The 133,632-nt window shown below is 42.9% G+C and overlaps 2 protein-coding genes and 1 non-coding gene across 4 annotated transcripts; 1 reads left to right on the top strand and 2 right to left on the bottom strand.

The window, feature by feature from the left end:
* Positions 1 to 57,925: 57,925 nt before the first annotated feature.
* Positions 57,926 to 58,070, bottom strand: LOC146893104 (small nucleolar RNA SNORA62/SNORA6 family). The gene has a single exon (XR_015003924.1). It is a non-coding gene; the product is annotated as a small nucleolar RNA SNORA62/SNORA6 family (small nucleolar RNA).
* A 2,628-nt stretch (positions 58,071 to 60,698) lies between these two features.
* On the top strand, positions 60,699 to 90,358 carry Nufip2 (nuclear FMR1 interacting protein 2). 2 transcript variants are annotated; one of them, XM_085695392.2, is made up of 4 exons: positions 60,714 to 61,082; positions 65,396 to 67,111; positions 80,417 to 80,449; positions 83,834 to 90,358. In XM_085695392.2, exons 1-4 carry the CDS (start codon positions 60,803 to 60,805, stop codon positions 83,884 to 83,886), a joined length of 2,082 nt encoding a protein of 693 aa, XP_085551518.1. In that variant the 5' UTR covers positions 60,714 to 60,802; the 3' UTR covers positions 83,887 to 90,358. The 2 variants fall into 2 exon arrangements, with proteins under 2 accessions (XP_085551519.1, XP_085551518.1); XM_085695393.2 differs by lacking the exon at positions 65,396 to 67,111 and having other exon boundaries at positions 60,699 to 61,082.
* A 2,525-nt stretch (positions 90,359 to 92,883) lies between these two features.
* Positions 92,884 to 99,393, bottom strand: Cryba1 (crystallin beta A1). The gene is made up of 6 exons (XM_085694435.1): positions 99,351 to 99,393; positions 98,384 to 98,448; positions 97,320 to 97,438; positions 95,827 to 95,968; positions 93,293 to 93,435; positions 92,884 to 93,031 (listed from the first exon to the last, which is right to left on the bottom strand). Exons 1-6 carry the CDS (start codon positions 99,391 to 99,393, stop codon positions 92,884 to 92,886), a joined length of 660 nt encoding a protein of 219 aa, XP_085550561.1.
* Positions 99,394 to 133,632: the final 34,239 nt, after the last annotated feature.

Raw genomic sequence — 133,632 nt, 5'->3', positions numbered from 1 at the left:
CATATTAACTACCACCCTTGTCCACACTCCCCTGCAGTTCAAGTTAATGACAAAAATTGCTAAGTGCCTATTGACTGGCACCAAATTTCCCAACTTGAATCTCTTCTGCTTCTGTCCCCTTTGTTTTTCAAGCCATTGGCAAGACTTTCTCCGCTGCACTTCCCCTGCCTGTAAGATGAGAAGTGTAACAGTGTCTCTGCAGAGGACTTTTATGTAGATGAAATAAAGCAGAATCTAGAAAGTTATTGAGCAGTATTTGGTTCTATGTATCAAGTATCTCTGTTATATCACTGTCTCTTGCTGGACACAGTGTGCTGCTGAGAACAGACAAGGTATCCTGTCCTCAAAGAACATACATTCTAAGCCAGGCAAAATGGTGCACACCTTAATTCCCAGCACTCAGGAGGCAGAGGCAGGTGGTTCTCTGGGAGTTCCAGGCCAGCTACATGGCAAGTAATGGGACAGCCAGAGTTACACAGTGAGACCTTGTCTGGAAAAAAAAAACTAATAAAATAAAATTCACAGTCTAATATTGTCATGCTGGAGAAGACCAAGCGACAATGCTAGGTAATGTGACCAGGGTTTCTCCCCATGAAGCAAAACAAGAGTGGGGAGCCAGAAACTTTGCCTTGAAGGACCTAAGTTTTCCCCAGACGAATGGCTCCTGTGTCAGTAAGGCATTCTGAGTTACAAAAACTGACTCACTCCATTTAGCTCAGCAATTTTACTCTAAGGATATACATCCCAGAAATTCAGGAGGCAACAGACCAGAGGAGCACAAAACAGCACTTTGGCCTTTTTATCCTGATGTTTTATCGATTGAACTCAGAGTGTCACATATGGAAGGTAATATTCTACAGCCGAGTTTATTTTATAGTCTTTCTTTTTTCTTCTTTTCTTTTTTTTTTTCTTAAAAGATCCCCAGCTTACAGTTTTTCTTTAACTAAATATCTTTGCTCTTGTCCTCATTCTTCACATTGTCTTTCTTGCCTGCTGTTGTGCATCCTTTCTTCTGGCAGAGCTGGGGATGGAGCCTAGGTCCTCCAGTGCCTAGCAAGCACTTTCCTGCTGAGCTGTGCCCCATCCCTCTCCTCTTTCAATTCAAATTTTAGAGAGTGAAAGATAGTATGCCTGCTCTTGGTGGTTCCTGCCTATACTTCCAGCAATGAGAGGTTGAGGCAGGAGGATTGCACGTTGAAGACCAGACTGTTATTACATCATGTGTCTACACTGACTAGTTTTTATGTCAACCTGACACAGCTAGAGTCCTTTCAGAAGGGAAAATCTCAACTGAGAAAATGTCCCACCATATTGGCCTATGGGCTAGCCTGTGGTGCATTTGGGGGGTGGTATATTTGTATTAGTTTTTTGACCTTCTGAACAAGAATGTACATATATATATATATGTGGCATATATACATACATGCAAATTTCAAGAAGTGAAAATTGTTAGTATTTAGACCTAGAGTCTACAAAGTTCCACTTGTTCTCCAGATGGTCTAGTGTTTACCAAAAGGTAATCCTTGAGGCTCTTCCGATCCTTTCATTAACAAGACATGATTAGCTGGGCGGCGGTGAGGGTGCATTTCTTGATTGGGAGAGGGTCCAGCCCATGGTGGGTGGCACCTGGGGGTGTACAAGGAAGTGAGGGTGCATTTCTTGATTGGGAGAGGGTCCAGCCCATGGTGGGTGGCACCTGGGGGTGTACAAGGAAGCAGGCTGAGGAAGCTGTGAGAACCAAACCAGTAAGCAGCACTGCTCCAAGTTCCTGCCTTGGTGCTCTTCAATGCTGGACCCTGATCTGGAAGTGTAAGCAAACAAACCCTTCCCCACCCCAAGTTGCTTCTAGTTATGGTGTTTTATCACAGCAATGGGAACCTGATCTAAAACAGAGGTCCAGACCAGCCTGAGCCTCAAGAGACAAAACAAACAAAGCCAGGTGAAGGCCAGTTGTGGCCCACACCTTTATCCCAGCATGTGGCAGAAGACACTGATAGATCTCTTTGAAGTTGAGACCAACCTAGTCTACAGAGTGAGTTCAAGGCTTGCCAAAGAGGCACATGTTAAGACCCTGTCTCAAAACAACAAAAACCAGATGTGGTGGCACAAGCCTGTAATCCCGGCGCTCGGTGCTCAGCAGGTGGAGGAAGGAAGATCAGGAATTCAAGGCTAGTTTTGCTTACGCAGTGAGTCTAAGGCCAGTCTAGGCTACCTGAAATCTATCTCAAGGAAACAAAGATGGGGTGGGGGTGGGAGGAGCAGCAGGATGGCTCAGCAGGTAAAGGTGCTTGCTGACAGGAAATGCCAGCCTAAAGGGATTATCTGACCTCCAGACACATGCCTTGCACACTCACATGCCCCCCCCCCCACACTAAATAAATGAAATTTGAGGAAATAAAGGGCCTGAAAGAGAGAATCTAGCATATTCTTTCTATGTCAAGTATGTTGTAAGGCAGGTTCTTGATTGTCAGGGCCTAGTAATTGTAGCCATCACTAAAGCAAGTCCAGTGCTAATCACTGTACACATATTAGCTCAGCAGCTCAAGACAGGGTTTCTCTGCGTAGCCCTGACTGTCCTGGAACTCACTCAGGCTGGTCTTTAACTCAAGTGCTGGGATTAAAGGCATGTGTCACCACTGCCCAGCCTTCATTTAATTCTCTTAATGACTATGAAGTAGAAATAATTTTTGTTGATGGTTTTGGTTTTGGTTTTTTGACACAGGGTTTCTCTGTGTAACAGTCCTGGCTGTCCTGGAATTCACTCTGTAGACCAGGCTGGCCTTGAACTCACTGAGATCCATCTACCTCTGCCTCCCAAGTGCTGGGATTAAAAGCATGTGCTACCACCATCTGGCTGTTGTTGTTTTAAAGCAGTGGTTCTCGACCTTTCTAATACTGTGACCCTTTAACAAATTCCTTATTTTGTGGTGATCCCCCAACAAAATTATTTTTGTTGCTACTTTGTAACTAATTTTGCTACTGTTATGAATCATAATGTAAATATCTGCTATGCAGGATATCTGATATGTGACCTCAAAGGGGTCTAGACCCCTAAATTGAGAACCAGCATTTTAAAGAGAGTCATATTATATAGCCCAGGCTAGCAGGGAACTTGAAATCCTTATGCTTCAGCCTCCCAAATGCTAAGATTCCAAATTTCTGTTACCATTTGGAGTTAATCACATTTTTAACTCAATAAAATTTGATATCTTTCCTTTCACTGGACTCTCTCTCTCTCTCTCTCTCTCTCTCTCTCCTAGCCCCCAGGACTCAGGAGACAAGAGTTTTAGATAGTTAACTGGGCTGTGGTGGCGCACGCCTTTAACCCCAAGGAGGCAGAGACAGGCAGATCTCTGTGAGTTCGAGGCCAGCCTGGTCTACAAGAGTTAGTTCCAGGACAGGCTCCAAAGCTACAGAGTTTTATATATTTATTTTTGTATGAGGTACTAGGAATCGAAAACCAAGGCATGATGCATGCTAGTTCAGCACTCTACCACTGAGCTACATCTCCAGCCCGGGATTTAGTCATGGTTTTTTGTTTGTTTGTTTGTTTGTTTTTTCTTTGTTTTCTCTAGACAGGGTCTAGACAGACCTATCTGGAACTGCCCTGGAACTCACTCTATAGACCAGGATAGCCTCAAACTCACAGAGATCCACAGCAGAGGTCCTGGGTTCAATGTCATACACATAAATAAATCTCTAAGCTCTCATTCTTTTCTCTCTCTTTTCTTCCTTTCTTTTTTCTTTTCTCTTTTCTTTTCTTTTCTTTCTCTTCTTCTTCTTCTTCTTCTTCTTCTTCTTCTTCTTCTTCTTCTTCTTCTTCTCTCTTTTTTTTTTTGAGGCGGGGTTTCTCTGTATAGCCCTGGCTGTCCTGGAACTCAACTCACTCTGTAGAGCAGGCTAGACTTGAGATTCACCTGCCTCTGCCTCCCAAGTACAGGGATTAAAGGCATGTGTCCATGCCTGGATGCAAACATTTTTAAGAATAGCAGGATATTTGCTCTAAAAGTGAGGGAAGGACTGGTAAAAGGGCTCACTTGCTGCCAAGCCTGAAAACCTGAGTTGGATTCTTAGGACCCACATGGTAGAAGGAGAGAACCAACTCCTGCAAATTGTCCTTTTACCTGTGTGTGTACACGCACACACACTCAAACACACACACACACACACACACGAATGAATTTTTAAAAAACTAAAAATAAGGCAGTGGGAAACTATAAATTTTAAAGCATAGATTTTAAAGCAAATTTGTATTTTAGAAAAATTACCCTTGCTGCAGAATATAAAATTATTCCAGGAACCCAAAGGGCACATAGAGAGACAGCTTGAGATAGTAACTCAGAGCAAGCATGAGAGGGAAGTAAGCTGGACCAGGATCACAAATTCGATGTGGTTTGCCATTACTCCTATGCTAGTATTGCTATTATTATTCTGGCAGGGTCTTGCTATGTAGCCTATGTTTCGCAGGCTGGCCTGTGCGTGTGAGTTTCCTGCCTCAGCTCCTCAGTAGCTGGGAGTGTGCTTGCAGCTGCAGCACACCTGGATTTGCCTATTACCCGCACCAATGAAGACGTCATAGCTTCCAGGAGAAAAGGCTGTGCACCGAGGACAGTGAGCAAGGTGGGATATGGCCCCTCCCCTCAGCAGAGCTTACTAAGGTGTAGACTTGAGAGGAATTACTGATGAGTACAGTGTGGTGGTGGAGTGGGATGAGTCACTGGCTTCCGACTGGCTGCCCCAACACCCAGGCTCTCTCCGGCATACTACTTCTGGAGCAGAGGGTACCGGGGTAGCATGAGGATGGAAGACCAAGGGCAATTTGAGGAGGGTCTTGTATGCCATTCTGATTAATTCGGGCTTTACTCTGAAGCCTTTAGGAAGCTACTGGAAACGTGCAAGCCAGAAATACCTTGTGCAGATATATTTGTTAGCAAAATCATGACTTCTCTTTAACACTCAGAATTCCTCCAGGGCTAATTAGCCCAGTGGAGGATGACAATGCTGCAGTCTTCTCGTAGTGTCCCCTCTAGTGGTAAGAAGGGAGACAGCGATTGCAGGCACCACCAGTTCCTAAGGGCTTTCTTTGTTTGCTGCTTTGTTTCCTAAATCTTGAGGTGAAGCGGCTGGAGAGACGCTCAGCCATTCCCAGCACCTAACCTACCTGGTGGTTCACAACCATACGTAATTCTAGTTTTGGAGGATCGGATGCCTTCTTCTGACCTCCACAGGAATCAGGAAGGCATGTGATACAGATGAAACATAAAATAAGCACATCATATATAAATAAGTAATATATGTATACACATACATACATACATATTTGTATATATGCATATATAGAGAGATAATACCAGGTTCCTTTACTGTCAACTTACAATCCATCAGTATTTGTCTACATTTTTACATTTATTTATTCATTTAGTATGTGTGAGTGTGTGTGTGTGTGTGTCTGGAGGTCAGAGAACAACTTGTAGGAGTTGGTTCTCTTTCCACCATGTGGTTTTGGGGATCAGACTTGGAGGGAGCCGGGCGTGGTAGTGCACGCCTTTAATCCTAGCAGACGCAGTTAGATCTCTGTGAGTTCAAGGCCAGCCTGGTCTACAGAGTGAGTTCCAGGACAACCAGGAGTGTTTCACAGAGAAACCCTGTCTTCAAAAACAAACAGACTTGGAGGGAAGTGGCATCTGAACCAACTCTCCAACCTTGCTTGTTTTTGAGACAATATCTCATTTCGACAAAGTTGGCCTCAAACTCCATATGCAGCCAAGGCTAACCCTAAACTCCCGATCCTCCTTGCCTCTTTATCTTCTAGGTGCTGATATAACAGGCATGAGCCGAGCCACCTTATCCAACTTTACACCAACTGATTTGCTCTGAATGTCAGTAACTCCTGTTTCTCTCAGATTCTCTCAGCTGGTTTTCAGCAGAGATCACAGATTCGTTCCAGGTTCTCCCATTGCTCCTAGACACACACACACACCAGCTGGATTTTTACTGCTCAGCCCCGCCCCACCCCACCCCATCTTCCCAGTTTTGGATTCTTTTCCATTCCAGGCCTATGCAGAGCCGGAAACCATAAGCAGTCAGCAAAGCGTGACTCTGCTGCCCCCAGGTGGTAATTTAGTGAAGTGCATATTTTTCTTGGAACCGTTCTTTAAACTTTGGTCTTTTAAGTGATTGACATCTCCTTCCTCTAAATCTGAGTCGCAAAACTATAGTATTCTCCTTGGCTCAGATCTAAAGAATGAATGTAGAGAAAGAAAAAGCAAGAGCCGGGCCTGGGTAGATGACTCAGGGGTTAAGAACATTGTCTGTGCTTGCAGAGGACTCGGCTTTCATTCCCAGTACCCACATGGTCACTCACAACCAGTTGTTACTCTAGTTCCGGAGGGCTGAGTTCTCTCTTCTGGCCTCCGAAGACAACAGGCACACACGTGGTATACATACATATGCGCAAATACTCACAAAATAAAAATCTTTTTAAAAATCCACAAAATCGCGCCCCCCCCCCCCCCCCCGTGTGTTCATCCTTATTGGCATGGCCGTTTCTCGGTCATGAGCAACAGGTTCACAGCAGCTTGGAGAAGCGTTAGGTCTGCAGCAGCAGCTTCCTGCCCCACATACCTTCACCTTCAGTCCCTAGCCCCACGGTCCCTGCGTTTCTAAGACAGAGCTCTTAGAACGCCCACTATGGTAGCAATAGGATTTATCTATGTGTGTCGGAGCTGGCAAGATGGCTCGGGAGTGAAGTGCTTGCCTTGCAATCATGATAGCCTGAGTTGGCGCCCTGGACCCACACTGGAAGGAGAGAATTGACTCCTCGACCTTGTCCTCTGACCTCTACCTGCAAATTGAGGCACAGGTTTGTACAACAGGCATGCTAGTAATAAAGAGAATAAAATTTAAAAAGGAATCTATGCTGTCTGGAAACAAACATTAAGGTCTTTTCTCAAACCCCAACTGATTTCAACACTCAACGGCAACGCTCCTTTGGATCCTCACCAGTTCTGAAGCACTCGAACCACAGTGTCCCTCACTCTGTGAGTCACTTCTCAGGGACAAAGTGGCCAAGACTAGGATTTTATCCCACCTCTTCTGCCCCTAAAAGGGAGGCTCTGAAGAAGCGCTGATGCGGTTTTCCTAATCCAGCGCATACACACCACCTACAGTGAGTTTACAGCAGGATTCGCTCTAAAGCCAGAGGATTTAAGGCTTCTAGTAGGTCCCTTCCCCCAGCCAAGCTCTCTGTTCACCCAGGAATTTGTGATGGAAATGATCCTGCCTGCTGGAGTAGAGCTGCATACCAGTGCCGCAGAGGGCAGGATGGCCGTTGCCATGGGCGTGAGAGTGTTTGTCTAGAACTGCCTGTACTGGGTGGTAGCCTAAAAGCTGCTTAGATTTAGAGCTGATGGGATTAGAGCTGAGTTAGTTCCTTCACGTCACAGACGAGGAAACCAAGGCCCAAGACCTTGGTTAAAGGATTTCATCAAGGCCCTAGGGAGAGGTACAGTCAGAGTTGGATTCTTTGCAATGCATTTTGTACCCTTTGCAATAAGGCACCCACCCCATCAGGGGCTGAAGGCATAACTCAGTGGTCGAGTGCTTACCTAGCATTCCCTGAGGCCCTGGGTTCAGTCCAGGGCCACTATTGCCAGGTGCGATTCCAGGACTTTGAGCCATGAATAAAAGTCCTAGGAATCTCAGACTGGCAACAGTGGGCATGCAAATATGTTTATATGTGTATTTCTGTTTGTTCAAATTTCATATGCACACCCAAAAGCAATTATACAGACTGGGTATTTGTATAGCTCTCTGATTTTTTTTTTAATTCCTTAAATCTCAGTACATCTTTTTTTGCAGGGAGGGTGGTTCAAGAAAATGTTTCTCTGCATAGCCTTGGCTATCTTAGAACTGGCTCTGTAGACCAGGCTGGCCTTGAACTCAGAGATCAGCCTGCTGCTGCCTGAGTGCTGGGATTAAAGGCAAGTAAACCACCACCCGGCTTTGTTTTTGTTGCTATTTTGAGAAAAGGATTCTCGGTGTAGTCCTGGGTGTCCTGGAGCTCTCTCCCTAGTATAAGCTGGCCTCCAACTCAGACATCTGCCTGCCTCTGCCTCCCAGGTGGTGGGGCTAAAGGTGTGGGCCAGCACACCTGCATTCAGTGCATCTCAAAAGCTACATTTCATTATAGTATCTGTATCTATCTCTTTGAGCATGGTGCCATAAACTTCCCAGCACTAGGGAGACCAAGGCAAGAAGACTGAAAGTCAAGGTCAGTCTGACCTACATGAGTCCCTGTCTCAGAAATGAAGGCGTCTTGGTTATTTTTCTATGCTGTGAAGAGACACCATGACCAAAGAATTTTTTTTTTAAATTTTTTGAAACAGGGTTTTTCTGCGTATCTTTGGCTGTCCTGGAACTAGCTCTGTAGACCAGACTGGCCTCAAACTCAAGGATCAGCCTGCTTCTGCCTCCCAAGTGCTGGGATTAAAGGCATACGCCATCACCACTAGGCCGGCTATAATTTTTTTAATATTTATTTATTTGTTTATTATGTATACAGTATTCTGTCTGCAGGCCAGAAGAGGACACCAGGCTTCATGACAGATGGTTGTGAGCCACCATGTGGTTGCTGGGAATTGAACTCAGGACCTTTGGAAGAGCAGGCAATGCTCTTAACCACTGCGCCATCTCTCCAGCCCCCTATAATTTTTTAACATTTAAAAATTTTACATACAACTAGGCAGTGGTGGTGCACACTTTTAATCCCAGCACTCATGAGTCAGAGGCAGGTGAGTCTCCGTGAGTTTGAGGCCAGCTTGGTCTACAGCGCGAGTTCCAGGAAAGCTAGGGCTATAAGAGAAACCCTGTCTCCAAAAAAATTACATATATATTTATTATTTAGTGTGTGTGTGTGTGCACGCGCGCACGTGAATGCACAAGCACACATGTGTGTGGACATCTTTCAGGAGTCAATTGTGTCCTTCCCTGGTATCAAACTCAGGTTGTTAACATTGACAGGAAGTGCCTTTACCCACTGAGCCATGCCACTGATATCCCAGACCCATTTTGTAAATTTTTGAGGCAAAGTCTCACATAGCCCAGGCTAGTTTCAAACTTGCTATGTTCAGCTAATAACCTTGACCTCCAGCTTCTCCTGCCTCTGTCTCAGCAGTGTAGGATTGGAGGAGTACATTATCAAACTAAACTCATGTCTTTTTTTTTAAGATTTATTTATTTATTAAGAATACAGTGTTCTGCCTGTATTCACGCCTGCAGGCCAGAAGAAGGCACCAGATCTCATTATAGATGGTCTTGAGTCACCATGTGGTTGCTGGGAATTGAACTCAGGACCTTTGGAAGAGCAGGCAGTGCTCTTAACCACTGAACCATCTCTCCAGCCCCAAAATTCATGTCTTTAATCTTTTTTTTTTTTTTTTGAGACAGGGTTTCTCTGTAGCTCTAGAACCTGTCCTAGAAATAGCTCTTGTAGACCAGGATAACCTCAAACTCACAGAGATCTGCCTGCCTCTGCCTCCAGAGTGTTGGGATTTAAGGCATGTGCCACCACTGCCTGGCTATGTCTTTAATCTTAATAGTTTATATGTCTTGATTACAGAAAAGAGAAGGGGTAATTCATCTATCCTGGAGTATTTAGATTTTTTTGTTGGAATTTTAAATCCAAATATACTAGATAAACAGTGCAGTGCAGTGGGCTAGCCCATGCATATAAATATTTGCTTGGTTTCATTTCTCTTTTTGAGACTGCATCATGCAAATCCCAGGTGGTCTCTATATAGCCAAACTGGCCTTGAACTCTTGATTTTTCTATCTTTGCCTTCCAAGTGCTGAAATTACCGGTGTGTGCCACCCCACCTAGTTTAATTATGGGGGCTTTTGCAGGAGAGGTGGTTTATCTCTGTAACAATCCTGGCTGTCTTAGAACTCTCTTTGTAGACCAGGCTGGCTTTACTCAGCTCTGCCTCCCCAGTGCTGGGATTAAAGGAATGGACCACAGCTACCCAGCAATTATGGTTTTTTAAAAGATTTATTTTTATTTATTTTTTAAAATTTATTTATTCTTATTTTATGTGCCAACATGTATGTGTGAGGGTGCCAGATCTCCTGGAACTGGAGTTATAGACAGTTGTGAGCTGCCCTGTGTGTGCTGGGAATTGAACCCAGGTACTCTGGAAGAGCAATCAATGCTCCCTATCACTGAACCATCTCTCCAGGCCCCTAAACTGACTCTTGTAGAGCTTTTTAGTCTCAGTCCAACTGGAAGTCATACCAGAAATAACTAGTGTTAGAACCTCACAGTCAAAAAGACCCCAAACACTTTAATTTTAGTACTCAGGAGGCATAGGCAGGAGGATCCCTATGAGTTCAAAACCAGCCTGGGGGGCTGGAGAGATGGCTCAGTGGTTAAGAGTACTGACTGCTCTTCCAGAAGACCCGGGTTCAATTCCCAGCACCCACATGGCAGCTCACAACTGTCTAAAGATCCAGTTGCAGGGGATCTGACACCTTCACACCAATGCACATAAAATAAAGTTAAATAAACCATAAAAAATATTTTAAAAAGGGCTGAAGAGATGGCTCAGAGGTTAAGAGCATTGCCTGCTCTTCCAAAGGTCCTGAGTTCAATTCCCAGCAACCACATGGTGGCTCACAACCATCTGTAATGAGGTCTGGTGCCCTCTTCTGGCCTCCAGGCATATACACAGAAAGAATATTGTGTACATAATAAATACATATTTTAAAAAAATATTTAAAAAAAAACAAGCCTGGTTGAGGCTAGAGAGATGGCTGTATTTCCAGAGGCACTGAGTTTAATTCCCGAAAACCTATAAAGGATGCAAAGACCTCTTCTGGCAGGCAGTCTCTGTCTGCAAATAGAGGACTCATGCACGTAAAATAAATAAATCTAAAAATCAATAACAAAAAACAAACAGAACCCCAACCTAGTCTACATGGTGAGTTCCAGTTAAGCCAGGGCTACAAAGTGAGATCCTGTCTTTTAACTTGTTGCTGTTGTTTTTCCAGGGTTTCTATGTGTAGCTTTGGAGCCTGTCCTGGAGCTCACAGAGATCCACCTGCCTCTGCTTCCCAATTGCTGGGATTAAAGGCATGCACCACCACTTCCCAGTCACTTTTAATTCTTAGTAGAAGTAATATTTCTACTTCTATAAAAATTTCCCAGTCTTAGTCGGGTGGTGGTAGTGCACACCTTTAATCCCAGCACTAGAGGGGAATATAAGGCTGGATGAGACAGGAACTCGCTTTCTTTCAGTCTGAAGATTTCATAGAGGTAAGAGCTCTCTAGTGGCTGGCTGCTTTGCTTCTTTGATCTTTAGGTTGAACCCCAGTATCTATCTCTGGGTTTTTATTATTAGTTCTACATTTCCCAGTCTGAATGTGAGGCCAGCCTGGTCTACAGATTGAGTTTTGGGACATTCAGGGCTACAGAAAGGAAACCCTATCTTGAAAACAAAACCAAACCAAAACAACAACAACAACAACAACAACAAACATGGCTCAGTCCTCAAGAGGCAGAGACAAATGGATCTCTGTGAGTTTGAGACCAGCCTGGAGAGCCAGGGCTACACAAAGAAACCCTGTCTTGAAAAAAACAAAAACAAAACAAAAAACATGGTTCAGTACTCAAGAGGTAGAGGCCGAGGCAGATGGATCTCTGTGAGTTTGAGGCCAGTCTGGTCTATATAGTAAGTTTTATACCAGGCAGGGCTACAGAGTATGAGACCCTGTCTTAAAAATCAATATAAATAAGCAAACAGGCCGGGTGGTGGCGGCACATGCCTTTAATCCCAGCACTTGGGAGGCAGAAGCAGGCAGATCTCTGTAAATTCAAGGCCAGCTTGATCTACAAGAGCTAGTTCCAGGTCAGGTTCCAAAGCTACAAAGAAACCCTGTCTCAAAAAAACCAAACAAATAAATAAATAAATTTCCTAAGCCTCCTTATTACCTTCTTAGCCTTCTTTCAGTCCACTTGCCATTTAGTATCTACAATAATGTTTACAACATTTAGTATCTACAATAACGTTTACAACATTTAGTATCTACAATAACGTTTACAACATTTAGTATCTACAATAACGTTTACAACATTTAGTATCTACAATAACGTTAAAACTTTCTGCCCAACATTCCAAAAATGGATACCAGGGGGCTGGGGTGAAACCCCCAACTAAACAATCCAGACTCTTTGTATAAAAGGGTGCCAGGGAGCTGAGGTGATGCTTTCGACCAAACAAGGACAGCCAGAGCTACACAGAGAAAAAAGCAGAAGGAAACTTTCAGGTGGCTTTAAAAGTTGCAAAATTAGACAGCAAGAAAAATACATTAGAACAGTAGAGAAAGGGACTGTCAGGGTAGGGAAGACCCAAGAATGAGGGTGTCTCACAAACAATTCCATGAAGTTCAGGATCACTAAGGAAGGCAGAGGGAAATTTTGCCAGCTGCTTGGCAACCAATAAAACGACAAGAAAGCGATCAATTGCAACAAGATGTAGAGTTCAAAGCAAGAACAGCCTGGTTACTTGAGGAAAATCATCACCCTTCCTGAAGATAAGACTTGCAGTTTCCTGTCCTTTCCCTTAGAGAGCAAAGTTTAGGAACAATGTGACCTTCGACTATATATTTCTTATGGTAAACTAGAAGAGAAATTTAAGGGGGTGCTTTATACTGTGCCTCTATAAAACTCGAAAATAGTATAGCCAAATACAGTTCAATAAGACACGGGATTACTGTTAGGCTTTTGTGAAGACAGCTCTTCCCTGATTTTAGCTCCATGAGATTTTTTATTTAAAGAACTAGAGTAAAGTGGGGGATAGAGCCTCATGCTGTGGTGCCAACGTGCGTGGGGAAAGACAGGGCAGGGGGATTTCTGGTGGGGCAGTGGGTGGAGAATCTGTCACCCCAGCCTTGAGGGAAAGGCAGAAGCAGAGATGGGTGACTCACTGCAGTTCACTGGCTGGCCAGCCTAGCCAATCTTCAGTGGCAAGACCCTGTCTTCTAGGAAGAGAATGAAAATACCAACGTCGGTCTCTAACCTCTCACCACGCACATGCATACGCACATGCACACATCTTAATGCAAGAGAATAGCATTTTGAACATTCCAGTAATTGAAAGGAGGCTAGGATGGCTGGAACATTATAGGCTATAACAGCATAAAAAGAGAGTGGATGGCCAACAGTTGGTGCACACCTTTAATCCTGCACTCGGGAGGTAGAGGAGGCAGAGTTTGAGGCCAGCCTGGTCTACATGGTCAGTTCCAGGACAGCCAGAGCTCCACAGAAAACCCTGTCTAGAAAAACCAAACAATTTTTTTTTTTTAAAGTGAGTGGACAGGCCGGGCTGTGGTGGTGCACGCCTTTAATCCCAGCACTTGGGAGGCAGAGGCAGGTGGATCTCTGTGAGTCCGAGGCCAGCTTGGTCTACAAGAGCTAGTTCCAGGACAGGCACCAAAAACTGCAGAGAAACCCTGTCTCGAAAAAAAAAAAAAAGTGAGTGGACATGCAGGTAGAAGCCACAGCACTGGGGGTCTCTCAAGGTCCTGGGAAAGAATTTGAACTTCATTCTTAGACTCATTCTTAGAATAATGGAGAGAGCTGGACAGTAGTGGCACATGCCTTTAATCCCAGCACTCTGGAAGCAGAAGCAGGTGGATCTTTGGTGAGTCCAGCCTGGTCTACAGAGTGAGTTCCAGGACAGCCAGGAACACACAGTGAAACCCTGTCTTGAAAAATCAAGAAAAAAAAAAAAAAGACTAATGGGAAGATGTTGAGCTGGGGCTGTAGCATGGTGGTGGCTACTGTCTTACTTAGGCTTTCTATTGCTGTGATGAAACACCAGGACCAAAAAGTTTCTTGGGGAGGAAAGGGTTTAATTTAGCTTATACTTTTTCTTTGTTTCTTTTTTTGAGACAGAGTTTCTCTGTGTAGCTTTGGTTGTCCTGTAACTAGCTCTTGTAGACCAGGCTGGCCTCGAACTCACAGAGATCTGCTTGCCTCTGCCTCCTGAGTGCTGGGGTTAAAGGCATGTGCCGTCACCACCTGGCATAATTTTCTTAAATTTCTATTTATTTACTTACTTTATTTGTTTGAGTGTTTGTCTGCATGAATGTCTGCACACATGTCCTCAGTGCCCTTGGAGGCCAGAAGATGATGTTGAATCCCTGGGGACTAGAATCACAGATGGTTGTGAGCCACCATGTGCATGCTAGGAATCTAATACAGTCCTCTGGAGGAGCAGCCAGTGCTCTTAACTGCTGAGCCATCTCTCCAGCCCCAACTTTTTTTTTTTTAAATATTTTTCATGGTTTATTTAACTTTATTTTATGTACATTAGTGTGAAGGTGTCAGATGTCCTGGAACTGGATTTTCAGACAGTTGTGAGCTGCCATGTGGGTGCTGGGAATTGAACCCAGGTCCTCTGGAAGAGCAGTCAGTGCTCTTAACCGCTGAACCATCTCTCCAGCCCCTAGCCCCAACTTTTTGAAAAAAGATTTATTATGTATAAGTGTTATACCTGCATGTATGCCTGCAGGTCAGAAGAGGGCACCAGATCTCACTGTAGATGGTTATGAGCCACCATGTGGGTGCTGGGAGTTGAACTCAGGACCTCTGAAAGAGCAGCCTGTGCTCTTATTCTCTGAGCCATCTCTCCAACCCCAACTTTTAATTTAAAAAAAAAAAAGACATCTTGGACTGGAGCAATGGTTCACTAGGGTTAAGAGCATCTACTTGTCCATCCTACCACATCAGGCAGCTCACAAATACCTGTAACTTCAGCTCCAAAGGGATTCAGTATCTCTGGACTCTGCAGGAACCTGCACTTGTGCATGTGCATGCATGCAAACACACCCCACACACACACACAATTAAAACAATAGACAGTACACCTGTTTATGTGGAGGGATAGTGTGTGTTGCACAGCTTGCACATGAAGATCAGACCACTTTTACCAGCAGAGCCATCTTGTCAACTGCCATGACTACTTTTAAACAAAATAATAACTTGACTGAATTGTGGTTCATTATCAAAGCAGGGGGTCTCACTATGCCACTCCAACTGGTCATCTGCCTCCACTTGCCAAGCAGGTGGGACCACAGGCTTATACCCATCCCTGGATTATCCATTTCAAAGCTCCTTCCCCTGCTAGTTGCCTCAGTCCAAACTCCATCTCTGAGAAAGCTCACCAAATGGTGACCCGCCTCCCCAGGGAGTGTCAAAACCACTCCCACGGGCTACTTAAACTGTTCCCCAGAGAATGAATGCGTGATCTCTCCTTTTCCGGTTTTCCTTTCCACTTTCCGGTTCTCCTTTCCCTTCTCCGTGTTTTCCTGGGGACCACCACGTGGGTGCCAGGAATTGAATCCAGGTCCTCTGCAAGAGCGGATGCTCTTAACCACTGAGCCATCTCTCCAGCCCTATATTTTTTTTAAAAAAAAATTTAAAATTTTTTTATATTTTATTTTATTTTTTGGTTTTTCGAGACAGGGTTTCTCTGTAGCTTTGGAGCCTGTCCTAGAACTAGCTCTTGTAGACCAGGCTGGCCTCGAACTCACAAAGATCCGCCCGCCTCTGCCTCCTGAGTGCTGGGATTAAAGGTGTGCACCACCACCGCCCAGCTACTTTTTTTTTTAACGATTTATTTATTATGTGTACATCATTCCTTCCATGTGTGCCTGCAAGTCAGAAGGGGGTGCCAGATCTACATTATAGATGGCTGTGAACCACCATGTGGTTGCTGGGAATTGAACACAGGGACTCTTGAAGAACAGTCAGTGCTCTTAACCACTAAGCCATCTCTCCAGTCCGCCCAGCTACTTTTTTAGGATTAATTTTTTAGGTGTATAATTACTGGGTCAAAGGACATAAAGATTTTAGAGTCATTCATAAGTTTTTAAATTCTTTTCATTTTGTTTTGTGGTAGGGTTTCTTTGTGCAGCCCTGTATTAGAAGTAGCCCTTTGTCTTGAAACTAACTATCTCTGCAGACCAGACTGGCCTGGAACTCACAGAGATCTGCCTGCCTCATGAATAGTAAGTATGTGCTGTACCACTGAACTACATGCCTTAGTCTTCCCTTATTTGTGACAGAGCTCAATGAAAAGGTTTTTTATTGGGGGAAACTGAATGGGAAAAGTGGAGAGGTGAGAGAGGAGACTGGCCTCTGGGATGGGCAAGGCAGAAGAGAAGACACACACAGACAGACACACACACACACATACAGACTGACGGATGGAAGGACGGACAGACGGGTAAAGGATGAAGACAGAAAGAAAGAGGGAGAGATGGGAGGTGGGCAGGGCAGACCTGTATTCTGTCAATCATGTATTTTAATAAAACGCTGATTGGCCAGGCAGGCAGTATAGGCGGGAAAACCAGACAGGAAGTAGAAGTGATGCAAAGAGAACAGGAGAATTCTGGGAAGCAGAGAGGTTCCTCAGCCACTCCTGTGCAGACCACTGAAGAGGCAGCATGTAACTTGCCCAGCAGAGAACGGTACGGAGCCATTATGGCTAACAGATGAGAATAATGGGTTAATATAAGTTATAAGAGTTAACAAAAAGCCTGACCTAATGAGCCAATCAGTTTATAACCTTATGGAATCCGGTATGTGATTTCTCTTTGGGGCATGCCGGATGAGGGGTACCGGGCAGGACAGATACCCCAACAAGCTGGCCCCGTCATGTTACATAAAGGGATAGGTGGTAGGGGAAGTCAGGATTCAGCCGGGGGTTGAGCTCCTGATTGGGCAGGAGTGGGGCAGCAGGAGTCTTGTCAAACAGGGATTGGCACTGGCCTTGCTGCAAGAAAACTGGCAACCTATGTACAAGTTATGTAAGCTATCCTTAATGTTCTGGAGCATCTCATACTTGTTTGTCTCAATTCTGATTGGTTCCCCACAGAGTACAGTTCTTGGTTTTTTTCTGCTTATTGTAAGGGTGAGACCCAGTCCCAGTATTGTTAGCCTGCAGCCTGTCATGGCTGCACTGATGTTAAGTTAGGCCTCTTCAGATGCATGCAAATTTCTTAGCATATCACCCAATGTACAAAGTACATGTTCTTAATACACTGGCTGGTTGGTTTCAACACTAGTAAACAAGCCATATCTCAGCAACACTGATCCCAAAGCACAACCTTTAATCCCAGCACCCAGAAAGCAGAGACAGGCATATTTCTGAGTTTGAGGCCAGCTTGGTCTACAGAGTGAGTTCCAGGATAGCCAGGACTACATAGAGAAACCCTGTCTCAAAAGAAAAAGAAAAATGGAAAGGAGGAAGAAGGTTAAATAAAATTCTGTGCTGACCTATGACTGGCACTCCATTCAGCTGAAGTAACATTTCCAAAGTATTTGCTCCTTGGCAAATACTGTTTGAAGTGTTGGAGGTATAAAGCAGAATAAAGTCCTTTATTTCTATTGACCAGAAAGAATTTGGCAGGTAGAGGAAACAGGATATAATAGTCAGAGATCTTTCATCAACAACAAAAGGTCACTGGGTAGCTAAGAATCATGTGTGGGACTGGGGAACTAGGTTCACAGTTATGTGCTCCAGGACAATGACCAAATCTAACGATCCACTGCCTTGCTAAGTACAGATATGTAGGCCATTCAACTGCCAATGCCATTGGAACAGACATCAGATTCCAGTTTTCATTGCTGCCTCTGTCAACCAGGAAGTCCTTCTTCCAGCAGACGTCTGTTCCACCAAATTTCTCTCCCTTGAATTGCTAGCTCCCAATAAAAAATAAACAACCCCCCAAAAAAAAACCTGCAAGAAAGTCATGTATGGTTGTGCACCCATAATTACAGCACTTAAGAAGCTGAAGCAGGGGGCTGGAGAGATGGCTCAGTGGTTAAGAGCAAAGGCTGCTCTTCCAGAGGTCTTGAGTTCAATTCCCAGCACCACATGGTGGCTCACTATCTATAATGATATCTGGTGCCCTGCAGGCACACATGTAGACAGAACACTGTATATATATAAACAAATAAGTCTGAGGAAGAAGAAGAAGAAGAAGAAGAAGAAGAAGAAGAAGAAGAAGAAGAAGAAGAAGAAGAAGAAGAAGAAGAAGAAGAAGAAGATCACTGTGAATTTGAGACCTGCCTGAGCTACATAGTGAGCTCCAGAACTCTGAAACAAATAAACAAACACACAGCTGGGCAATCTTCTGCTATGCCTAGATGCTGAGTCCATCCCTTACTTTGTGGGAAGCTGAAGAAGTCATGTGATACTTGCAGTTTCTTACAATTCTGCCTTTATGCAGGACTCTGGGCCTGGGAATTCAGGAAGAGACTTCTCAAAATCACTTTCCCAGAGCAACAACAGAAGTCCACTAGAGAGGAAGGGCGTAGGATGATAAGAGGTTAGAGAAATAAGCAGGGGCCCTATAATTCAGGGTTTACAGGAGAAAATAAGGAAATGATTTTTACCTGAGGACTAGCATGATTGGATTTGTGGTTTTGTAAAAATATGATTGTAGTGACTGCTTCCATGGAAGTAGGAGGCAAAATCAGAGGAAGAAAGACAAATTATGAGGCCATTGAAGAGTTCAAACTAGAATTCATCATACCTGGTCTAATAGCCGGGAAGAGAGAAGGGAAATATTGGATGTGGGGATCATCTTACAGATAGACCAGCAATGTTTGTGGAGGAGGTGAGGGAAACAAAACAGGCAAATGTGGCTACTTGGCTGCTGATCCATGTCATCCGCCATGTTTCTTTCCCTCTCAGTTCTCAGGATTCGCCTCTTCACCTCCACTGTCTCGGTGACTGAGCTTCACAGTAAAGGTTTTTCTGGGAGAGGAGAGGTGCTGGGGATGGAGTCCAGGCTGAGCATACCGACTCAGTGTTTTATCACTAAGCTACACTCTCATCCACTCTTCTTGTTCTCACTTCAACCCAAAGTATTGGCCACCGCAGAGTCATCTCAAATGTGAAGCAGGTCATGTTCCATTTCTTCTCTGCTTAAAAGCTCTTTTTTTAAAAATTGATATTTATTGAGCTCTACATTTTTCTCTACTCCCCTCCCTGCCGCTCCACTCCCCTTCAACCCTCTCCCAAGGTCCCCCATGCTCCCAATTTACTCAGAAGATCTTGTCTTTTTCTACTACCCATGTAGATTAGATCTATGTATGTCTCTCTTAGGGTTTCTGCTTAAAAGTTTTAATGACCTCTGAGGGGTGGAGGGATGGCTCAGTGGTTATGAGGTCCTGAGTTCAATTCCCAGCAACCACATAGTGACTAACAACTGTCTATAGTGGGATCTGATGCCCTCTTTTGGCATAAAGGAATACACGTTGTTTTTAAGATTTGTTTATTTTTATCTTATGGACATTGGTGTTTTGCCTGCATGTATGTGTGTGTGAAGGTGCCAGATCTCCTGGAATTGGAGTTGCAGACAATTGTGAACTCCATGTGGGTGCTGAGAAATTGAACCTAGGTCCCCTGGAAGGGTAGTCAGTGCTCTTAACCACTGAGCCATCTCTTCAGTCACCTGGTTTTTATTTATTTACTTTCCTTTGAGAAGAGAGTCTAGAACTCTTACGCTCAAGTGTTTCTCTACCTCAGCCTTCTGCCTGGGTCCTGAGACTAGAGAGAGACATCTGCAGTATCTTTGTTTACTCACCTTTGAGCCAGTGTCCGTGTATTGGGGGGGATGGGGAACGGGGGATGGGACACATAAACAGGTAGTCAAGATGACCTTGAACTTCTAAATTTAAGGCCATCCGTGGGTAGTAGAGGTGACTTAGTGCTTAAGAGTACTGGCTACTCTTGCAGAGGACATGGGTTTGGTTCCCAGCCCTGGAATGGCAGTTCACAACCACATATACCACCAATTCCAGGAGATCTGACACTTTCTAACTTTTGGGGGACACCAGGCATGCACATGGCACACATACACACACACGAGGGTAAAACATTCATACACATAAAATGATTAAATAAACTTTTAAGACTCCTGACCCTCCTTCCCTCCTCTTTCCTTCCATGTGCTTAGATTATGGGCATGCACCATGACACTCAGTTTTAGGTAGTGCTGAGGACCAAACCGTGAGTTCCATGCATGCTGGGCAAGTACTCAGCTAACTTCACTACATCCTCAACCTTTGGAGGGTTATTTTTGTTCTGACTTTTAGGTTTCAGCTCGTATGACTCACTCAAAGAGGCAATCCTTGAACACAGTGGTTCCCAGCAGAGAATATGACTTTACTTTCCAGAGCTCTGGCGATTCAAAAAACTTTTTTCTGTGGTCATGATGGGAAGGATTGTAGGTTCCTGGCAGACAGAAGCCAGGGATGTTACTAAACACTTAACAGGGCATCCCTGTGCAAGAAAGAACTATCTGCAAGGCTAGAAAGATGGCTCATTGGGCAAAGGTACTTCCCACCAAACCTGATGACCTGAGCTCAGTCCCTGAAACCCACATGGCGGAAGGATGCCTGTAATTGCACACACATAGACACACTCGAGAGTAATTCATGTAATAAAAAGGAAGAGGCTTTGTGCGGTGGTACACGTCTTTGATTCCAGCACTTAGCAGGCAGAGAATCCAGCCTGGTCTACATGGTGAGTTAGAAGCCAGCCAGAGACACGCTTCAAAATAGTAAAAGAAAGAGCCAACTATCCAGGGTGAAACATGAATCCTGCAGAGGTTGGAAACGCCATAAACGAAGCTTTGATGAGCACTCCACTGAGAACCATCCTCTTTTATTGCTATATTTCCTTCAAAGTACTTGACATAATCTGAATTTACTTTATTTTTTGACTTGCCAATTCTCTGCTTATTCCAGAAAAATATTTGTATGTGGTGTGTGTGTACAGTCAAGTTTGTCTGTAACAGCCTGAAACCCAGGCAGGCCTTGAACTTGTGATCCTATTGTCTCAGCCTCCTGAAAAGCCAGAATTACAGAACTTTGTCACCAGACTGAGCCAAAGTCAAGATTTTTTTCTTAATAATTTATTTCATTTTATGTGTATCGGTGTATTTCCTGCATGCATGTCTGGGTGAGGGTGTCGGATCCCCTGGAACAAGTTTACAGACAGTTGTGAGCTGCCATGTGGGTGCTGGGAATTGAACCCGGATCCTCTGGAAGAGAAGTCAGTGCTCTTAACCCTCTGAGCCATCTCTCCAGTCCCATAATGTAAAGATTCTTTTTTGTCTTGTTCACCGATAAATGAATAGATGAGTTGCATGTACTCATAACTGTTTAATATAATTTTCCTATCAAAGTTTTAAAAATTAATGTAATCCATTTCTCGGCAAAGCATTTCTTTTTTATCATTACTTAAACCAATACTTTTGGAGCACAGCTATGTGCCAATCAATGAGCTAGATGCTGGGAATATAGTAAGGAACAAGAAATGATTCTTGAAAGCCAGTAAGATGGCTTAGAAGGCAGCGGAGCTTGTCACCAAAAAAGATGATCTGAGTTTGCTCCCCAGAACTAAAGCAGTGGAAGGAGTGAATGACTCCTGCAGCAGTCCTTTGATCCCACACATGCAGCATGGGATAGAATGTGAGCATTGGCACGTACACATGCACACACACACACACACACATCCACACACGCATGCACATACATATGCATTAGACAAACAAATAGATCGAATAAAAGAAAAAGGAAATGGAGGAGAAGAAGAGAGCTGTCTCTTGATCTCAAAGTGCTTATAGGTCAAGGTTTGGTTGGGAAAATACACAGTCATTTCAACTCTGGATCGCTGTGAGAATAAGGGAGAAAACAGGGTCCTTGCTTCATCAGTTCTAGGGGAAGGGTGAGAAGGAAAGGTGCAGGTGAGCACCTGCAGTACACCTGCAGTTGCCAGAAGAGAAGAAAACTAAGAGAAGCATGAGCCAGGGCTGGAAAGCAAGAAGACTTTTGGAAGAGGGGCTGCTTGACTCCGACTGCACAGGACGAGGGCGATAGGTGAGCGTTAGATACACCGCAAGGAGGACAGGAGAGGGCATTTGAGACAAAGAGAATGACAAGAGCCAAGGCACAGAGTGTGTGTGCCAGGAACACGCAGCCTCGTTTGGCTAAGGCACAGGCGGCCAGTGAGAACCTAGACCGGGCCCAAACTGGGTCAGTTGAAGAATACAAATGACCTAGACCTTGCGCATATTTCCTATCACTTAGAGCGGCATTCCCCAAAAAGTTTTGAGAAATCTAGCGACTTAGCAAATTGTTAGCAGGACAGTATTGTTTTGACTATCGGGACTTTGGATGACAACCCTAGCCTACCATACTTCCCAGGAGCTCAATATGACAACCCCCAAAGAAAGATGAGATCCTGTCACAATAGGAACACGTTCTTTCTCATTGTATAAACAATTCGTTTGTAAATTTTATTTTCAGTGGAAAAAAATCTTAGTGAGTTCTTTCCCTTGGCTCCATGTATGGAAGAAATGAAGGGACACCAGTAGAGAGGGCGGGGGAAGGAGCGGGGACCGGTGAATAGGAGGAGCAGTCGCTTCCTCTGAGGAACAGGCTGTGTTGAAGACTTCATTCACAAACTCTGGTTGCCATAGCAATTGGTTGCTGGTCTTTTTACATCCCTCCCTTAAAAAAAATCTGTTCTAGGGCTGGAGAGATGGCTCAGAGGTTAAGAGCATTGCCTGCTCTTCCAAAGATCCTGAGTTCAATTCCCAGCAACCACATGGTGGCTCACAACCATCTGTAATGGGGTCTGGTGCCCTCTTCTGGCCTGCAGGTATACACACAGACAGAATATTGCATACAAAATAAATAAATAAATAAATAAATAAATAAATACATGTAATTAAAAAAAAAAAAAGAAAGAAATCTGTTCTAGGCGTCACCCACCTTTAAGCCCAGCACGAGGGAAACAGAAGCAGGAAGATCTCTGTGAGTTTGGGCAGACTGGTCTACAGATCAAGTTCCAGGACGACAGCTAAGGTTACACAGCGGAAACTCGGGTCTCAAAAACAAACAAACAAACAAAAGGAGTCGTTGTTGACCTTGAAGAAGATTCATGACTGTTTCTTTCTACATATTTTTCTCTTAACTTTCTTCATTTCAAATTCAGCAGCATGTCTGTGGTTCCAGTGATTTCAGAAGTGGGGCCTTGGGACAAAGGAGCAGCACCAGGCTTGATCTGACTTTAAATGTCCAGTTGCTACTTTCTTTCGTTCGTTTGTTTGGTTTGGTTTTTTGAGACAGGGTTTCCCTGTGTATCTTTGGCTGTCCTGGAACTCACTTTTTAAGACCAGTCTGGCCTCGAACTGACAGAGATTCGCCTGTCTCTGCCTCCCGAGTGCTAAGATTAAAGACATGCACCACCAAGCCCGGCACCTGGTTGCTGCTTCCTAAGGCATCCTGGCGCTTCTTTGAGTGAGGAGGATAGAGATTAAGTGAGGTATAAAATAGCCTAAAAATAAAATAGAAGTTCTTCTGCAACATTGGGGCATTCATCTTCGACCTATGGGCCTAGAGTATCTGACAGACTTTGTAAAGCAGGAAGTTTTGAAGTACTGTCCTTCCTTGTCTTGGCAAAGTTCAGTGGTTGCTTTCTTCATGTCCTGCTTGCCCAGTTTGGACAGTATACATCAGCAGCCGAGGCAAGGGCAGTTTCTTGCCCAGTGGCTAACTTTGCTACACTGAAAAAAAATCCTTCCATTCCAAAAAAATGGAAGTTCTTTGATGTCCATCATCTTCTCTTGAAGTAAATTGGTGCTTTCAGGAGCAGATGTGCCTCACTATCAAGAAAGGTCTTATGACTGGTGGTGACACACACCTTTAATCCCAGCACTTAGAACGCAGAGACAGGCAGATCTTTTTGAGTTTGAGGCCAACCTGGTCTATGAAGCAAGTTCTAGGACAGCTAGAACTGTTACAAAGAGAAACACTGTCTCATAGAAAGAGAGAAAGAAAGAAAGAAAGAAAGAAAGAAAGAAAGAAAGAAAGAAAGAAAGAAAGAAAGAAAAATCCTATGTTACCAAAACATTCTAAGGACCATATATTGTAGTCTCCAAGTTTGAAGATCATCTATCTGTTTAAAATATATCACTATTTGACCTTGAAAACATGCCAACATGAGTATTGTAAGTTTGATTGTTATAGATGACTATTAACCTGTATTTCTTTATTATCCTAAATTGCTTTTAAGAACTAGAATTTTATATTAAATTTTCAAATGAGCTACATAGGTACAATACCTTAAATAAAAATAGAAACATATAGACAGTATAGCAAAAATAACCTTAAATTTGTATGAATATACAAAAATCTATAGCAATGTAAAATATTTGAGATTAATAGTTGCTTTTTTAGTTTAAAAGTAGATTTAAAAATCTAGCCTTTGCCCAGCAATGGTGGTACATGCCTTTAATCCCAGCACTGGGAAGGCAGAGGCAGGTGGATCTTTGTGAGTTCAAAGCCAGCCTGGTCTACAAGAGCTAGTTCCAGGACAGGCTCCAAAGCTACGGAGAAACTCTGTCTCAAAAAAAAAAATCTACTCTTTATCCTACCGTTCTTTTTTTTTTTGTATTTCTCTTTTTATTGATATTTATTAAGTATCCTATCCTTCTTATATCTTCCTTTTTTCTTTTCAGAAAGAGAGCCTTGAACCTAATCTCCTTTGCTTGCTTTCCTCCCTTTACCATGACCAGTAATAATTTACAACCAACCCCTCTAAATGATGCCAAACATCTGTAACCCATGGAACAACCAAAAAACACCCTCCTCACCACTGGGGAATGTGGGTGGCATATTCTTTATTTTTAATGGTCTATTTATTTATTTATTATGTATACAGTATTCTGCCTGCATGTATGTCTGCATGCCAGAAGAAGGCACCAGATCCCATTATAGATGACTGTGAGCCACCAGGTAGTTGCTGGGAATTGAACTCAGGACCTCCGAAAGAGCAGGTTGTACTTTTAACCTCTGAGCCATCTCTCCACCCTAAGGGGTATTATATTCTTAAAATATTTCTTGCTGTTTGGGAAGTGACAGCATCTTTAGGGGATCCTGAGAAAATTGAGATAATGGTCAAGTCCTGGGAAAACTAGCTGTAACATTTGTTGTCTAGTCTCTATGTAATGGGAAAGTGCAAGGGTTATCTGAAGTCCTGGCTGGAGTAGTCCATGAGGCTAGATCATCTTAGTTAATCACCTTGATATTGTCCCAAGTAGTTTGCAGTACGGAGTTATCTTTGGGTGGTGTTTGTCAGCTTAGTGATGTTACCATAATCCAGGGTGGAATCATCATTGTTGGGCCCCATCATCCTTGTAGAGACTTCAGAAGTCACTGTTAGGAATAGTCATGGTTCACTGCAGAAAAGTTAAACATTTGAAATGTCATATGCAACAGATATTGGATAGGCTAAAGGACCTTAATCTAGTAAATACAACCAGGGTACACAAACTTAGTTCCTAGTTACCTGTTTCAGATTCAAGCCTGAAATCATTCATGTCCAGGAAGCTAGATGAGGTCTAGGTCTATTTCTAGAATTAGTTAGTTCTTTATATGACCATTAGTATCACAGTATCACAACATAAGATGTGTGTGTGTGTGTGTGTGTGTGTTAACCTTATGAATTGAGATAGTATTCACAACTTAAGAAAAGTTTTAAAGAGTCAAAATAAAATCAAAAAATTATGAGATTAGTGGCAATAGATTAATTCCTTACTTTTGGTTTTTCTTCTGTCCCATAACAAGTGGCTCTTCTGACATGAGACAGATTTTGGATTTCCTTTAACAAGCATTCTTGGGTTTAAAAAAGGAGAGAACCACGCTCCAACTCCAAAACAAGCTTTAATTTTTAATTGAATTGGGACTACAAGAAGACCATTTCTTTTATATGTCTGTAGACAACAGCAGAAACAAACATTCGGGAAGATTAATGAGAGTTTACCCTGTTGAAGTGTACTATACCATTAGGCCAATTTACTCCTTTTCTTGTGACATTTTCTCTGGATGATTTTCCCTTCTTCAGATTTCTCATTTCTCGAGTCGTTTTCAGATTTCTTAGTTGGATGCTTTTATTCTCCTTGAAAGACAAAAACAAATAGTCTGAAGGTGGAGGCCCACACCTTTAATTCCAGCATTTGGGAGGCAGAGGCAGGCAGATCTCTGTGAATTCAAGACCAGTCCAGTCTACTGAGCAAGTTCCAGGACAGCCAGGACTGTTACACAGAGAAACCTTGTCTTGGAAAAAAAGAAAGAGAGAAAGAGAGAAAGGAAGGAAGGAACCAAAAAAAAAAAAAAAACCTCTGCCCCAACCCTAAATTTGGGGAATTCCCCCAACCTCTGCTTTTTTGACAGGTTATATCTGATCAAATGAAAGGCATTTGTTAGTCTTATAAGTTAGTTTAGATTGAACGACTATGCTGCTTGATTAAATATTACCTCTCCTAATCAAGTGGTCTCTCCTCTTTGAATCTAATCTTTACCAATCTTGATTGCCTCCATAGTTTTTATTCCCCTGTTGAAACAAAAACAAAACTTATTCCCCACTGTAACACATACTCTGGTTTCCATTCTGAGATCAACACATTTTTAAAATATACAGGCTGATTTAATTCAGCAGTTTTTCTATCGTCCAATGTCTCTCTGAAACTGTTATTCCCATCTCATTAGCATTTAAAAGTTTTTTAAGTTAATAAAGCATTGTGTAATCTATCTCTGGGGTTCTTTTTTTAATATTTATTTATTATGTATACAATATTCTTTCTGCATGTGTGCCTGCAGGCCAGAGGAGGGCACCAGACCTCATTACAGATGGTTGTGAGCTACCATGTGGTTGCCGGGAATTGAACTCCGGACCTTTGGAAGAGCAGGCAATCCTCTTAACCACTGAGCCATCTCTCCAGCCTCCTCTCTGGGGTTCTTTATTATCCCTTTCTGTTTATTATGCATATCTTTTTTGTTTGGTGGGTTTTGGTTTTTTGAGACAGGATTTTTCTATATAGCTTTGGAACCTGTCCTGGCACTTGCTCTGTAAATCAGACTGGCCTCAGAGTCACAGAGATCTGCCCACCTCTGCCTCCCAAGTACTGGGATTAAAGGGGTGCAGCACTACTGCCTGGCAATTGTGCATATCTTTTAAAGTGTGATTAAATCTCCCTATAACTGTGTGGTATACCTGTAATATCCTTTATATTGTAACATGTAAAAACTGTTTCATTTTACTAGAGACATATGCTGTAACATTGTCAGTCTTAATTTGTACAGGAATCCCCATGATAGATGTAATTTCTAATAAATACGTAATTATAGAATCAGCCTTTTCAGAACTCAAAGCAGTTGCCCACTGAAATTCTGAATAAGTATGTATGGTATGGTGCACATACTTAAATTTTACAAACTCCACAAAATGAAACATATCCATTTGCCAATTTTATTTCTTTGAGGACCTTTCAGGTTACTTCCTGCAGAGAGTGGAGTTTGATTATGTAAAGAACAAGTAGGATGGGCTGGAGAGATGGCTCAGAGGTTAAGAGCATTGCCTGCTCTTCCAAAGGTCCTGAGTTCAATTCCCAGCAACCACATGGTGGCTCACAACCATCTGTAATGAGGTCTGGTGCCCTCTCCTGGCCTGCAGGCATACATGCAGAAAGAATATTGTATACATAATAAATAAATATTTAAAAAAAAAAAAAAAAAAAAAGAACAAGTAGGATATTGCCTTACAATTTTCTTGGCTTCTTTCTAAGTGATAAAAAAATCTTTCTTCACGCCTTTGCTGCTAACATGGTGTTTCTTGTGAAATTATGAGACTTCCAGACATTTCCTACCAATACCTGATCAACTTTATCATTGACCTGGTAGACCTGAGGGATCTGATATATGCTATATACAAAGATGATTTCTATTTCTTGTAATTGAATAAATAACAAAGTTAATTCTGAATCATATTAAATAAATTCAGTGGTTTCAATATTTAAAACAACTTTTTTGTATATTGAGAGCCAGTAACTATATTAAGAGAGTGTGGAAAATCTAGTAATACCATGAGAAGAGCATACAATTCTGATTTTTGAACTGAATTATGAGGGTTTTTTTTAGCTACTTTACATATTTTTCCTGACTTATAACCTGCCTTTCCTGATTTATTTGTATTAGTATAGAACATAAGGGCTCCAGAAGTCGGTGTTCCCAATACAGTGTGTGGAAGGACCTGAATAGTTCTCTTTATAAACTGTCGTCTCTTGTTCTGGAGATATTTGTTGCTGATCTCTCAAAAAAATTACCAATGTTCATAGAATTTCCCCTTTGTATTTTTTAGGAGCCATTTTTTAAAAAAAGGTTTATTTATTTATTTCTTTATTTAATGTGCTCTGTTTGCATGTATGCCTTTATGCCAGAAGAGGCCATCAGATCCCACTCTAGATGGTTGTGAGTCACCATGTGGTTGCTGGGAATTCAACTCTGAACCTTTGGAAGAGCAGCCAGTGCTCTTAACCTCTGAGCCATCTCTCCAGCCCTCCATATTTCATTTAATGAAAAATATAGGAGAATTCCAAGGACTGGTTGGTTCTTCGATATGCTGAGCATTTAGTTGCTCCTGTACTAGCTGTTGGCTGGTGCCTGTAATTTTTCTAATGTCAAAGATCATTAATTGTTCCACCCAGACAGGTTTGTCAAAGGTAGGGCTATTGGTATCTTTGAAAGATCACCAGCTGTTGTGCCCTGTGTATGTACAACCCTAACAGTCTGTGACTGTTCTTGATAATACCTTTTACTATTTCTCTCAGAAGAATGCTTTATCTTATGGTTTATTTCTGAGACTGGAGGAATGTTAATCTGTGTTTGCCATTGCTGCAACAAATTGTGCCCCCATAAATTCATTGCTGTTAGCCACATATGGTCTGAATTTTCCTATCTGCCCTTCTGACCCTATACACTCGACCCATTGTTTTACCTGACATAAAATTCCAATCCCAAGAAGCTGACCATTTACCTCTTAAAGAGACCAATCTGGATGCCAAGATTTTGGTGAAATTATTGTTACATTTGCACCTGTGTCTACCAAATCCTCAATTTTAATGCCATTTATATTTATTTTAAGCTTCGGTCTCTGATCATTTATAGCAGTTTGTCAATATACTTATTTTCTGGTATCTTCTGAACTTTTTTTAAAAAATCTATTTATTGTTTGTTTATGATGTATGCAGTGTTCTGCCTGCAGGCCAGAAGAGAGCACCAGCTCTCATTATAGATGGTTGTAAACCACCATATGGTTGCAGAGAATTGAACTCAGGACCTTTGGAAGGGCAGGTTGTGCTCTTAACCTCTGAGCCATCTCCCTGGTCCTCTTCTGAACTTTTTATTGTGTGTATAGAAGTTGTTATGACTTTGGTCACATCCAGAGCAGTGTGGTTTTTAACAACAGGATTAAATCATTTAATTGCTCTGTGGATGAGTTTCTCTGAGGTTGACAGGGAATGATGGAGCCAAATTTGATATTGGGGCCTGTGGGAGGCCCCTCAGGGCATTTCCTGATGGCAAAGGGTTACCTTGCCTGTCTCTTGTTGATCTGCACTCATTAGTACAATGGTGTCCTTTGGCATGGCTGCATATTCCAGAAGGTTGGAGCCATATGTTTGGGTTATCTCTAGAAAAATCATTGCTTCTAGGAATGTCTTGCCTACAATCCCTTTTCTAGTGACCTTGTTTATCACAATTAAAACATCTGTCAATTTGATTTCTGTTAAAATTTCTAAAAATTACTTCTGCTATCAATGTAGCAACATAAGTGTGAGGTTCAATATCAGCTGTATTTCATACCCATTCATCTATGGTGCTGATATTGCTTTTAAAGGTTAATCACCCTTTTGAATTCTGAATTAGCATTTTCAAAAGTAAAAGATCCAATTAATATCTGTCTAACTTCTGGCTGGGTGGTATTGGTACACACCTTTAATCCCAGCACTTGGGAGGCAGAGGCAGGCAAATATGTGTGAGTCAGAGACCAGCCTGGTCTACAGAGCGAGTTCCAGGACAGGCTCCAAAGCTACACAAAGAAACCCTGCCTCAAAAAACAACAACAGGGGCTGGAGAGATGGCTCAGAGGTTAAGAGCATTGCCTGCTCTTCCAAAGGTCCTGAGTTCAGTTCCCAGCAACCACATGGTGGCTCACAACCATCTGTAGTGAGGTCTGGTGCCCTCTTCTGGCCTGCAGGCATACACACAGACAGAATATTGCATACATAATAAATAAATAAATATTAAAAACAAAAAAAAAATTGTCTAACTTTTGGATCTGATGTCATCTATTTCAGCTGAAGTCAATCTTTGGAAAAAATCAGTAAAGCTTCTTTTGGGCCTTGTATAATTTCAGTAAATGACTCAGTACTCTTTCCTGATTCCTCAACCCTGTCCCAAGAATTCAAAGCATAGAACCAATGTATGATCATTAAATGTAGACTATCTGCAGATCAGCATACTGGCCCTCACCAAGAATCTGATCTTGGGGAATTTCAATACCTCGAGCCCTATTTCATTGTTCTATGAGTCTGGCTTCCTCTACCATGGTTTCCAGTGTAACTGAGGACCAGTTTCCATATTGCTGTAACTAAATCTTTTCAATCTTGTGGAATAATTCTGTTCCTACTCACCCAAGAATTTAATATTTGCTTCACAAAGGGTGAATCCATACCATAGGTAATGACTGCTTTCTTAAATCTTCTTGAATTTAGTATTTCTACAGGATAACTTTGCATAGCCTTGGGGTGCCTGTCATCTGCTGGTCATTCTTGTATGGTAACTGGATAAGTTAAGGTGAGTTTTCTAATAACCTTATGCTGCTTCTCTTCAGTTTCATAATGCAATGGTGTGCTAGGTTCTGCTCTAATTCCTGTTTTTCTTATTTCCACTAGTAGATCTTTCTAAAGCTTAATAGTAAGTCCTTCTAAGACTTGTATCTTATAGCCAAATTTTTCTTATTTTTTTCAAGACATGATTTTTCTGTAGCTTTGGAGCCTGTCTTGGAACTCGTTCTATAGACCAGGTTGGCCTTGAACTCAAAGAGATTTTTCCTGCCTCTGCTTGTGCCACCACCGCTGAGCCTATCTCCCGGCTTTTAAAGCTAGTTTTGAATGTTGGCAACTCTTACTGAATTTTCTTGTACTCCTTATAGGTCCTGGCTCAGACATTAGTCTGTACATCCTCAGGTAGCTAGGACTATTGATACCACTGCTTCTCCTCCTCTTCCTTCTTCTCTTCTTATCTCCCTCTTCTTTCTCTCCTCCTCCTCTTAGCCATGATTAGAACTCACTATGTCATCCTGTAGACCAGGCTGAAATTGAACTTCTGAGAACCCTCCTGCCTCTGCCTCCCAAGTGCTGAGACCACAGGTATGCATTACCATGCCCAGCTTCTTTGTTTCTCTTCGAGGTGGGCTCTTGCTAAATTGTCATGACTGGTCTTAAACTCCTAGCTCCAGTAATGTTCCTGTCTCACCCAGTCTCCCAGGTTTCTGGGACAGTATGCCACATAGCCCAGTGGTAGTGTCTGCCTAGCATTTGTAAGCTTTGGGTTGGACCCCCAGCACTGCCAACAAACAAACTATAATAACAACCTACCCAAACCAAAATTTGTAGGCAACAACAGAATAGACTATACTAGACTACCCAGAAACTTAAAACATGTATGCATCAAAACATGTATATACAAAACATGTATAATCAATAGAATATAAAGGTAGCCCACAGAGTAGGAGAAAACATCTTCAAATCGTGTATCTGATATAAAATTAGAGGCTGGAGAGATGACTCAGTGGTTAAGAGCACCTGTTGCTCTTCCAGAGGACCAAGATTTGATTTTCAGTGCCAGCAAGGAGGATCACAACCATCTCTAAGTATAGTTCCAGGGGATCTGATGTCCCATCTGGCTTCCTCAGTTACCAGGTATGCATGTGGTTCATAGACAAACATGCAGGCAAGACATTCAGACACATAAAGTAAAATAAAAACAATTAAAAATACTTTTGGGGTGGTTATGGCATATACCTTTAATCCCAGCACTTTGGAGACAGAGGTAGGAAGATCTCTGTGCATCTGAGGCCAGTCTGGTCTACAGAGTGAGTTCCAGGACAGCCAGAACTACATAGAGAAACCCTGTCTCAAAACAAAAACAAAAACACAAAACAAAAAGAAAGAAATAATAGAAATATATATTAAAAGGCCACAGACACCATATAGAAGGACCCAAATTTGGGGCAATTAGCACATCAGAATAAAGGGTTGTAGGGTCTGAGGGCTGGCTCAGTACTCCAGAGTGCACAGCTCTTGTAGAGGATCCACACTGGTTCCTAGCACTCAGGCTAAACTACTCACAGTCACCTGTAACTCCAGCACCAGAGGGTCCAGTGCCTTCTTTGGCTTCTTTGAGCACCCAGACATGCAGGACATACATTCATACAGACACAAAAATGTAAAAACAGGGGCTGGAGAGATGGCTCGGTGGTTAAGAGCATTGACTGCTCTTCTAGAGATCCTGAGTTCAATTCCCAGCAACCATATGGTGGCTCACAGCCACCGGTAATAAGATCTGGTGCCAACTTCTGTCTGCAAGGCAGACCATTGTATACATAATAAATAAATAAATCTTTTAAAAAAAGAAAAAGAAAAATGCATATAAAATGTAAAAACAGCTCAAGAGGGAAAAGGTTTTATTTTGGCTCACATTTCAAAGTATGCTCAGTCATGGTGGGGGGAGTCCTGGCAGCATGAAGTCAGGGAGCAGAAAATGACGATGCTGGTACTCAGCTAGCTCTCCCCTTTATATGCAGCCTAGGACCCAAGTCCATGGGATGGTGCCGCTCACTTTAAGGATGGGTCTTCTCACTTCAATTAACCCAGTCAAGACAACTCTTCAGTCAAGCGGTGGTGGGGGCATGTCTTTAATGCCAGCACTCAGGAGGCAGAGGTAGGTGGATTTCTGTGAGTTCAAGGCCAGCCTGGTCTACAGAGTGAGTTCCAGGATAGACTCCAAAGCTACACAGAGAAACCCTGTCTCAAAAAACAAACAAGAAAGAAAGAAAGGAGAGAGAGAGAGAGAGAAGAAAAGAGACAGTTGAACCCTTTAAGTGGGGCTTAATGGGTCATCCTAGAAGGAACGTGAGGCAGTGGTGCTGAGGGGGTCTGGCTCAAGGGGTTTCAGAGGAGAATGTGAGTATGTGGCCTAGACTGTTTTGTCTGCATATATGTGTATGCACCAAAATGCTCGCAGAGGCTAGTGGGCATTAGATCACCTGGAACTGGGGTTGCAGATGGGTGCGAACTACCACGTGAGCCTGTGCTCTTAACCACTAAGTCGTCTCTTCTCTCCAGCCCCAGATTCTTTTTTGTTTGTTTTTGTTCGTAGTGCTAGAGGGTAAACATATGGCTTCACACAGTCTAAGTAAGTACTCCACCATGGGACTACATCTAGAGATTTCCTTTAATCCCAGCATTTGGGAGGCAGAGGCAGGTAGATCTCAGTGAAGTGAGGTTAAAGCCAGCCTGGTCTACAAACCGAGTCCCAGGACAGCCAGGACTTTTACAAAGAGAAACCCTGCCTCGAAAAACAAAAAACAAACAAAAAAAGAGATTTCTTTACAGTAAATTATGAATGAAAAGAGGGTTAGTAGTCTCCTCACAGGACAGGTGAGCAAGAGTGTGGTGAGGAGAAGGAGAGGGAGAGAAGTGGCGTGGAGAGTACGCTGTGGAGAGAGGCAGACTGGAGACACGGCATGAGGGCCAGGAGGACGTGAGTGGCCTATGTTGCCATCTGAGCCCATGGCAATATCCAGATCTGTGCTGCTGCTGAAGGCCACGTCTGGGTCCCTGGTCCTACTGCATCCCCGGGTCTGTGTTGGTGCCTGTGGTCCATGTTACCATCAAAGGCCGTGTGAATCTCTGTGGTCTGGGCTGCAGTGTGAAGCCATGTTGATGTCCAAAGGTTGTGCTGTGTCCTGGGTCATGCTGACTTGAGTGGCCTGCGCTGCCACCAGGTTGGTGTCCGTGGTCTGTGCTGCCTCTGGGGGCCTTGTTTGGGTCAGTGGTCCTCCTGCAGACAGGGCCGTGTTCCTGGTTTGTGCTGTTGCCAGAAAACATGTGGCATGCCAAAGCCCATGATCTGAGCTCCAGTTCACTGTGAGGAGCAGCGGAGCTACTTTTAAAGTGATATCAGTAACTGCACACATACAGCTGAGAAAGAGTGACATAGATGGCTTCTGTGGCAACCCCTCCTTCTCCATCCCCAAAAATAACAGCCTAAACAGGAAGCCGTGAAAGAGAACTCTTTCAGGGTTGCTCTGTGTAACAGCCCTGGCTGTCCTGGAACTCATTTTGTTGACAAAACTGCCGAGGAACTCACATAGATGCACTTGTCTCTGACTCCCAAGCGCTAGGATTGAAGGTGTGTGCCATCACTGCCTGGCCCAAAGAGAACTCTTTAAAAGGGTTTTAGGGATGCTGAAGTTAGCTCTTCACAATTGATGGCTTTCGGGTGGGTGTACGGAAAAGGACAACCCAATTCTATTTAAGGGATGGATCAGTGAGAGTTTGACCCTGCTCCAGTTAGTACACAGACACACAAACTGACTTGTTTTTTTTTTTTCTTTCTTTCTTCTTTTTCTTTTGGTGTTTTGGGTCAGGATTTCTCTGTGTAGCTGTGGCTGTCCTGAAACTCGCTCTGTAGACCAGGCTGGCCTCGAATTCAGAGCTCCCAGTCTCTGCCTCCCAGGGCTGGGATTAAAGGTGTGCGCCACCACTGCTCTGCTCTTTCTTCTTTTTTTATTTAAAGTCTTTATTTTGTGGGGGGAGGAGATCACAAGGGTTCAGGGAGGACTGGGAAGGATTTGAAATGAGTGTGATTGAGGTGCATAATGTGAAATTTCCAATGAATCAATAAAATTATTTTTAAAATATGAATGAATAAATGCAGAAAGAGTTCTGAGATTAGAAAATCACCATTTGGAAACCATTATAGCAGTAGCTGAATCAGCCAAGAAACATTGCTAAGACCAGTAGGTGAAAACTGGATAAAGAACAGGATGTTTACATGCTCTCAAAATATCTTCCCACAAAATGCTTAATAATTATAAAATGAAAGAAGGCTAGTTTCAAAGTGGAGAAATCCGGCAGATGCCATTTAATCAGACGACCAAAGTTAGCATCACCAGCTAATGGCACGAACGAAAATCATGCATTATTTGATGAGAAGCAGTCAGAATAAAACATGGTAATTCTCCAGAAGTGCATTAGCTGACCAATTGTGAAGAATCCTCAGACCTAAAACGGGCAATGTTCTAAAATGTCTGAAATCTTCAAAAGCATAAGGAAAAGCCTGAAGTGAAGCTGTACACCTAAAATCCCAGTACTTGGGAATCTAAAATAAGTTTGAGGCCAGGCTGGGTTATGTAGTGAGACCCTGTTTCAATATATAAATGAAATCAAAAGTCAAGAAAAGATTAAGGAAGAACTGTGCTAGATCTAAAGTCACAATTAAGGGGCTGGAATGGCAGTTAAGAACACTTACCGCAGGGCTGGAGAGATGGCTCAGCAGTTAAGAGCACTGGCTGCTCTTCCAGAGAATCTGGGTTCAATTTTTCAGCACCCATGTGACAGCTCACAACCATCTGCAACTTCAGTTCCAGCTAATCTGACACTCTCACACAGACATACATATTGTCAAAACACCACTGCAGGTAAATTTTTTAAATAATTAAATAATTTTAAAAAATGCCAGGGGTTGGTGACGCATGCCTTTAATCTCAGCACTTGGAAGGCAGAGGTAGGCGGATATCTGTGAGTTTGAGGCCTTCCTGGTATACAGAGTGAGTTCTAGGACAGCCAGTGCTACACAGCGAAACCCTGTCTCAAAAACAAAAACAACAACAACAAAAAAACAACCCACTTACTGCTCTTTTAGAGGACCCAGATTCAGTTGCCACATAATCATCAATAACTACAGTTCCGAGGGACCCAATGCCCTTTTCTGACCTCCCCAGGAATCAGCACACACATAGTGCACAAACATACATTCAGGCAAAACACTTATTCACAAAAATACGTGAATCTAAAACTAAACAAATAAAAGTTAAGGCACAAGCAAATGCAACAGGTGATCTTGGGTTGACGCCTAGACATGCAGACTTTTTTGGGTCATTAGAGAGCTCTTGGCTAGACAGTAGCAGATGGCAATAACCTGCCAATGCTGGCTTCCTGATTTGGAGATCTGTATTGTGGTTGTGCAAGATACCCATTCGGAGGTATTACATTCTAACCACACGTGGGTAGTGGAGCACAGTGTTGTCAATCTCATGCATATGGTTAAGACTAGGAGATATTATTTGTAACATTCTTTTTTTTATTTATTCATTATGTATACAATATTCTGTCTACATGTATGCCTAAAGAGGGCACCAGGCCTCATTACAGATGGTTGTGAGCCACCATGTGGTTGCTGGGTTTTGAACTCAGGACCTTTGGAAGAGCAGGCAATGCTCTTAACCGCTGAGCCATCTCTCCAGCCCCTATTTGTAACATTCTTGCAAAGAAAGTAAAGGTATGGTGAAGAATGGGTGATGGACTCTGAACATTGTTAGTAATCAATGTCTGTTATGAATATAAGTACTAATGCCTGGGCAGTGTATCTTCTGATCCTGGCCTGTGGGCATGACAAACATCAAATAATCACTAATTGTCAGTGTTGGAGACACCCTGTCAGTTGTTAACTCCACTCTTCCCGTCCTCCCATTCTCTCTTGCTAACACAATCCCAATTTTGTTTTGCTTTTTTCACAATCCCAGTTTTATTGAGTTGTGGCTACGTTGAGGTGCTTCCTATCTTTGGGAGATGAATTTCTGTTTCTCTAAGCCAGCTATGGTTTAGGAGTGAGCATCTGCTGTGACTCTGACGCATGACACTGAATGCAGATTTGCTGGCGTGAGGTGGAATTTGGAGAAAGGTAGTCTCCTGCTATATAATGACACCCACAGACAAAAATCACTCCTCTTCTGATAGATGTGATGGTGTCTACTTGTGATAGACCTAAACTGCCGCAACCTGTTTTGCAGGAGACAGGTCAGAGGGCAATTGCCAACCTACTGAAGGAGACAGAATAGAAATAGATAAGTGGGTGAAGCTTGTCCCTGATAATCTCATTTGCTGCTACATCTGTTACTGTTACATCCCAGTAACCAGCCTATCTCCTGCTTGTAGTTGATTCTCATCATTCACAACCTATATTTGCAAATTCCCTTAATGCGTAAATGTACTGGCAACTGCAAGACCAATACCTATAGGTCTTTGCACTCACTCACTGGTCCATGCACTTGATCAGCAATGGGCCTACGGGGGGGGGGATTAGAGCTGCATGGAGTGGGGAAGAGGGTGAGACTCCCTTTGGGTAAAGTCTTTGACTCTACTTATCTAGGTACCATGTAGTTCAATGCAAGAGTATATCCAAGCAAAAGTCATGAAGATCTAGAAATATCACAACAAAATCTTCTGGCTGAGCTATTGCATTTCCCTTGAGAAAGCTTCAAATAGACCATTTCTTTGCAAATAACAGTTTACTTTCACAAAAATAGATGACCTAGCTCATGATCATAATTAGCCTTCTGGAACTGAAAGGCAATCACAAACCAGTGGCTCCTTTTCTCTTCACTTTCCTGATGCTGAGAAGTTCTTACTCTTCCCCAGAACATACATTTTAGTGTTAAATACACGGTGTTTTGTTAACTATCACATTACATACATATTTATGTCACATACTTGACAAGTATTTTGCAAACAAAATAGAATGAAGTTTTACAAAAAAAGTTTAAGAAGAAAATCCCCCCCCCTGTGTGTGTGTGTGTGTGTGTGTGTGTGTGTGTGTGTGTGTGTGTCTTTCCCCCATCTGGGTACTGGAGATCAAATCCAGGATCTTTCACATGCTAGACAAGTGTTCCATCACTAAGCTAACATCCTTGGTTTCTTTCCCTAACTAACTCTATTTATTTATTTGTTTGTCTGCTTTTGAGACACGTTTGAGACACAGTCTCATGTTGCCCAGGCTGACCTTAAACTCCTGATCCTTCTATTTCTATTTTCCAAGTGCTGGGGTTATAGCCTTGGACCATCACTTCTGGCACCTTTCCCTTAATTATTACCTTTTGGGGTCCCAGTTTACAGCATTTAAGCACAGAAAAAGTAAGTGAGAGAGGTGGAAGGAGAGAGAGGGAGAGCATTGTGGTGTTTATTTTTGGTTGTTAACTTGACTACCTGGAATTAACCCAAATGGTTGGGTACACTTATGAGGAATTTTTTTCTTTTTCTTTTTTGTTTTATGATACAGGATTTCTCTATGTAACAGCCCTCGTTACTCTCTTTGTAGGCCAGGGTAGCCTCAAACTCACAGAGAGCTGCCTGCCTCTGCCTCCCGAGTGTTGGGATTAAATGTGTGAGCCACCACCGCCTGGCAGGTGAAGACCCAGTTTTAGTTCAGATATTCTGAGCTGGGAAGATCCACCTTCAATCTGGGCCACACCTTCTGGTGGCCGTCCAACTAAAGGACACGGAAGAAAGAAGCTCTTCACTCTTTGCCTGCTTACTCTCAATGGCAAGTCTATTCCTCCACTGGCATTAGAGTCTACTTTGAAATCCCAACGGATGCTGAAGACCAGCTGTGACATCCAGCTTCATGGACTGAACAACTACTGGATTCTTAGACCTTTGTTCGGTAAACAGCCATTGTTGGACTAGCTGGACCTGTAAGCCATTCTAATAAATAAATATGCATTAGATAATAAATATATATTCATTCGGTGAGTTCTGTTCCTCTAGAGCACCTGACTAACAGAGTCATATTAACTTCCTCCTACCCTAGCCCTCCACCACTCTCTTGCACAGCATTTCCTTCGCAGCCTTCATCACCGCCTGCACTTACATGCCTCTTTGCCTCCACCACACTCTTAACCCTATGCAAACAGAAACCTCATTTGCTTGTTCTCTACTGTAAACCTAGCGCCTAATCCACTGCTGCATGTATAGCCAAGTCCTAAGTATTAATTGAAGGAGTAAACGAATGAGTGAAACGTTGTTGATCACTAGTGTTCCAGTAAAGAACAGCTTGGGCTGGAAACAGATGTTACTAACTTTAATATTCTGGTGGCTGGTGCTGGGTTTATTTTAGTTATTTACTTTTTGATTGGGGATTCAAGTCAGGAGGGCCTTGTACACATTTTACCACCAAGCTGCACCCTAGTTCCTTATGTAGGACTTCAGCATCCTCTACTCCTCCTAGTGTCTGCTCTCACCGTCAAGGAGCATTTGTTTAGTGAATCTCAGCTGGTAGTGCCCAATTCGAAGACTAATTTTGAGAGTACATTCATGTACTAAGACTAACTGAATTCACAGGGTTTTGGGTTTTAAAGTTCTTACTGAAATAGAGTTGACTTTATACTATTCTGGAGTAACTCCAGGCATTCACTATTCAATGTGAATAATTCAATACTATTCTGGAGAAATTCCAGGGCATTCACTATTCAAAGGAAAAAGACATTTGTTTTGTTTTGCTAAAACTGGACTCAAGCTATATGAAAGATACTGCAGTTTTTGCAGATATTTTTGTGCACTTTGGGCATCCAAAAATGAGCATTGCTTTGGGATACTTATGTTCTTTCTAGTCTTGCTACAAACTTTGTACTACATATTTTATTGAATGATGTGTTTCTTGACGGTCTCTTTATGTAGCCCACTCTGACCTCCTGCCACACCCTCCTGAGATTACAGATCTACATACCCAGCAAAGACTTTTTTTACTAATTGCAAAAGCAAGCATGTTTGTTGTAGAAATTATGAACAATATAGAAAACATAAAGGTGATACAAAAAAGCATATAGAAGGGTTGGAGAGATGGCTCAGCAGTTAACTTGATTGCTCTTATAGAGGTCCTGAGTTCAGTTCCAACTCCACATGGTGACTCACAGTCATCCATAATGGGATCAGATTCCTTCTGGTGTGCATGAAGGCAGAACACTCATACATACAAATAACTAAATCTTAAAAAATAAATGAAACAAAAAAATTACTTAAAATTCCATTACCCATAGCCATTCCTAAAACCTTGCATTTTTGTTGTTGTTTATTTTTGTTATTATCTCTCTATCTTTTGAGTCAAGGTCTTATTTTGTAGCCTCCATCTCCCAAGCACAGTCCTCCTGACTCCTTCCCGAGGGCTTGGGTTACAGGCCTGCCCCACTGCTCAGGCTCATTGCTAACACTGATTTTGTTTCTCTCAGCCTTGCTTTTATACTCATGAGGTAGGCACACACATTTTTACAACAGTTATCATGTGCATGCATATGTGAGCTATCATCCGTATAGTACGGCGGGCACCTTGGTTTATTCTTTGTTTGCCGATCACACTTTGTGCAATTCTCTCAGCATAGTTGTATAAGATGAAGTCATCATTTTCGCTCGACAACTGAGTACACTGAGAGTGAGTATGATTTATTTGCCTAAGGCTATATAATTGGCGAATGGGAGATCTAGGGGACACGTGTAGCTCTAATTATAAACTCCTCAGGTTCAACTATTCTGCTAGATGAGTGTATGTCTCTGTTTTCAATCGAGTTGGAATCACCATAGAAATAGTGTGACTGCTCCTTTTGGAAAGTCTTTCCTTCCTTCCTGATTTTTTTTTTAAATATTTATTTATTTATTATACAATATTCTGTCTGTGTGTATGTTTGCAGGCCAGAAGAGGGCACCAGACTTCATTACAGATGGTTATGAGCCACCATGTGGTTGCCGGGAATTGAACTCAGGACCTTTGGAAGAGCAGGCAATGCTCTTAACCACTGAGCCATCTCTCCAGCCCCCTTCCTGATGTTTTTACATTTATTTATTTTGGTCATGTGTATGTGGTGTCTTGAGTGTGCACGCCACACAGTGCGTGTCTGGAGGTCAGAGGACAGCTTACAGGAATTGGTGCTTCCTTCCCCCATGTAGATTCCGGGGCTCAGGCTCAGGTCATCAGACTTGGCAACAAGAACCTTTAACTGAAGAGCCGTCTTGCTGGCCCAAGATTCTTATCTACTTATTGGTTTAATTTTTTGGGGAGGGGTCTTATGTAGTCCAGTTTAGCCTTGAACTCATGATCCTCATCTACCTCTCAAATACTTGTTTACTGACATTCAGAGTCCCAGAAGAACCCTGTGGTTCTTGTCTTCCATTCCTTGGAGATAAACACATCTTTGGGTTGTGTTTATTTACTTATTTATTTATTTTTGTTGTTGTTGTTTTTATTTTTGTGACAGGAATTCTCTGTAGTTTTGGAGCCTGTCCCAGAACTCCCTCTTTAGACCGGGCCGACCTTGAACTCACAGAGACCCACCTGAGTGCTGAGGTTAAAGGGTACACCGCCACCACCCAGATTCTTGTTTAGATTCTTGAATGTGTTTTTCTTTGTCTGTGATGCATTTTTAAAATGTCACTTGGTTAAATCTGACTGTCGATTCACTTTTATTCACTGACCAGCAGGCTAGGTCTTAGGGATGGTTCTGACCATTATTGCTGCCTGTGCTGTGTCCTGGTGTGTCCACTCCGCTGTGTCCTGGTGTGTCCACTCCGCTGTGTCCTGGTGTGCCCACTCCACTGTGTCCTGGTGTGCCCACTCCACTGTGTCCTGGTGTGTCCACTCCGCTGTGTCCTGGTGTGTCCACTCCACTGTGCCCTGGTGTGTCCACTCCACTGTGTCCTGGTGTGTCCACTCCACTGTGTCCTGGTGTGTCCACTCCACTGTGTCCTGGTGTGTCCACTCCACTGTGTCCTGGTGTGTCCACTCCACTCACACGATAAGTTGTCATTGAGCAACTATTCTAAACCAAGCGCTACTTTGGGTACTGGAGTTACGTCATTAGGGAATAAAAATGATTGCATTTTTTGTTGGTATGTTCTCACCTGCTCTTCATACCACCCATATTTTTATCCTGATTTTTCTTTTTTTTTTAAATATATTTATTTATTTACTATGTATACAATATTCTGTCTGTGTGTATGCCTGCAGGCCAGAAGAGGGCACCAGACCTCATTACAGATGGTTGTGAGCCACCATGTGGTTGCTGGGAATTGAACTCAGGACCTTTGGAAGAACAGGCAATGCTCTTGACCACTGAGCCATCTCTCTAGCCCTATCCTGATTTTTCAAAGGAAACTTATTCCTATGGAACTATAACACCCCGTGATTTTCCTCCATTTTTTTTTGTTGTTGTTGTTTGTTTTGTTTTGGTTTGGTTTTTTTGAGACAAGGTTTCTCTGTGTAACAGCTCTAGCTGTCCTGGAACTAGCTCTGTAGATCAGGTCAGCCTCGAACTCACAGAGATCCGCATGCCTTTGCTTCCAAAGAGCTGGGATTAAAGGCGCCACCACCACCCGGCCCCATTTGTTCATTTGAACAGTGAGCTCTGTGCTTGGTCAGCTTTGGTAAATACTAAAGGGGAATTGCGATGAGTAGATTAGGTGCTGCCACAGTGGGAGCGAAGCCTTTCTCCTCCTGTCCTCACCTGTCCTCTACCCTGAGCAAAAGGATGTTCCTACGATTCTATCAAGAAGATAAATAGCTTTTCAAAGAACAAAATCATGGAACCTGTAACTTTTTTAACTTAAGAAATTACATTTATTTGTGTGTGTGCATGCAGATGAGGTCAGATGAGAACTTACAGGGTCAGCTCTTTCCTTCCTCCACTCTGTGTCAGATTTGGCAGCAAGTACCCTGACCTGCTGAGGTGAGCCATCTTGCTAGCCCAAGATGACTAAATATATTATAGAATTGGAATCTTGACCCAGTCCCTCCTTCTAATTGGGCCTTTCTATTCTAACTAGCAGAAATTCCTCAAAGTTTCTGGCATATGGAAGGTTTTCCCTCTATTTTTAGTCCTTTGATCACTTCAATGTGGATTTAGGGATGAGTCAATCTAGAAGCCTGTCCCACGAAGACTTCTTATTTTAAGAACCACATAGTAATATTTTTTCCTCTATGTTAAGAAGGGTAGGAGAAAAGTGTTCCAGACTCATGATTATATGTAGTTTTACATTTTTTCATAAAAGGTCTCCAATCCCTTGGGAAGTTCCATGGTGTAATGACAGGGGAGAATGGAGTGTGATTGTGATATGTAATTTTCCTGTGGTTTTAAACAAGCTATTTGAACTTTATGTTCTAAAATCTCAGATCTTCTTATGTCATGGTGTGGCAGGGGGAAAACAAATGCACATATGTATATGCACACACACGCATATATATAAATGTGTGTGTGTGTGTGTGTGTGTGTGTGTGTGTGTGTAGCTCACCGAACTGCTGAAACACACACTGATGAAATCTGAGGTCTCTTGGTTATTGTCTGAATGCTATCATAGCTTTGAGTACTTCCACCCTAGCTCATAAAGTGTCTGCTGAAGAAATAGCCAATGAGGGCTGGTGCTGGGAAACTGGTATGCAAAGCAGTTCCAAAGTGCAGCTAGGGGACACCACCTTTGGATAAGACTCAACAGAGTAGTGAATGGAGTCCTGCTTTCCCATTAGGCCAGATTACTACGCTAGGTTTATCTGATTAGTTTGCCTCCCCTATTCATGGAAATAAAGGCCTCTGGGTAGGCTAATTATGGCGTCATAAACAGCTTTTGTATTTCTGGCAGCACAGGCAGCAGATGTGGTCTATTTTTGTAGGAGGACTTGAAGTGTGCAAAAAGAAACACCCGGATAGTTATCTCCGAAGTTTAAAGAAAGCTTTTTACTGCCTAGGAAAAACTTTGTAGGCTCAACCTATTAAGTATTTCTGTATGGTACAATTCAACTTCTTATCTTTTTCCTTTTTTCTTCCTCCCTTCCTTCCTTCTTTCCTTCCTTTCTTTCTTTTCTTTTCTTTCTTTTTTTTTTTTTTGAGACAGGGTTTTTCTGTGCAATAGACCTAGCTGTCCTGAAACTCACTCTGTAGACGAAGCTGGCCTCGAACTCAGAGATCCACCTGCTTCTGCCTCCGAACTGCTGGGATTAAAGGTGTGTGCCACCACTGCCCAGACAATATCAGCAATCTTAAACAAGTGAATATTTCTTTTTAATAATGGGCTTGAGATGGGAAGGAAAGAGTTTGACAATGTGGAACAAATATATTTTACTGATAGCCCCAAAACTGAGGAGAATGCAATAGGAATACACACATACTGAGCACATGCCACATGCCAGGAACTTTGAGGATATTTCAGAGGACAAGTAAAATTCAGAGCTTAGAAACTAGTTAGGAGATCTCTGTGAGTTTGAGGCCAGACTAGTCTACAGAACGAGTTTCAGGATAGACTCTAAAGGTACAGAGAAACCCAGTCTCCAAAACACCAAATAAACAAACAAACAAACAAATAAATAAAATAAAAACCCAGACAGTGGTGGTGCACTCAGGAGGCAGAGGTGAATTTGAGGAGAGTTCCAGGACAGGCTTCAAAGCTACACAGAGAAACCCTGTCTCGAACAATCAAAAAAAAAGGGGGAGGGGGAATTGTGCTGGGAGCAGGTCTTCTGGAAGAGCAAAAAGTGCTCTTAGCCTTAAGCCATCGCTCCAGCACTATGATTTTCTTTTTCTTTCCTTTTTTTTCTTTCCTTCCCTCCTTTCTTTCTTTTTATGAGGGGGGAGGTGTTGAAAAAGGGTTTCTCTGTGTAATAGCTCTGGCTGTCCTGGAACTCATTATCTAGACCAGACTAGCATTGAACTCACAGAGATCTGTCAGTCAGTGCCACCTTGTGCTGGAATTAAAGGCATGTGTCACCACCACCCAGTCTATGATTTAATTTTTAATAAACAACAGTGACTTTGATCTAAGTTTTATTTCATTTTATAATTTTATATTAGTGTATGAATATTGCTTTCTTTCTTTTTAAGACTTTGTAGTTCTGCCAGGCATGGTAGTACACACTTTCAATCCCAATATCAGGGAGAGGAATCAGGTGAATTTCTGTGAGTTGGAGCCCAGCCTGGGTTACATAGTGAGTTCTAGGCCAGTCAGAGCTATATAATGATTTGAGAAAGAGAATGATCGAGAGTGAGGATGACTATATTTATTGTCAGGTGTGGTAGTACATACCTGCATTCCCAGGACCATAAGTTTGCTAATTTAATAACTTGAGAACTTGAGGCTGGAGAGATGGATCAGTGGTTAAGAGCATTGGCTGCTCTTCCAGAGAACCTGGGTTCAATTCCCAGCACCTACATGGCAGCTCACACTCTGTAATTTCAGTTCTAGGGCATGGAACACTCTCACACAGGGCTGGAGAGATGGCTCAGTGGTTAAGAGCACTGTCTGCTCTTCCAAAGGTCCTGAGTTCAATTCCCAGCAACCACATGGTGGCTCACAACCATCTGTAATGAGATCTGGTGCCCTCTTCTGGCCTGCAGGCAGAGTACTGAAAATACTGTATACATAATAAATAAATAAATAAATAAAAGAACACTCTCACACAGACACGCATGCAGGCAAAACATCAATGCACATGAAATAAATGTAAATCAATAAAAATTAATTAAGGGATAGATGCAGAAACCCTCAGTCAAACATTAGGCCAGAGCTTGGGGAACCCCTTGGAAGAAGAGGAGAAAGGATTGTAGGAGCCAGAGGGGTCAAGAACACCATAAGAACATGACCTACAGAATCAACTAACCAACTATTACAGGGACTCACAGACACTGAATCGATTGTATGGGTCTGAGCTAGGTCCTCTGCATATATGTTATGGTTGTGTAGCTTGGTGCTCTTATTCCTAACAGTAAGAGTTGGGGGGTATCTCTGACTCTTTCACCTGCTCTTGGGATCCTGTCCCTCTTACTGGGTTGCCTCATTCAGTCTTGACAGTCTTGATATGAGGGTTTATACCTAGTCTTTTAAAAAATAATTATTTTCACTTTATATGCATTGGTGTTTTGCCTGTATGTATATCTGTGTGAGGATATCACACCTCCTAGAACAGTTGTGGGCTGCCATGTGGTTGCTGGGAATCAAACCCTGGTCCTCTGGAAGAGTAGCCATCTGTCCAGCACATACCTAGCCTTGTTGTAACTTGTTCTATTGATATCCCTGGGAAGCCTGTTACATGAAAGAGGAGTGGATCTGAGAAGAGGGGAGGTAGTGGGGAAGACAGAGAAGAATGGAGGGAGGGAAACGGAGGTGGGGATGTAACATATGAGAGAAAAAATACAAAAACAAAACAAAAAAATTCAGTGGAAATTGATAGGGTAGGATACTCCAGTGTTGGCCTCTCGCTTTCATATGTGGACAAGTATACCCTCATGACGAATGAAAACATCATACAAAAATATTAATGAAGGCCAGGTAGCAGTGGTGCACACCTTTAATCCCAGCACTTAGGAGGCAGAGACAGGTGGATCTCTGTGAGTTTGAGGCCAGCTTGGTCTACAAGAACTAGTTCCAGGTCAGCTAGGGCTATTAAGATTGTTATACAGAGCCAGGGGACAGGGGTTCGAATCCTGCCTGGTGATATCGATAACGATAATCGATCAATCGATAGGTTGTTATCGATAAATTGGAAAAAAAGATTGTTATACAGAGAAACCCTGTCTCAAAAAACAAAAACAAAACAAAACTATATATATATATATATATATATATATATATATATATATATATAGTGCAGGAGAATTATCTGTATTCTGTTAATCATGTATTTTAAATAAATGCTGATTGGCCAGGTAGGAAGTATAGGCAGGTCAACCAGATGGGGTAATGAGAACAGGAATGTTTCTTCTGGGAAGAAGGAAGTTCTTCCTTCATTCCTGCCCAGACCACCAAAGGAGCAACATGTGAGCTGCCATGCTGAGAAAGGTACTGAGCCGTGTAGCTAACATAGATAATGATAATGGATTAATAAAAGTTACAAGGATTAATAAGAAGCCTGACCTAATGGGTCAATCAGCTTTATAACTTATAGAGATCTCTGTGTGATTGATTTTCTCTGGGACTTGCCGGCTGTGGGGTACTGGGCGGGAACAGATCCCCCAACAAGCCGGCCCACATGTTACATATATATGTAACAGCTGGGTAGTGGTGGTTCATGCTTTTAATCACAGCACTCAGGAAGCAGAGGCAGGAGAATTAGAGGCCAGTCTGGTCTATGGAGTGAATTCTAGGACAGCCAGAGCTACACAAAGAAACACTGTCTTCAAAAACCAGAAAGAAAAAAAAATTGGGAACTTTACAATTTGTGTATTCTTTGACCACATATGAAATGAGATTATATTTGGATGTAGCTGGTTAGTGGTAATAAAGCATGCAGAAAGAGTTTAAGTGTGTATTTTAAAAACATGTTAATATTTTATTATTTTTTTATTGTATTTCATTGCATTTATTTATTTTGGGGAGGGTGGGGCATGTACTGGCCCATGTGTGGTGGTCTGAGGACAACTGTGGGCAATCAGTTCTCCTCTTCTACCATGTGGGTCCAGAGATTGAATTTAGGCTGAAAGGCCAGAGGCTAGCATCTTTATCAGCTGAGTCATCTCAATGGCCTCTCAGAGTTTGCTTAGACAGGCAGTAGGGAGATGAGCCAGTGACTACAGCCTCATCATAACCATAGCCTCCAGGTCTCTCTTCCTCATGTGTGTAACTCAGCCTGAATGACTCACTTATTTTTCAAGTTTAATAACTTTATTAGAAAGTGTAATTGATTGCACACAGGCATAAATGTAATTAAATTTTTTACATTTTTTAATGCATATAAAGGAGTTTTGCCCACATCTTTGTGCACCACATGGAAGCAGTGGCCATGGAGGCCAAAAGAGGGCATCAGATCCTCTTGGACTGGAGTTAAGAGAGTTGTGAACAGCCATGTGGGTGCTGAGATTTGAAACTTGGTTCACCTGGAAGAGCAACCACTGTTCTTAACTGCTAAGTGGTCTCGGAAGTCCAAATGTATATAATGTTTTGAATAGTAAAAACCTGATGCATATTATTACAGGGCATCTGTATGAGTGTGTGTGTATATATATAGAAATGGATATCCTTGGGAGGATATGAGCACAGGTGTAGCTCTACTTGGGTAGCTCATATCAAAATCCTTGTCTCCGGTGAGCTTCCTACCAATCTCCTGAAGCTAGGAATTTCCTTAGTAATTCACATGAAAGAAAGAAAATACAAACAACTGCTGACGATTTAGCAGCATTATGTAGCCTCATTTTTTTTCTTTTTTATTATCTATCTATTTATTTATTTATTTATTTTTGTGGTTTTTCAAGACAGGGTTTCTCTGTAGCTTTGGAGCCTGTCCTAGAACTAGCTGTTGTAGACCAGGATGGCCTCAAACTCACAGAGATCCACCTGCCTCTGCCTCCCAAGTGCTGGAATTAAAGGCATGCACCACCACCGCCCAGCCTATTTTTATTTTCGAGATAGAGTCTCATTATATAGTCCTGGCTGGTCTAGAACTATCTATGTAGACTAAGCTGGCCTCGAACTCAGAAATCCACCTGCTTCTGTCTCCTGAGTGCTAGGATTAAAATCAAGTACCAACAATCTTGCCCTTCCCCCCAATTTAATTATATTTCTATACCAACAGCAAAAATTATTTTTTTAAAAAATATTTATTCATTATTTATGTGTATGTATATATGTGCACTACATCTGTGCAGTGCCCACAGAGGCCAGAAGAGGACACTGGATCCCCTCGGACTGAAGTTACAGACAGCTGTGAGCTGCCATGTAGGTACTGGGAAATGAACCTGAGTCTCTGAAAGAGCGACAGGTACTCTCATCCACTGAGCCATCTCTCCAGTTCCAACAACAAAATTTTTTTTAAAAAAATTACAAAGACAAAATTTATAATACTATCAATTTAATAAAGTATTCGGGCTGGAGATGCAGCTCCACTGCTTGTGCAGCTCCTGTGATACCTGGGGTTTGACTGCCAGCATTGTACACAACCAAGTGTGGGGAGAATTCAGACGACCCCAGCCCCCAAGAGGTGGAAGCAGGAGGGTCAGAAGTTCAGGGTCATCTAGGTTACATAGAAAGTTTAAGGCCAGAGTGAGCAACAGGAGACTTAGTCTCAAGATGAATGAATGAACACACAAAATAAAAATGAATCTAACGAAAGAGGGCTGGAGGGCTCAGTGGTTAAGAGTACTTGTTGCTCTTCCAGAGGACTCAGGATCAGTTTCCAGCACCCACATAGTGGTTTCCAACCATTTATAACTCTGGTTCCAGGAGATCAGACAGTCTCTTCTGACCTCAATAGACACTAGGAATGTATGTGGTGCACACACATAATACATGTAAGTGAAACATTCATACACATAAATATCAATTAATAAATAATTTAAAACAATTTTAAGGGCCAGGCGGTGGTGGCACATGCCTTTAATCCCAGTAATCGGGAGGCAGAGGCAGCAGTATCTCTGTGAGTTCGAGGCTAGCCTGAACTACAAGAGCTAGTTCCAGGACAGGCTCCAAAGCTACAGAGAAACCTTGTCTCAAAAAAAACCAAAAAAGAAGAAGAAGAAGAAGAAGAAGAAGAAGAAGAAGAAGAAGAAGAGGAAGAGGAAGAGGAAGAGGAAGAGGAAGAGGAAGAGGAAGCAGAAGAAGAAGAAATTGTGGGTGGTGGTGGCACATTCCTTTAATTCCAGCACTAGGGAGGCAGAAGCAGGCAAATCTCTGTGAGTTCGAGGCCAGCCTGGTCTACAAGAGCTAGTTCCAGGACAGGCTCCAAAGCTACACAGAGAAACCCTGTCTCGAAAAAAAAATTTAAGCATGGGGGCTGGAAAGATGGCTCAGAGGTTAAGAGCACTGGCTACTCTTTCCACGGTTCCAAGGGTTCTGCGTTCAATTCCCAGCAACCACAGGGTGGCTCACAATTACTTGTAATGAGATCTAGTGCCCTCTTCTGACCTGCAGGCATACCATGCAGGCAGAACACTGTATACATAATAAATACATCTTTAAAAAATTTTTTTTAAGGAGTTAACAGTTTTGTAAACTGAACACTATAAAACACTGCTAGAGGTCTGTGAGGTGGCTCAGCCGGTAAAGATCCTTGCCTCTGAATTTGATCCCAGAACCCACAAGTTAGAGGAAGAGAACTGACTCCCTCAAGCTGTCTTCCGATGTCTACAGTTGTGCTATGGCACATTGTGTCTGCACACACACACACACACACACACACACACACACACAGAGAAAGAGATAAATTAACATAATAAGGAAACAATAAATTTCAAAGTGGCACTGTAAGACTTTAAGACAATTCTGAAGCCATTTCTGACAATTCCAAACCCTCTCAGCCTCTGTGCCTCAGTGCTTCCCCTCCTCCCCTGGGAACCAAGGACCTAACAGCTACACATGCACGTACTCAGTTCCTGAACAATTACCCATACACGTATGTTTTGACTCAGTCCCCTGGGAAACGGGGTCAAAATGACCTCTTACCTCATCTGATCTGACAAAAGTTCTCCAGTCAATTATTGGTATTAGTCCTTTTCGAATAAGTCAATCATAATGGTCAAGGAACAACCCCTCTTGTTTCTATAGGGCCTTCTCCTTTAAAAGCAGACTGTACCAGCTATTCAAGGTCTCTCGGCTTCCCGAATGCTGAGGGACCCTGTCATGACAGAATTAATAAAATCCTCATGCTTTTGCATCGGTATATGAGGTGGTCTCTGGGGGCGACTCCTTCTCGGTTTGGACACTAGAGTCCAACAGCACAAAGAAATTAAAATAATAACTCTTTGTTAAAGGCACTAAAGTGATTAGATAAACTATTACACTACAATCAATAATTAACAGTAACAGTCATATGACTTTTGAAATACTCTGAGAATGGAGAGAGGCAATAAAACCAATAGCTATAGTTTCCATGATTACACTATTTCCTTATAGCTTCTAAGACATTCTGACCACACTGACTAAATTCTGTGTTACTAATTTAAACCAGTTTAAGTTGTTTTACTCTCAGGCAAACCTTTAGTCCAATTTCTGTGTGTATCTAACTATAGACCCCAACATACTAAGTACACATTAGAAGCAAAAAGAAAGAATCAGACGTTTTCTTTTTGGTTTTTCGATACAGGGTTTCTCTGTGTGGCCCTGGCTGTCCTGGAACTCACTCTGTAGACCAGACTGGCCTGGAGTTCAGAGATCCACCTGCCTCTGCCTCCCGAGGGCTGGGTTAAAGGGGTGTACCACCACCGCCCAGCTCATTGTTCTTGAATTTCAATTACAGCTTTTGCCTGCCCTTTTGAAACTTGGGAAAACACTAATCAGAGTTTGTCATTATTGTAACAAACTATCTGAGAGAAGCAATCTAAAGGGACTGAAGATTTCTTTAGGTCATTAGTCTCTGGCAAGGGAAAACTGGAAGCCTGTCCTGGATCAGAGCTTCTCACTCCCTGCAAATCAGGAAGTGAAGAGAGGGAGAGAAAGGTCAGTGGGCTCCACCCAATGGCTAGCTTTTCTGCAAACTTGACACTTGTCCTTAGCAGGCAAGCCTGCAGGGCATTTTTTTAATTCGTGATTGATGGGGGAGGGCCCAGCCCATTGTGGATAGGGTCTCCCCTGGTAGGTGGTTCTGGATGCTTTTTTGTTTTGTTTTGTTTTTCTGAGACAGGGTTTCTCTGTGTAAAGCTCTGGCTGTCCTGGAACTCACTTTGTAGACTTGGCTGGCCTCAAATTCACAAAGATCCACCTGCCTCAACCTCTGGAGTGCTGGGATTAAAGGTGTTCACTACCACACCCAGCTCTCTGGATGCTTTAAGAAAGCAGTGGTGGCACTAGACTTTAATTCCAGCATTGAGTTCAAGGCCAGCCTGAACTCCGAGACTGCCAGGGGCTACCCAGAGAAATCCTGTCTTGAAAAAAACAAACAAAACAAAAAAGAAAACAGTCTGAGCAAGGCAGTAACAGCATTCCTCCATGGCCTCTGCTTCATCTCCTGCCTCTTGGTTCCTGTGTCTGACTTCCTGATTTGGTTTCCCTCACTGGACTGTAATTCAGGATTTGTAAACCCTTTCCTCCCCAGATTGCTTTTGTTCCTGGTGTTTCATCACAACAGTAACTCTAAGATGACCTTACTTCCTTTCACTAGGCCCCTCTCCCCATCCCCAAGAGTCTACTGTCTCTCAGTGATACCACATGCTGGTAACTAACCTTAAGCACTGAGTCTGCAGGGCATTGATAGGATCCAAACAGAGCCCAGCTATTCAATACCTACCTGGATAAAACAGCAAGACTGCAAGACCCTTTCCGTGCGTAGGGATGGGGGGGGGGGTACAAACTATAACATATAATATTTAACCATCTCAAGGCATCAATATTTAAAACAGTATCAGCCTGGTGATGGTGGCACTTGCCTTTAATCCCAGCACTTGGCAGGCAGAGGCAGGTGGATCTCAGAGAGTTTGAGCCCAGTCTGGTCTACAAAGCGAGTTCCAGGATAGCCAGGAATGTTACACAGAGAAAACCTGTCTCAAAAAAAACAAAACATAACAACAACAAAAAAGTTAAAACAGCATCATTTACATTTACAGACACTAGAACTATTTTTTCAGATGCGAAAACAGTTTGGAGCAGCTCAGTAATCTGCCCAATTGAGGTATAAATGGAGCAGATAAGGAAGGATTCCATCTCAGCTCTGACAACAAAATTTATGTCCAGATCAAGGAGTCAGTGCTGCCAGGAATTTACCGTCCAGGAACTTGAATCATAGACAGCTATTAGGTACCAAGATGGATGCCTAGTACAAAAATGGAGTTTCTTGCCGGGCGGTGATGGCACATGCCTTTAATCCCAGAATTTGGGAGGCGGAGGTAGAAGAATCTCTGTGAGTTCAAGGCCAGCCTTGTCTACAAGAGCTGGTTCCAGGTCAGCTAGGGCTGTTATACAGAGAAAGCCCTGTCTCAAAAAAACAAAACAAAACAACAACAAAATGACTTTCTTTGGCCATCATAGATGCGTGAATAAAACTCTTTTCCTGCTAAAATGAAACTGCGAATGTCACTAGTGAGTTGCCTTACTTTGAACTATAACTATCATTGAAAAGCAAATTCTCCATCTACATAAAACTACCTAAACCTGTTTCAGATTATAAAGTTAGAACTGGTCATTAAATTTGAAAATTAGAAAATTTCAGTAAAACTTCTTGCTGTTTAGGATTTATTATAATAAATGGGTGGTCTCTGAAAAGAAAGAGCAGAAACCATAGGATGTTACAGTGGGAAGGAAGTTAGAGGCCATGCTACCTGTCCTACATAACTAACTGAGAGATGAACACTCAGTCAAAGCTCAGAGTCAAAAATTGCTGTACTTCCTAGGTTGCAATAGTACCTAAAGTAAGAGATTAAAGGCACATGGAAAATAGGTGTTTGAGATGTGATTTTCTTTTCTTTTCTTTTTTCTTTTTTTGGTTTTTCGAGACAGGGTTTCTCTGTAGCTTTGGGGCCTGTCCTGGAACTAGCTCTTGTAGTCCTTGAACTCACAGAGATCTGTCTGCCTCTGCCTCCTGAGTGCTGGGATTAAAAACGTGTGTCACCACCGTGCGGCTTCAACTCTACTTAATTAATCTCTCAAACTGGGCAAAGAGAAACAACAAAATTCCAGATAAGTACATAATAGCTGATAAAGAGAAAATGTTCAATAATTAGCTAGGTGTGATGTGTAATGCTGTAATACCAGCATTTGCGAGGCAGAGGCAGGGAAAGAGTTCAGTGACAGCCTTGGCTACACAGTGAGTTCCAGGCTACTTGAAATTAACTCAAAGAATAAGTCTTAAAACACTGGGTGTGGTGGCACACATCTTTCTTTAATCCTAGTATTTGGGAAGCAGAGACAGGCAGAAGATCTCCTTGAGTTCAAGGTCAGTCTGGTCTACAAAGTGAGTTCCCAGGAGAGACTACAAAGCTACAGAGAAAAGAGAAACCTTGTTTCAAAAAAAAAAAAAATCAAAAACCAAAAGACCAACTCCACCAAAAATCAACAGATAGAAACTGTTCACTAAATATTTGCAAATGTTTAAGTGAGTTAGATATTATTGTTTCCATTTCTCAACTTTCCTTTGAGTTACTATTTTATATGCTGTCATACCCTATAGATAAAACTAGTTTCTTTGATTTTATTGTTGTTTTGCTTTTTTTTTTCTTTTTTTGTCCTTTGAGACAGGGTCTCACTGTGTAGCCATGGCTGGCCTGGATCTCACTATGTAATCCAGGCTGTCCTCAAAGTTTTAGTCATCATTGTGTCTCAACCTTCTTAGTGCTGGGATGAAAAACATAAACCTACCATGAGGTTACTACTTCTAAGTCAAATTCCAAAATGTTATTCACATTTTAATAGGCATGAATTCAGGTTTAAGATGGGGCTGGAGAGATTGGTCAGTAGTTAAGAGAGCATGGTCTGCTCTCCTAAAGGACCCAGGGTTTGGCGTTGGATTCCCAAAATCCATACAGTATCTCCCAATAGTTTGTAATTCCATCTGATGCCCTCTTATGGCCTCTGAGGAACCAGACACACATGTGGTGCAGACAGACCCAAAAGCAAGACATCCATAAGACATCATTTTTGTTTTTTAAGCATAAAAAATAAAAAAATAATTATATCACCTTTTCAAATATTAAATAATAATGAAAATATCTTGTTCTTTCAAAGTTTGTTTCAGGGTCGGAGTTGTAATGTTGTTTAGCGTGCACCAAGCTCTGTAGTTGATCCCCAACACCACATAAACTATGGTGGTACATAGTTTCTGCCTTTATTATTATTTTTCTTTTGAGATAGGGTCTCACCTTGCTGGCCTGGAACTTACTGTGTAGACCAGGCTGGTCTCAAACTCATAAAGATCCACCTGCCTTTATCTCCTGAACGATAGGATTAAAGGCATGTATCACAACATACATGTTGTGTATCAACATACATGTATCAAAAATATAGCTCAATTTTTTTTTTTAAATGAGACAGGGCTTCTGTATAACAACCCTAGTCTTCCAGGAATTAGCCCTGTAGACCAGGCTGGCTTCAAAATCACAGAGATCCACCTGCCTCTGCCTTCTGAGTGTTGGGATTAAAGCCGTGTGCTATTCCCAGCACTCAGGAGGCAAAGACAGGTAGATCTTTGTGAGTTCAAGAACAGCCTGCCCGGCTGGGCGGTGGTGCACGCCTTTAATCCCAGTACTCGGGAGGCAGAGGCAGGCAGATCGCTGTGAGTTCGAGGCCAGCCTGGTCTACAAGAGCTAGTTCCAGGACAGCCAAGGCTGCCATGTCTCGAAAAACTAAAAAAAAGGGCACGTGCCATCACTGCCTGGCTTCAAAACATTTTCTTTAGTTTTGTTTTTTGAGACAAGGTTTCTCTGTGTAATAGCTCCGACTGGCCATCACCAATGGGCAAAATAATTTTTTAAATTTATTTATTTATTATATATATACTGCCAAGAGATGGCACCAGATCTCATTACAGATGGTTGTGAGCCACTACGAAGTTACTGGGAATTGAACTCAGGACCTCTGGAAGAGCAGTCAGTGCTCTTAATCTCTGAGTCATCTCTGCAACCCCTGCAAAACATTTTTTTTTTAAAAGAAATTCTGTCCTAGAGCAGGGAACACCTGTGGGTTGAGCTGAGGCTGCAGGGGAGTGGGAGAGTACTGATTAAAAAAATACAAGGCACTGCTCCTTTCTCCAGTTCTGATCAGCTCCCCTACCAGGGATCTAATCTGGCCGGAGTCTGCCTCCCTCCTGAGTAGACCAGAGGCCTCATCTGGTAGCAGTTCCCCACTCCAAGTGACTAGACTGGGGGTCCAAACTGGTGTTTTCCCCTGGGACACTGACACAGAGTAGTCAAGTGCTAGAACCACCACAGTAGGCATAGCTGATCAAGGACTGCCACTGGGATGGAGTGGTGCAGTGACTCTCCCAGAAGTCCACCTCTCAAGCTCTCTTCCTATACCATCCTGGGCTTTGCCTTGTCTGAGGCCATGGGGGCTCTTCTGTTCGATAGCTGCCTTCCTCATCCTCTGTGGAGTCACCAGCCATTCATACTGGTGTGGAGTGGAGTTTGCTAGGCTTCACCATCAAACAGGTTTCTCAAAGAAAGAGTGGGGGGAAGGGAAGGAGGGAGGGAGGGAGGACAGAAGGAAGGAAGGAAGGAAGGAAAGACAAAAGGAAAGAAGCCACTTTGTCCTAACCCCAAACTGGAATTCATTTAATAAATTTTTTAAAAAGTGAAACTCAGGGACCAGGCAGTGGAGGTGCATGCCTTTAATCCCAGCATTTGGAGGCAGGTGGAATCTGTGAGTTTGAGGCCAGCCTGGTCTACAGAGTGCTGGAATTAGAGGATTTTGCCACCACTACCCAGCAAATTTCCTTGTAATTCATTATCAGCTTATATTTACTTGTTTTTTTCACTTTTTTAATTTTTTTCAGACAGGGGTTCTCTGTGAAACCATCCTAGCTGTCCTGGAACTCACTCTGTAGACCAGGCTGATCTCGAACACACAGAGATCTGCCTGCCTCTGCCTCCCAAGTGCTGGAATTAAAGGTGTATGCCACCACAACCCATTTATGTTTATTTATACAAGTATTTTATTTTATTATTATGCTCAAAGTTTTATTTATTTATTTATTTATTTATTTATTTATTTATTTATTTATTTATTTTGCAGGGGGTCAGGCTAATCTCAGACCAAAGCTCCAGGCTTAACTAAGGATGACCTTGAGCTCCTGATACTCCTACCCCTCCTCCAGGTCTACTTCCCCTCCTCCTACCTGACCCTGAGTGCTTAAGTCAGTAAGACTGTCTGTGAATGAATAAAGACAAACTACAGCAAAACCCTGTCTAGAAAAACTAAAAAAAAAAAAAAAAAAAAAGTAAATTAGAAATTCATTGAGTGGTTTCTGTCTCATAATGAAATACAGAAAAAAAGTTAGACTCAGGAATGGGAATTCTACTTTCCAACTTAATGTCTAAGTCAAACACGCACACACACTCTCTTACTTGCCTGTTCCATAATGCTGAATTCTGTTTACATTTTAAGCATGTGGGAATAATAGAGACTAATCAAGATGATATTGCTAGCACTCAAAATTGAGTAATTGTGGTCTAGGGAGATGGCTCAGTGGTGAAAAGCATTTTCTGCTCTGGGGAGGATCTGGATTTGGTTCCGAGCACCAAGTAAGGCAAATCACACTCAGTAACTCTAGTTTCCCAGTTCTGGGGGATTCAACTCTTCTGCCCCTGAGGTCACTACATTCACATGCATGTACACACAAAAAATAAATTTTTTCCCCCGAGGTAGAGTATTACTATGTAGTCCTGGCTGGTCTTAACTTGGTAGGTAAACCAGGCTGGCCTCAAACTCATAGACATCTTCCATCTTTACCTCTCATGTCACATTTTAAATAATAATAAAAAAAACCTATAGAGCTGGAGAGATGGCTCAGCGGTTAAGAGCATTGCCTGTTTTTTCAAAGGTACTGAGTTCAATTCCCAGCAACCACATGGTGGCTCACAACCATCTGTAATGAGGTTTGGTGCCCTCTTCTGGTATGCAGACAGAATATTGTATACATAATAAGTAAATAAATAAATATTTTTAAAAAAACTATAAGCTTTACATACCTATTATCAAATAAATGGATACTACAAAATGCTGCATACACCTTCCCAAAGCATATACTCACGTGGAATATTATTCAGTCATAAAAAGGAAAGTCTTTTTTTTTTTTTTTGAGACAAGGTTTCTCTGTAGCTTTGGAGCCTGTCCTGGAACTAGTTCTTGTTGACCAGACTAGCCTCAAACTTATGGAGATCTCTCTGCCTCTGCCTCCCAAGTGCTGGGATTAAAGGCATGCGCCACCACCGCCAGGCAGGAAAGACATTCTTTTTTTTTTTGATTTATTTATTTATTTATTTTCTTTTTTCTTTTTCTTCACGCTTGTAGCAAAGGTTACTATCAAACTCCACTCACAGGACGGAGTGGGGGTTAGCGAAACCTTGCCCCTCGTTTAGCACACTACCTACACTTGCTAGTTCATCGGCCAGGTTGTAACCTGACTCCAAGCTCTAACAATGTCCACGATTTATTTATTTACTATGTATAAAGTGCATGCCAGAAGAGGGCACCAAGTCTCATTACAGATGGCTGTGAGCCACCATGTGGTTGCTGGGAATTGAACTCAGGACCTTTGAAGAGCAGGCAAAGCTCTTAATGACTGAGCCATCGCTCCAGTCCAGGAAAGACATTCTTATACATGCTGTGCAATATGAATACTTCTTAAAGACATCATGGTAAGGGCAGGCATGGTAACACACACTCGAAATACCACCATTTAGGAGGCAGAACAATCAAGAGTTCAAGGTCATCCTTTTTGTTCGTTTTGTTTTTTGGTTTTTTTTTTTTTTTTTGAGACAGGGTTTCTCTATAGCTTTGGAGCCTGTCCTGGAACTAGCTCTTGTAGACCAGGCTGGCCTCAAACTCACAGAGATCTGCCTGCCTCTGCCTCCCGAGTACCACCACTGTACAGCTCAATCTTTTGCCTTTTATTTTTTATTTATTTTTTTAAAAAGATTTCTTTTTTTATTATGCATACAATGTGCTTCTCCCATGTACGCTACATGTCAGAAGAGGGCACCAGATCTCATTACAGAGGATTGTGAGCCACCATATGGTTGATGGGAATTGAACTCAGGTCCTCTGGAAGAGTATCCAATGCTTTTAACCTCTGAGTCATCTTTCCAGCCCTCCTGAACACACACACACACACACACACACACACACACACACACATATATATATATATATATTATATAATATATTTGTGAGTTTGTGGTGGCATATGCTTTTAATCCCAGCATGATCTGGAGGCAGAGACAGGAGGATCTCTATGAATTCCAGTGAGGCCAGCCTGGTCTACAGAGTGAGTTCCACGACAGCCAGGGTGGTTACACAGAGAAACCCTGTATCAAAAACAGAACCAAAGGACGAAAAATCTATTTTATGTGTATGAGTGCTTTACCTGAATGTATGTATATGCACCTCGTGTGTGCCTTTGGAGGTCAGAAGAGGGGTTGGACCCTCAGGAACTGGAGTTATGGATGATTATGAGCTGCAATGAGAATGTTCAGAATCAAACTCTGGTCCTTTGCAAGAGCAGAATATGCATGTTCTTAACAACTGAGTCATCTCTCCAGCTTCAAGGGACTTATTTAATGGGCATGGAGCTTCAGTTTTACAAGATAGGTTCTAGAGATGCACTGGATTATGGTTGTACAACAATGGGAATGTCCTAATACCCTGAACTATGTGCTCCAAATGGTTACAAGTAGAAAGTGGGTATGATGGTGCATGTCTGAAATGACAGTATTTGTGAGGTAGAGGTAGGGGATTGCAACAAATTGGAACCCAGCCTCGGCTACATAGTAAATAATACCAGGCCAATCAGGGACACATAAATATATATCCCATTTAACAAATTATAAAGCAAGTGTACATGTATTGTAGTTTTAAGAAATAGCACACTGGCTAGGTGTGTGGTGCAGAACTTTAATCCCAGCACTCAGGAGGCAGAGGGAGGGGTATCTCTTAGTTGGAGGTCAGTTGTACATTTGGAGTTTGAAGTCAATTAGGGTTGCATAGTTAAATTCTGTTTCAAAAACAAACCAACCCAAACCAAATACCCACCTCAAGCCCACAGAAATATATTTTTAGGGTACCCTGTGTCTGTCCTCATCACAACCCTTTTCCTTCCTACCATGACAAGATTAGTTGAATAAACCTCATAAAATGCAAATACATCATTAAATTTCAATGTTTTTTTGTAAATGCAAAACAAAAAAATGTGAAAAACAAAACGGTAAGAACTTTTAAAGGTGTCCCTTCCTTTTTTCTCTCTTGTAATTCTTATTCTGAACCTATTTTGGTTCCATAGTTGACTTCACCTATAGTGTTTAATTAAAACAAAACAAAACAAAAATTCAACATAGGTTTTTTCATCCCTCCCTCTCTCTTGCCTTCAACTACAAAGAAACAATGCTTTAAGCCCTTTGTGCCCTTTTAGAAAATTACACAGATACCCCATTGTGGAACCCTATAATCCCTCCGTGCAAAGGAAGAGATTAGCATATGAATACAAAGCAAAATGAATCCAGAATACAAAACGATCTATCGAGTTATGAAGGTTTTGTATTCTTAAAAATGAATTTATTTCCTCTTTTGTATTGTATTGCCCTTTTCGTGGCCTAAGGGTTAAGGAAATTGAGCTTCCCCCTCCGAGCTGGCTACCCGGAAAAGGATTTTTAAAAAAACCACACACACACACACACACACACACACACACACACACACACACACACACATCACAACAGATTCTAGGAGGTGCAAAACCAACAGATGGCTTCTAGCGCCAGTAATCGTCAGTGGAATCTGCTACACTAGAAATCAGCTTGCTTGCCTGTGAGGAGTGTAGAAAGTGCTGTTCGCTAACTGCGTGGTGAAGGAGAGAAAGCCATAGAAGAGAGAGCCATAATGCTGACGTTGAAGGCCCGGCCCCGTGAGGTTGCATAGGGTAAGTGGCGTTGGCCAGGCGGCGGTGGCGAAGGGGAAGGGAAGAGGATTTGGGCTAGGGGCGGGGCTTGAGGCGCAGCGTGGCTCCTGATTGCCGGAGCGCCGCTGCCAATCTTGCCGATCCGCTGGCTTAACCAGTGCGCTGGCGAGACGCGCTCAGATATACTGAGCGAGCGCTGAGAAGCAGTCTCAGATCCTGACGGTGCAGCAGCCCGCAGCCTCAGCCAGGGAGTCCCAGCCGCTTTCAATGGAGGAGAAGCCCGGCCAGCCACAGCCTCAGCACCATCACAGCCACCACCATCCGCACCATCACCCCCAGCAGCAGCAGCAGCCGCAGTCGCACCACCACCACCATTACTATTACTACAACCACAGCCACAACCACCACCACCACCACCATCACCAGCAGCCTCACCAGTACCTGCAGCATGGAGCCGAGGGCAGCCCCAAGGCCCAGCCCAAGCCGCTGAAACATGAGCAGAAACACACCCTCCAGCAGCACCAGGAAACGCCGAAGAAGAAAACAGGTCCGGGAGGCAGGGCGGTGGGGGAAGGGGACCCGGGCTGGGGGGGGGGCAGCGAGGGGGTGGGGGTGGGGCTAGCTGGGAAAAGCGCGGACCCGGTCGGGGTGTGCGTCCCGCGGGGCCGGGGATGCCCCCTTTCATTCTTCCCGGGCGCGGGCCGCGAGGTGGGGATCGCAGCGCCCTCTCCTTCCCCCCAGCATGGGAGAGGCCCGCGCAGGCCAGCGTGACCTTCCCCGGCCCCCGCCCCGGCTGGAGGCAGACCTGGACGCCCGGCCTTGCAAGTCAAACCTTATTTTTATTTTTATTTTTCCTCCTCTGCGGCCCCGGAGTTGCCTGAATGTGGGGGGCCCTAAGAAAAGGTGAAACTCGGCCGCCCTCAAAAAAAAAAAATTCCCTCGAGGTGTATGTGATTCAGGCGGGTCTAGTGAATCCGGGCGCGGGCGGTGTCGCGAGACCCTCCCGCGGGCGGCACGGAGCCGGGCTGAGCCGAGGCGAGGAAGCGTCCGCCCTCACCCGCCACCCCTAGCCCACCTGTGGCCTTGGGGTTTGCTGTCTGGGGGGCGGTGGGGACCCCTTCGTTCCGGGGGTCATTTTCACCCCTAAACGGCCCTGTCGGGCGCCGGGCCCTGCTGTCTGTCCGCGAGGCTCCTCCGGAGGCCGGCGCCCCTGGCCCGCTCTTCTCATAGCCGGCGAGGCTGGAATGTTCTCTCCTCCTCGCGGGGCCGCTTCCTGTCCGCCATGTTGGAAGCCGATTCCTGTCACCGACTCCGGCCGGCAGAGGAGCGGAGGGGGGGAAGGGTGCGGAAGGCCACACGGCACGCCGGGACCGACGGCCCGGGACCCTCGGCGGCCACGGCCGGGTCCCCCGCACTGCGGGCGGCCGGCGCCCGCCGCCCCTCCCCCCGCCCCGGGTCGGGTTGTGTAACCCGGTGGCGGCCGCGCGGCCCCGGGCGGGTCCCTGGGGTGAGGGGCGGGGGCGGTTGGGGTGGGGGAGGGAAGCGGCCACGAGGGGAGCGGCCTGCACCGTGGACCCGCGCGCCGACGGCCGCGTTTCCCGCTCCCGGGTGCGGCGGGAGGCGCGGGCGGGCGGCCGGGCGGGGAGACGGCCTCGAAGACGAGCTTGAGAGGGAAGGAGGCCCGGGCGGCGGCCACGGGCCTGCGAGGGGCGAGGGGTTCGTTTTCGGTAGAGGCGGTGCCTGAGACCGGGTGGGGTACCCAGCGGGAACCGAGCTCCCGGGTCACGAGTTTCTCTGCCACAGGAATCTCATCTCCTGCCAGGTTCGCTCACGACTCCGCCTCAGAGGCTCTCACTTAGGCCTTTTTCTTTCCAGCAGCGCCTTTCCTACCAAAAAAAAGTGTGGGGGGAGACAACCTCTTAAACCTTGTTCCATCCGTTTCCCATCCAGCAGCCAGACTTCTGGGTACGGGTAGTGACTGCAGGGAGGGATGAATCAAATGGGTGGACAACAGGCACAGTTTGGGTCCCCTCTCTTACTAACGAAGACCTGAAAGTGGCTTGGCCGTGAGGTTGTGTCAATACCTTCTTACCTTGAACAAGACTTTCGGTGGTATTAAAGGGAAAGGTAGTTTGTGCATTTCAGAACCGATATGGATCCCCAAACTGAATTTTATTTAACATGCTAAACTCCAAAGTCTTGAGGAAATAACTCAAGAAATGAGCATCAAAGTTTATATATTCGTAGATTAAAAGTGTTTATAAACCGAAGAGATATGAAGGGAAAACTTAGAAAAATGTTAAAGTCAGCCTGCCATTTAATACGAGCAGTTACTGATGAAAAACTTATTGTAGGCAATGCAACTTTGAAGACAGCAGCTGGCTATCAGATTCTCCTTTGTAAGGTGGCACGGACTGATGATAGTGTGCACTGGAAGTTAAGTGCTTAATTGTGAGGATCTGGAGCAGCCTAGAAACTTAGGAATTATGTAACACTGCATTAATTTTGGTTTTCAGAAGGTGAGAAAATATTAAGGTTGTCAAATAATGGTACTTCTTAGATGTCAAATTTACACTCTATAAAGTTTGTGTGTTCCCCACAGGACTCCACCTCATAGAGATGCAGACCCTGAATCATTAAGTGGCACCCCTAAAAATGTCTTAAGTTGGGATGAAGACTAAGGAGGGAAAGTGTTTGAAAATTTTAAGATAATAAGTTTGCCATATGTGGTTTGGTCATACAGTGCTGTTACTTCTTTGTGGACAGTGCTAAGAAAAGAATGTTTTGGGGCCATCACTGTTACTCCCAAGCCTTTGAGAAACTGGTTCTCAGAACTCAGAAAAGGGTACAAGAGAAGACCAGATGTGTTGAGTGATTGTAGTGTCACATCCAGAAGCTAGGCTGAGTCCCTTTGAAGTGGAATTAGCATGGTAGCCCTAAATAATATGTACTAGGAAATTTTTTAATATTTAGGCTTTAAAAGATGCCTTTCATACTTAGTGCATACCAAAGCCACAGGGGGAGAAGTATTACCGTAGTTAAATGCAAAAAATTGTCATTAAAACAGGTATAGTGGGCCGTATTGTTTTATAAACTGAGGATTGAGCCTAGGACACTGGGTGTGCTAGGCAGTAGTTGTCTATCAGCTCAGCTACAGACTTTATAATTTAAGTAGTAATTCTGGTGTCTCACTCTCCAGTGTAGCTTGAATTAGTGTGGGCCACCATTTCCTACTGAAATGTTTTTTCCGTGAGTGATTTCTGGTATCTGAACCATTAAGTACTCTTAAGTAGTAATTGTTCTGGTTTACTTATAAAACTGTACTTTGATTCAAATCAAACATCAGCTTTATTTTTTTTTTTTTTTGCTTGTAACATTGCCCTCCTCTATTTAAAATACAAAAGTTATGAGTAGTGATCCAGAAGATACAGATTGTTAAACCTATTGAGCTACTAAACCATGAGGTAATTCTTGTCTACTTGTTGTCTTTGATCCAGTTTCAGGAGGGTAAATTTAATTATCCGATCTGGTTCTCCCCTGTCCCTAAGGCTTTTTTTTTTGTTTTAGATAGGATTGCATGATGCACCACTGTGCCTGACTCAACTTTGTGCTTTTGGGGTTTATTTATTTGAGACAAGCTCTGACCTGGAACTCATTCTGTAGACCAAGCAAACAGTTGGCCTCCAACTCGGAGATCCTCCTGCCACCCCTCTGCCTCCTGAGTGCTGGGACTAAAGGCATGTGCCGCCACTGCCCATAGCATTTTTCTGTAGTTACTAAGATTACTTTTAGAATTGAGGATTTCTCCTAAGGACTTTCTACAAGTAGGAATTGTGTCCCAGTTGATCTCTTGTAATCTTTAACTGTAAACAGCAAAGTCTTTCCATTGAAATACTTGACAGATTTAAAAAATCTAATTTTTTATTAGATTTATTTTTAATCATTTATTGTGTAGTTTTGGGAGCAAACAAGTATTGCATGAGAGTAGAAAATAGTGACCACAGTTTAGTTTAGATTTCTATCTAGTTCTGCCACTTCTTGACCTGGGTATTATTTTATCTAAGTCTTCTAACCCAAGTATAAGAAAACAAGTCTTTGCTTAGAAATATTGTTATAAATTTTTGCTTTATGTGTTATGGTGTGATCTGATGCCAAGTTCATAGGAGCTTTGTTAGATGCATTGTAACTAGCCACTTACGGTCTTCAATTTCCTAACTTTTGGTGGGGTGGTTAGTGCAAAGGATTGAATTCAGTGGTCATGCATGCTAGGCAAAGGTCACAGCCTTAATTTCTTTTCCTTTTACAGTTTACTGTATCTGAACACTTGGGATTTTGCCCAGAGGGTAGCTCTGGTCCTAATTGTGTGTGCTTGTTTTGATACAAGGTTCCACCCTATAGCTCAGGGTGACTTCGATCATGCACTCATCTTGCCTCAGTTTTCAGTGTGCTTGCTGAAATTACAAGCCGTCACCACGCCTGCCTGGATTCTGTTGCATTTAATTAATTGTGAGGAAATTTTTTATTTTATAATAGCTTCAGGGCCGTAATGTATAGATTTATTCTGTTTAGATAAATCTAGAGTATTATGGGCATGCTGCTTGAAGAGGTCTTGTTCTTTCTAGTTAATTCTGGCTACTGGCCCTGCACATGGACCTGATGTGAATTGTATCCCAATTCTGCCTAGCAGTGAACTCAATGTTTTAATCTATGAAATAGGGCCGACAAGTCTCTTCATAGAAATGTGAAGTAACAAACCTTACACTATAGTATCAGGGCGTTCAATAAACAGCTTTTGAGTTTTTAGTACTATTGTGATTTAAATGGTTTTTGTTTTGTTTTGTTTTTGTTTTCCTTCTGTAGGCTATGGTGAAATAAATGGTAATGCTGGAGAAAGAGAAATATCTTTAAAGAGCCTCAGTTCTGATGAAGCTACTAACCCTATTTCTAGGGTCGTCAATGGCAACCAGCAAGTTGTAGACACTAGCCTGAAGCAGACTGTAAAGACCAGCACCTTTGGAAAAACAGGAATTAAAACCAAGAATTTTATTCAGAAAAACAGTATGGACAAAAAGAATGGGAAGTCTTACGAAAATAAATCTGGAGAGAACCAGGCTGTAGATAAGACCGACACTGTAGCAATTCCAAATGGCGTTATAACAAATAATTCAGGCTACATTACTAATGGTTATATGGGCAAAGGAGCAGATAATGATGGTAGTGGATCTGAGAGTGGATATACAACTCCTAAAAAAAGGAAAGCTAGGCGCAATAGTGCCAAGGGTTGTGAAAACCTTAATTTAGTGCAGGACAAAATAATGCAAGAGACTAGTGTCCCAGCATTTAAACAGGGACTTGAAAGTTTAAAGCCTGACTATAGTGAACAAAAGGGAACTCGGGCAGATGGTTCGAAGCCTATTTGGAAGTATGAAACTGGACCTGGAGGAACAAGTCGTGGAAAACCTGCTGTGAGTGACATACTTCGTAAAAGCTCAGATATTAAACCTGGTTTGAGCAGCAAAAAGTTTGATGATCGGCCTAAAGGAAAACATGCCTCAACTTCTGCCTCCAAAGAGGACTCGTGGACTTTGTTTAAACCACCCCCAGTTTTTCCAGTGGACAATAGCAGTGCTAAAATAGTTCCTAAAATAAGTTATGCAAGCAAAGTTAAGGAGAACCTCAACAAAACTGTACAGAACTCTTCTGTGTCACCATCCTCCTCTTCATCTTCTTCATTATCTACTGGGGAAACTCAGACTCAATCTTCAAGTCGATTATCCCAGGTCCCCATGTCAGCTCTGAAATCTGTTACTTCTGCCAACTTTTCTAATGGGCCTGTTTTAGCAGGAACTGATGGAAATGTGTATCCATCAGGGGGTCAGCCACTGCTAACTACTGCTGCTAATACTTTAACACCCATCTCTACTGGGACTGATGCAGTTCTTCAGGACATGAATCTGACAGCAGCTGTTGAACAAATTAAGTCTAGCCTTTTTATCTACCCTTCAAATATGCAAACGGTGCTGTTAAGCACTGCACAAGTAGATCTGCCCTCTCAGACAGATCAGCAAAATCTGGGGGATATCTTCCAGAATCAATGGGGTTTATCATTTATAAATGAACCCAGTGCTGGCCCAGAGACTGTTATTGGAAAGTCATCAGATCATAAAGTAATGGAAGTGACATTTCAAGGAGAATATCCTGCCACTTTGGTTTCACAGGGTGCTGAAATAATTCCCTCAGGAACTGAGCATCCTGTGTTCCCCAAGGCTTATGAGCTGGAAAAACGGACTAGTCCTCAAGTTCTGGGTAACATTCTAAAACCTGGGACTGCTGAGAGTGGAGCCTTATCCTTGGAACCCAGTCATATAGGTGACCTGCAAAAAGCAGACACCAGTAGTCAAGGTGCTTTAGTGTTTCTCTCAAAGGACTACGAAATAGAAAATCAAAATCCTCTGGCCTCTCCTACGAACACTTTGTTAGGCTCCGCCAAAGAACAGAGATACCAGAGAGGCCTAGAAAGGAATGATAGCTGGGGTTCTTTTGACCTGAGGGCTGCTATTGTATATCACACTAAAGGTAACTCTTTCTTATTTCCCCAAAGATTTTGATGGGCTGATTTTGTGTGTGTGTGTGTGTGTGTGTGTGTGTGTGTATACATACTAGTATGTTTGGGAGTCTATGATTATGAGTGGTTGAATAAGTAATTAGTATAGATTTCTTGATTCAAGTTCTTTGAAGACAATATAGTTTAGAAGAATGTAGTTTTCCAATATAAAATGATCAAAAAAGGAATAATTGATCACGTAGTTACAGAGGTTTTATGTGGAAATGAAGCACTTGCTTAAAGAAATAACCTTTTATTGTTTTTTTAGCTTTTTGAAACAGGGTTTCTTAGTAGTTATGCTGACCTTGAATTCTTGATCCTTCTGTTTCCCAGATTTTAAGTGCATGCTACCTACCATGCCTTGCTCAGTATTTCTAAGGCTAATGAGTTTTATATTTTAAAGTGATGGAGACGAAGGCCTTAAGTCCTGATCCTCTATGTCTCAGGTTCTGCTGGGATTGCAGGTCTATGCCATGAAATGTGGCCTGCTTGTTACCAGCACTCAAGGCAGAGGCAGGCAAATTCCCGAGTTTGAGGTTAGTCTAGCCTACAGAGCAATTTCCAGGACAGCCAGGACAAATTAATGTCTCAAAAAAAAAAAAAAACTGGGAAAACAAAAAAGTCTTGGACCCCAGAGATGACTCAATGGATAAAGGCACCTGTTTCCCCAAGCCTTACGTGAATTCGATCCCTGGTTTCCAAATGGAAAAAACTTGACTCCTACAAGTTGTCCTTTGACATCCAAACTTGTGCCATGGCAGATCCCCCCACCTGCAAAATATAATAAAAAATTGTTTTTCTTTTTGCTGAATAGCATAACTTTTATTTATTTTTGATTTTATTTATTTATTTTTTTGAGACGAGGCTTCTCTGTAGCTTTGGAGCCAGTCCTGGAACTAGCTCTTGTAAACCAGGTTGGCCCTGAACTCACAAATCCGCCAAGTTCTGGGATTAAAGCCGTCTGCCACCACCACCCGGCTAATTTTTTGTTTTGTACTTTTGAGGCAGGGTTTCTCTGGCTGTGACTGTCCTGCAACTCTAGAGCTGGCCGGCTTGTAACTCACCTCACAGATGCACCTGCCTCTGCCTCCTGAGTGCTGGGATTAAAGGCGTGCATGACCACCACTGCCTAACTTCCTTCTATCTTTCTTTTGGTCTGAACTTCTATTCATAACTCCCTAACCATTTTTCACTAAAGAGGTGGAATAATCTTAGAAAAGAGGGGTTTATTTGGTCTGCAGGTTACAATTTTCATGTCAGAGAAGCCAGGGCAAGAGGTCAAGACAGGAACCCGAAGCCAGGAGCTGAATCAGAGAGGAATGCTGCTGACTATCTGGCTTGCTTAGTTACCTTCTTATACACTCAGGACCACCTGCCTAAAGATGATACAGTTCACAGTGTACAGGGCCCTTCTACATTACTTAGCAGTCAAAAATGCCCCATAGATGTGCCCACAGGCCAATTTCATGGAGGCAATTCCTCAATTTATGGAATTTCTTGTTCCAGGTGTGTCTAGGTTTGTTTCAAGCTGAATATGAAATTAAACAACACACCTAGCATCTGTGAAAGTCTGGTCCAGCTCCTAGTATCACCAAGATTTTATTTATTACATTTATAAATTAAGTCATGTCATTCCTCTCAATTCCTTTATTTTTTTATTGATTTGATTGAGATAATGCATTTTTTATGCTCCCCTCCCTGCCTCACCCTTCCCCACCAAATTCCTTTTATATCACTCTCAATTACTATATTACAACCATTTATTGTAAGTCCTTTGCATAAATCAAGAAGCAGTGCAATCTACTTGATCTATTAGCCTAAAGTGTGACATTATGCTCATCACTTTAGAATTTACTGTTTTTTATAGGAATTTGATTCTCAGCACCCACAATCTCTTGTAACTCTAGCCTCAAAGGAGATCTGATGACCTCTATTGGCCTCTGCAAGCATTGTACATGTGTCCACATTTTCACACCTTATCCAATGCAATACATGTAATTAAAAATTTTAGAAAATAGCCAGGCGGTGGTGGCGCATGCCTTTAATCCCAGCTCTCAGGAGGCAGAGGCAGGTAGATCTCTGAGTTCAAAACCAGCCTGGTTTTCTGAGAGTTCTAGGACAGCGAAGGCTACACAGAGAAACCTGGCTTGAAACTCCCTCCCTAAACAAAAAATGGGAGAATGAAAATTTGTTTAATGTAGCCCTGGCTGTCCTGGAATTAACTAGCCTCGAACGCAAATAACTGCTTGCCTCTCTGCCTTCTGAGAGCTAGGATTGAAGGCATATGCTAATTTTTTTATTAAATACTGGATCATTTTGGTAGGGATCTGTAGGAATAAGGGTAGGGATGAAGGAATTATCACATTCTCCTTGGTATAAGCCATTGCCTTAGAGAAGAATAAAAAGCTGTGTATGATGTCTTTTTTTGGAAGATGAATTTGTGTATTTCAATATTTAACCTGTTAGTATGTCCTTGCAACACACTAGTGCCTAGAGCCGAGATCCAAATCTGGAGTTACTGGTAGTTGTGAGCTATCACGTGGATTCTGGGAATGAAACATTTGGAAGAACAGCAAGTGTCCTTAACCACTGAACCATATCGCCTTCCCAGTTTTTTTTTTTTTTTTTCTTCAATAGTTTTGTGTGTCTCATACCCATCCATGTTGGTTTAAGAGCTTTAGGGTACCAAAAGAGGATGTTAGATTTGAAGGTGGCGGAATTACAGGCAGTTGTGAATTGCCTGGTGTGAGTTCTGGGAACTAAGCTTGAACCTTCTGAAAGGCCATCACTACAGCCAGCCTTTTTTAAATTAAAAAAATTTATGTGAAGTTTTGTACCTGAAAGTTTCATATGTGAATCCCTCTTTCTCCTTAAACTTATCCTATTTCCTTCCCAAATCTATCTCTCTTGGTTTTTCAAGACATGGTTTCTCTGTAGCTTTGGAGCCTGTCCTGGAGCTAGCTCTTGTAGACCAGGCTGGCCTCGAATTCACAGATCTGTCTGCCTCTGCCTCCCAAGTGCTGGGATTAAAGGCGTGCGCCACTACCGCTCGGCCTCTTTATTTTTTTTTTCTGTTTGTTTATTGTGTATACAATATTCTGTCTGTGTGTATGTCTGCAGAGCCACTATGTAGTTGCCAGAAATTGAACTCAGGACCTTTGGAAGAGCAGGCAATGCTCTTAACCTCTGAGCCATCTCTCCAGGCCCCCCCCCCTTTTATTTTTTACACGTACATGTAAGAACACATACAGCATGCTGAGTTCATCTAATGTTGCTTAAATGTTCATTTAATGTTCTGTTTGGGATTAGGGTGTTCATCCTAGAAAAGGCTTTCTTTTCCTTTTAGTATCTATTAATTTCCTGAAGCTCTTCATCAGGTTTAGAACCTTGATGAGGTTTTCACTACTAGTTTGCCCTTTCTTGATCTGAAAAAAGACATGTACTTTTATAAACATGTGCTTTTTATAATATATGCTATGGGTGGTGGCAGGTCAGTTTCTGGATTCCTGTACAGCTAGGACTATATGGAGAGACCCTGTTCAAAAAACTATGTAGAATGGGAGTGGGAGAGCTTGAGATTGACTAGCATTTTGTAGTTTGGAGGTAGGAATCTTGACAGGTAAAGATTGACTTGTTCTCCAGATCTCTTTGAAAATAAAAGTTTAAAAACTGAAAGTAGAGCAAAAAAAGCAATGCTTATTAAGTCTGTTATGGTGTTTTAATTATATATGTTAAAATTCCACCAATATAGTTGGGTAGTTTTGGTGTCATTTTCTGTGTCATCTGCTCTCCAGGGCCTATTATAGAAAACCAGTGTCTTATAGTTTGTGATAATTATGTGAGCCTAGATGACATTTTTCTCCTGTAACCTCCAAAAGGCAGTGAGATGATGGTCCCTTGGCGGTTAGTTGGTAGCTTTGTGTGTGTTTATTTCTTAGGGCTAGGAATTTTAAATTGCCTAGACTAGCTGTGGAAAAAAGTTCTTTTTTGGTCTGTATCTTCCATAATTTTTGTTTTTGAGACATGATCTCTTTATGTTAACCAGCCTAGCCTCACAGGTATCTGCCTTCTAAGAACTCCAAGGGCCTAGAGTGCTGTGCCATCCTTCCAGCTGACTTTTTTTTCTAGATACAGGGATTCTCTGTATAACAGCCTTCTTACAGGCTGGTCTCCAACTCAAGAGAGATCCACCTGCTTCTGCCTCCTGAGTGCTGAGATTAAAGGCGTACAGCTGAGTTTTTTTAAAGGCATGTGCTATTCCTAGCTCTGTGTGTGTGTGTGTTTGTGTGTGTTTTGAAGCTCTGTAGACCAGGCTGGCCTCAAACTCAGAGGTCCATCTCCCTAGTAGTGTAGAACTGATTTAAGCAAACTAAATGCCATTCTATATTGTTACAGTTTTAATTGAATTTAGTGAAGTGCATCAGCTTGAATTTTGCAGTTGAGCATAAATAAAATTGATCAAACGAATAGAACTAAGCAGATAATAGTTCATTTAGGTCTCAGGAGGACAAGTTCTTTGAAACCCTACTAAATATTGGTTGGTCCAGTAGTAATTTACTAGCCTAGTGATTTTCCTGTCTGAATCTATTTTGAATCATTATTTTGATGTATGAAGTACGGAGTTTGAAATACGGAGTTGCAGATGCTTGTGAGCTATCTGTGTTTGAATGCCAATAACCAAGCTATACCCTTTTGGAAGAGTAGCAAGTATTGACCACTGAGTCATCTCTCTAGTTTTTTATTTTTTGTTTAAAACTTTAAAGGGAGAATCATTTCAACTTAACAGGGCTCTCAAGAGTTACCTTTATAGTGTTAGTGTTCTGGTCCTTTTAGTGTTGAGTAATAGTTTACTAAGTTAGGCTTATATTTGGAAGTTCTGTGCATTCCTCTTATAAGCCATTCACAAATTTAATTTAGAAGTATTAGGGTATGTGATGGCATTTTAATAGGAATGGTACATATTTTAGGTTTAACATTAATTACTTGCAGTGTCAGAAGTACTACAGATTTTTTAAAATGTAAATGTTCAGTGCAATTAAAGGTATAAAAATTGAAGGCTAACCTGGTCTACAGACCGAGTTTAAGGACAGCCAGAATTGTTGGTGCAGAGACCCTCTCGGAAAAACAAAGAAAGGTGGTGCATACCTTTAATCCCAGTACTCAGGAGGCAGAGGCAGACAGAGTTCAAGGCCAGCCTGGTCTACTCAGGACAGGCCCCAAAGCTACTGAGAAAAACCCTGTCTCAAGTCCAAAAAAAAGAAAGCTATGACTTTCAAAGGACCTTTATTCAGTTCCCAACACTTAAGCTCATAACAGTTTGTAATTCCAGCTTCAGGGGATCTGACATCCTCTTCTGGTCTCTCAGAATACCCAGACACATGTGCTATATATGCACTCACATACTCATAATTAAAAGAAATCTTTATAAAATGCAGATAAATGTTTACTATCAGTTGTACGTTTGGAGTTCTATCCTGTAGAAATAGTAGCATGATATGGTGCTACATAGTTAGACTTTCATTGTTACCTTTGATAAAAGAAAAAAGGGAAAAAAAACACAAAGGATTGGTAATTAAAGTCTAGTTTTGGCATTTTTCTCTTAGTTCTTCATGTATGTATTGTGCCATGAACTTTGTTTAAGAAATGACCATAGGCCATGATGGTGGTTCACTCCTTTAATCTTAGCACTCTCCCAGCCTGGTTTACATAGTATGTTCCAAGCCCTATCTCCCAAAAAAAAAACAACAAAGATTCGGACTGGGTGGTGGTTATGCACACCTTTATAATCTCGGCACTCTGGAGTAATAGGCAGGCTGATCACTGAGTTCTGAGCCAGCCCAGTCTACAGAGATCCAGGACAGCCAAGGCTGCACAAAAAGACATGTTTCAAAACCAAAAAAAGAAAACCCAGTTAGATGTTTGCCCATAAACCCAACACTTGGGATAGGAGGTACAATCGGTTTAGAGTTCAAGGCTGCCTTGGGATATACAAAATCCTTTTTGACGATTAGGAAAATAAGGCTTGGTTGTATGTAGAACTCAGTGGTAGAATGCTTGCTTGCATTCATGGATAAGGCCCTCCATTCCTAGCACCACAAATTTTTATCTCTGTGTACTGTTGTAGAGCTGTATCAACTATTTCAAGGGAAGTGTAAGTCCTTTTTTTCTTCATTTCATGCCTTTTCTGGAGTTTTTTTTTTTTTTTTTGAGACAAAATCTTGCAGTGTACAATAGGCTAACATAAAACACTTGGCCTCTGCATGTTTCACGATTCCTGACTCAGCTCATGTCTCTTAAGCATTAAATATTGAGGAGTCACCTTATTTTAACATGGTAGAACCAAATCAATATTTTTTCTCTGTTTGTTTTCTGTTATGGAGACAATCAGGACCATAAACATGCTAGGAAGGAAAAGCCTTCATTCCATTTGAAGCTTGGCATGTGTGTTACATTTCTCCATTCTTCTGTGTTTTGTGATAGACACTTGAGTTGTTTCCACACCTAGCATAGTTGGAGAAATATCTTTTCAAGACCCCACTTCCAATTCTTGATTCTTTGAGAAATATTGTATTGGATTCAATAGCAGTTTTACATTATACTAACAAGAGTGCACAAAGACTTGGGTTGCTCCACATCTTCCTTGGCTGATTTATAGTTTCTATTTAATCCTATTAGGTATGAAGGGTAGATGGTATCTTGAATGTAATTTATACTTGTTTTGTGTTTTGTTTTTTTGTTTTGTTTTTTTGTTTTGTTTTTAGAATTTTTGAAACAGGATTTCTCTGTAGTTTTTGGTGCCTGTCCTGGAACTAGCTCTTGTAGGCCAGGCTGGCCTCGAACTCACAGAGATCCGCCTGCCTCTGCCTCCCGAGTGGGATTAAAGGTGTGCACCACCACCACCCGACTGTAATTTATACTTGTCTGACAGCTTTTCATGCATTTATTTGTGTATCTTGCGTCCTAAGTACTTGACACAGTTTTGTGCCCTCTGTTTTTTGTTCCTTAAGACAGGGTTTCTCTCTAACCTTGGCTGTGCCTTGTAGACCAGACTGGCCTTAAACAACCAGTTTAAGAGATACACCAGTTTTTGCCTGGAGTGCTGGGATTAAAGGCATAGATTATAGATTGCCCATCGGTTAAGAGCATTGCCTGTTCTTCCAAAGGTCCTGTGTTCAATTCCCAACAACCACATCAACCACATGGTGGCTCACGACCATCTGTAATGAGATCTGGTGCCCTCTTGAGGTCTTGAGGAAGACTCATCAACTTAGACCTTAAAGCCCAATATGGAGAAGTTCCAACAGAACCACCATAATATGGGCTGCCTGTGCATGCTTCAACGATTGCCAGGGCATAAATTTCTTTAATTCATTGATTGATTCATTCATTCATCAATTTATTCATTCTAAAAAGCCCAGCTGGGTTTTGTTTTCTTTTGGAGGCAGAATCTCACTTTGTTGCTCTGCTGGAAATCACTTTGTATGTCAGGCTGACCTCAAGAACTCAAATACAACTTCCTTCTGCCTTCTAAGCTCTGCCATTAAAGGCATGTGCCACCACCCTGTCCTCTGTTGTTTAATTTTTGTGATTTAGTGGTTGTCTCTATATTCTATTCTGGATATTGTTTTTTGATATAAGACCTATTCTAGTCCATGCCTGTTTTTTTTTTATTCTTTTGAACTTTTTAATCCAGTTGGCTCTGTCTTTAAATGTTATTCTGTATTCTTTATCTTCCCTTCCCCCTCATTTATTTATTTGTCGTTTTTGGGTTTTTTTTGAGATAGGATTTCTCAGTAACAGCTCTGTCTCAGAACTTGTAGGCCAGGCTGGCCTCAATCTCACAAGATCTGCTTGCCTCTCCCTCCCAAGTGCTGAGATAAAGGAGTGCACCACCACCACTCAGTTTCAGACTTTTCCAATTGTATTCCCGATAAAGGGGGATAAACTGAGGACTGCATATTTGATTAAAAGCTGATTTAAAACTGAGTTGCCCTTGCCTGACACTGAAGCATGGCATTAATTCAAAATGCTAGAATTTTAGAATATTCATTAAAGAAAAGAAACTAGTAACTCAGGCCTTTACCAGTATTTTGGAAGCAAAGACAGAAGGATCAGAGTTCAAAGCTACACAATGAGTTCTATGCCAGTCTAAGCTTGTGATATAAACTCTGCTTCAAAAGCCAATATAGTGAAAGATAGCACAGTGTATAAAAGACATCTCCGAAGCTTTAAAACCTGAATTCTAGATCTGGGAACCCACATGGCAGACTTAAAGGACCAACTCCTTTGGGTTGTCTTCTGACCTCATCATAGTGGTCGCATATACCAACACACGAGTACACACGCATATAAAATAAGCACGAATGTAATAAGATAATAGATACTTGGGCTTTTGGACACAGTCAGGATAACCAGTCTTAGCCACAGAAAAAATTTTGAGGCTAGTGTGAACAACAGACTATCTTTGAAAAAGTTAAAACATGGCTTGTGATTAAGTGCTTGAGAGTGCCATCTGCTCTTTAAGAGATGTCGTAATGGCCAGGCGTTTGTGGCGCACGCCTTTAATCCCAGCACTAGGGAGGCAGAGGCAGGCAGATCTTTGTGAGTTCGAGGCCAGCCTGGTCTACAAGAGCTAGTTCCGGGACAGGCTCCAAAGCTACAGAGAAACTGTGTCTCAGAGAGAGAGCGCGCGCCAGCGAGTGCGAGAGAGAGCGAGAAGAGATGTCTTAACACCAGGACCAGGGGATCCAGTGTCTCTGGCTTCCTCAGGTACTAGATGCACATGTAGGCTAACTTTTTTAATTTAATTTTTTAAAAGTTAAAAAGAAGGACTCGGTGAAGGAACAGTTGCCTCATAGGTGTTGTGGTCAGTATTCAAACCCCAGTGCCACAAAATAATTCAGATGATCAGTTTTTCTCGTATACTAAGTGGCAATGTAGATGAATTATAATTTATACTTAGTAGTTGAGACAACTTGAAAGATATAACAGATAAAATCAGTCAATTAATTAGGAAAACTTTGTGGGAATAGGTTCCAGAGACCAGGCTTAGGTGTGTAGGCTTGGCAGCAAGTGTCTACCTTCTTAAAAATCCAATAATTACAGTGCGCACACAATTTTAAAGCAATAACACATAAACGGTTCTTAACAGCTGCATATAAGCTAATTTAGAGTAACAGTTCTGACCTTTTTTATTGTATGAGCATTTGTGTTTGCCTTCATGTACGCCTGTGTGGAAGTGTCAGATCGCACATAGTTGTAAACGCACATAGTTGTAAACTACCCTGTACGTGCTGGGATTTGAGCCTAGGTCCTCTGGAAGGTCAGTGATCTTTTAACTACTGAGCCATCTCTTCTAGTCCTAGGTTGTCATCTTTTAAATCACCTGAATTATAGTATTAAAGTATTTCAGACAACTGGAAGCTGTTAAGTCAGTTTGTGGCAGGATATTAGTATAAACAGCTTGGCTCTCCAGTTTGTGATGCATCAGGGCAGAGAACTTGTTATGCCAGCAACATCACCCAGTCTTACAGGCATGCAAGCGATGAAGTTCTAACTTAGTGGTTCATTTGAAAGTATAAGTTTAACCTGGCTGTGGTGGTACACACCTTTAATCCCAGCACTCATGGAGACAAGTGAATGTTTTCTACAAAGTGAGTTCCAGGGCAGCGAGCAGAGAAACCGCATCCTGAAAAACCGAAAAAAAAAAAAAAAGGGAAAGAAAGAGACTGTTGGTCTATAATCTTTTGGCTTGCTTTTTTTTTTTCCTCGCAAAATACCTACCATTGACTAAAAGTACTTGGTTTATTTGTGAGAAAATTACTTTGGCAAGATGAACATTTTCCCTTAAAAAATACTTAGGCACAGAGGCTGGGATCTATTTTAGTTCATAATGTACTTGCCTAGAAACACAAATCAAGCGTTTAGGGTGTGGAAGAGGAGACTAAAGAGTCAGGTCATCCTATACATAGAATTTGAGGCCAGTGTGATACATGAGATATCCTTCCTTTAAAACATTTTGGCGAGTGAGAAAAACAAAAGATTTTAAATGTGAGGAGACTAAAAAGTAGGGAAGATCAGTAGAGAAAATGATTTCCAGGGGCTGGAGAGATGACTCAGCGGTTAGGAGCATTGCCTGTTCTTCCAGAGGTCCTGAGTTCAATTCCCAACAACCACATGGTGGCTCACAACCATCTGTAATGAGGTCTGGTGCCCTCTTCAGGCTTGCAGGCATACACAGACAGAATATTGTATACATAATAAATAATTTTTTTTAGGAAAAAAAAGGATTTTCAGTAGAGAAAGGATAGAAAAGAATTAGAGTATAACAGTTGTATTTCATGGAACATTTGAGCTGGATTTTGATGAGGACTTTTTCTCATTTTTCTTTGGAGAAGGTCTGTCTCACTATGTTGCCTTGAATGTGTACATCAGCTGAAACTCAGAGATTCACCTGGTTCTGCCTCCTGAGTGCTGGGGTTAAAGGTGTGTGTTACCACACCTGGTGATCTTTTTAAATTATTTACTTTTTAGTTATTTATGTATATGTCTGAGTTGATGTGCATATAGTCTGGAGACCAGAAGAGGACATCAGATTTCTTGGAGCCGGAGTTAAAGTTGTGAACTGTCTTGTGGGTGCTGGGAATTCTACTTGGGTTCATTGAAAGAATATCCATTGCCTAAGCTATTTAGCCCTTAATTTTATTTTTTAATATGCATGTAATTACATAAATTGTAGATTTGGAAATTACCAATTTCAGACCAGCAGTTTACACTATTATAACTCAAACTAGTTATAAGAACTAGAGCCAGGTCCTAGAAATATCTCCACAATAAGTGATAAAATAATAAATGCAATTAGAGTCCATGCACCAAGTTGGGTGTTGAAGTGCTGTAACCTCAGCATTCTGGAGGTGAAGGTAGAATGGCCACTTCAAGACAAGTTCAGGATATATGCTAAGAGGTGATACTATCAAACAAAGAAGACAGACCCAAAAATGGTTTTGTAGTATAGGCCTTTCTAGCTATTTGAGAGGCTGAGGCAGTGGCTTACAAACACAAGGCCTACCTAGGTAACAAGAATGCGTCTGCAAACAAAAGTAAAAGGGCTGGTCATATAGCTTGCCTAATAAACACAAAAGACATAGGTTTAATCTCTAGTACAGTGGGAAAGTACCTAAATAGAGGCATCAGGTGGCCAGATATTTCTGAGGAAAAATTATTAACGTTCACTATAATTATGTGTAGGTGACCTAAGACTGTAGCACAGAAACAAAACAGGCAGCCACTGGCTCTTAACTCTAACTCAGTCCAAAATGAGGAGCCTGCCTCTAGGAATCTCAGAATGAGACTGTGTGTGAGAGTGGTCTCCTCCCGTCTTATATTCCTCTCTAGAACTGGGATTATGTTTATTTTGGTTGATTGTAGTTTCAAATTAGTATATACAAGGCTCTAAAAAAATACAGTTGAGCTGAATTCATATTTTTTCCCTCAGTTCAAAATAAGTCAAGATTCAGAGAACAAAGATAACAATTCTAAAAGAAGTCATTTCTGATGTATGAAATAATATCGGGGGGGCTGGAGAGATGGCTCAGTGGTTAAGAGCATTGCCTGCTCTTCCAAAGGTCCTGAGTTCAATTCCCAGCAACCACATGGTGGCTCACAACCATCTGTAATGAGATCTGGTGCCCTCTCTGGCCTGCAGGCACACATGTAGGCAGATATTGAATGCATAATAAATGAATAAATGTTTTTAAGAAAAAAGAAATAATATCGGGGTAGTATATATGATCTCCATCAGTAGGTAACAATTCCTTTACCAGGCTGCTGTGATCAGATTATTATAATTCTCTGCCCTTGGTAGTGCCCCAAGGAGAAGGAAATTTTTGTCATTTGGTATCAATAAAGTTTTTTTTGGTGGTGAAGAGGTGCTGAAGACAGGTCTTGCTGTGTACTTTGGCTGGCCTCAAATTGTTATTCTGTTGCCTAAGCAATGCTTGGATATATAGTTTCTTGCCATACCGGATAGATATCTGCCAGGAACTTGAAGGTTATAAACCTACAGCTAAATTCAAACACTTGTAATTTATCTTTTAAATTTCTCACTATTAACTGGTTGTGGTGATGCACATCTTTTATTCCATAATTCTTGAGGTTCATGAATTATGGTTTGCAAAGTGAATTTCAGGACAACCAGGGCTACGCAGAGAGACCCTGTCCTCTTGTATCCCTTCCCCAAATCAAAATAAACAGCTTTGATTGTATCTTTGATCTTGTAGGGAGAATGTAGTCTATAATTCTCAGCCTCTATTTGCACTAAACTTATAATTTTAGGTTTATATATTTAATTTCTTCTAAATGTGGAGGAATATTTTGGTACTATGAGTCCTACATTAACAGACTTAATACATAATGAATGAAACTAGTTAGAAGGTCCAGTTCTATGGTGCAAAATGACCTTTTGTGTAGGCATGGGAAAAGTGTACTTTCTTGCTTTTGTGATAGTTCATTCCTTTTTATGAATAGTTTGGTGACTTCTCTGTCTTCAGGGACTAATTCTTAGGGTTTTGTATCAGAAGCTATTCTTACTCATTTAGGTGTTCATTTCAAAGCACTGCAAAGATGGTTACTCTGTCTTGTTAGACATGCCCTTTAAAGATCTCAAACAAAGTAAACATAAAGCAAGTTTGATAGAAATTAGAGCAAATGGTGATTGTGCTGACAAATGAGATGTGGGTTAGCATTCTGTCCTATTGATTTGGGTGTGGTTTGAACTACTTTTCCTAGATGTTTAATCAGGTTTAATAAAATGTGATGAAGGTTCTGTTCAGGAGACTTATACTCCACTAAGTATTGGCTGCCCAGTAAATACGTACTTGGATAGTAACAGTGAGGTGAGAAATAACATTTAGAAATGCAGATTTTTGCTGTCTTTATTCTTTAGCACATGGGGTGTGTCTGTCTGTCTGTGTATACACATACACACATGTGTGTCTCACCAGTGTGGCAGTCAAAGACCAACCAGCATCCTCTACTAAGGATTGAACTTAAGTGATTAGGCTGGGCAGGAAGACATCCTGCCAGCCCGCATCTGGATGATGCTTAAAAATTTGAAAATTTCAGTGCCTTGTGCTATACTATTGTTTGTCAGCCCTACCTTTATCCCAGCAGTAATCAGTCCATATTTTTTAGATGTGATAGAAGGATACCATTATTGTAAGGGGTAGAAGTAGAGCTTTAAAGTAGTGTGTAAAATATTTTTTTTCTCTTTCTTACAGAAATGGAATCTATATGGAATTTGCAGAAGCAAGGTAAGAATGGTTGACTATTTGAAATGTTAATGCTATTCAAAATTCATGGCATTTGTTTTAATGAGAATAATTGGAATCATGGCCTGCCAAACAAACAGGCTTTGTATTTTGTATTGACTTAACTGATTGTAGTCAAAGGGCAATAATAACCATATCAATACTGCTAAGGCTTTAAATTCAAGGCTATTCTGGGCTACAGTGGAAGACTCCATTCCAGGGAAGGTGGAAATACACTACTTGTTGAAATGTTTGATCTAGTCTGGTCTAAATTACAAGAGGCTAAGAGTTTGAGACAGTTTTCTCTATGTAGCCCTGACTGTCCTGGAACTTCATAGAATAGGCTGCCTTGATCTGCCTGCCTCTGCCTTCTAAGTGCTGGGATTAAAGGTATGCACCACCACACTTGTCAAAGGCTAAGTTTTTTTTACTCAGAGCTCATGATATATAATATATAGCCTTAGATATAACCCCCCAACCAACCCATTATAGCCCTTCTTGATGCCTTCCTGTCCCTTCCAAATATAAATGTTTCTAACTGAGAAAACCAACCATGTTTTTATCTATGGTAGACAAAGGGATGATAGTCTAAGAATTGAAATTCATAGTTTGAATTTTCAGTGATTAAAAAGACTTTGTCTAAACTTATGTTCTCTGGAATCATGTTTGGTAATATAAATAGCAAATTTACTTTTATCCTCTTCCCATAATCAAGATTTGACAAGGACGGGGACAATGTACAATCTTTGGGAGTTTGACTGGAAAAGTGATCACTGACATTAGATTTGGATATTTAGAATCCTGTTGTAAGGGCCTGGATAGATAGCTCAGTGGTTAAGAGCACTGAGTTCAATTCCCAGCAACCACATGGTGACTGAACCATCTGTAGTGGAATCTGATGCCCTTTTCTGGCATAAAGTCAATAGGGCACTCATTCTATACATTAGGAAGTTTGAGCTCACAAACAGGGAGTGACAAAATTCTTGGTTTCTGACATTGTTCTATCTTTCCCTTGTTTTTTCTCTTTGTTTTGAAGCTATAATTAACATCATTTTTCCCATTCTTCCTCTAAACATTCCCTTATGCCTTTCCTTGGTTGCTTTCAAATTTGGTCTCTTTGTTATTTTGTGTATTTGTACACGTACACACACACACACACACACACTCATGCATATATACACACGTTCCTGGATATATAAATAACTGCCCACTTAGTTTGTGTAGTGTTACTATATGTATATGTTTTCCAGACTGTGACTGTTTGGGTTTGGATGATCAATTGGTACTCTCTTCCCTAAGGAAGATATTTCTCAGCACTCAAGTGATTTTAACTGTCTGTAGTTCTTTCTGTAGAGTTGATGCTCCTGGGCTTTCCTTGTTCACTTTATTTAGCATGTCTGTTGTTAAACTCATGGTTAGGCAGCCATGCTAGTGAGACTACGGGTGTACCTTCTGACATTACTAGCAAATTCCCTGGTCCTCTGGCTTGTAATAATCCTTTCCTCCCTGTCTTCTGCAATGTTCCCTGACCTTAAATGCAGGAGTTGGGATTGGGTTCTACAACGCCTTTTTTTTCCTTTTTCCCTTCTTCCCTGAGATAGGGTTTCTCTGTGTAACAGCTCTGACTCTCCTGGACCTTGCTTTGTAGACCAGGCTGACCTCGAACTCAGAGGCCTGTCTCTGCCTCCTGAGTGCTGAGTTTAAAGGCCCATGCCACCGCCAGCTGGCACAACTCTGCATTTTGATTGGTTTTAGTTTTCCTTAATGGTCTCCATTTGTTGCAAAGAAAAGTTTGCTTGATGTGGGGTGAGAACTAGGCTTACCTGCCCATATAAGAACAAATACTACTTTCAGTGTAGTTAGGGTTATGGTGGATTAATAAAGTGGTGGTTGTGCTTTTGTCAGAGGTATTTGGTTAGGTGTCTAGTACCAGGAATTTTTCCATCTTGTTGAGTGCATCTTCAATCTCATTAGAGAATTGGTTACTGCCAAGGTATGCGTGCCTCTGCTGCATCCTTAGGTTATCTGGTGGGTGTAGTTTGCAGGTATCATAGCTGCTCTTTCTTGTTTCTTAGGATAGTCATCACCTAATGATTAGTAATGTCCTTATATATGATCTCCTTAAAACAAAGCTACCCAATTGTATTATAAAATGGCTACTGGCTATAGAAATGACCGTTGTCTTCATGCCAGGTTGCCTTTGAAGTTTTAGAAAGGACATTTTTATATTATCTCCTTGTTAATGCTAGATTAATTATTTTTGTGGAGTTTTTGTTTGTTTTGTGGTTTTTGTTTTCTCCAACGCCAGGATTTGTCCATGTAGCCCAGGCTATCCTTAAACTCAGGTGTACACCACTGCTGCCCAGTTTAAGCTAGGTTAATTCTTTTGGGGAGGGGAACTCAAGACAGTTTGTCTGTAGCCTTAGCTGTCCTGGAACTCTATAGACCAGGCTGGCCTTACAGAGATCCACCTGCCTCTGCCCGAGTGCTGGAATTAAAGGCATGTGCTACCACCACATAGGTTAATTCTTTTTTTGTTGTTCTTTGTTTTGGTTTTAGTTTTTGGAGACAGGGTTTCTCTAGCTATAGAGCCTCTTCTGGAACTAGCTCTTGTAGACCAGGCTGGCCTCGAACTCACAGAGATTGCCTGCCTCTGCTTCCCAAGTGCTGGGATTAAAGGTGTGTGCCACTACTGCCCATCTGATCAGTTAATTCTTTTATTTATTTATTTATTTATTTATTTATTATGTATACAATATTCTGTTTGTGTGTATGCCTGCAGGCCAGAAGAGGGCACCAGACCTCATTACAGTTGGTTGTGAGCCACCATGTGGTTGCTGGGAATTGAACTCAGGACCTTTGGAAGAGCAGGCGATGCTCTTAACCTCTGAGCCATCTCTCCAGCCCTGATCAGTTAATTCTTAAACTGAGGAAAATTTGTATTTTTATACCTCTACCTCTGTATTAAATAATGAAAGCTTTACATGCCTTGCTTGTAGTATGAGGAAGGAATGAAGAACCCAGGACCTCGAGCATGTTAGGAAAGTACTGTGCTACTTGAACTATGTCCCTTATTCCTAGTTTTATAACTTATAACTAGTTTAACCCCATATATCATATAAAGTTTGTCCAAAAAATTGTCCTCTGCCCTTCCTTACTGGTTGGTAAAGAATAATGTGTTGGGAATTGGTTGGGGGTGTTGAACAGCGACATTTTAAATTGAGAAGAAACACTTGGGATAATACCAAAAAGAAATGGCCTTCAATTTTATTTTAATCAGACATGTAGCGGTTTAAATGGTGAGTGCTTATAATTTATTTGCTGGTTAATTCCAGAATTTTATTTTTATTTTAATTAATTTACTTTTTTTTCCATTTTTGCCTCTAGATCCCAAAAGGATAATCACTTACAATGAAGCCATGGATAGTCCAGATCAATGAAGGACCAGACTGCCTATTTGTAACCTTTCTGCAGCATTAGAGCCACCGTTCATGGGGGACACAAGGCTTTTATGCTCCTAGATCTTCAACGCAGCAGAGGAACCATAAGTAGAATCACAGGATAATATATACAAATATATATATATACATATATATATATATAGTTATTTAAAAAAAGGCAACTGAGAGTAATTAGACTTCTTAAGGAATCAAATTTATTTCAAGAGACTACACATGGTTATTTAATCTCCGGTACCGAATAGTCTTTCCTTTATTTTGTTAGTTTTTGTTTTTAAGTGTGAATGCAAGTGATTAATGAATACAGACTTAACAAGCGTGGTTCTAAAGTTCCTGCTGTCATCGACTTGGGCAACAAATGACCCACTGGAAAGGCAAATCCACTTACTAGGTATCCGTATCTTGTTGTGTGACTAAAGTGATACACTAATCACGGGGAACCCAGAGTGATGCAGCATTTCCTCTTCTCCGCCCTTGATCTTTTAGTTTTATTTTGAGCCCTGCGAGAATGCTGGATAAATGCTTTGAAGTTTGCAGGGGTGTTTTTTGTTGTTTGTTTATGTTTTTTTGTTATTGTTGTTGGTTTTTTTTTTTAAATCTGATTTGCATGTCTTGCCAGGAGTTGTGCAGCCTCTGTGGGGTGTTGGGGAAATAGTTACTTTCCTTTTTTTTGTGGGGGTGGGGCCGGGGGAGGGCATTGAAGTTCTACAATCCTGGAATAGTTGGTGGGTACATAGTTAACTTTGGTTACGTGTGTGACTTTTAACAGCTGACAAATCCAAGAGTGTCATTTAAAGAAAGGTTGCAGAACAAGGAATTGGCTGATAAATTCTCCATCATAATTGTGTAACTGGGAGCAAAAATATATTCTGCTTCTTGCTGTAGGTGCTCAGACTTGCTCTCTGTCACTAACACTAAGTGTGTATTCTTGTTTTTCATCAAACATCTAAGCGAAATATGTATTTTTCTGTAAATTCTTTTAATTTCAGTTTCTCAGCAAAATCTAAAGGAAAAAAAGTTCTTGAAAAAAAAATGTTTTTAGCCAGTGAGGAGGTAATAAACACTGCTTGTAGAAGGCGTGTTTTCATGCAAATTCTACTTCTGAGCTTACTAGCTACTAATTATATCTTAATATATTTTATTAGAGCAAAATGGGTTTGTTTTGTTTTGTTTTTTTAAGGAAAATAATGTGAAAATCTGGAAATTTTGTTTGGGGCAGAAAAGAGCATTAGCCCTGTCTTACCATCACATTACCATCCTGTTGGGCTGCAGCTTGTGTATAGCATGCTAAAATAAGTGGGTGTGGAGTGTGTGTGTGTGTGTGTGTGTGTGTGTGTGTGTGTGTGTGTGTGTGTGTGTGTGTGTGTGTGTGTGTAGAAACTAAGGGTCCAATTTAAGACTGGGTGATGTTAGTGGCATAATAACAAGTTCTCTGGCCTGATGCATCACATCACACACATAGACACATACAGAGAAATTAGTGTATCCATGTTTGTCAAATACAAGTTAAAATAGCAGGGCATTTATAGAGTTGCAGTCTTCTAACAGGCAGGCTGGATCCCCTAGACATGTTTGGGGGAGAAAGTACTTTTTACTCTATTTGTTTTCTAAGAAATGTCCAGCTTTGAGCAATTGTAGTATGGATGGATTTTCTGGTTTTGTTAATTATTTCAGGTTTTTAACAAATACTTCACGAAACAAGTTATTTGATTTACTGCAGAGAAAAATACTTTTTAGTCTGGATTTCTGCCCTGCTTAGATTTTTAAAGTATAAGCATGGATTGCCAATTCCACTTGATGTAAACAAAACTTTTTATACATAATATATATAATAACTTATTGTATCAGTCCAGGTTCAGAAACTTGTGGTAGGCCAGTTTCAGATAGTTTCATTTCACCTGTAAACTGTATCACTTTTACTGATATTGTAATTTTCAAATGTATAATATGTTTACAGATGTGCCCTGCATTTAGTGCTTTGTTCTATTTTGATTTTTTTCTTTTTTTTTTCTTTTTTTTTCTTTTTTTTTTTTTGTTGTTGTTGAGTCTCCTGCCTGCTTGCCAAAAGCTAGGATGCTTCAGGCCCATGTACAATTCAAAGTGCGGCATCCTTGAGCTTTAAAGCATTGAACAAACTGGAAAATGCAACACGCCACATACTGAACTGAAAAAAGTCTGTGTTTTGTGTTTCTTTTTTTTTTAATAAAAATTTTCAAAAAGTTTTTTTAAAAAAAAGGTTGATTTAAAGAAAAAAAGAGGCTCCAGTTTGTTTTATAGGTTTTAAAGTTCTGCTGTGTGTTTAACTGCCTTGTGTAACCACTTGTCGCCTTAGGGCCAAATCCTTATCCCAGCCTTTTTTTAAATGTCATTTTGCTTGCCTGGAATTTTAAAGTTCTTCTGTTGCACAAATTACAAAACAACTTCCTTGGTTTGTGGCATATGAGGTTGAACATAACCATAATGGAACGAAATTCCAATTTCCTGAATTTGGCTTTTAAACTTAGAAGTAATACTTGCTACCTTTAAAAGCCTTCTCTTTCATAATTCCCTTTCCATATTTTTCAGCCCTCTGTTCAGAGTTCAGAGAAGCTAAAGAGAATGTATCCCTTCTCTGTTTGTCCAAAGGTTGAGAATCTCATTTCTAAATGAAACAATGCAACATTTCACTTTGATTTCGCCACTGAAATTTTCTTGATTGGTATGATTAAGAGGTATATACAGTAATTATTAAATGTCTTTCACCTTCCTGGGATCCCTAGTGGCCCATCATATTAACTGTCAGTATTTTTTGGACATTGGGTTAATGGACTTAATTGCCTCAGTACAAGCAGGACTTTGGGACAGATCTCCTTTGTGCTGTTTGTTACTTGTCTCGATATTTCTCCTTAGGTCCTCACACAATTCCTTACAGAGCACTTATTAAAAAAAAAAAGTCTTACGAGTTCATCTGTTTTCTGATTATTTTTGTGTAAGCTTCTAAAGAAACATCAGCTGTGATTCATTTAGCACATTTAAATAACAGTATGTTGTTGGTATAAAGAATTTTCTTTCAACTCAGAGTATTAGTACTGTAGCATAAACCAAATACAGTCTAGAGGGGATTTTTAACATCCCTCCATTTAAAAAGACTGAAAAGTTGTGTGTGTATGGATGTATGTATGTTGGGGTGCTTGTGTGAAGGAAAGGTGAAGATACTAAATTAGTAATGAATGTGTAAGACATTATATTAGTATTCAGAGAATGAAACTTGTATTTATTTTGTGCCATTTGTTTTCATTACACGGAATAAAGTCGGGTGGTTTAAATCCTTAAAGGGTAGTACTAGAAAAAATGGCACTAAGGATGAAATCATGACCTATTTTTTTAATAGCTAGGAAACTAATTATGGGTGATGATTTCTTTTTCAGTTTGTCCTGATTGTGGGTTCTGCGTCATATACCACTCAATTTTGTGTGAAATGTCTTGAATAATCTCCCTTCCCAACAAAAGACAGGGTGTATTTATCTTTTCTCTATTCACCCCCACTTCAACAACCTGAAGTTAATTGCATAGTGTTTCCTCTAACCTTAGTAATGAACCTTCACATCAATAAAGTGTGTTTATGGTGTCTGTAGTAGCCTGCCCTTCTCTACTTTCTAGGAGGGATAGCCAATATCTAGAGACTTGTTAGTGAGCTTTCTGCTGTCCTCCATCTATTTTGTTAGTTACCACTCAGAGTTTGCAAATTTTTCATAAACAAGTGCTGTGATTTCTTTTTCTTTAATGACAGATTTTAGAGAAAATAGATGTAGTAGTTTTTTAAACTAGGACACAGCAGCAGCAGTTTCACAGTTGGTTGTTAGGCTGTTTCCAATCCTCACCAAAAGTTTTTTTTTTTGGCTTTTTGTTTGTTTTGGTGTGTAATGTGAACTTATATCAGTTAAAATTTGGCTCAATTTAAAAGGCTGTCCAATGGGGTATGTTCCTCAAATTGCTAAGGGTTTAATGCCACTCGACCATGTCTTCAAATGACACAATTCCTGTTTAACCAACTATTACAGTGTAACGAATCAAATACATGTAAAGGACAATATCCTGTTGATGTATGCCTGCCAGGGTGGAGTTTGATATGACTATCTGTAAGAAAAGGTGGGGTTTGCTTATCTTTCCCATATCCCAGTAGTTTGGAAAGTGCGCACAGGACAAGCCTAGAAGCATGAGTAGCTCCTTAAAGATGGCCAGAAGTACACAGGGGATTAGTTCTAAAAATCAGTGTTTAGAAACACTTAGATGTGTTAGAAGCAAGGTCGTTCTGTGTTGGTGTAAAAGTGATAAATCATTAATTCCATTCAAGTGCTGATTTACTGAGTTGAGAAAGAAAGGTCTTGGAAGCAATTATTGGATGCCAGCAGTAGTGTGAGAGTTTGGAGCTCTCTGTCAATAAAATGCCCAACAAACCATCAGTAGTTTGTTAATTTTGTGTTACAAGGACTATCAAATAGTAAAGACCTGGAAGCTAACAGACACCCTGGGCTGTAATGGGATTGCTGGTTCAGACTAACTATTGGAAAACTTTCTTCTGTCCAGGGTTCTGAAGCCGTTTTATAACATTGTGATGTCTTTTTTAGTAGTCTTTTGCTTTTGCTGTAAATCAGTTGTAATCTACAGACCAAACCAGCTTATATCAACATTACAATAGTTTTCCACATATATCCCTTTCCTCAGGTGCTAAACAAAGGCTCCAAAATGGATACTGCTTTAGTGACATCTGTTTTATTCTTAAAATGCACATTTCTTCGGCTAATTGTAAAGATTTGGTGTTAACAAAGTTGTTTTGATATGTAAATATGAACGAATACCTTAAGTTCTATTTGTCTATTGAGTCTTTTTGGTTTTACCTTTTGTAGATAATTTTTCACAGTCTTGAATACATTTCATTAGGCATTGTTGCATCTTTAGAATGAAAACTGTTTTGTCTTAGATTACGCCTGCTGCTGCTGCTATGGGAAACTGAAAATCAAGAATGTGATGCACTTTTTAACATTACTATATACCATAGGTTGCTTTAATACCTTTTCTCTGTAGCACAGCCACTAACAAGTGATGAGCAGAGTTTATAATTCTCTTCAGGAGTGAGTCAGTGTGTAGTTTGTGTTGACCTATGAAGGGGACAGTAATTTAGGAAATAAACTTTTGGTTAATATTATACTTTTTGGCCTTAAAGTGTCTTCTACTACTGAAAATTGTTTAAACCTTAGCTTTGTTTTTGTTATTCCCTCTCTTCAAAGAATTGGGAAGGATTAAAGGAAGTAATTTTTTTTGTCAGTAAGATGGCTTTTTTTTTTAAGTTTGCATCAGAAAAATAATGCTGCCCTGAACCAGTCATATTTAGTCTTAAGCTCCCAACTATTCTGCTTCTCTAGTGTATATTTCACTTAACAGAGGTAAACAAAATATAAGAATGCTACTTGACAAAGGAAAAATCTTCTCAAGCACATAATCAGACATGAAGGAGAAAAAAAATCCAAAAGGTCTGTAGGGGAGGGACACCAAATGAGGTGGAGGAATATGAGAAAGATGTGTGGTCCAAAGCTATCTGGTTATATTTTGATGTTGCCAATATTGCAGAGCCAAAATTTTAATTTGCTTACTTAATATATTTGTTGGCCAGAGATCTATTTTTCTATCGGTGTGCCTTGCATGTATATTAACTTTGGAAAGGCCATGTAGTAATGCCTGAGATGCTGATGGTTCTTACCACCTCACTGATTTTTATGCAGTTGAAATGCTCATTCTATTGCCCAACTGGTGCTCTCTGTTTAAAGTCATAGATCTTGTCAAACTGGAACTCTTTTATAAACTGGGGAAGTGACTTTTTCACTAGTTTCTCTCCCCTCACTATCCCCTTCTTTCTTTTAGTCTGTTAGTGACTGGTCTGTAGTGGGAAATAGTAAAAAGGATTCTTCACTACCTACCCCACCCCCAGCACCACCTTCAAGTAATGTGATGACTCCATTTCTTTGTGCGCTTTGAAAGTTTCAGCTTGCTGTCTCCTTAGTGTTAAGAAAGGTGTTATTAAAAGCATTGTTTGCAAAATACAGGAAGATGATGGGAGTCCACATTAGTTGGGGATTCTTTGTGAGCTTTGATCCAAAATTATTGGCTCTTTTCAGCTCTTTTCAACAACAAAAATTATTGTTAAAGCACCTTGCTTAGAAAAATTTAGATATTCATGTCTGCAACAATTGTCTCAATAATAAACTGTGCAATTCTTGTCATTAAAAAACAAAAACAGATCTGAAGTCTCCCTAATGTGACTTGTTAGTTTCTGTATTTCCTGCCAGTGTAAATGTGAAAAGCTTTGCTTGCATTACGTTTTAGAAATGCATTTTGCACACTCAGTTTTGCTGAAGCTCCGTGAAAAGGTTAGATCTAAGTAGATGAATAAAGCTATGCACATGTTTTGAAAGTTTAATTTGTGTGTCATTACCAAAAGTCATTATTTTGCTGTTCTTAGCTTTACCATCTTTGGAAACATGGTTCAAAGTTCTGGACTAGCTCATCAATTCTGGACTAGTTCATCAGTGGAAGTAAAGGGAGGAAAACTGGCACCCGTTGAATAAAGTTCAGTTGAAATGAGAGCTTGACTTGCATCTATTAAAGGGCTTTTCTTGAAACAGGGCAGTTGTATTGGCTTTAAAAAACGGTGGATCCAGTGCTCTTCTCAGTGAAATTTTGAATATGAAAAAGAAATGGAAAGCCAATCAAGCTGAAATGAAGGAAAAAACTTTGCCATACAAAGCTCTGTGACAATGTTATATTTTAAAGCTGTTTTAAAGGTAGGATAGCCTCCCTTTAATCTTTATTGTTCTAGCATAAATTGGACTGGATAGTTTGATTATCAAAATTATTCAGTTGTTAAAGGTCCGGTTTTTTAAAATGCCAAGCTGATGAGAACAAGTTTAGAAATTGGGCACGTTAGCTCCATTCAGTGCAGTTGCATGTACTAAGTAGCTTCACTTGACAGGAAGTGTGCACTTAATAAGGTTGTATAGATGTGCTGGCCAGACCTTGTTATTCATCTTTTAACAGATAATTCCTATAGTTTCCTTAGGGCATTTGTAGTACAGTTGGGTAGAAGATACTACCAATGGTGTTTTCCCCAGGCTCCTACATAAGAGATACTTCATTTCATAGCGTTGTCTATATCTAAAAGAGGATTTACTTCTCTTCTTGGTGTGTGTTGTTGACTTTGAAAAGACAGCAAAACTTCTGCTCATAGTGGAAGTTAACTAAATAGTAAGATTCCAAAATGTGGTCTATAATGAATAGCCTTATAAACACAGGTAGTAGCAAACAGCATGGATGGCTTTCAGTACTCTTGAGCATTTGTCAATAGTTCATTTAAGTCCAGTCTTAGAACATGCTGGTAGCTAGGTTTTGTGGTGCACACGTGTAATCCTGGCGACCAGAAGGCTGAAGCAGAACAATTAGGAGTTCAAAGCCAGACTGACCTACCTAGCAACAACATAGCAAATATATTGGAGAAGTATAATCTCCGTATTGTGTGCACAGACATTTACTTAGGAGCTGGGTTGCCTTTAATTTTGGGAAAGAATAATTAGTAAATTACAGTTGTGTTAGATGTTGGCCCTTTTCCCTATGAAATTTTTTTCAGTATTTTGCCCAGTTTAAAAAATAATAAAACTAGGTATTTTCTAGATAGAAGAACAGTGGCCAGAAATTTACTGTTTTGCTAAATAACTAACTGCTTAGGTATTTACTAAAGCTGTTGCTGATGTTATGAATTTCAAGGAAGTATCAGTTACATGATGATCTTCCTTTATCAATGTCTTACTTAATGTTCAGTGTTTTAAAAATACAAAATTACACTCTACAACCATACTCAGATTTACTTATTTTATCAGAAAAACTTGAGAGATTTGTAGATCAAATAAGACAATAAGTGTACATTGTTGAATAAAAAATTTCAAGTTTTTGAGGTGTTTGCGTTATTTTTCGTGTGTATTTTGATTTTTTAATTCTTCAGTGAAAGCTTAAGATGGTAACATTGATATTTTCAAAGGTTGATTGTGCAAAGAACACAATATGTCTCTTTTCTTGTGGCACAGTCCTGCTATGTAGTTGTGAATGTCCTGGAACTCACTATGTAGACCAGGCTGGCCTCAAGCTCACAGATAGTCTCTGCCTCCCAAGTGCTCGCATTTAAGGTGTGGCCTTGCCCATCTTTTTCTTGAATAATCTTTGAGGTATCTTCTTGCCTTCCAGAGAGTGTTTGTTAAAGGATTTTTAATGGGCGGGGTGAGGTGTATATATATAGGTGCCTGCAGAGAGACAGATCCCTGGATCTGGATTTAAGTTTGAACCACTTCAAGTGGGTGCTGGAAGCCAAAGGTCCTGCAAAAGCAGTACAGCACTCTTAACCAAAATTTCTTAAGTTCTTAATTTTTAAAATTGTAAGTTGAAAAAATTCTTAAGATTATTAGAATAGTGGAGATAGGGAGAAAATCGGCATAATCAGTCAGAGTGATAGTATTTGGATTATTTGATACAGGAATATTGTCCTTGACCTGACAAATAGTTGGCAAGGGTATTTTGAGTTGTTTGCTTTCCAAGATGGTTTTTCTGTGTGGCTCTGTGTATCATAAAACAAGCCATGTAAGACCAGGCTGACTTCAACTGAACTCAAGAATCCTCTTTTCCTCTGCCTTTAGAGTGCTGGAACTAAAGTTGTGGCTTTAAAGCTACCTGGGCTTGGAATTTGGAGTTTTTATTAAGACTATCTTTAAAATGTCAGCCACAAGAGGGATTTGTGTGGTAGTTGATTCAGTCTCAGGCTGGTTTTTTATTTTATTTTTTTAAATGACATTTATTCTGGGTTTTAGCAGCTAACATTTGGAAGCAGTTTCTGAGTAGAACATAAAGCCTAGAGTGCTTAGCAAGGTTTCATACTTGAGAAAATTTGGAACTTTTAATCCACTATTGTTGGATACGGCGAATTGACTGGATCTGGGAAGTCTGAGCATGAGATCCCCACTCTCTCCAGTGTTTGTAGTCTCCTCCATGATGGTCACATTCCAAGATGTACTGGTAACCACGATATCCAGGATACTGGTAGCAAACCCAGCTAGGAAATTTCAAAGCATATTACATTATTAAATGTAGTTAAGAACCTGACATAGACCCCCGAACTTGAGTGGTACTGGGTTCCAGGGCCCCAGAGTATTAGTATGACTACAAAGGATTGACCTTAATTGTGAAAAATTTGTCTGTCTATAAAAGCTCTTACAGAGGTACTTAGTGGAAGAAAACAGAACAAGCAGTAGTTAGGGTGCCAGTGTATGGAATCTAGTAAACCCTTGGCGTCTTAACATTCACATGTACTTACGCCCCACATTGTATCTTCATGGAACCAACTTCATTGTTAAACCAACCCATGGCTTGCAAGGAAGGGTAGTCATCACATATCTCCCACTGGCGTCCAATAAAATTCTCTTTCTCAAAGATGGTAATCTTAGACTCTTTATGATTCTATAACCCAGAAGGTAAAACCTTAGTAGTTATTCTCTTGCTATTTTTTTTTTCCAAAAGTTGCCTACTGGATGCATGATCTTTGACGAGATACAGTCTAAACAGGAATTTATAAGAAAAATCCTGATGGGATTTTTTTTTCCCCAGCACTCAGGAGGCAGAGGTGGGCAGATTTCTGGGACCTTGTCTACAGAGTTCCAGGACTGCCAAAAGTACACAAACCTTATCTTGAAAGAAACCAAAAAAAAACAAAAAAAAAAAAACAAAAAGCATGATTCTAACCCAAGTTAAAGATAATCTTTGCACTTCACCAATATAAGACAGTGTAAAATAGCCGGTTCTGGTGGCACATGCATGCCAGTAGGATTTGCTGAAGAGGCAGGAGGATCATGAGTTTTAGGACAGCCTGGCCTACACATTAAAAATGTGTAGAAGATGCATTAAAAATATGATACATAGTCACTTTGGTTTTTGGTACTGCTGTCCATAATCTATACAATTGTTTATGTACAGCCCCAGCAAGGTCTTGCTATGTATAAAACGCTGTTCAGTAACTGAGTGGTTGCATTTTTGTTTCTAGTAACCTCCCCAATAAAGTACATGATTTTGGTTCAGAGGTATTCATATCTAAATTCATGAGAAGAATCAAAATGTTTTTAAAAGCTAGCCCAGACAAGTGTCACTCCCAATATCAGGACCATTTTCTGCCCTTAGAAATCTAATTGACTGGGAAGTTGTTCACGCCTTTAATCCCAGCATTCAGGAAGCAGAGGCAAGTGGGTTTCTGAGTTCAAGGCCAGCCTGGTCTACAAGAAGTAGTTCCAGTACAGTCAGAACTGTTACACAAAGAAACCCTGTCTCAAAAAAAAAAAAAAATTCTAATTGTTGGTCTGTTTCTGCTTAAACAAATATTCGAGATTGTCTTTAAGTTTTCTGGGTACTAGAAGTAGAAGTGTGTGCACCACCGTGCCCAGCGCTCTGGGACTAAATGCAGCCTGATGGAAGCATTCACTTCCAGCTGGGGTCACCATGTCGGGGGAGGGGGACATATAGAGTCTGGGCACCGAAGCAGGCAGTAGCTGCACTGCACACCCTATTCCTGTACTAAAATGTATTTTATTTTTTTTTGGACAGCTGCTGTGATCTGCCTTTGACATTTTCAATTACTTATTTCTGCCACTTTGCTCTCTACCTGGCTTGATCTGCCTTACCTCAGCCCCTAAATTAGTCACTGAAAGCAGATTAAAACCATAAACTGAAAGAAATACTGAGAAAATTGCAACAGAAAAGTATTTTCAAAATTAGAAAAGATGACCAAGTTTGGCCAGTTCAACTATATCCTAAATGAGAGCTTAATTGGAAATTGGATATTTAAGGAACCGAAAGAATGATTTGGTGCCTATGTTTAGAGAAGGAAATTACTCATTTTAAATGTGGCCAAGTAGTGCAAGAAATAATTACAGTCCTCAGAAACAGATTAGGAGTGCTTCTTCCCCATTTGTACATAGTATATCTCACAAGAATGTTGTTACATTGTTTTAAAAATAGACTTAAGTTTTTATTTTCAGATTCAGTTTAGAATGCCGCCTGGTTCATTGTTAAATGGTGCCTGGTGTTAAAAATTTTCTTATCACTGGGCAGTGGTGATAACATGCCTTTAATCCCAGCACTCTTGGGAGGCGGAGGCAGGAGGACTTTTGTGAGTTTGAGGCCAACGTGGTCTACAGAATGAGTTCCAGGACAGGCTCCAAAGCTACAGAGAAACCCTGTCTCAACAACAAAAAATTATCAATGCAGATAAACAATACTAGAAGACCTGCCCATTTAGTTTCTACTTGCTGAAGATGTACTCAAGCATCACCCTGGGGTTTTTGGTTTTGTTCATTTTTTTCTCTCCCATCCCCTCCACTTACCCCCCTTCACCCCACTCCCCCATCTACTTTACAGCTTAAGGCACATTTCTTTGGGGAAAGTCCAAGGCCCTTCCTACTATGTCTAGGCTGAGCAAGGTATCCATCCAAAGAGAATAGGATCCCAAAAGCCAGTACAAACACTAGAGATAAATCATCCTGTTTCTTTAGTGAAATCTTAACACATTGCAATTTAACTGGCCATAAATTTGCCTTGTACTACAGGGTAAGTGGTTTCTCACCGGTTGTCCTATAGCATAGTGGATCTTGAATATATGCTTCCTGCCTCTATAAGAAGTCCCTTTTTGGCATAAGGGGGGAAATCAAGTCATAGATTTAAAGGAAGGGGACAGTGTTGTTACTCTTTACTTTCATCCTTCCTGTTACATTCAACATAATCAACAGAAGCAAACAAATGTCAGTCTGACCTCATCTTTTACCCAACTCACATGTAAAAAAAATGTCAAAATTTCAGACTCACCGCTGAACAGATAGGGCGGAAGGACATGAGACGCTCAATATGATAGGCGTTGCTTCCACTCCAGGCATCCCATCGAGGGTATTCTCCTCTCTCCAGGATAAACTGTTGTCCACAGAAGCTGGTATGTTCATAACCAATCCAGCTGCCAAAGATAGGTAATGGTATATGGCCTTGGAGAGAAGGCCTCTCTTGTTTAAGATGAATTCATAGTGGGATGAAATATCAAGTCAGTCACAAAGCCCTAGGTAATGAATGCTCATAACTTTGATCAAACAGATTTGTAAATGTATTTTGAAATTACTCACTGGAGATTCTCTTTACCTAGCAATGTGTATTAAAGCTGTTTCCATTCTAGTGACCTAGACTTAAGATTGATGATGACTCATTGACCTTTTTTTTGGCTCTAGATCTTGTAAGCCTTTTCCTAAGAGCGAAAGCATGATGGGATGGGTATCTGTACTTGTTTCTTTGTTACTTTAAGGGTTCTTACTTTTGCTTTCCATACTTTTACCTGAATGGAGCATTCTAGTTAAGTTGTTAACCACTGAATCTTATGTAATTGAAGATGTCTTAAAGTGTTTTAAAGGGCTGAGGAGCTCTGTTTTGGTACAGAGCAGCTTGTGGGAGCTTGGTCACATGCAAAGCCACTTCTTCATAGACCAAGAATACTAGTATGGGTTCACACCTAGTCCTGCTAGAGAATCTCTCACCAAGATTGACAATAAAGAAATTTCTGGAACACTGAGAACTAATGTGTTTCTAGATCCTTGAGATTTCATTCCTTTAATAGAGAAATTAACTAACAGTGTCTGCTCTGGGACAATACATCTGTGTCATGAAATGTCTCACTCAGCCAGGTGGTGGTGGCAGCACTCGCCTTTAATCCCAGCATTCAGGAGGCAGAAGCCGGCGGATCTCTGTGAGTTCAAGGCCATCCTGGTCCAGAGCTAGTTCCAGAACAGGCTCCAAAGCTACAGAGAAGCCCTATCTCAAAAAAACTTCTGTCATTCACAAGAATTTCCCTTCAAGTCAGGTGGTGGTGGTGCATACCTTTAATCCCAGTACTCTGGAGGCAGAGGTAGGCAGAGGCCAGAGCTAGTTCCAGGACAGTCAAGAGTACACAAAGAAACCCTGTCTCAAAAAAATCAAAAGGAAGAAAAAATAATTCCCTTCTCTTTATTTTCCATGGGCAAGATAAATAGGCTTCTGTGCCTGTTCTGAAGGAATCGAAAGGCATGGCCTATGCACTTCCAAAGCACAGATTCAATTACTGTCATTGTCCTGCCCTGATGCAAGTATATTACCAAGATATGAGCACCATAATTCCTAGCTTTGAGTTACTTAATTAAGCATGGAACAATTTTCTTTAGGAAATAAGATGCCTCTAAGAAGTGATTAACTTCTGGGGGAAAATTTCTTATGCCCTTATTCATGGTACCATGTCTAAAGAGATTTGAAAAAGGCCTGTCAGCTCTATTGGTGTCCATACTCACGCGCCACACTCCACCTTGAGGGATCGGACATTATCAAAACTACTCTCGGAGACATTTGGGCAGGAACTGGTGAACTCCATCCTCTTGCCCTGGAAGTTTTCCTGATCATAGATGGTTATCTGAAATGGATTGAAATGGGACAAGAAAGAGAACCAGGTACACTAATAAGAAAAGAGGTGCAAGTTTAAGAGCTTGTATTTATCCTGTAATTTCTTTTTCGGTTTTTCGAGACAGGGTTTCTCTGTAGCTTTAGAGCGTGTCCTGAAACTAGCTCTTGTACACCAGGCTGGCTGGCCTCAAACTCACAGAGATCCCCTTGCCTCTGCCTCCCGAGTGCTGGGATTAAAGGCGTGTGCACCACCACCCAGCTATCCTGTACTTTTTTTTTTCATCACTAGCCACAGTCTAGAATACCTGATAAGATCTCTTCCAATATAGACATGACAAAAAAGGGGTTCAAATAAGCCCCGCTGCTCAGTGACATGTTCAGGCAGTTTATGATAAGAATGGTCTTTCAGGGATAGTGGAGAGCTCAATTGACCAGACCAAGACCTTGTGAACTCTTGATTTCACCAAGTGTCCTGCACCCTTATGACCCAGAGGCCAGGATTCTGGGACTCCTAAAAGTAGCCTGAGGATTATTTCTTTGCTTCTAAAGTATAAAAGGGTTGTGATAAATCTTTTGTCTCTTCAACTAGAACTTGCTTCCTTACCTAACAAGCTCCCAAAACTGTGACCATGCCTCAGAGCTGTCCAATGAGGAAAGGATTAAGTGTTAGGGAAAGAGTGAGAGGCCTGGAATCTGGCACTTGAGCTCAACAGCAGACTGAGTAGGGAGGCCTGGATCCCATGGCTTGTTTGGGATCTAACGGCAAGTCTGACAAGTACCGTCTCCCACCCATCATGGACATCCAGGGGCACCCATCCTGGAAGCCTCCTCCAGAACAGTTTGTTGTTGGATGGGCACAGCCAGAGAGCAAGTACGACCTTATAGCTACTGTGCGGCAGCACCTCAGCCCTGCCTGTTGGATCTTTCCATTTTCCATGTGATTGGATCAGCTTACCTTCCATGGCCCCAGGGACCCTGGCATGGGGTTGGTCTGAGCCATCTTGGTGGTTGGAAGAGTTTCTGGAAGATATAACATCAATGATAAGACTTTCAGGATGGGGATAGTGAGGTAAGAAGGCACAAGAAAAAGGAAAAGATGCTTGAAGTCCCAAATTTTTTTAGGATTCTGGCTCTGGTGCTATTTACCCAAACCTCAGGTTTTCCAATGACAAACCTTTTACATGTAGTCACTGTAAAAATTATACCAGGAATGCAGATGAAAGACTGCAAAGGCATTTGGACCTCTTGATAAATGTACCTTCTGTCCTTCTACTTGCCTTCAGAAACAACATTGCCTGGGTCTAATGTACCCTAATATCAACTTTCTGACAACTGTCCAGACTCCATTTATCTAGTCATTCAGGCAGTAGGGTCAGAATTCCCCACCTTACCTGCCCCAATTAAAAGGCAACCTGTACTTGAATCTTTTGTGGTCTTCTAAGTACCAAAATTGACCTATTATTCTGTATGTCCATACTACCACCCTGTCTTCCTCTGTCTCCTAGATCTGTTTTGACTTTTCTGTCTTCTCCACTCTGCAGATTTTGACTTCTCCCTCACTTCCCTCACTTCTCACAATACTCGTCTGTGTTGCTATTGACTATATAGTGGGTGAGCATCTCAATAGCAGGGCTGGCAATTCCTGGGTGATTGATATAGCACCACGCCAAAGAAAGCTGTGGAGTCTCCAAATAAGCAGCATCTCCTACCCATTACACCTCCCTGTGCCCAAAGGGAAGCGGTTATTGCCATATAGGTGACTCCTCAAGGTAGCAAATGAAGCTGTCCACTAACCAAAGTTCCCCACTTTCCCTACCTTCAAAGGCTCTAACCTCTAGGCAAGAGACAACTGGTTCTTCCTTTCCATTTGTCTCTTGGGGGAAAGAAAGTAAAGACAAAGATACCGTGAAAGCCTTACTCACCGAGCTCCCTCTGCACAGTCTGGGTCTCCATCTGTTGCCACATCCTCTATGAATCCCCTCTTTATAGTCCTACAGCCAATGTCCAATGGCTCTGTCAGCATTCTGTTTTCCCTCTCTCTTTGTTTCTCCTGATCCTCAGAGCTTTTGTGGCTCAGTCTACTGGGTGGGGGTGTGTCCCTCCGAGCTTTGTTTAGGGTAACAGAAGTGCAGAGGCCCTACTGTTGGGCAGAACTGGCTGTCCAGGTAGGTCTTCTCTGAGCAGTTGGGAGCCGAGGACAGAAGCACTCTGTAGTGAGTGTTTGTCCCTATCCTATTCTGCCTAGGATCTCCCTAAAATTTTGATAGGTTCTACCAAACACACCAAAATGGACCACATTTATTTTTTCATAAATATGAAAGTAAAGCTGGATGTGGTGGTACACATCTTTAATCCTAGCACTTGGGAGGCAGAGGCAAGTGGATCTCTTGAGTTTGAGGCCAGCCTGGTCTACAAGAGCTAGTTAGGACTGATACACAGAGAAAGCCTATCTCAAAAGAAAGGAAGGAAGAAAGGAAGGAAGGAAGGAAAGAGAAGCTCATCACATGAACAACTATTGCATGAGAGCTCATGGGGTCAGTTAGCAGGCAAGTCATTGACATGTTCCCCAAGTGTTCCTAAGTGTTACAGGCAGCCTAAGCTGCCACCCTCAACCTGAACACACACATTATTTTCTTCTATCACCTTATGTCCCAGAAACTTGAGGATTTTGAGGTCTCTTGTGATAATTACCAAGCTTTCAAAATAACCTAATATGGAGGTTTGAGAAGCTGTTGTTTCTTTTACAGTGCTGGGAAGCAAACCCAGGGCCTATACATGTCGAACCAGCACTTGATCCTGAGCAACACCTCCAACCTCCCTATGTGATGCTTCACAGAGATGTGGGACATTCCTTCTTCTCCCTCCTTGTCTGAGACTCTGCTTTGCCTGTCCTGCTTTAGACACGACCTCGAAGCTCCAGGTCACAGTCCCATTTCTTTCTGGGGAAGTTTGAGCACAGGCTATCCAAGGAGTAGAAACATATGAAACCAGCTTGCAGTCCTGTCCCAGACCGGGCATCACAATCTCCCGTCCATCCTTAATGACTATGGTATATATAATGTTGACTGTCCCAGACCAGGCATCACAATCTCCCGTCCATCCTTAGTGACTATGGTATATATAACGTTGACCGTGAATCTGACCATTCGTTATCGATCCTCAGACAACCCCATGAAGAGGTCAGAGTTGCAATTATTTCACAGGTGAGTCGACTGTGGAACGGGAAGACTAGATTGTAAGCAAAGTCCCCTCTCTTTTTCCGCTCTGATCTGGTGCCTGGCATTGAATGATCATTGCTGGCCACCTACAGCTGTCAGATAAGAAAGGTGAAGGGATTAAGGCAGTGTTAGGAACTCAGGACTCAGCAAATCGTAACGGTTTCATTAATTGTGTCAAATAAGATTGCACCTTACTTGTCTCATAGAGACAAGTAGAAGCAAGCAACAGACTTTAGAAAAAAATGTGTCAGATAAATGCTTTCTTTGAGCTGGGAAAGACCACATTTATTCAGTTTTCATTTCCCAGCAGTTTCCTTTATTGTCTGTAATGCATTCTATCACACACCCCAGTGTCTTTGGTCAGCTTTCCCCTACTCCCTTCTCTCTCTCTGTGTGTGTGTATGTGTTCATGTGCAGTGGGGATGGAACCCAAGAGACCTGAGCATGCTCCATCCCCAGCACTTGCCAGACTGGTTTTCTAACACTAACCCTAACCCCCACCCCTAATCCTATCTATCAGAAACATGGATTTCGAATGTCTTCTAAGCCCACACACTCATTGCACAAGCAAGTAAGACAATGTAGGGATGTGGTTGACATAGGGGAAATATGACAATCCTCCCTCTTCAAAGTTTAAAACTTGGACCTCTTGTCACTTTGGCCACATGCTAGGGATGGTTGGTGTTCAACCTAATTTTGTGGGTGGTTTGTCGCCCTGGCCTTGCCTCTGGGCCCAGGGGTAGGGAAGTGAGGCCATGGGGCCAGGGAAGCCCTTGGACTCAGCACATTGTGGAGAGGACAATGGGGCTAGCCAGGCAGCTGAGCAGCACTTCCGTTGGACACAGCAGGAAAGATACAAAGCAAAGGGCCCCGTCAGCATTCAGTCAGCTTCCACCTCCCCCACAAGAGCCTGCTCTGGGGGACCTTTTCTCCCCTGTCCCTTTCTACCTCTTTAAACAGGAAAGAGAGTGGGGGCCTGGCTGATTCTGAAAAGGCTAAGAGGGCCAAGCAATAGCAGAGATTTTGGGAGACATCTCAAATTTCTGAGATCATCTACTGCTTTCAGGCATAGAGAGCTAGATGTCCGTTGGCCAGAGAACTCCAAGGTTGGCTCCCTTCATTTGAGACGGGTTTTCAAGTGGTCCAGTTCAGAGGTACGTCACAGAATTTTCAGTGCTGCAGACTTGCCCATTTCCTCCTACTAGGATCCCTAAAACTGATATAGGGAATGGGTGTCTAGGTAGAACACGTCCTGTGGATGACACAATCCGCTCTCTATTTCTGACAAGCAGAGGTAGATTGCTTCTTCCTTAGGCCCGCCTGACTGCAAGAGAACAACACTGGACACCCAGTTAAATTTCAATTTCCAGGGGGCTGGAGAGATGGCTCAGTGGTTAAGAGCATTGCCTGCTCTTCCAAAGGTCCTGAGTTCAAATCCTAGCAACCACATGGTGGCTCACAACCATCTGTAATGAGGTCTGGTGCTCTCTTCTGGCCTGCAGACATACACACAGACAGAATATTGTATACATAATAAATAAATAAATATTAAAAAAAATAAATTTCAATTTCCAGATCAACAATAAATGTATCAGGATAAAGAGGTCCCAAATTTACCATGTTTTTGATTTTTAAGACAAGGATTCTCCATGTAGTCCTGGAACTCACTCTGTAGACCAGACTGGTCTTGAACTCACAGAGATCTACCTGTCTCTGCCTCCTGAGTGCTGGGATTAAAGGTGTGAACCACTACTGGCTGACTTTGAATTTCTGATCCTCCTACCTCCACTTCCCAAGAGAGTGGGAATGATAGGCACAAATAACCATGTCTCCTTGGGAACCCATTCTGAACCACTCTCTTTCTCACCATTATATCTATCTTTGGCTTAATCTCCAAAGTTCTGTGCCCTTCCCCCCAATTTCTCCAGCCCTATTACATCAGTTACTGCAAAGTGCCTTAGACAACAAGAAACGAAGACGATTATCTAATTCTTTTAATAACACAAGAGGGTAAGTTTGAGCTTGAGCCCTCCAGGGGTGTTTCTGAGATGGAGGCCGTTTCCATCCTGCCCTACTGATGTCAGTGTTGACTTTGTTTCTCATTGTTGGGTCTTTTCCAGTAGCAGCTGGGGTTGTGTGCTTCATTGTACAGAGTCACTTGTGGGGACGTTCTGGAGAGGAGGTACAGAGACAGACACAAAGAGACAGAGAGGCTTCTGTGACTTTCTAGAGATCACGGATTTCCCAGGAGCCCCAGCAATCCCCATTCCACACCTTACAGGATAAGATCAGCCGAAGGTGTAGACATTTGGCTGCATTGACTTCATATCTTTTCTCTGATTGTTTGTTTTGAGACAGGGTCTCACAGTGTAATCCTGCCTGGCCTGAAGTTTGATGTGTAGACCAGGCTGACCCCGAACTCACAGAGACCCACCTGCCTCTGCCCCTCCCAAGGCTGGAATTACAGGCGTGCACCACCACCACCTAGCTGTAATGTGTAATCTTACTTTGTTTCTCCCACTTGTAATTCTCTGTCTCTGGTCCTCTAGTCTCATCTTTTTATGTGTGTGGTGCTGAGTGGTTGACCCAGGGCCTGGAACATGATAGAAAAGCACTCTATTCTTGAGTTACACCCTGGCCACTATTCCTGCACTCTGAATTGTGTGTGTTGTGTGTTCCTGTGCATGGTATAAGCAAGTACCCTTGAGGCCACATGTTCATGTCTAGTGTCCCCCTCTATTTTGTTCCTCCTCATTTGTTTATTTTTCTACTTTTTTTTGTTTTTTGAGACAGGGTTTCTCTGTAGCTTTGGAGCCCATCCTGAAACTAGCTCTTATAGACCAGGCTGGCCTCAAACTCGAGATCTGCCTGCCTCTGCCTCCCGAGCGCTGGGATTAAAGGCGTGCGCCACCACTGTCTCATTTATTTTATTATTGTTGTGTATTATCTCATGGTCAGACATAGAGGCTGGAGGATGACTTCCAGTTGTTCTCTTCTTCCACAGTGGGTTCCGTGGGTCGGACTCATATTGTCAGATTTTCACGGCAGTCTCTTTACCTGCAGAACTATCTTGCAGGTATTTTTTTTTTTTTGTTTTTGAGACAAGGTTTCTCTGTTGCTTTGGAGCCTGTCCTAGAACTCACTCCGTAGACCAGGCTGGCCTCAAACTCAGAGATCTGCCTGTCTCAGCCTCCCGAATGCTGAGATTAAAGGCATGCGCCACCACCACCCAGCCCACTTCAGTTTCCTAAATTTTTTTTTTTTCTTTTTGAGACAGAGTCTCACTCTGTAGTTCTGGCTGACTTGGAACTTGCTATGTAGACCAGCTGTGTGCGCGAGCTTTGCCATGTTGCGTGAAGCTGAGTTTTGTTCGCTCTCTTTGCTGGCTGGTACCCTGCTCTCTATAAAAGTACTCTTCTAGTGCAGCTGATCACTTCGGCCGGCCAGTGCTTCCCGACCTTCCTGACGCTTCTGCCCTCTAATACAGTTCCTTATGTTGTGGTACTCCCAACCATAAAATTATTTCATTGCCACTTCATAACTGTAATGTTGCTACTGTTATGAATTGTAGTACACACATCTGACATGCCAGATAGCTGATATGTGACCATATCACATATCACACATAAGGGTCATCGATCCCCCACATGTGAGAACCTCTGATTTAGGCACTTCCCATTTTGCAGCCATCATTCACAGCATTGGTAGAAACATTCTCATCTGAGTTTCAGGTTCACAGGGGTAACCATAGCTGTCCGGGAGAAGCACAGGAATGGGATCATTGGGTGAATTTCAGCAGGCACTGTGGACAGATTTTCTGCATTGCTGACTTATATTTGCACTCACAGTGTGGCATGGCTTGGAGGCCCGCAGGTCACAGAGGACTCAGAGCTAGATCAGATCGTGTCTTATTCCTCGACTTCATCGACATTTGTTGCTGTTTCTTCTCAAGGTGAATGATGGAAGACTGATGTGAAGGCAGGTGAGACAGCACACACTTGTAATTCCAGCACTTTGGGAGTCTGAGGTAGGAGGATCTTAAGTTCCAGGTTAGCCTGTCTCAAAGGGGAAACAAAAATCTATGTGGGGTGAGGTGGTACAGGCTTGTAATCCCAGCCTGGAGGTGGAGGTCAGCTCAGCTACATGAGACCTTGTCACAAAAACAAAACAAAAGAAACTTTCTTTGCAGCCTGGACATTCCGTGAATCTAGAGCTACTTGTTGTAAGATACAAATAACTGGATCAGATACAATTTGTCCACCTGCCCCTTGGAATGAATATATCTATGGGTTAAAAACAGGTAGACAGTCACCTGGAAGATCTGCCATATGAAGTCTTGTTTCTGTTAGGTATATTGTGTGTGACACCGGCTTACTGCTGGCAGGGGTTTATTGCTGAATGAAATTCTAAAATGTTGGAATTTGTTCTGTTGACTAAGGATCCTGCTGGCTACCCTCCCGATCTTTTGTCTCTGACCACCAGGGGGCACACGTCTGACTTGAGAGCACAAGCCAGCCCATTCGGAAAACAAGTTTCTTGGAGAAAAGGGATCAGAGGCACAAGAAAGACTTGGCTAGAAGAAAAGATGGGAGTTTTCAAAGTGTGGTCCACAGGATATGCAATTAAAACGCAGTCCTGCTTGTTATTTGAGGCCTAGAGAGTCTGACTCTGTGAGGATGGAGCCTGGGCGCCATTCTGTAGTGATGAGGCAAGCAGGCCTGCTTTTCGACCCGTCCGACTCCTGCACGGTTAGCTTTACACCTGAAATAACAACACACAAATTGTATTCATTTAAACAGTGCCTGACCCATTGTCTCCAGCCCCTTATTGGCTAACTGTCACATATTAATTAACCCATTTCTAATAATCTGTATATCACCACGAGGTCGTGGCTTACCGGGAAGATTCTAACCCACATCCATCTCGGAGAGGAGAGCCATGGCGTCTGCCTGACTATGCTTCTTTCTCCCAGCATTCTGTTCTGTCTACTCCGCTTATCTAAGCTGCTGCCAAGGCAGTTTCTTTAATAACCAATGAAAGTAACACATAGTCAGATGACCCTTCTACATCAGGGAACTCTATGTTAAACAATGCGAATAGCCATTCCCTCCTATCCCCGGAATAGGACTGACTGTATTCAGACCTTGGGCTCAACACCGACTTTGGGCACGTTAACTCTGTGATCTCCAGTAATATAGTTAATCTAGAATTCACTATTATATTCCAGACTGACACAAAAACACAGCTAGTTCTTAGAATTGCTATGAACAGTAAAGGAATCAATTTGCATAAAAAGTAGTACCTGGAAGCACCTATCTCCATAACACACACAGACACACACCCACACACACACCCACACACCCACACCCACACCCACACACACCATCCAGTTAAGAGTGCTGGCTGCTCCTCCGGAAGACTAGGAGTGGATCCCAGCACCACGTGGTGGCTCACACCGCCTCTAACTCCAGCTCCGGGGAGACTGGCGCTTTCTGCTTCCCCAGGCACCAGGCATGCAAGTGTTCAACAGACACACATGCAGGAAAAACGCTCACAGATATATTTTTAAAGTTCTTAACTTATAATCATAGTTTGAATCTAAGGGGTAGAAGAGAAGAGGAGGGCCTGTAGTGTTCTTCTTCTCATCTGAAACAAAACAGAAAACCGGGAGGCCAGACAGAGTGTCTTCCAGTCACCACACATTGGGAAGAGGTTACTAAGGATGTGGGTCTGATCCTTCCAGCTCTGACGCCCTGGATGCTGATTTCCTCCGTACTTTGAAAAAGGAGAGACTTGTAGTTGTTTTTGTTTGCTTGATTGTTTTTTCTCCTTACTTTTTTTTGGGGGGCCCTCCACCCAGCTCCCAAATAATCACACACAGAGGTTTATTCTTTTTTTTTTTTTAATGAATGCCTGGCCTTAGCTTAGCTGATTTCTAGCCACTTTTTCTTAACTTAAATTATCCTGTCTACCTTTTGCCTCTGGGCTTTGATCTTTCTCTATTCTATATACCCTTTTTTACTTTTTAACTCTGTGACTTGCTGCCCCTGGAGTCCTCCTCTCTTCCTCCCTTGCTCATCAATCCTCTCTTCACAGATTTCTCTTTCTATTTATTCTGCCTGCCAGCCCTGCCTATCCTTTCTCCTGCCTCACTATTGGCCATTCACCTCCTTATTAGACCAATCAGGTGTTTTAGGCAGGCAAAGCAATACAGCTTCACAGAGTTAAACAAATGCAACATAAAAGAATGCAGCAAATCTTGGCATCATTAAACAAACGTTCCACAACATAAACAAATGTAACACATCTTAAAATAATATTCCACAACAGAGACTTACAGGCTCTGAAGAAATCTAGAGCATCTATTTCAGAGGAGCCAGAAGCACACAAGATGGGCATGTTTCCGAATGCAAAGTGTGACATTTCACTGTCTTTGGTCCCTCAACTGTGCTTCTAACTCCCTCCTGTACGGCTGCACTGGCTATCTGCTGGCTTCTCCCTCCCATTTGCAATGCAGGGGGCTCACCATGGGCTTCTTACATCTATCTGAGCCTCCTTCTCCATCTCCTGTCTCAGCAAAGAGCGTCACCATTTAAATCCACTCTCCACTTCTGCCTCCCACTTCCCACACCGTCCCACAGTTGCCAATGCCTGTCAACTCCTGCTCTGGCCCCGTTTCTCCCATTCCATGAACGGAGGCGTCTGTCGTCAATGGAGCCATCACTTCAGACACCTGGCTTCCAAGCAGACTCAGGACTCTACACTCATCTCCAGTCTCCAGCGGCCTAGAGTGTCAACGGAAGACTGTTTGTACGACATGAGCCTGCTCGACTAGTAATTAAAGCCCTGAGCTTGGTGCACAGAGGGTGATGGCAGCATGAGTTGACTTGAGCAAGGATGATACAGACAAGCAGATCTTTGATCACCAGGGTGCATAGTGAGGGGCCCTGGGCAGGGGGAGCAGAAGGAGCTGTGAGTGTTGGAGAGGGAGATGTTATGTGGGGTGAGTGAGTTTATGTGAGCACACTGAAACGAGCCTGTGCCCTTTTAGTTGTAGAAGGCCGCAACCACACTTCCCACCATAGATGGCGCTGCACCGCCAGGTGAGCTAGAAAGCTCACACGTGTTGGTAACTTTCCACTATTCCCAAGGTATCACCTGGGACTGGGAGCAGTTGACCAATCCAAGAGTGACACGTCTGAAGCTAGGACTGTTTCATATATAAGGGATGGCTTCCTTCATATCTGGGTCTCCGCCATGTGGCTTATGCTCTAGCTCCCAAGAGGATTAAAGCCATTTCTGCAGAAGGATCCTGTGTCCCGCGTGGTTCTTGCAGGCGAGGCCGAGCGCAGGACATCTGGTGCTGAAACCCGGGAAGAAGAAGAACTTTGCACCGCCGGAGACCAGGAAGGATTCAGAACTGCAGGCATGCATGCTCAGAGAGGTACGCTCTAAAATCCAGAGAGCATATCAGAAACTGAGCAGCAGTGGGTGGTTGTGCGCTCACCCAGATAAGTTAAAAAGGACCCCCCAGTGATGCTAAGAAAGTAAAAATGGGGGAGAAGGCTGACTTACAAGGTCAAAAGCTTTATGTTATGTTGTTCATGTTGTCTTTTGTGTACCGGATAGGAGAAAGATATTTAAATTTAGAAACTGCTAAGGATATGATGTTTTGGAAAAGAGGTTCTGTTTTCGTCTCCACAGAAAATGAGAGCCTAAAGGTGTACTTGGGATTTATGTGGTTTGAATCACCGAGACCTCCTGAAATGTTATAATGTTTACCCCTAAAATACAGCGGCCCAATTCAGCAGGAAGCAGCCAAAGAGACTAACGGCGCCCAAATTCTCTAAAAGATTAAATGAGGTCCTTTCAGTGATTGCAGAGCAGCAAGCCTGCTTCTCTGAGTTCCGCTTTGCTCCGTACACCGGTTTGGGCTCGGAATGGGTGCAGCTGGAGCTGGAGGGCAGCTGGAGCGGAGCTTTGCTCTATGGCTATGGTGGGAGGCACGTTGCGCCGGCTCAGTTGGTACCTGGCCTGGAGGGTGTCACGGCGGTGCCGGGAATGAGAGCGGTGCCACAGGCAGCCGGGCCAGAGGGCTTACAATGTACCTGGAACTATGAGGGTCTCTGAGGCTAAAATGGCTCTGGTTCCATTTGGCTATGCTAAATGATGCTGACTTCAGGCAGGGCTGGTCGTAATTATCATAATAAAAACGCAATTAAGGTTTAGACACAGTAAACAGACAGTACCGTATTACATCTACATAGTGCGACTTAAGTTTTTAAGAACTGCTTAGCATTTTAAGAACTCAAGTCCTCCTAAAAGATTGCTATGTATACGCTTGGCTTGTCTGGTGTTTCAGGATCCACAGGGAGGTGGATACGAAGGGCCCTTGGATTTTGGGGTGATTGGGTCGTTGGCTGGATCTGTGAGAGTTTACAGCCGCTTTTGCTGTGGCACAGATGTTGAGAGTTGGCTAATAGGAAAGCGGCCCTGGTCGCCGCCTCTCCCATCAGCCCCTTGAGCCGCAGCGGCTCTGGCGTGGACCTTGAGATGTTGCCGCCTGTGCCGCCTCGGTCTGGGTGTCGGCTCCTGCCACACTCCCCCACCAACACAGCCACAGAGGACTGGGCTGGCCCCGCAGGGAAGGCGGGGGCGCCTGGGGGTGGAGCCGCCACTTCCTGGCCTGGGACACGGGGATCCGCACAGCGAGCAGGCCCAGGGCCGCACACAGCCCTTGGATGGCGGGCAAGCTCTGGAGCCCGAGGCCACCGTACCGGCAAAAAATACGGGAGCCAATAAATCTTAAATCTAATATCAACAAACAGGGCCTGGGTTTTTCCTAGGCGCCACTGGGACAGCACGGCCTATATCATAAAAAACAAAGACCCTCAATCAGTTATCTACCACAGTGGCTACAACCCTGGATCAGCAGGCTACCATAGATACATCTATTAGAGATAAAATAATGGTTCTTAATCAAATAATTGACCTAATACAAAAACAGGTGGATATCTTATGACAGCTTGCCCAATTGGACTATGAATGGAAAACTCCAGCCTTATGTATGACCAATGTACCATATGAAAACTTTATAAAAATGGCTAACTTGTCCCGAGAATTGTCTTTGTATCTTGCAGGAGAATTTTGATGATTTGCTGTCCTCCTTGAGACGGTCCATCGTGACAATCAACTCCACACGAGTGGACATAAGCCTGGCCAAAGAATTCCAGTCCTAAGTCGTGTCCTTCATCCCCTACTTCAAAGAATGGGTGGGGGTGGAAATGTTTTGGAACGGTCCTGCTATGGAACAATGTTTCTCCTCTGGATGGTCTGCTGACTCTAATCCCAAAGCCATAGGGATAAAATGGTTTTTGCTCAGCGCTGGCTGCCCTGGAACAGGGAGCCTCTACTGATATGTGGCTATCTATGTTAAAGCAATAAGGTTTAAGCCAACCAGCTCCTACACCCCTAGGACTGTGGTCCATGGCACAGGATGGAGTGCTTGGCTTAGCTAGCCCTAAAGGTTGTCGAGCTAAAGAGCATCACACAGAGAATGGCCCTCTCTGAGAGATAAGTCGCCCTGCATAAGGGTTTCCTGCCATATATTCCCTTTCCTAAAAAAATGACAGAGGGCAGGCCGGATAGGTTCCAGGTGTCATAAACCTAGGGGCAGATTCCATGTAAGCCCATTTTAATGTTTTCATTTTGGGAAGTGCGACCTCTATCTTTACCTTCTGAGGGAGTTGCCTTTCTGCAAAGAAGTAAAATTAGGGGGAGATGTAGAAGGCCGCAACCACACTCTCCACCATAGATGGCGCTGCACCGCCAGGTGAGCTAGAAAGCTCACACGTGTTGGTAACTTTCCACTACTCCCAAGGTATCACCTGGGACTGGGAGCAGTTGACCAATCCAAGAGTGACACGTCTGAAGCTAGGACTGTTTCATATATAAGGGATGGCTTCCTTCATATCTGGGTCTCCGCCATGTGGCTTATGCTCTAGCTCCCAAGAGGATTAAAGCCATTTTGCAGAAGGATCCTGTGTCCCGCGTGGTTCTTGCAGGCGAGGCCGAGCACAGGACATTTAGTGTCTGCTGCTCCTCCTGTCATGTGGGCTGCATGCACCTGGCTTGGGAGGATATCTGTGTACATATGTGTGTGAGGTAGGACAGGAGAGACAAACAAGACAAACAAGACAAACGAGAAATCGGTGTAAACCAGGTCGAAGTTAATTTTTTTCTCTTAATTAAAGTCCCATCTAAGTGGTCTGCTGTTGCTTGTTTAATTGGTTGTTTAGGTTTTTTTGGGAGGGGGTTGGTATTTAGAAATAAGCAAATAGGCCTGGAGTGCTGGTTCAGGGCTTAAGAGCACTTGCTGCTCTTGCCAAGGACCTGGGTTTGGTTCTGAGAACGTACAGGTGTTTCAGAACTGTCTCTAATTCCATGTCCAGGAGATCTGACATCCTCTTCGGCCTTTGTGGCACTGTATGTGCACAGAGCCTCATATACATGTAGACAAACAGCCATATCCATATTTTTAACCATTTAGTGCGTTGGTGTTTTACCTGCATGTCTGTGTGAGAGAGGGTGTCCGATCCCCTGGAACTGGAGTTACAGGCAGCTGTGAGCTACCCTGTGGGTGCTGGGAGTTGAACCTGGGTCCTCTGGAAGAGCAGCCAGTGCTCTTAACCCCTGAGCCATCTCTCCAGCCCTTAACCTTCATTTGTATTTTATGTGTGTGAGTGTTTTTGCCTGTATGTATATATGTACACTATATGTGGGCCTGGTACTCTCCACAGTTACAAAAGGATGTTGAATCTCTTGGAACTGGAGTTACAAATGATTGTGAGCCCCATGTGGGTGATAGGAAGTGAACCTGAGACTTCTGCAGGAGCAGCAAGTGCTCTTAACCATTGAGCCACCTCTCCAGCCCAAAAGACTCATACACATAAAATAAAAATAAATAAATCTTTTTTAAAAAAATATTTATTTATTTATTATGACAATATTCTGTCTGTGTGTATGTCTTCAGGCCAGAAGAGGGCACCAAACCTCATTACAGATGGTTGTGAGCCACCATGTGGTTGCCGGGAATTGAACCCAGGACCTTTGGAAGAGCAGGCAATGCTCTTAACTACTGAGCCATCTCTCCATCCCCAAAATAAATAAGTCTTAAAACCAAAGCAAAGTCATGGATTAAAGAGGTGACTCAGTGGGTAAATCACTTGCTGCCCAGATGTGAGGACCTGGGCTCGAATACCTGGGGCCCACATAGAAACTGGAGGTGATCCAGCTGCGACGTCAGTGTTCCAACACAGCAAGATGAGAGAGAGAGAGACAGAATATTCCTCCAGAAACTCGAGGTCCAGACAGACTGGTGCGTGTGACAGAGAACAAAGAGACCCTGACTCGAGCAAAGTGATGGTGGGAACCAACACCTCCACAGGTGGATCATGCCCAGACTGTAGTATTCATGTACCCACCCACACCCACACCCACACACATGAGTGTGTATATACACACAAATAATACATAACTCCGGAGAGGCATGAAGGGAGGAGAGAGAGAAACACAAGATTTTGAAAAATGGATTGTACTGATATTTTGTTTGTCTTTTAACAAATAAAGCTTGCCTGAAGATCAGAATGCAGAGCTAAGCCACTAGAAGCCAGGCAGTGGTGGCACATACCTTTAATCCTAGGACTCAGGAGACAGAACCAGAGGGATCTCTGTTAATTCAAGGCCACCCTGAGCTACACAAGATTGAATCTGTCTAAAGGACACACAAAGGTGATCCCAACACTTGGAATCACACAACTTTAATCCCAGCACTAGGGAGGTGGGGACAGGAGTGATATGGCTGGACAGAGAGAGGAATATAAATTGGGAGGAGATAGGAACTCAATGCAGTCTGAGGTTTAGTGGAGACAGTTGCAATCTGAGAACGCAATCTGAGGATAGGATTGCCCCTTTGATCTGAGCGTTGGTAGAGGTAAAAGGTCTCTCTAGTGGCTGGTCGATCTGCTTCTCTGATCTCTCAGCTTTCATCCCCTAACATCTGACTCCAGGTTTTTAATCTCTCTCTCTCTCTCTCTCTCTCTCTCTCTCTCTCTGCCTGTCTGCCTGCCTGCCTATCTGTCTGTCTGTCTGTCTGTCTGTCTGTCTATCTATCTTTCTTGTATACAGTGTTCTACCTGCAGGCCAGAAGAGGGCACCAGCTTTCATTATAGATGGGCCACCATATGCTTACTGGAAATTGAACTCAGGACCTCTGGAAGAACAACCAGTGCTCTTAACCACTGAGCCATCTCTCCAACCCTGGGTTTTATTTATTAAGACCAATTAGAGTTCGTGCTACAACGGATTGCAAATTATTTGTCAGTGCCCTTTTTGAGTCGATGGGGTGTTTGGGACAACCCTGACCAGTAGAGTATGTCAAGCAGAGCAGGCAGAAGTGGTACCAAGCTCAGATGCAAATGGGCTCAGGGGCCTCTCTTTGTCACTAGAGCAATTCCTTTCAGAGTCCTGAGCATCTGGGTAAGAAGGCTGTGTGTCCTTGGCTGTTATGCTGGGCGTTGCAGAAGTACCTGTGGTATTCCAGCTGACACGTCCGGTAGACTCTGTCAGCTGTTCCTGCAGGGATGCCAGACACGTGAATGGAGCTGCTTTACAGCCCTAGACAAATGTCACTGAGTGACCTCAGCCAATGGCACAAGGAGCAAATAAATCATCCAGCTGACCCTGCCTGGAAATTGCTGAATCATTGTCATGTATACCAGCATTCAACAGAGTGTAGGTCACATGATCACAGCCAGCTAAAAAGCAAGCTGGGAAATGGGTCTTTATCTGAGTGAACAATGCCTAGCTGTAAATAAAGGTTGTCCTATTACTATAGAAGAAAAGCAGTTTATCATCAGGAAAAGATAAGCAGGCTTTGCCACTCTGTGTGTGTGTGTGTGTGTGTGTGTGTGTGTGTGTAGAGAGAGAGGTGTTGTGTGTACATGTGTGATGGCTATGTGTGTATTTGTAATGTGATGTGTATATGTAGGATAGTGTGCTTGGGTGATGTATGTGTGTGCATGTAGTATATTGTGTGATGTATATGTGATGTGGTGTGTGAGGTGTGTATGTGATGTAATATGCATGTGTGTAGTGTGAGCTGTGTAGTTTGTAGGGTATGTGTATGTGAGTATGAATTGTGTCTATGTGTGCAAGATGTGCTGCGCATTTATGATGTGTGTGCATGTGATGTAGCATGTGTGTTTGTGTGTATGGGATATGTGTGTGAAGTGTGTGTGTCTATATTTGTGTGTGTGATTGTGTGTGCATGTGATGCAGTATGTGTTTGTGTGTGTGCATGTGATGTAGTGTGTGTACATGTGATGCATGCAGTATGTGTTTGTGTGTGTAATTGTGTGCATGTGATGCAGTATGCGTGTGTGCATGTGATGCAGTGTTTGTGTGTATGTGATTGTGCATGTGATGCAGTATGTATGTGTGTGTACATGTGATGTAGTATGTGTTTGTGTGCATGTGATTGTGTGTGCATGTGATGCAGTATGTGTTTGTGCGCATGTGATTGTGTGTGCATGCGATGCAGTATGTGTTTGTGTGTGTGCATGTGATGTAGTATGTATTTGTGTTTGTGATTGTGTGGGCATGTGATGCAGTATGTGTTTGTGTGTGTGATTGTGTGTGCATGTGATGCAGTATGTGTTTGTGTGTGTGCATGTGATGTAGTGTGTGTACATGTGATGCAGTATGTGTTTATGTGTGTAATTGTGTGCATGTGATGCAGTATGCGTGTGTGCATGTGATGCAGTGTTTGTGTGTATGTGATTGTGCATGTGATGCAGTATGTATGTGTGTGTACATGTGATGTAGTATGTGTTTGTGTGCATGTGATTGTGTATGCATGTGATGCAGTATGTGTTTGTGCGCATGTGATTGTGTGTGCATGTGATGCAGTATGTGTTTGTGTGTGTGCATGTGATGTAGTATGTATTTGTGTTTGTGAGGGCATGTGATGCAGTATGTGTTTGTGTGTATGTGATTGTGTGTGCATGTGATGCAGTGTTTGTGTGTATGATTGTGTATGTTCACCCAGGGAGTGGTTAGGCTTGCGCTGCTGCTTCTGGTCCTAGACCCGACCCCTCACTTCCTGAGTTGTACTGCCCCACTCAGCAGCTCACTTCCTTGTGGATGAGATCAGGACAATGTTTTTCCAGCAGAGGAAGGATAGACAGGGTTTCCAGCCTGGGTCCTGGGAATACCTAGAGAGCCCCTGGCAAGGTGGACTCACCTGGATAAAGGACACATGATATGGATTTTGGGTCCTTGGGAGTGACCTCCCTCCAGTCCTGTTTGTGGTTCTGCATGGTGAAACCAGTTCACACCAGTGTTCCATTACATCAGCACCTGGGGAGGTACCCTTCTGACCAGAGTGAGCTTGATAGCTCTGGGTGCAGGCAGGGCAGCCTCACTGAGGCGGGAGGGCTTGAGGTACTTCTGGGGGATGTGACTCCAGTAAGTGTGTGTCAGCTTGTTCCAGCTGTTTTGTTCTCTGACTATCAGTGCCCTTCTGTGTAAAATGGGGACAGTAGGAAGTGTCTCAGGCTGGAGATTTAGCTGGAACTCGGTTGGTAGGGTGCCCTCCTAGATTTCATAAACCCTTGGGCTTGGTGCCCAGCACCACATTTACAGAGCATGGCGGCACACACCTGTAATCCCAGCACATGGGAGTTGGAGGTGGGGGATCAGGAGTTCAAGGTCATAGTTGAATATCAAGTTTGATGCCAGCCTCGGCATGAGACCTGGTCTCAGGGGGAAAAAGTGCCTCTTAGGAGTTTAATGATTATAAAATAAAATAAAATAGTGACACACTGCTCACTGTGTGTGACCTGTCCAAAAATGAGCAACATGTGGTGGTGGTGGTGGTGGTGGTGATGGTGGTGATGGCGGTGATGGCGGTGGTGGTGGTGGTGATGATGGTGGTGGTGGTGGTGGTGATGGTGGTGGTGGTGGTGGTGGTGATGGTGGTGGTGGTGGTGGTGGTGGTGGTGATGCAGAGCTGCAGCATCCCAATACCACGCGAGAATGAAAGAGAAACTGATGAACATCTGGAATCGAGCACTCAAAAGGCTGGGACAGGAAGATTGCAAGTTCAAGAGTTACATAGTGGAACCCTGTTTCAAAAATGGAGTAGGGGGTAGAGATATTGAGAAGCAACCAGAAGAAATAATCATCATAAATTTAGGGATGGAGAGATGACTCAGTGACTAAGAACTTTTACTCATCTTCCAGAGGACCTGAGTTCGCTTCCCTACACCCAAATTGATGGTTCACAATTGTCTGCAATCACACACTTCTGTTAGCACCCATTAGTTCTGGGATTAGAGGTGTGCACCACCATGACTCTGCTCTTACTGGTGTGTGTGTGTGTGTGTGTGTGTGTGTGTGTGTGATGTGTGCACACATTACTGCAGATGCATTTCGAATCCAGAGGAGACCATTGTATCCCCTGGAGCTGGAGTTCCAGGGTGTCATGAGCCACCTATACAGGTACTGGGAGCCAGACTCAGGTCCTCTACGAGAGCAGTGTGTGCTCGGGATCACAGAGCCAGCTCTCCAGCCAGTTCACCACTATCTCCTGGTCTGTCCTGTGCTCACTGCCTCTGAGACAAGGCTCAAGAATCAAGTTTCTTTCTGACCTGGCCTGCTGGGGACCAGGGTGTCCTCCTGGCACAGCTGGGGACCATCCAGGAAAATATAAAAAGGAAAGGTGGGTAGCCTAGGTATGAGGGCGCAGGAAGCCAGGGAAACTAAAAGCTAGGAAAGAAAGTAGAAGCCAGGTGTTCTCCATTCGAAGAAGTGACAGAGGGGACGCGATGCCTGTGGAGGTGGCTACCCCCCAAGAGGGATCCTACTGTGCTTTGGGGGACAGAACCTGAGGACACAGCAAGGGAATGGCTGTAGCATGAGGCTGGGAAGCTAGAAACCTGGCTTCAAATCCAAATCCTAGGACTTCCTGGCTGGAGGGGCGGGAACAGGGAAGGCCCCCAGGCTCATCATTGAAGCCATCTCAGTGGAGACTTACATGAAGGTCTCCCCCTCCCCTGCCACAAAACAGGGTTTCCCTGTGTATCCTTGACCGTCCTGGAACCCCCTCTCTAGAGCAGGTTGACCTTAAATTCACAGATAGCTGCCTGCCTCTGCCTCCTAAGTGCTGGGATTTAAGACATGCGCCACTATGCCTGGCACCACATCTTTAAATGGATGAGTGGCCGGAAGAGACCAACCAGGAACAGGGTGCATGGTGGCTGAGTGGTCACACCTGTTTAAGGACATTGGACAAAATGCTGATGTGACTGGAAGAAGAACTGAGTGCTGCCTGGGTGTACAAAAGTGGCCATCTGTTCCCTGTGGCCTGCAATTAAGGACAGTCATTTCTGTCTGCTTAGGTCAAGTACCGTGTGACTGATGACATGAAGCTAGAGCCTGGGTTTCAGTCTCCAAGCCTTGCTTTGAATTTCAGCTATGGGGCCCAAACTAGCTTCTTCCTTTTTTTTAAAAAAAAATATTTATTCATTTATTATGCATACAATATCTGCCTACATGTGTGCCTGCAGGCCAGAGAGGGCACCAGATCTCATTACAGATGGTTGTGAACCACCATATGGTTGCTGGGAATTGAACTCAGGACCTTTGGAAGAGCAGGCAATGCTCTTAACCACTGAGTCATCTCTCCAGCCCCCCCTTTTTTTAAGACTTATTTATTAATTATGTATATACAGGGTTCTTCCTGCATGTATGTCTTCAGGCCAGAAGAGGGCACCAGATCTCATTACAGATGGTTGTGAGCCACCATGTGATTGCTGGGAATTGAACCCAGGACCTCTGGAAGAGCAGTCAGTGCTCTTAACCTCTGAGCCATCTCTCCAGCCCACTAGCTTCTTTTTTTAAATTAAAATTTATTTTATTATATGTGTATTAGTGTTTCACTGGCATGTTTATCTGTGTACCCCATGGATGCCTGGTGCCTAAGGAGACCAGAAGAGGGCGTCAGACTCCCTGTAACTGGAGGCTGGGAGCCACCATATGGATGCTCTGTAAGTACTGTGAGTACCCTGAGACGCTGACTCATATCTCCAACCCCCAATGGAGATTCTATTATCAGTCTGATGAGGCCGGGGATGTTAAGTGACCATGTGTTTGGTCCCGGGAAACCATCAGGTATAGTTGGTTTATTATATAGATGAAGACAGAGGAAGATTGTTGTGTTGATCAAAGTCACCCAGGAAGTGATGGAGAGCAGAATCCCTGTGCAAAGAATAGGGAGCCAGAGAAGCAGGAAAGACGTCCAAGTTGGAGCTCCAGGGGATCTGACCCCCTCTCTGGACTACTCATGTACCCACACTCATATGTGCACAGACACCCATATGCATATAATTAAAACATAAAATATTCTTTTGTGTTGAATTAAGGCTGCTTGTTTGTTTCCCGGCCACTGGACAGCTCATACCTGAAATAACCATGCAGAAGCTATATTAATTAAATCACTTGGCCCTTTAGCTCTAACTTCTTATTGGCTAACTTGCATCTTAATTTAACCCATTTCTATTAATCTGTGTATTGCCACGTGGCTGTGGCTTACTGGCTGAAGTTCTGGCATCTGTCTCCATCGGGGCTACATGGCTTCTCTCTAACTCCTCCTCCTTTCTCCCAGCATTCTGTTTAGTTCCCCCCTCGCCCCACCCCGCACTGCCTACCTCTATTCCTTATGCAGACCCAAGACAGTTTCTTTATTAACCAATGGTATTCACAGCATACAGAGGGGAACCCACATAACTTTTGAGGCCAGAGTCTCACTGTGTCATTCTGAATAGCCTGGGACTCACTGTGTAGTTCAGCCTGGTCTTGAACTCACAGAGTTCTGCCAGTTTCTGACTCCTGAGTGCTGGGGTCAAAGGAGTGTGCCACTGTGCCCTGAAAAATAGATCTAAAAAAAAGAAGGCTAGGGATGCAACTTAGTGGGGTCCTTGAATAGCGTGTGAGAGGCCTTGAGTTCTATCACCAGTGTTACCGAAGAAAATAAAAGGATGTAGCTCTCCTGCCTCCATCAGGAAATACTGCCTGATCTGGATCCGTGATTCTCGGATTGGTGGGGGGGATTGTGCCTTCCAGGGAACATGTGGTAATAGATGATTTTGATTGCTCTGACTGAGGGTGGGGATGTTGCCAACATATAGGGTAGACCAGGCCAAGATGTTGCCATAGCTCTCACAGTGACCTCGAGAGACCCCAAACTGTGTCCCCAGTGCCACTGCGCTGAGGTTGCCGCTGAAGTTGAGAAACTGGCCTGCAGAGCTGGAGCTCTATCCCATTTTCAAAGTCCTCCTGGGAGTCTGTTTTCTTCCATCACCTTGGAGCCCTGGGCTGCAGAGCCATCTAACCCTGTTCACGTCTCGTGTTATTCTATGGCCTTCTCTTACCACTAGTCTAAACAAAGATAAATTTCTTCATCCCATCTCTCCTTGGGCAGCCTGGCGTTTTCCTTCCCAGTTCCTGGGTCTTGCTGGTTTATTTCTCTACCATCATTTTTAGAAAATGCTTTTATTATTTTATATGTACAGGTGCTTTGCCTGTGTGTATGTCTGCACCACTTGAGTGCCTGGTGCCCTCGGAGTCCAGAAGAAGGCATAGGATCCCCTGGAACGGGAGTTACAGACGGTTGTAAGCTGCCATGTGCGTACTGGGAATTGAATCCCAGGTCCTTTGGAAGAACATCCAGTTTTAACTGTTGAGCCACCTCTTCAGCCCCTATACTCTTTGTATTTATGTGTGTTTCTGCATGACTATGCATATGTGAGCGCAATGCCCTCAGAGGCCAGAAGAGGGCACCAGATCATCCGGATGTAGAATTGCAGGTGGTTGTGAGCCACACAACTTGGGTGCTGGGAACCAAGCTTTACAAAAGCAGTATGAATTCTTAATGGCTGCTCCAGTCCCTGACTTTTGTCTTTTATAGGGGCTCACAGTTCAGAATTTGTCCAAGAGCTTGCAAGGGCTCAGCTGTTTAAGGTACTTTCTGCCAAGCCTGACAACTTAGGTTTGTTTAATCCCCAGGACCCACGTGGTGGAAGCAGAGAAGCAGCTCTCTGAGTGGTTCTGTGACCGCCACATACATACAGTGTGTGCCTTAAATACATTTTTTTTAAAGTGTTAGGTTGACTGAGTCTCAGAAGAGCCTCTGCACTTATTTATACTTTGTTTTCTTTCATTTTTGAGACAGAATCTCACTGCATAAACCTGCTTGTCCTGAAACTCACTATGTAGACCAGGCTGGCCTTGAACTCACAGAGATCTGCCTATCTCTGCCTCCAAAATACTGGGATTAAAAGTGTGCCCAGCTTCTGCATTTAGAAGGTTGAATAGTGTTAGACTTATTAAAACTGTTAAAGATTTGTTTCTTTTTATTTTATCTGTCTGAGTGTTTTGTCTGTGTGTATACATGTTCGCAGCGCGCATGCCTGATTGTCAATGGAAGTCAGAAGAAGCCATCAGATCTCCCGGAACTGGAGTTACAGACAGTTGTGAGCCCCCATGTAGGTGCTGGGAACTGAATGTAGGTGACCCCATCCTTCTTATCATCCCTTGGGCCGGATTCCTGGGCTTAATAAAAAAGAGTGGTGGCACACACAGAGGCAGGGGGATCTCTCTGAGTTCGAGGTCTGTCTGGTCTACCTAATGAGTTCGAGAACAGCCAGGATTACATAGAGAAGCCTCTCTCCAAAGGAGATAGTGAAGTGAGACCCAGCATTGGTCTCTCTGCTTTCTGCTTCCTGACTGCAGTGAGATGTGACCAGCTGCCTCCGTGCCTTTCCCACCATGATGGGCTATACCCTCAGCCTGTGAGCCAGAGTCAGCCCTTCCTGCCTGATGTTGTTTTTGTTGGATTTTTTGCCATAGCAAAGCAAAGGAACTGCGACAGCTGTCTCGGGCCATGTGGCTATGGGCCCTTCCTACACTTGTGTTCCTTCATCAGTGTACGAGGGAGCGCGGTGGATTTGGTCTCATCAAGTTGTGTTGCTCTCTTGAATGAACCCATATAAAGCACAGAGAAAAGAGCTGGGCACACACGGAGCGATGTGCTTCATTAATAATAGATGCTTCTGTCACTCCTCTGAACGTATCTGTCTTTGTGTGTTGGTGAATGGCATGGCACCATTGTCTAAATCTAAATCCCACCCATAATTATTGTCTTTTGCTTCTTCTCCATATTTAATCATTCCCCCGCGTTACCATTTTAACATAGCACCTATCTCATCGTAGACTGGATCCCTCTCTTCTCCAGGAGAAAGGTGACCTGGGACATGCTGAGTTCGTTAGAGATGCTTGCAGGATCCTAACAGATTGCTTTCACTGGGACCAGGCACAGGCTGAGACATCTTAGGAGACGTGGATGTTTTCAGCAGGAAGGGAGCAGCATTTTGGTCACAATGGAGCAACTGTTTCCTGAAGGCTAAAGGAGAGGCCTACAGGCAGCTTAGGTGCAGTTTCTGAGGCCAGCAGGGGTTGCAGTCCGTGAAGGCTTGTCTGCTGTTTGGGAGGCTGAAGGAGGGTGTCCATTCTGATCATGGGGTCTCACTGTCCTTCCTGAACTACGGCTGGCTAAATTTTCCAGACGCTTTCAGGGTCAGATGTAATGTCAACCATGATGGGACAGGGACACAATTCCCTACTGTCACCCTTGGTAACCTGAGGAATTCCCCTAATCTTTTAGGGACCTTGATACAGGCCAAGTCAGGTTTCATGGCTTGCACGCTGAAAAGAATCTCAAGAATAGACGATGTGATGAAAAAGGGTAGGCATTTTATTAAACATGCTAAGACAGGAGGCAGATGGGTAAAGGTGTTCACCGGCAAACCTAATGACCTGAGTTCAGTATCTGGGACCCACACAGTGGGGAGAGGACTGATTCCCACAGGCTGCTCTGTGCTCCCGTGTGTGTTATGGCATGAGGGCATTCACTAATGTTCACTCGCCCAGCCGCTTGCCAGCCAGTTTTTGCTCTTCTGAAAGGTGAGGTAAATGTGGCGGCTCCAGAGAGGCCTTGCTTGGAATTGTAATCTGATAAAATAAAACCAGAAACCACTGGGGTTACATAAGGAATCTAATCCAGGTCTTTTCCTTGTCAACGGGGTTTCTGGTGAGATTCTTAGAAAACTGCAGGTTCACAGCTGGGAAGGGAGAGAGGCCTTAAGAGGTTGACCATGCTGCGTTTCTGCTGCCTTGCTGGCCAGAGTTTCAACTGGATCCCTGGGTACGGGGCTCCCCTCTCTTGTTCCCCAAAGTCTCCTCTCTTCCTTGTCCCAGCAACATGAGTTTTCCACTAGCACTGGGAAGAGACACAGTGTCATCTGTAGGTAAAGCTATTTCAGGCCCACAGTGAGCACTCAAGTCCGTTTGTTTCTGATAACCAGGCACAGCGCTAACTTGGACAAGGACAGGAGGAACAAACTAGAGGACAAAAGGACACGGTGCAGAAAGGACAGAACAGCCACTCTCAGATGCAGCTCCAGCCTAACCCAGAATGACTTCACTGGGCCGCAAGCTGAGGGCCCAGCAGTCTCCTGGAGAAATGTCTCCAGTGCAACAGGGCCTTCAGGGCTCCCAGAGAACCCAGACGTTTTCTTTTCCATCCCTATCTCTCCTGAGCACCATCCTTTCAATCTCCTCCCCCTGCTCTTCCTCTTCTTCCTCTTCCACCCCTCCCCTGCCTCAAATTAAGTTATCTGGCTAATTGATTTAATTAATTTTGAGACAGGGTTTTGCTATGTAGCTTGGCCTGGACTCTCGATCATCCTGTCTCAGCCTTCCAAGTGATACGACTACAGACATGTTTCACTCCATCTGGCTCCTCCTCTTTCTCTTTAGTTAATTTGGAGACAGGTTTCCTTATGTCTCCCAGGACAGTGCTAAGCTTTCCACGTATTTCCTAGAACTGACTGTCTTCCTGGCTTGGCCTCCTAAGTGCTGAGGTGACCTTTGCGCACTACTACCCCTGGCCTTTCACCTTCTCTCAGGCTTGTGATCTCTGTGTCCACAGACGGTGACTGGTCTTTTCTGTGCTCAGCTCCCAGCCAAACTGCTCAGACACTCCACAGAGACTGTCAGTATCTCTCTGGTCACCCCGGTGGGAGATGCTATGAGGACAAGCCATGCAAGTTCCCGGCCACATGGTGCAGTCAGGCCACACCAAACCACTGCCTCTGCTTGCTGCTCACTCCCGTGTCTACTTGCAGGGTTTCTAGAAACCGCTGAGGGCCATCCCCTCCAGCTTCTATGTTCTGTACCAGTTTGTGGGAGATGTAAGGTTGGATGGGCATGGAGAGGAGGGGTCTTACAGAAGCTGCCAATCTGAGACTCGGGGTCTTGGTCCTTCCTAGAGGAACACAGCAAAAGAGGAGGTTCCCTTTGCATTCTTGGGTCTGCAGCCTAGTAGTCTGCCCTTAGTCACACAGGGTCTCGCAGTACCCATCTCCCCAGGGTACTGCAGGCCCTATGGAGCTGGACTTGCTGGGGCAATGTTCTCTGCGTGTGGTGTTCTGGGCTTATTTCACTGTCAGCCTTCCGCTGTCTCAGAAATGCCAATCACATTCTGTCCAGTGCCTCCTGCCAGTGGTAGGTGGCAGGCTGCTCCCTTCCATACCTGGGGGGCTTGTGATGTCAACTTGACTGCATCTGGAATTAACCAAAACCCAAGGGACTGGGTACACTTGTAAGGGATTTTTTTCTTGATTAAATCATTTGAAGTGGAACAACCCACTTTTAATCCTTATCTTTTGAGATGGGGAAGATCTATCTTTAATCTGGATCCACCTTCTGACAGCCAAGGACATGGAAAGCCAGGTGGTGGTGTTCCATGCCTTTAATCCCAGCACTGGGAGGCAGAAACAGGCAGATCTCTATGAGTTTGAGGCCAGCCTGGTTTACACAGCTAGTTTCAGGGTAGCTAGGGTGGTTACACAGAAAAACCCTGTCTTGAAAAACAAAACAAAAAGTACATGGAAGAAGAAAGCTGGTTCTCTTTGTCAGATTGCTGTCTCTGGCAAATCCATTTCTTCACTGGCATTAAAGCCTACTTCTTCAGGATTATGGAATACACTGAAGACCAGCTGAGATATCCAGCCTCATGGGCTGAACAGCTGCTGGATTTTTGGATCTTCCACTGATAGACAGTCATTGTTGGGCTAGTTGTGTGTCTATTTGTGTGGTGTGTATGTGTGTGTGGTGTGTATGTGTGTGTGGTGTGTATGTGTGTATTGTGTGGTGTGTGTGTGTAGTGTGTATGTGTGGTGTGTGTGTGTGTGGTGTGTATGTGTGGTGTGTGTGTGTGGTGTGTATGTGTCTGTGTGGTGTGTATGTGTGCTGTGTATGTGTGTGTATGTGTGTGTGGTATGTGTGTGTGGTGTGTATGTGTGTATGTGTGTGTGGTGTGTATGTGTGTATGTGTGTGTGGTGTGTATGTGTGTGTGGTGTGTATGTGTATATGTGTGTGTGGTGTGTATGTGTGTGTGTGGTGTGTATGTGTGTATGTGTGTGGTGTGTATGTGTATATGTGTGTGTGGTGTGTATGTGTGTATGTGTGTGGTGTGTATGTGTATATGTGTGTGGTGTGTATGTGTGTGTGGTGTGTAGGTGTGTATGTGTGTGTGGTGTGTATGTGTGTGTGTGGTGTGTATGTGTGTATGTGTGTGGTGTGTAGGTGTGTATGTGTGTGTGGTGTGTATGTGTGTATGTGTGTGGTGTGTATGTGTGTATGTGTGTGGTGTGTATGTGTGTGTGGTGTGTAGGTGTGTATGTGTGTGGTGTGTATGTGTGTGTGTGGTGTGTATGTGTGTATGTGTGTGGTGTGTATGTGTATATGTGTGTGTGGTGTGTATGTGTGTATGTGTGTGGTGTGTATGTGTATATGTGTGTGGTGTGTATGTGTGTGTGGTGTGTAGGTGTGTATGTGTGTGTGGTGTGTATGTGTGTGTGTGGTGTGTATGTGTGTATGTGTGTGGTGTGTAGGTGTGTATGTGTGTGTGGTGTGTATGTGTGTATGTGTGTGGTGTGTATGTGTGTATGTGTGTGGTGTGTATGTGTGTGTGGTGTGTAGGTGTGTATGTGTGTGGTGTGTATGTGTGTGTGTGGTGTGTATGTGTGTATGTGTGTGGTGTGTATGTGTATATGTGTGTGTGGTGTGTATGTGTGTATGTGTGTGGTGTGTATGTGTATATGTGTGTGGTGTGTATGTGTGTGTGGTGTGTAGGTGTGTATGTGTGTGGTGTGTATGTGTGTATGTGTGTGTGTGTGTGTACTCTTTCTACCACAGCTGTTCCTCTGGAGAGCCCTCACTAACACAGAGCTGCACTGCAGGCTAGATCTTTACATTCTCTGCAGCCTGTGCCGGCAGAGACCATGGCTGGGGCCTCTGTCCACCAGATGCTGCTCCACTCTGAGGAAGGACGGGGCTTCATTTGTTCCCATTCTGGTCAGTGCCTGGGCAAGACAAGCCCAAGGATGTTGTTACCCAGGCTACAACACAGGGTAGCAGGAGGGAGCCAACCTCTGATCAGGCATCACCGTCGTCGTTGGTTTAGAAAGAGTTCCTATTGCTGTGATGAGACATCGTGACTGAACACAAAGCTGGGGAGAGAAAGGTTTATTTGGCTTGTACATCTGTATTGTAGACCATCATTGAAAGAAGCCAGGATCGGAGCTATGGAGGGGTGCTGTTTACAGGCTTATTCAACCCTGTCCCTCATCAATTACTAATTAAGAAAATTCCCTGTAGCCAGACCTTACAGAGGCAAATTCTCAGTTGAGGTTCCCTCCTTTTAGGTAATTCTAGCTTGGGTCAAGCTGATATAAAACTATCCAGGACATTCATTCATGGATAAATCCTGACATCTTGTTTATCTTTGAAAGTGGGGACTGTGGAGTGTGTGCAGTAAATTCCCCTTCTTTGATGTGGGATTCCCCTCTGTATGCTGTGAATATGTTTTATTACCATTGGTTAATAATGAAGTTGCTTTGGCCTATGGTAAGGCAGACTATAGCAAGGCAGAAAATTCAAGCACACACACACACACACACACACACACACAGAGAGAGAGAGAGAGAGAGAGAGAGAGAGAGAGAAAGAGAGAGAGAGAGAGAAGGCAGAGCTGGGGAGACGCCAGCAGCCACCAGAGGAGTAAGAAGCAGAGCAAGCACGTAGTAATACATAGATTAATAGAAATGGGTTAGTTTATATAGCGAGCTAGTCAGTAAGAAGCTTGAGACATCGGCCAAACAGTTTGTAATTAATATTAAGCCTCAGAGTGGTTATTCGGGAATTGGAGGGTGGGAGAGAAACCGCTAGTAACAAATCTTCCTCCCAAGGGTGCGACCTTGTCAGAGATAGTAATCTAAGAGGCCTGTGGTCCTGGGGCGATGGCCCAGTCAGTGAAGTGTTTGCTGTACAAACGTGAGGACTGGAGCCTATTTCCCAGCACTCAGGGAACACTGGGTATAGCGGCATTTGCTTGTAAGTCCAGCGTTAGAGAGGCAGACCCAGGAAGATCCCTGAAGCTTAGCCACCACAACCAGCCTATCCCAGTCTTGTGTCTCCAGGTTCAATGAGGTCCTTATCTCAAAGAATAAGGTGGTTAGTGACTGAGAAAGATGCTCAACACCCACCTCTGCACCCCCGCCCAGCACTGACGGGCTGTGTCGCCTTCGGTAGGCTATCTGCTACTGTGATGACGCTTTCCCCACGTATGAGAAGGAATCTCATAATGCTACTGATTGCAAAATTAAATTTAAAAATGCAAATGCCAGCTGTACATACTCCTCAACAGGCAGAGAGGCAGAGAATCAGGCCCCATGGGAGTGCCTGATTAGCCCATGTGAGGTCCTTAGGTGCCTGATCACCTCTCTTTCTGGGAGGTTCCTGTCCTACCCATCTCCCGCCATTTTTTTCCTCTGAGGCTCCAAGCCCATTCCACTAAACAATTAGTCACACGTTCCTTTTCATAACTAGCACTATGACTTATTCCTGTTGTGGTCTTGAACATATCAGTCTATCCTGCTGGGTGACTTTGCTCTGCTCTCTGGGCAAACCATCTCAGTCTCAAGGAGGGGCAGGGCCAGGGGATGTGATGGGGTGCGGCATGTGTATGTGTCTTGCCCGGGATACATGGATTAGGGGCTCAGATCATTATGCTAGCTTAATTTATTTCGATATATTTGGAAACACCAGGGTGGCACACACCTATAATCCCGACGTGGGGAAGTGGCCACTGGAGGATTAGAAGGACGAGGTCATCCTCAGCTATAGTGAGTTTGAGATTGGCCTGAAATGTAAGTAATCCTGTCTCACAAAGAAATAAATGTATAGGGGCTGAGGCGATGGCTCAGTGTCCAGAGGACCTGAGTTAAGTTTAGCATTCATGTTGGGCAGCTTTCAACTGCCTGTAACTCAAGCTCCAAAGGACCTGAGACACCCACACACGTGTGACACACACTCACACAGATACACACATACAAATAAATAAAACAAATCGTAAATAAAAACACTGACTGACTGTAAACAAACAATTAAACTTTCTTTTTTTAAAAAAAGTTGAATTTATTTATTTTGTATACAATGTTTTGTCTGCAGAATGGAATCAGATTTCACTACAGATGGTTGTGAACCACCATGTGGTTGCTGGGAATTAAACTCAGGAACTCTGGAAGTCTCTCCAACCCCACAAACTTTTCTTAAAAATAAATAAATAAATAAAAATAAAAAAGGCCAGGTGGTGGTGGCTCACACCTTTAATCCCAACACTCAGGAGGCAGAGGAGGGCAATCTCTGTGAGTTCAAGGCCAGCCTGGTCTACAGAACTAGTTCTGGGACAACTAGGGCTATTACACAGAGAAACCCTGTCTCAAAAAAACAAATAGAAAAAAAAGAAGCACAAAATCTGCATATCCTCCCCAAAGGCTAAACACAGCAGAAGCAGGTGGTGGCGACAGTGAGATTGCACTGTGGGAAAAATGGCTTGCTGCCAAGACCCGCAACCTGAGTTCGATCCCTAGAAACTACACACACACACACACACACACACACACACACACAGAGTGTAAAAAATAGGTAGGCAGTATTGGAGTCCAGGAGAGAGAATCAGCCCTTCCTAATGGAATTGTGAGTATCTCCCAGGGAAGCCAACATCTGGAAGGGACCTTAAAGAGTCAGGGAAGACTCTTTACTGAGAGGAATGGGCAGAATGCTTAAATGAAGGACGTGTCCTCTCAAGCCTGGTGACCCTTTAGGGAACCATGAAGCTTCACTGTTGCTGCTGTGTGTAAGTAAGGGCCTTTCGTCATGCTAGGGAATCCAATTCCATTTCTTAGCCTGCTTTTGTAAATAAAGTTTTATTGGAACACAGCCGTGCCTATTCATTCGTGTATTCTCTTTGCCTGCTTTGGAGTTAGTTTTGAAAAGCTGGGACAGAGACCATCTGTTTAGCAAAGCTGAAACTATTTATTTACTCTCAGGTTATTTATGGAAAATTGTGCTGATCCATGGACCAGGCCATCAGAAACCTTCATGGGCGTCAAGAAACTGGAACCAGGAAGCAACTGGACTCTCTATGATTGACAGTCACAGAGAGGGAGGATTCAGAGGAGGCAGGCGACTGCGGGTGTTGCGGTTGTCTAGACACGCAATATGAAGTATGAAAGATGACATGGCAGGTGAGCAAGACCAAGAGAAGCATGGAGGAGCATCATTAGGACATCTGGGTGAGTGGGGACTGAAGGAAGGAGGGGGCAGAGTGCAGACCTGTGAATCACTGAGAGTTAAGGTCAGTCTTAACAGCAGAGGTTGATAAGGGCCCAGGCCTGTAATCTCAGCTACTTGGGAGGCTGAGGCAGGAAAATCTAAAGTTCAAGACCAGTATAGGCAATTTATCAACACCTTGTCTAAAACAAACAAACAAACAAACAAACAAATAAATAAAATTTGAAGTAGTCTCTCTGTGTAGCCCTGTAACTGTTCAGGCTGTCCTGGAACTCTCTGTAGACCAGGCTGGTCTTGAACTCAGATTTTCACCTGCCTCTGCCTCTCAGGTGCTGAGAGTAAAGGTGTACAAGTTATGCCTGGATGAAAAGGTTTTATTTTAATGATAGGGATGAAGCTCAGTGGCAGAGTATTTACCCAATATGCACCAGACCCCCCCCCCCCTCGAGTTCAGCAACACAGAAAATGAAACAAAGTGAAGTTGGTGGAGAAGTTAGTACATTTGGTTTAGAACAAAAGTATTTTAGGGTATTTGCCACCAATTTCGACAACCTGAGTTTAAGTCTTGGGACCCACACAGTAGAGGAATGATCCACCTCCTGAATGTTGTTCTTTGACCCCCACATGTGTGCTGGGACATGCAAGCTCCCTCCCTACACAAAATAAAAATTATAAATGTAATAAAACAAACAATAGCAGCAACAAAAAAGGGGCTGGAGAGATGCCAAAGCGATAAAGAGCACTGGCTTCTCTTGCAGAGGGCCTGTGTTCCATTCCCAGCACCCACATGGTGGAGCACAACCGTCCATAACTCCAGTTCCAGGGGATCCAAAGCTCTCGTCTGGCTGCCGCAGGCACCGGGCATGCCATACACAGACAAACATGGGAACAAAACATTTATAGACATAAGATAAATTCATGAAAAAGGAAAATTATAATAAATAATAATAAATTAATTAATAATAAATACATAATAAATTATAATAAATAATAATAATAAATCTTGGGCCTGGAGAGATGGCTCAGTGGTTGAGAACACTGGCTGTTCTTTCAGAGGTTCTGAGTTCAATTCCCAGCACCACCCATGTGGTGACTCACAGCCATCATCACAGTAATGAAATCTGGTGCCCTCTTCTGGCCTATAGGTGTACACACAGGTTCAATAGTGCATACATAATAGATAAATAAACATAAGGTTGGAGAGATGGCTCAGTGGTTAAGAGCACTGACTGTTCTTCCAGAGGACCTGGGTTCAAGTCCTAGCACACACAGGGCATTCAACAACTGTCTGTAACTCCAAGATCTGACATCTTCACAAGGACATACATGTAGCAAAATACTAATGCAAATAAAATAAATTATAAAAAACAAATAAATAAGTAAATCTTAAAAAAACGAATCTCTTGATTTGCAAGGGTTTGTTGTTGGTGTTTGTTTTAAGTCCATTATCATTGCTTGCCTAGACTACTTTCATTCAGCACCTCCTCCCCCAGTATCCAGGGCTACCGGCCCCTGCCTAGTTTTTTCTGGAGGATGGTAGCATGGTAACTAGTCATTTTGTGAGTTTTACACCTGCCGTCTCCTAAGCCTCACACTAACTCTATGACATACATTTTATTAGCCTCCCATTTTACAGATGAGGAAATAGAGGTCCAGAGAGATTAATAATAGCTAACATTAGCTAACCACGCACCACATTTCAAGTCCTGGGTTAATTGCTTTAAGTGAATTTATTCATTTAATCTTCTCCCAGCCTTCAGAGCTGAGCTAAGCACTATTATTATCCTCATTTTATAGATGAGGAAATTGAGGTTTAGAGAGGGCAAGGACTTTGCTGGCAGCTGGTGGAGTCCAGGATCCTCTCCGTGTGGTCCCAAACCCAGGTGCTAGTCACGGAAAACTCCCAGGATGCAGTTCATCTCAGCAGTTCTGAGCAAGTGCTTAGATCTGTTACTTGTTAGAGCCATGGCCTTGTGTGTGTGTGTGTGTGTGTGTGTGTGTGTGTGTGTGTGTGTATGTCTGGGGGGGGTGACTTGGCTTTCTGAAGCCTGGTTTCTAACCCATAAGGTAGAAATAATAATAATAGCTTGCTAATAGAGTAATGGTGGAGATTAAATGAGACAATTCTATCGAGAAGTCAATGTGGTGTCTTACCCATACTGAGGGATCAACAGATGGAAGGGTTATCTATCTATTCATTCATTCATTCATTCATTATGGATACAATATTCTGTGTGTATGTCTGTAAGCCAGAAGAGGGCACCAGACCTCATTACAGATGGTTGTGAGCCAACATGTGGTTACCGGGAATTGAACTCTGGACCTTAGGAAGAGCAGGCAATGCTCTTAACCACTGAGCCATCTCTCCAGCACCCCCCCCCTTTTTTTTTGGAAGGGGTTTTTAATAACCTTACTTGTTTCTGGCCTACCAAAGTCAGATTACCTTAGGAGTTTAGAAAAAGTCTCTAAAAAACAAAATGGGGGGGACTGAAGAGATGCTTCAGAGGTTATTTAAGAGCATTGTCTACTCTTCCAGAGATCCTGAGTTCGATTCCCAGCAACCATATGGTGGCTCCCAACCATCTATAATGAGATCTGGTGCCCTTTCTGGCTTGGAGGCATTCACACAGTCAGAACACTATATACATAATAAATAAATAAATTTTTTTGTTTTGTTTTTTGAGACAGGGTTCTCTGTGTAGTCCTGGTTGTCCTGGAACTCACTCTGTAGACCAGGTTGGCTTCAAACCCACAGAGATACTCCTGCCTCTGAAGTGCTGGGATTAAAGGCATGTGCCACCACTGCCCAGCAGTAAGTAAATCTTAAAAAACAAAACAAAACAAGATGGGTAGGGACTACATCTGTAATCTCAGTACTTTAAAGGCTGAGGGAGGAGACTCGCTATGAATTAAGGGCAACCTGGGCTACATAGTGAACTGCAGATCAGTCAGAGTTATAGAACAGGACCCTGTCACAAAAACAAACAAACAAACAAACAAACAAACAAAACAAAACAAAAGAACAAGGTTGGAGTATTGCCCAGTTCTTAGCATGCACAAAAACCTGGGTGTGATCTCAACTTAGTCTCCCATAAAATGACATGGTGACCCATTGAACAATCCAACATTTGGGAGGCAAAGGCAGAAGGATCAGAAGTTCAAGGCCAGCCCAAGCTACACAAATCTGTGTGTCAAGAACAATTATTAAAGAACTGGTCCCTGCATTATTTTATGGGGCCATGACTCTGATATTTTTTTCTGTGAGTGGGGAGAGGTTTTACTTTTACTTCTGTTTATAGCAAAGACAAAGGGGTGGTGTACACCTTTAACCAGAACTCAGGAGGCAGAGGCAGCAGGTCTCTGTGAGTTCGAGGCCAGGCTGGTCTACACAGAGAGTTCCAGATCAGCCAGAACTGCATACTGAGACCCTGTCTCAAACCAAAACCAAAAATTCAATCAAACACAAATCCAAAAAAACAACACTCAGTTTGATATTTATGGCAAAATTGAGGGGAAAGTACAGAGAGGTTTTCTGTTGTTGTTTATGTTTTTTCCAAGATATAGTTTCTCTGTGTGGCCCTGGGTGCCAAGCTGACCTCAAACTAAGAGATACACCTGCTCTGCCTCCCAAGTGCTGGGATTAACGGTGTGCTTCACCGCTGCCCAGATTCCCAGATGTCTTAGGGGTTCTACTGCTGTGATGAAACACCATAGCCAAAAGCAAATTGGGGAGGAAAGGGTTATTTCTGCTTGCACTTCCACATCACTGTTCATCATCCAAAGAAGTCAGGACAGGAACTCAAACAGGAGGCAGGAACTGATGCAGAGGCCACAGAGGGGTGCTGCTTACTGGCTTGCTGCCCATGACTTGCTCAGCCAGCTTCCTTCTGGCATCCGGGACCACCAACCCAGGAATGACCCCATCCACAACGGGTTGGGCCCTCCCCACCAACCACTAAGGAAGAAAATGGCCTACAGACCTGTCTATAGAGGATCTTAGGGAGACATTGTCTCAACTGAGGTTCCCTCCTCTTAGATGCCTTTAGCTTTTGTCAAGTTGGCATAAAACTATCCTGCACACCAGCTGAAGTTCATCAGAGGTGACATATAATCTATGGATATCCAAAAGTGTATCGTGACATTTGTTCACCAGTGTAATATCGTACAGAATAGTATCACCACCCTTTAAAAATCCCGGGGCTCTGCCCTTCTGTCCATCTCTCCACCCTAGCTCCTGACACTGCCAACCTTCCACCCCCTCTAGAGGAACTTCACTCGCTCTGCCTTTTCCAGGACAACATAGAATTGGGATCACAGAGTATGGCCTTTTCCAGGTGACTTCTTTCACCTAGTAATGTGCAATAAGGGCTCCTCTGTATCTTTCCGTGGCTTAGTTGCTCATTTCTGTTTGACGTTGAGTTCCATTGTCTAGATGTACTATATCCTTTGCGGACTTAGCCACCAGCTGAAGAGACGTTGCTCACTTCTGTGTTTTGGCGATTATGGAGGCCGCTGTTAGAAAGTCATGCAGGTTTTTGTGTGTACATAATTTCAATTAATTTGGGTAAATATCACGAAGAGGTTAAATTTTGTGAGAAACTGTCTTTGAGAGACGGGTGTGGTGGCTCTCGCCTTTCCTCCCAGCATTCTGGAGGCAGAGGCAGTGGATCTCCTAGTTTAAGGCCATCCTGGTCTACAGAGAGAGTTCGGGAGAGCCTGGGCTACACAAAGAAACTCTGTATCGAAAAACCAAAATGAATAAATTAGTTAAACTAAATATTTCGCAGTAGTTGTGTCGCCGCCACCATTTGGTGTTCGAGCTTGTCGTTCCCCTGCTTTCCCATGCTGGCTCTGGCTTTGGGGCCTTGCGGGTGTTAGACAGACCTCTTATAGTCTCAAGGGAATTCTCAGACTAAGCCATTGAGAGCCTGTTTCCACCTTGGGGTGGAGCTTTGGAAGTGCCCCTTGGATTTAACCAATTGGTACCATACAGCAGGGACTTTGGTGTACCTCTGCAGAGTCACTCTGGGAAACGGCAGCCACCAAGACTCAATTACAACCTTTGAAAAGTTCTATCCTGACCAAGTCTATGAATGTCCAGTGGCTGCCTTGGGTAGAACTTCCAAAGTTAGAACATTTAGCATGTCCCTCTGGTGTCTTTCCTGGACA

The sequence above is a fragment of the Myodes glareolus genome, chromosome 9 (genome assembly GCF_982192425.1).
Source record: "Myodes glareolus chromosome 9, mMyoGla1.1, whole genome shotgun sequence".
Taxonomy (NCBI): domain Eukaryota; kingdom Metazoa; phylum Chordata; class Mammalia; order Rodentia; family Cricetidae; genus Myodes; species Myodes glareolus.
Note: the sequence above shows the minus strand (reverse complement) of the source record. Positions and strands in the feature narration are given on the sequence as shown.

What these genes read in the sequence shown, in the direction of transcription:
- Nufip2 (XM_085695392.2), top strand. Translation starts at nt 60,803, where the DNA reads ATGGAGGAGAAGCCCGGCCAGCCACAGCCTCAGCACCATCACAGCCAC. An exon ending in AACGCCGAAGAAGAAAACAG is followed by an intron (nt 61,083 to 65,395) that starts GTCCGGGAGGCA and finishes TTCCTTCTGTAG; the next exon opens with GCTATGGTGAAATAAATGGT. An exon ending in ATGGAATTTGCAGAAGCAAG is followed by an intron (nt 80,450 to 83,833) that starts GTAAGAATGGTT and finishes TTTTGCCTCTAG; the next exon opens with ATCCCAAAAGGATAATCACT.
- Cryba1 (XM_085694435.1), bottom strand. Translation starts at nt 99,393, where the DNA reads ATGTGGCAACAGATGGAGACCCAGACTGTGCAGAGGGAGCTCG. An exon ending in GGTCCCTGGGGCCATGGAAG is followed by an intron (nt 97,439 to 98,383) that starts GTAAGCTGATCC and finishes AATCCATTTCAG; the next exon opens with ATAACCATCTATGATCAGGA. An exon ending in TCCGCCCTATCTGTTCAGCG is followed by an intron (nt 93,436 to 95,826) that starts GTGAGTCTGAAA and finishes TCTGGGTTATAG; the next exon opens with AATCATAAAGAGTCTAAGAT.